The sequence below is a fragment of the Plasmodium brasilianum genome, chromosome 7, assembly GCF_023973825.1.
Source record: "Plasmodium brasilianum strain Bolivian I chromosome 7, whole genome shotgun sequence".
In the NCBI taxonomy this organism is placed as follows: domain Eukaryota; phylum Apicomplexa; class Aconoidasida; order Haemosporida; family Plasmodiidae; genus Plasmodium; species Plasmodium brasilianum.
Window position 1 is genome coordinate 344911 of NC_090120.1, and position 127995 is coordinate 472905.

At 21.9% G+C, this 127995-nt stretch overlaps 20 protein-coding genes and 1 pseudogene across 21 annotated transcripts; 9 read left to right on the plus strand and 12 right to left on the minus strand.

Moving 5' to 3' along the window:
• Window positions 1-223: 223 nt before the first annotated feature.
• MKS88_001805 (fam-m protein) lies at window positions 224-1086 on the minus strand (the record flags this gene model as incomplete). The annotated part of the gene is made up of 2 exons (XM_067214765.1): window positions 224-868; window positions 1000-1086. 2 exons carry the CDS (start codon window positions 1084-1086, stop codon window positions 224-226), a joined length of 732 nt encoding a protein of 243 aa, XP_067074111.1.
• Window positions 1087-3376: 2290 nt separating this feature from the next.
• MKS88_001806 (plasmepsin) lies at window positions 3377-4267 on the plus strand (the record flags this gene model as incomplete). The annotated part of the gene is made up of 3 exons (XM_067214766.1): window positions 3377-3413; window positions 3525-3746; window positions 3852-4267. The coding sequence occupies 3 exons, from the start codon at window positions 3377-3379 to the stop codon at window positions 4265-4267; spliced, it is 675 nt and encodes a 224-aa protein (XP_067074112.1).
• Window positions 4268-12783: 8516 nt separating this feature from the next.
• On the minus strand, window positions 12784-13125 carry MKS88_001807 (fam-l protein; the record flags this gene model as incomplete). The annotated part of the gene is made up of 1 exon (XM_067214768.1): window positions 12784-13125. The coding sequence occupies one exon, from the start codon at window positions 13123-13125 to the stop codon at window positions 12784-12786; it is 342 nt and encodes a 113-aa protein (XP_067074113.1).
• A 3628-nt stretch (window positions 13126-16753) lies between these two features.
• MKS88_001808 (uncharacterized protein) lies at window positions 16754-17554 on the minus strand (the record flags this gene model as incomplete). Its single annotated transcript, XM_067214769.1, has 2 exons — window positions 16754-16905; window positions 17026-17554. The coding sequence occupies 2 exons, from the start codon at window positions 17552-17554 to the stop codon at window positions 16754-16756; spliced, it is 681 nt and encodes a 226-aa protein (XP_067074114.1).
• Window positions 17555-28652: 11098 nt separating this feature from the next.
• Window positions 28653-29142, minus strand: MKS88_001809 (uncharacterized protein; the record flags this gene model as incomplete). Its single annotated transcript, XM_067214770.1, has 2 exons — window positions 28653-28816; window positions 28929-29142. The coding sequence occupies 2 exons, from the start codon at window positions 29140-29142 to the stop codon at window positions 28653-28655; spliced, it is 378 nt and encodes a 125-aa protein (XP_067074115.1).
• Window positions 29143-33378: 4236 nt separating this feature from the next.
• MKS88_001810 (tryptophan-rich antigen) lies at window positions 33379-34359 on the plus strand (the record flags this gene model as incomplete). Its single annotated transcript, XM_067214771.1, has 3 exons — window positions 33379-33465; window positions 33578-33964; window positions 34129-34359. 3 exons carry the CDS (start codon window positions 33379-33381, stop codon window positions 34357-34359), a joined length of 705 nt encoding a protein of 234 aa, XP_067074116.1.
• Window positions 34360-39172: 4813 nt separating this feature from the next.
• MKS88_001811 (tryptophan-rich antigen) lies at window positions 39173-39881 on the plus strand (the record flags this gene model as incomplete). Its single annotated transcript, XM_067214772.1, has 3 exons — window positions 39173-39290; window positions 39489-39580; window positions 39669-39881. The coding sequence occupies 3 exons, from the start codon at window positions 39173-39175 to the stop codon at window positions 39879-39881; spliced, it is 423 nt and encodes a 140-aa protein (XP_067074117.1).
• Window positions 39882-45133: 5252 nt separating this feature from the next.
• On the plus strand, window positions 45134-46726 carry MKS88_001812 (tryptophan-rich antigen; the record flags this gene model as incomplete). Its single annotated transcript, XM_067214773.1, has 2 exons — window positions 45134-45199; window positions 45923-46726. The coding sequence occupies 2 exons, from the start codon at window positions 45134-45136 to the stop codon at window positions 46724-46726; spliced, it is 870 nt and encodes a 289-aa protein (XP_067074118.1).
• A 3212-nt stretch (window positions 46727-49938) lies between these two features.
• Window positions 49939-50415, plus strand: MKS88_001813 (uncharacterized protein; the record flags this gene model as incomplete). Its single annotated transcript, XM_067214774.1, has 1 exon — window positions 49939-50415. The coding sequence occupies one exon, from the start codon at window positions 49939-49941 to the stop codon at window positions 50413-50415; it is 477 nt and encodes a 158-aa protein (XP_067074119.1).
• Window positions 50416-54863: 4448 nt separating this feature from the next.
• Window positions 54864-57903, minus strand: MKS88_001814 (reticulocyte binding protein 1b; the record flags this gene model as incomplete). Its single annotated transcript, XM_067214775.1, has 6 exons — window positions 54864-55264; window positions 55323-55633; window positions 55754-56599; window positions 56754-57025; window positions 57115-57224; window positions 57501-57903. 6 exons carry the CDS (start codon window positions 57901-57903, stop codon window positions 54864-54866), a joined length of 2343 nt encoding a protein of 780 aa, XP_067074120.1.
• A 42-nt stretch (window positions 57904-57945) lies between these two features.
• Window positions 57946-61088, minus strand: MKS88_001815 (annotated as a pseudogene). The gene is made up of 5 exons: window positions 60915-61088; window positions 60518-60752; window positions 60238-60431; window positions 58583-60101; window positions 57949-58520 (listed from the first exon to the last, which is right to left on the minus strand). Coding segments are annotated over exons 1-5 (2694 nt in total).
• A 33-nt stretch (window positions 61089-61121) lies between these two features.
• Window positions 61122-62300, minus strand: MKS88_001816 (reticulocyte binding protein 1b; the record flags this gene model as incomplete). Its single annotated transcript, XM_067214776.1, has 2 exons — window positions 61122-61672; window positions 61760-62300. 2 exons carry the CDS (start codon window positions 62298-62300, stop codon window positions 61122-61124), a joined length of 1092 nt encoding a protein of 363 aa, XP_067074121.1.
• A 65-nt stretch (window positions 62301-62365) lies between these two features.
• On the minus strand, window positions 62366-63412 carry MKS88_001817 (reticulocyte binding protein 1b; the record flags this gene model as incomplete). The annotated part of the gene is made up of 2 exons (XM_067214779.1): window positions 62366-62816; window positions 63408-63412. The coding sequence occupies 2 exons, from the start codon at window positions 63410-63412 to the stop codon at window positions 62366-62368; spliced, it is 456 nt and encodes a 151-aa protein (XP_067074122.1).
• A 2212-nt stretch (window positions 63413-65624) lies between these two features.
• On the minus strand, window positions 65625-74315 carry MKS88_001818 (reticulocyte binding protein 1a; the record flags this gene model as incomplete). Its single annotated transcript, XM_067214780.1, has 1 exon — window positions 65625-74315. One exon carries the CDS (start codon window positions 74313-74315, stop codon window positions 65625-65627), a length of 8691 nt encoding a protein of 2896 aa, XP_067074123.1.
• Window positions 74316-79544: 5229 nt separating this feature from the next.
• Window positions 79545-80033, plus strand: MKS88_001819 (uncharacterized protein; the record flags this gene model as incomplete). The annotated part of the gene is made up of 1 exon (XM_067214781.1): window positions 79545-80033. The coding sequence occupies one exon, from the start codon at window positions 79545-79547 to the stop codon at window positions 80031-80033; it is 489 nt and encodes a 162-aa protein (XP_067074124.1).
• A 771-nt stretch (window positions 80034-80804) lies between these two features.
• MKS88_001820 (protein RER1) lies at window positions 80805-81531 on the minus strand (the record flags this gene model as incomplete). The annotated part of the gene is made up of 2 exons (XM_067214782.1): window positions 80805-80857; window positions 80979-81531. The coding sequence occupies 2 exons, from the start codon at window positions 81529-81531 to the stop codon at window positions 80805-80807; spliced, it is 606 nt and encodes a 201-aa protein (XP_067074125.1).
• A 2160-nt stretch (window positions 81532-83691) lies between these two features.
• On the minus strand, window positions 83692-86057 carry MKS88_001821 (ras-related protein RAB7; the record flags this gene model as incomplete). Its single annotated transcript, XM_067214783.1, has 7 exons — window positions 83692-83761; window positions 83979-84127; window positions 84256-84330; window positions 84535-84681; window positions 84932-84990; window positions 85077-85144; window positions 86005-86057. 7 exons carry the CDS (start codon window positions 86055-86057, stop codon window positions 83692-83694), a joined length of 621 nt encoding a protein of 206 aa, XP_067074126.1.
• Window positions 86058-90574: 4517 nt separating this feature from the next.
• MKS88_001822 (uncharacterized protein) lies at window positions 90575-101215 on the plus strand (the record flags this gene model as incomplete). Its single annotated transcript, XM_067214784.1, has 1 exon — window positions 90575-101215. One exon carries the CDS (start codon window positions 90575-90577, stop codon window positions 101213-101215), a length of 10641 nt encoding a protein of 3546 aa, XP_067074127.1.
• A 1816-nt stretch (window positions 101216-103031) lies between these two features.
• Window positions 103032-110584, minus strand: MKS88_001823 (ATP-dependent RNA helicase DDX60; the record flags this gene model as incomplete). Its single annotated transcript, XM_067214785.1, has 2 exons — window positions 103032-103493; window positions 103685-110584. The coding sequence occupies 2 exons, from the start codon at window positions 110582-110584 to the stop codon at window positions 103032-103034; spliced, it is 7362 nt and encodes a 2453-aa protein (XP_067074128.1).
• Window positions 110585-114951: 4367 nt separating this feature from the next.
• Window positions 114952-119253, plus strand: MKS88_001824 (nucleoporin NUP138; the record flags this gene model as incomplete). Its single annotated transcript, XM_067214786.1, has 1 exon — window positions 114952-119253. One exon carries the CDS (start codon window positions 114952-114954, stop codon window positions 119251-119253), a length of 4302 nt encoding a protein of 1433 aa, XP_067074129.1.
• A 1494-nt stretch (window positions 119254-120747) lies between these two features.
• MKS88_001825 (uncharacterized protein) lies at window positions 120748-125320 on the plus strand (the record flags this gene model as incomplete). Its single annotated transcript, XM_067214787.1, has 18 exons — window positions 120748-120994; window positions 121088-121131; window positions 121239-121346; window positions 121568-121705; window positions 121842-121890; window positions 122222-122229; window positions 122407-122850; window positions 123010-123103; window positions 123217-123316; window positions 123458-123520; window positions 123656-123770; window positions 123864-123980; window positions 124054-124212; window positions 124388-124450; window positions 124568-124669; window positions 124862-124929; window positions 125033-125167; window positions 125287-125320. The coding sequence occupies 18 exons, from the start codon at window positions 120748-120750 to the stop codon at window positions 125318-125320; spliced, it is 2088 nt and encodes a 695-aa protein (XP_067074130.1).
• Window positions 125321-127995: the final 2675 nt, after the last annotated feature.

The window sequence follows — 127995 nt, forward strand, 5'->3', positions numbered from 1 at the left end:
TTAATATACATATTATAAAATATTAAAATAATAAAATTCGTAATAATAGAAGGAAAATAATTTTTTAATGTTGTGTTTCAAAACCATTAAGCATAAGCAAGGACATTCATAACATTTAAGAAATCTTATCTATATTTATTAAGTAAAACATTAATAATATTACAGGTATTACTTGATGTTAAAGATTTATTTGCCGAAACAAAGTCATACAGAAATACTCCTTTTATTCAGTCATCACCTTAATTTTTTTATATTTTTCATTATTTTTTAAGATCTTAGGAATAGTTATTACTATAATGACAGCTAATATAATAATTAATATGACAAATGATATTAGAAAAAAATGATATTTTGCTTTACCTAAACATTCTTCTACAACATTCCACGCACTGTCCAAACCTAATTGAGTTTTCAGAAAATTACCTGCAGTTTGCAAATATCCCTGTCCTTGTAATATGGGTAATCCTATTCCCAACAACAAAAAAAGGAAAAATAACGCAACTACAACTCCGTAATTTCTAAATTTTATTTTTTTTAAAGCTATATCACGAACTCTCCTATTTTGTTCAATAAAATCATCATAATCCTTTTTTTTTATCCATTTCTTTTCATAATGGAAATATTTTCCATCAAACATTCCATTATTACAATCAATAAATTCTGTATAGTATTTCGCCTTATTCAATAAATTTCTATTAGTTGGCTTATTTTTTCCTATAGAAACTCTTTCACTATTAGATATACCACTTTTTAACTCTACAATATTTGAATCCATACCATATTTACATTTTGCTAGTAATCTATAATTTCTTGTATTTAATTTTATAAAAAAGTCGTAGTTTTCAATCAAAATTGTATTAATCTTATTCTAAAAAAAAAATTTTTATATTTTTGATACTTAAAAGAATAATATATATAATGGTAATAAACAGTAATAATAAAAATAAAACACTAATAATATAAACAATACAAATATATTTATGATTAATTATATCGTACTACATCATTGTTAAGACGACATATCCATATTAAAAGGACAAATACATAAATTTTAATAAATAATATTATCCTAATTTTTTGTTCCATGTTAGAGACTTTTATTACTATAATATATTCAGGAATAAAAAAAATATCAAAAACATAATATTTGTTTAATAATAAAAGACACTAATGTTGTTTTTAAAATATTTCTTTATTGTTGCTGTTTAAATATTTAATGAAATTTATGAAACTATAAGGCATATATCAACATCCATAGAAACGAATAAATGTTAAGTGTATAATATAATTTCTGTGTTAATTTTGTATTAATGTTGTTTAAAAAAAAAATCTAAATTTTATGAAAATTATATAATTTGAATACATTCATGAAATTCATAGTATGTGATATAATTACTTAATGTAGTGCACTAATTAAATAATTTTTATATTAATCTTTTTGATAATAAAGTAAGAAAAAAATATGCTGTTTTTTATTTTATGGAAATATTGCATATATATACAATATGGAACGTATAGAATATATAAATAATACATTCCCTTATATATTATGACAGTAACTATCAATTTTAAAGATGTTATATGATTAATACTTTTATTTTAATAAATATTATATATTAGAACTTGTTATTATTCATAAATTTATTAATAATTATAACAATGCGATAATAGTAATAAGTGAGAAAAATAAAATTTTGTATTACATTAATTATACTACATGCTTTATTTGCTATTTAAGCATATAGCACCTTTTATATTATATAATATATTTAAAATGTTGAAATTTCATTGTAGTATATAATATATGAAGAAAAATAATTTTAAAAGCAATTAAGGAATAATTTTTTATTTTTGTAAAATAATTTGTGTAAATTGTAATTTTTAATTTAATTTATATTCATTGTTCTAAATGAAAAGTTTAAAAATACAACTTGTTTTTTCTTTTTTTCATTAAACATATATATTTAGCAGAAATATTAATATAGAAAAAAAAAAAGAAAAAAAAAGTAGATTAAAGGTAAAATTGGCATAGAAATATGGCATGCAATATCATTAATTTAAAAATCCATCAACTGAAATAAATTTACAAATGTTATACAATATATAATATGCACATAAAATATTAGAAAGAATAACAATATAATCCACTATTATATATTATTTGATAATTTTTCTATTTATAGTTTTAGGACGCATGTATTATTTTTTATATATTTTTTTAAAATACATAATGCTAAAAACATATTTTAAAGGTTCTTCATAATAAATCAACATAAAAATAAAAAAAACTATAAATCATTAAAAATATTTTTAACAAAAAAAAAATATATCCATATATTTCTATTCTTTATTCATTGTAGGAATGATAATGCTAAATATAGGAATATTATCTTCAAAAATAATATAGCAATAATCTGAAATATAAGTTTATATTACTGTTTTAAAAAAGTGTTAATTTCAAAAAATAAAATTAATAAATTAAAAATAAGAAAAACTTATATAAGTTTCAAATACTCTTTCTAAATTATAAAAAAAACAAAATTTTTTAATTTAACATTACTATAATTTTATTGTTTCAATGTATATATTATTTTCGGCACTGCTTTCATCACGGTTCTTGTTTAGTATCTACTTCGTTTTAAAACAATTTAATTGTCTCACTTTCTTACATTCATTGTTTCCATATAAAATATAATAAAACATATTTTAACAATTTAAAATAATCCAGTAATAACTTATTATATTAATAAAATAAAATAAGTTCAGTGTATAATAAAATCGTCCTAGGCCATTACTAATAAATGGGATCTATCAGTTTTAGAGTCATTTGCTTATTCTAAACATTAATCTGATTTATATTTTTAAAAAATAAATCTTTATTTATCTAAACTATTTGTGTTTTTACTAATTTTGCATGACATAAAGAAATATCTTAATTTCTATATAAAATAATTAATTTTATCCTTACTAATAATCTATACCATAAGTTAATTATCTTATTATATATGTATATATATATATAAACAAATACATATAATATACATGTAACTAAGAGTTATCCCATTTTTAACTTATTAGAAAAAAATTTTAAGTATATTGCGTAGTATTTATACATACATGTACATACATATATACAAGAATAAAATTAGGAATAACACTCCAGTACATGAACATATAGCTAATGTTTCTGTCATTAAGGAAAAAAAAATTTACGTTTTAGCCTTTCCATTAATTTTGTATTATCTTAATTCAATTCAATTCAGTATAGTATAATTATTTTTGTTTTATTTTTTTCATCATCGTTGATATAGTAAAATGCTTCATTTCTACCTATTACGAATAAAGAAAGAGTTTATTCTAAATATTATATTTAAAAATGGATACTAAGATAAAAGAGCAACATTTATCAAAAGGTTTAATCAAAGACTCGTCGTCTTTTTAAAGCATAAAGCTTAGAAACATAAAGAATAATTTCAAAATTCAGAAAAAGTTTCAAATATTATATTTTATTGTCTTTATATTAGTGACTGGCTTGTTTTTCTATTCATTTGCAAGTTACTACTTTTCAACTAGTTATAAAGTAAACAGAACTGTACAGAACACTAATCACTTAAGTATAGCTTTAAAAATTGAGAGATCTTATAACAGAGTACTAAAAATTATCATTAATAAAAACTTAAAAATTTTCATAAAAGAAACAGAAAAATATTTTAAATCCGGATATACAAAAGAAAATTACTTAGGAAGTGACAATTATATAATGCAGCTATAAGAAATTACTACTATGATTTATTGTGGTGAAGGAGAAATAGGTGATAATCACCAAAAATTTATCTTCATATTTGATGCAGGATCATCCAATCTATGGGTACCGAGCAAAAAATATACCAGTATTGGACGTAGAGACAAACATTTGTACGAATCAAGTAAATCAAATTCATATGAAAAAGATGGTACGAAAGAATCAATAACATACGGTTCAGGAACTGTCGAAGGATTTTTCAATAAAGATTTAGTTACCCTTTGTAAACCTTCCGTACCCTATAAATTTATAGATCTAACAGACAAAGACAACTTATATCCTATATACAATGAAGTAACAGTCGATGGTATATTAGGTATGGGATTGAAAGGTATATCTGTAGGTTCTATTGATCCCATTGCCCTTGAGTTAAAAAATCAGAACAAAATAGATAAAGCCCTTTTCTCCTTTTATTTATCTGTCCAAGACAAACAAGCACATTATTTAACTATAGAAGGAGCATAAGATCAATTTTATGAAGGAAAATTAACTTATCGAAAATTAAACCACGATTTTTATTGGAAAATTTATTTAGACGTAAATTTCGGAGAAGTATCCATGGAAAAAGCAAATATTATTGTTGATAGCGGTACAAATGGTATTACAGCACCAAAAAGTATTGTTAACAAATTCTTCAAAGGCTTAAGTATAATCAAAGTGACATTCTTACCATTCTATATCACCAGCTAAAATAATAAAGATATTCCCACCTTAAAATTCAAATTTGCCAAAAATACCTATACATTAGATCCTTAATTCTATATGGAGCCGATACCAGATATTCAACTAGATAATAATGATACCATGTTATGATTTAAATTATACTCATAAACATAAGAATAGACACATATATATTAGGAGATCCATTAATGAGAAAATATTTCACCGTCTTCAACTACTACAAGGAAAGCGTCGGATTTTCTGTTTCAACAAAATGAGATCAATTAACCGAAAAATGGAATAGTTAACAAACAACTCAGCAAATGAACAAGGAGACGAGAAAACGATTAAGCAAAGAAAAAAAAAATGTATGAATAAATACCAAATGTACATATATACGTATCAATAATGTGTAGCTTGAAATAAATATCATTTAATAAATTATATCTTTCTTTTTTTATGTTCGGTTATATATAATTATTACTTCTATTAACAAGTCCCATGTTTCATGTTCTATTTTTTCTCGTATGTAATACATCACCAAAATCCTGAATTGATGATTTACAATAATTACATTATATATACATATAAAAATTACATTATATAAATATAATTTTTATATTATATGCATAAGATACTTATATGTTACACTTATAAAATAATTAATTATATATTAAACACGTATAATAATTATACTATATATATATGCAAATACTCTTTTTATTATAAAATAAATAGTTAATGCCAAGTTATTTCTTACTTTATATTGAACCACTCTACATTGAGGTTTTTTCCTTTCTTCTTCATAATTCACATATATGAGCATAAAATATTACTTCTTTAAGAGAGAAAAATATATATAACTTATGTATATCCATTTATTTCTGTTTTACTGTATTATAATTCTTTTTAAGAAATGCTTGTTATTTTATTTACCCCTTTTTTTGTTAATAAAATAAATGATTATGTGTGTATAAGTACATTTGATATTTAAGTCCTTAACTTTTCGTAAAAACTTGTATTAATATGTTCTAAGAGAAAAATAATAAAAATTATATGTTATTATCAAGTACCTAAAAAGACCTTTATAAAACATTAATATAATATTCAGAAAAAAAAAAAAAAATGTGTACAAATTTTTATAAAAACACTGCAGAAAGCTACACTAATTGCACAAATATATTCATTATTATACAAAAAAAATTAATAAATAAAATTATGTTGCTTAAAAGAATAAAAGCGTATAAAAGTAATAATAATATTTACAAAAAAACATCTCATTTCTTAATATAATATTTAGACATGCACATATAATTTAAATTTTTATATAACTATTTTCGTTCTAAATAAATTCATTAAATTCATGTTTTAAAATTTTTATTTTAATCATAAATATTATATTCCTCTTATTTCTAAAGATTTATCCAAGAGTATATTGAATTTATTATTCTATGTCAAAATTAAAACAGAATAAACATATTCTTTCAATATATTTTTACATCTCATAGTATAATATAAAATTAAATTACCATTGAACATAAAACGAATTAACTTTTCTAATAAAGCTTTATTCTTGCTTATATAGTAAATATTTTTATTCAAAAATATATATATATATATATATATATATATATATATATGAAGATAGATATCATTAAAAATATAAAATACATGTGTTTTATATGTGAACACTCAAAAAGACTTAAATATCATTATTCTCACAAATATTAACACATTATACAAAGATAAAAATTCTTGAAATTTGTAAATTAATTACATATTTCATGTATGTACCCCATGAAATAGTATTTTTTCTTTGACTTACTTTTTTATATAATTCTACTATTCGATAATTATATAGTTTCCACGAAATATTAGTCTTTTTTCTTCCTTAAGTAAAATAAAAATTATAGTAATAAATAATGTTTACTACTGTCTTTATTATCAATTTATTTCATAGTTTTTTTTATTATTTTTTTCTCATATCGCCACAATATTATATCACCTAACATTATTTAAGTTATCTAAATTTGCTTTTTTTTCATCCTCCTCTTTATATTCTTATTATTATTCATTTTATTTTATATTGTATTATTTTATTATTTTAATTTATTTCTGTGTTCCATACTTTCCTACCATTTAAAATTACAAATGGTTATAAAAAAAAAATTTGTTATGTTAAAATTTTTAGTTTTGATACATAATTATTCTTTTTTTTTAATTATTAAAGTTTATGAAATTTTATATATATATATATATGCTTCAGAACTAGATTTTTTCTGTTACATCCTTTAATATGCTTTGATATTACAACTAATAACATATACCGTACACTATTAGTTCAGAATAAATATAATATATATTTTATTCATTCATATTATTACTGAAATATTGATATTACTAATATTGTTTAATCTAAATATATATTGATCCTATGCATTTTATTTGTCTTTCTTTTATATGCTTCCTTTTTTATTCATATAATCATACATAATTTTAAAAAGCATTATATATGAGATAAATATTAAATAATTTATAAGAATCATTTTAATTATTCTAATGTTAATACTGTATTATTAAATATTATCCTTAGTGTTTTAATTCATATATGACAATATATATTATTTTACATATGTTCCAGGAATTGCGCTACCGAAATTAACAGAACAACATATTAACATAAATATATTTGAAATATGTTATTTACAGCTTTGATGAACCATAATATTCCATATTTGCATATTATATAATGCATATGAAAAGTTGTTCTAAATAAATTATTTTAAATAATTGTTTGTCTATATAATATATTTACTAAATCATTTTTATTTAAGACATTTTTCCTACTTTCTTCCTTAAATGTATGTTAAAACATTATTTAATTAAAAAAAATAAAATTCTCCAAAATTTTCTGATATTATAAAACTTCAAAGAAATATTATAAATCAACAAACCTAGAATTCCATGTAACAGATGATATAGATTATAATTGTAATATTACGAGATATTTAAGTATTTTAAAGAGATGTTATACTAAAAGGAAAATAAATATATTATTTTTCACTAAAATTTTTACTTTTATACTTTTATTATGAACATAGTTGTATTACGATGAAATTGCATATACTAATAAAAATTATGAATTTCTACACATTTTGGTTATTTAATATTTCCACACTAAAATTAAAATACATTAACATAGAAATAAAAAATCTTTTTTTAATTATTGGATTTTTTACTCAATTTTTAGGTAAATATTTCTATAATATCCTCAACATAAAAGTCAAACCAAAAAATGAATTAGATGTATTATTTAACAGATTCCTAAGAAAAACAAAACAAAAAAAAAAAAACAAACACAAACACAAACACAAACACAAACACAAACACAAATAATAGAACTAAAAAAAAAGATTAAAAAAAAAATGATCACAAGTACGTAAAAATTCTAGAGAACGATTAATATAATTATTAAAAGGATATGATGATACATTTTTAAGAATCGATTATACGAATTAATACAAAATAAAATTTCTCAAAGGCTACTCGAAATATTAGGGACGAATATTTTAAAAAAACGGAATGGAGTAAAAATACCCAAATATCATTTAAAAAAAAAAGAAAGATGAAAAATATTCCAAGAAAATGAAAAATTCATTAGATTCTAAAATGAGCAAAAGTGTATAAGATTTAAAAAAAAAAAAAAAAAATAATAAAATTCTGAAAGGTGCTATAAAGTACTAAGTGACAAAGAAATAATAATTTTTTTAATATGTAAAAAAAAGTACATGTACAAAATTATATTTCAGTATTCAAAGATAGTTGTAATATTAAATTAAATAGTAAACCAAATAAAAATATATCATCAAACAAAAATTATTCGATTTATTTTTATATAATGTTCCATTATTTTGAAACTATGATAAGAAAAAGAAAAAATATATTTAATATATTCTATATTATTATGACACCCTATATTCTAAATCACCCCTATATAATATCAGGTATTCATAGAATTACATAAATAATATATTATATCAATTTTTCTTTTCTAACCATTTTCAAGCTGCAACAGTGGCTCCTATGATAATCACATTTTCTGCTATTCCAAAAATTTTAGTCTTTTTTCTTCTAATAAAATATAATGCTTTAAAATTATGATAATTGAACAGTTTAAAAAACTATTCCAGAAAACTTTCTTTGTTCCAATAAATGTATAACATGTTAGTATCTTATAAAATATTTCTTATGAATTTTTTAATTTTATGTAGTATTTTTGTGGTACTTTAAATTTCACTTCTTCCAAAACAAAAATATATATGTTTCAGACGTATATTTAACATTTTAATTATTTTTCTTTATTCTCTCCCTATTATAAATCAGCTGATTGTACTTTATTGTTTGTAATGATTTCTATATAATATACATTTAAAAGGATACTTCCTTTTTACTTATTATAAATACATGTATATATACAACTCATGATATTTATATTTTTTAAATAATATATATATACAAATTGATTTAATTAAAATAAGTATTGCTTCTTATCAAAAATGTATTGTTTTTACTTTTAACATTCAGTACAAAGTTTTAATCAATGTTTATTATTACATTATTTAAAAAGAATAATTCTGTGTATTATCTCTTCATGTTAAAATTTAGAATACATTTATTTCTTTATAATTTTATTTTACTTATACATATTAATTAACACTTTCTAACAGTAATTTTAACGCTTCATTCGGACGCACAGATAGAGCAAGAATATTAAAATGTTTTCGTAATATTAAAGACCTATAAATAAATCTAATTCTTTAATTGTCATAACTTATAATTATTTACCTAACTATTATATAATTTTTATTTAAAATATTTCATCACATTTAAAATTCGCATATCATTCATTTTTTAATTATTAACTACTTATCTCAAGAGGTGTATTATATATTTTATTCATATTCATCATAACTATAATATTCAATTAACTTACCTAGCACACAAACGGAATAAACTCCTTAAATTATTCTAAAAATTCATATATGCTATATATAAGAAGTGGCAATCGTAAACATTAAATTCGAACCCCAATATTCCATATTACAGAACATATATATACATATATTTATTTATTTAAATATATTATTCATATATTACTTCGCATAATATTCAGTACTCATATAATTCTTCTTTAGGCTGCATATACGTAATTTTTACATTAGATAATTCGTAAAGTTTTATTCATAAAAACTTTTTGTTTTTCGTCCCGTTTATTTACTTATAAAAACTCACATTAACATTAAATGATGCACATAAATTATTAATTTATTACTTTACTTAAATACTATATATAAACTGAAATTTTTAGTGTTATTCAAAAATTCCTTCAAGTAATATATAAAAATCGGATACTAAATTCTAAACCTGGATCCCATAAACTACAAATTTGATATTTTAAACATTTTCTCAAAACAGTAACATTATGAATACTTCATTGAAAATAAAACATTTTATTTCTATAAACATATTATTTATACGAAATTTATATCATATTTAAGTATTTCCTAGGATTTTAAAAAAACATATATTCTTTTTTCACATTTTATCATGTTACTATTACCTGATAAAAAACATATATTTCATTACAAAAAAAATAAAAATTAATAATTATTAAGTGTATATATTTGTTAATTACTACATATTTTTCTATTATTATGCTTGACATATCAGTAATATCTCAATATATATACTTAACTAAAATCAAAAATGATTAAATAATCAAATTCCATGAATCTCTTTTTATTCCATCTCTTTATATATATATGATTATAACATTTAATTCATATGCCTTAAAATGATTTTATACTTAAGCTTATACTATAAATTGTTCTCTTTAATACATTAATTTTATATGTTCAGTAGCAAACAATTTGTAACTATTTATGTTTTATTAATAAATATAATATTTTAATTATTGGTATAAATATCTATTGTATATTAATTTAATATATGTTTCATATCCGCGTTAAGACATATAATGTAACTTTGGTTCAAAAAAATAGGCTTATTTTCACAAATCAAATATTTTTAAAAGGAATATGTCTGTTACTACTTATAATATAAAACCTTAATACTAAAGTATTTTTCAAGAATTGATAAACTTTTTTCCTTATAATGTTTAATAATAATTACAAAATGTTTATTCCTTTTATATAAAATTATTTTTTGCATGAAATATCTTTTATAATATGTGTTATTAATATATCATATTTATAAGTATGTATGCTGCAATTTAAACATTACCATGTCTATTCATAGAAAATAGAATAAATTTGTAATAAAATATCTATTGAAATATTAGTTATTCTATTATACATAATATCAAAATTTTAAAATAGTAAATAATAAAGTAATTATGCTTTTCGATAAGCAGAATCAAATGAATTGATACATTAAATGAATGTAAACTCATGTTGCATTTGAATAGTATACTATTATTTTATATTAAAAATACATTTCTTTGCATAATAAATATTTAATTCTAGTATACCTTATAAAAATATAAAATAATTTAATAAAATAAAATATTTTAGTAAAATTTTTATAAGAAGTATTTTTACTTTGCGTATTCGTAGCATTCCATAAATAATCTCAGATTACCTAGATCTTAAGTATCCTATTGCAAATATAAAATATTCATACTTTAATCTATTAAATGAACAATACATTTTAAAGTGTATTTAAATGTTATAAAAAAACATATATTGATATTATATTATCGTTTTCATTTTAATCTGTAAAAAGTCATATTTAATAAATAAAATTTAATCGTTATAATTACTTGCACAGCAGTTCCATAGGAAATCTTATAGAATGCACTTATTTCTATAATTTCTGAAAAAGAATAAAAATGACTTTATGATTAGACCTTATTAAAACTTATATTACACCTTAAACAATGCTATATATTTATGAATTACCTATGAAAAGACAAGTTTTTTTTTCTTTATTTTATTTAAAACCTGAAAATTACAGAAGCTCAAGAATGAGTAAGTGCCATATAATATACATATGTTTTTATGCAACCTTAAAAAAATGTTAACTCTTTATTTATCATCCTTAAATTTGTAAACATAAATAGGAGATATTTATAAATATTATCTTCTGAAAATGATATAACCACGAAAAAGAAAACATTTGTTTTCATTTTCCCTAGTGAAAATTTTTATTTTTATATATATATAACATATTTTTATAATACTATTACTATAAAAAACCAAAGGTAATAAAGAAAACATTGTCAACTTATTATCTATTAATATATTATTACACATAATTCATTAATTTTTTCATCCGATGATATAAAAAAAAAGGTAGTAAATTTATTTATAAATTTTAATATTAAGTGCACTTAATCCATTTTTTAAAATTTTCATTAAAACAAAAATTGAACATAATATTAAAATAGTATAAGTTTTTAACTCTTCATTTAATTGTAAATATTAATAATTTCAAAGTTACTAGTAATAAAAAGTACAATTTTTTATAATTATAATACAGATTAAAAAAAGACATTAATAAAATTATATGAATTGTCTATCATATATTAACATTAGCTCATAAACATATATTTTTCATAAGAATCTATAGAAATAAGTATATATACGTATATACGAAGTCATAGTATTTAATTAAATTGAAGCTCTACATTAAAATAAATATTTAAAAAATTTAACACATTCAAATTCATAAAGAAAATAAGAACACATATTTTTACAGTTGCATGTCTAAATGGTTATTTATATGTGGTACATATATAATTTTTTCAATTATCAATATATCTAGTAAGTAAATAAATAAAAATATTACAATTTTAATTTCATATTAAAGACTGCTTTATAAAAAGAGAGATATACCTTACTAGTCATTTTATCTTTTTCTAAACTTAATTTTTTTATATTTCCTAACTTATTTATGGTACTAAACAACTGATAATATAAATATAATACCTAATATAACTAATGGAAAACAATACATTAGGATACACCATTCATAGTGTAATGCTGATCCCTTTAAACATGACAGGATATTAGGGGTTAGTTTGACAACATTGTGACCTGATAGTTATGTTTCAAAAAATAGCCCTGTTTTAATCAACAAAAGCTTCTCAAATTCCACCATCAACGACGAATATAATATGGATAATATTTATACAAACAAGAACAATAATATAGTTTAAGCAATTAGAAAATAGAATTTTTTGCGTCAAATTTTTTTGTAAATCTTATCGCCAATTTTCCAGTTACTTTTAAGAAAATCTACTAAATTAAGTACTTTAAATTTTTTTTTTCTTTAAATATAGATGATTTATTTTTCTTATTTTTTTTATGTCTTCTAGCATACTTTGATAAATTTCTATTTGATTGATTTTTCTTTACCTTGGACGCTTCTTCATTATTATAAGATATGTCATTCTTCATCTTTATATTATTATTTGGCATTTCTTCTTTTAACTCTATAATATTTGAATCTATATCCTGTTCATATTTTTCTAGTAACCTATAATTTTTTACCAAGGATGTAATTTTTATCCAAAGATTTGTAAAATATACCCAAAAAAACAAAAAGGAATATTCATAATTAAAAATAATAAATAATCGCATTTTAAAAATTGTATTAACAAAAATAAAACATAAAAAATAATAATAATACACATATTTCGCAGTTATTTTTCACACCAGATCATTGTTCAAATGACATATCCGAGTTAAAAGTATAAAAGTACATATTTTAATAAAAAAACAGTTGCTTAATTTTTTGTTCTATTATATATATCTTTAATAATGTAATATATATAGAAATGAAAAAATTAACAATAATTCAAAACGCTTTTAACTATAAAGAATACCATAGTTATTCTTAATTTATTTTTTTATAATTATCTTTTATTTATTCGTAAAAATAAAATATATATAGCTATAGTATTTGTTACAAGAGAAACAAAGAAAAATAACTTTATAAATATAATATGAATTTTTTATCTTAATGTTATTTATAAAAACGTAAATCTAGATAAAATAACATGAGTTCAACATACTCATAAATACCGAAACTATATTAATTATTTCATGAAGAGTCATAGTTTAATTAATTTTTTATTCTTTTCAAAATAAAATAAAACTTATATATATAATTTCATAATATTCATAAATGTTTAATTTATAACGAATTCAGAACATATAGAATAAAGATAAATGAAAGTTCCATATATTAAGATAATAGTAATTTCAATGATTTTCAGTTAATATTTCTTATTTTACAAGCATTCTACTTCGGAAAAAAGGTTATTATAAACAAATTAATATTTATTATAACTATATATAAATAGTAATAATTAATGAAAAAAGTAACACTTTTTACAACATTCTTTATTATATTATTTATAACTGTTCAATAAATTACAATGTAAACTTAAGCATTCCCTTATTGTGTATAACACATCTAATAAAAACCATTTATAACATAAAACCTGAGAAACAGAAAAATATAAATTATAAAGGTAAATAAAGATTACATTTTATATTTATATTTTAATTTTTGAAGTTATAATTTTTAACTAAGTATAATTTATATAGTTATTTCTAAATGCAAAGTTTGTAAATTCATAGACTTAATCTTTTTATTTTTTTCTAATTCAATATATATACACGGGAGAAATGTAGTACACAAACAAAACAAAAAAGGAGTTAAACCTTGTATAAAATGTACAAATATCAGAATTACCTTGATTAAATAATGCATCTGCTTATTTCAGTCAAGAATAAAAATGTACATATTTTTTCCTTATTAATATATATTATCATATATAAATAATATTATATATATATATATATATATTATATATGTATTTTTTACAAAGTAGAATTAAATCAAAAGTTATATTAGAACTGTATTAAAATAGTACACATGACTTTTTGTAACATATTGACAAAACGTTGTAACACTCAAAATTAATAATATTTTATATGCAATTCCTACTAAAAATTAAAATTACACTAATTCAAGTTCACCATATCTTACGAATTACCCGAAAATTAAACCCTAATATTTAGCAATATTTGTTATTATCTATAAAATATTAACTTAATTTTTATAGATATTAGACATTATAATTAAACAAGTTTTAAAATCGAAAATATATTTTTAAGATTTCAAAAAAATAAATTTCCAAACACAACAAAAATAGAGTAAAATAAAAAGTAACTCTAAAAAAAAAGCAAATATTTTAAAAATGTTCTGTTATAATTACGAAAAAGAGAGAAAAAAAAATTGACCTTACAAAAAAAATAAAATACATTATTTTCACTACCATATTTTATTATGATTATTATTTAAATATGTACTCAAAACGATTTTTTAAAAAAAAAATCAGCTCGAAAACTTATATGTTCATATACATCATTAATTATTTTTTTTTTTTTTTTTTTTTTTGATTTATCATACTTCATAACCTTATTACAAATTATAATTATACGAACAAACATATTTATCTATTCTTATATGGCATTTACATAAAATATATTTGTTTTTTCGGTTAATTTATAATTATTTGATTAGTGTACAATTATATATAAAATACATACCTTCTCCACTCCCACCCTATCTACTTAACCCTCATTATATATTATAAATGTACGCATAAAGTCCGCGTCTCCTAGTTTTTTTGTTAAATTCATTAGTGTTCTTCATATATATGAATTAACCTTTTAGTTAATTATATTACCTATATAATTCTCTACATATTCCTCCTAGATGCTTTTTTCATAGTTTTTTTTTATATATTTTCCAATAAACAAGAACAATACTTAAATAGTTCATATAATTATTTTAATCCATTTGTTTCTTTAGAATATTTTCTTCCGATTCTATTATTAATATAAACTTTTTCATTTCCATTATAATATTTCCACTTATATTAACTATATTTTTATATAAATTTATATCTTTAATCTAAATTATATATTCATTTCTGCCCAAAGAAACATTTATTTAATTCATATGACTCCTAAACTATACATAGAAAACATCCTCATTCTCATTATGCTTAACAAGATGTATCCCTACGTATATTCTACAGTTTATGAGAGTTTGTAATCTTTATAAGGATATTATATTCTGTTCAATTTTGTAGATATAAGAACAAAAAATTCGTTCTTTACTCATGGTATACTTTTCGTTTGTATATTCTTCTAACATCATCATATACGTCAGTACACATACTTTTCCTATAAGTAATTTATTTATAGTTATTAAGAATTATTCGAAATCTTCTTTATCTTCTAGATTCTCTGTAAGTAGAATATGAAATCCTCATCTTCAATACTATATGTATATATTCAATTATCATATACATTAATCAATTCCTAAGACCATTCTTCTAAAAATATTGTTTTATAATGAGAGCTTCCTTAGTCACTATTTCCAAACAAGTTTTTACATTTTTACTCTACGACTTAATACAATGTAATTTACAGATTTCAATGTTCTTTTATATTTGTCTACATTTATATATTTCCTTATTTAACCTGCCCATTTAATATTAAATTTATCAAACCATACTTCATTTTTCAATATATCTAATATATTCCTATAAATTTTTATATATTTATTCCATAGTTCTATTTCTTTTTATTATACTAACATCCATAACTTATTCCCTCTATTCATTATTGACTAATTCTCTGCTTTATGTTCACCTTTTATTATTTTATTTATGAACTCTCTACGAATATTTCTAAGTATTAATCCTTATTTATCAGCAACTCTTCATTTTCGCATTGATTCAGTACGTCCAAATGTATACAGAGAATAATATTCCTCATAATTTCTTCCCTTTTTTTTCTTAAATATATTCTTATACTTATGCATGTATAGCCTTTTCTTGATTTCTTCCCATTTCCTTCCAAACTCATTGCCTCAGTAAGAACTTGGATTCATTTAATTTTTTTCATATTCATAATCTTTAGGAATTATCAATAGTTTAAAAAATTCTTACTTTTTTTTTTGCCTTCAGCCGAATGAATCAAATCCCAATCAAGCATATTATAATATATAACAAATATTGGAAATGTATATATTATAACTTTATTTTATACTTCCATTATAAAAAATAATAATAAATTATTAAGTTCCATAAAGTACTATTATTTTTATAAAAGAAGAATTTTTTATTACATTATATAAAAACATAAATAATTTGATTGTAGTCAAGGGTATTAAGATTAAAAAAACCTAATCATCAGGTATAGCTCTTGACACACCATGAGTAACTGCACTCTCAAAGTTTTGAGTAGCAGTTCTATCGCATGGAGAATTAGTATCATTCTTAGCGTTTTCCACAGTGTTTTTCAAAGAAATTGAAGTCATATCTCTTTCTAGAGAACCTTCAGGGACATTTAAAACAATATTTGTTTATATCGTTAGATTCATTATCATTAACCATAGGAATATCTACTGATGCCGTACTCTCATAAACTTGTTAATATCAGTTTTTATATATATACCTATATTAGTTTTTTTCCTAACCCTTTTTTCATTTTCTCGTGATATGTTAGGATAAGATTCTTGAGTAGCTTGTGAATATTTATCGTAAATCTGTGAATCACCTTGATATGTAGGAGGAACAAACTTAGAGCCTGCTGACTGATTTACACCTTGATATGTAGGAGGAACAAACTTTGAGCCTGCTGACTGATTTACACCTTTATATGTAGGAGGAACGAAAATAAGATCTAATGAATTAGAAACGCGCGTCCAAGGAACAACAGCAGGAGGAATATCATTCCCAGAATAAAATGCCTTAGGATAAGTGCCATCTTCGGATTCAGATTCATATTCTGAATCTTCACTACGACCTTCTATTTCTTCTCCGCCACTCTCTTCTACTGACGATTCTGTTAATTCCTCGTCCTCATCAGGTAACGCTGAACAGTTATTTCTCACATTTTGAAACACATGAGGACCATCTCCATTATTATAATATGGAATAAAATTCACAGAACTAAAACCATTATGCTCTCTACCTCTCTCCATAATTATATTAATCAGAATGTCAGTAAAATATATTGATTATTGTACACTATTATGATAATTTGAATATATTATTATAAAGAATTTCACGTTTTGATCATTTTCTTTTTTATAGAACAATGTATGCAGTTATAATTTGAACTATCTGATGTTTTTCGAAAAATAAACAGTTTAGAAATTGTGTTTTTGGATATAATATAAGATGAATAATTATATCTACACTTAAACAGATAAATATGTTTTCAAACATAGTAATATCATCATATATATTGCCAATTTTAAAAGATTTATATTATGAAATTAAAAAAAAAATGGAATTCCATGCTATGTTGTGTTGTCATTAATAATAAAATTCAAACAATTAGGATTAAAATATAAATAACAGTGAAGTACTCATATGATATCAGAATTAATTTTATTAACGAGTATTTTTAAAATAAATGAACGTAAATTTAGTGACCTTATAAAATTTGCAAAAACATTGTTTTCTAAATAGTAAACAAAATAATGTTTAAAATAAATAAAATATTTACTACTCCATTTTTAATATATTTAAAACAACAGAATAAATACTTCATAATAATAATAATGATGCTATTCACCTAAATATAATTCACAAATAAAAATATTAATAATTTAATAAATGCATAAAATAATATTCAAATTTTAATTACAAGTAATAAAAAAGGAATATTTGAGTTCTAATATGTATAAGCCTAAGTCTGCATGCCATAATATATTTTTGTGAAATTTGAATGTATGTGAAAGTTATTGCAGTATAAACATCAACTAATAAGACAACCTATTACAAATATATGTAAAAATAAGCTTAATTCTGAATTTAAATATTTAAGTATTTTTTTATTTGTTTATCTATTTATATGTATATTGAACATATTTTTCTACAATAAATTATAATTAATATATAGAAATAAAATGCAACTTTTTTTTTTCTTGTGAATAATTCTTCTATATTTAGCATTTTAAAGCTATATTTATTTATATATGAATTATATTATTAACGCGCTCTCTGAAATATTGCCCTAATTCAGAAGTTTGTCGTCATAATTTTAACATCACATATATTATATATATACAAATACAGCTAAATAAAAAACAAATAATACTATAGAACATATTTAAACACTTAGTAAATGATACTTATTATTTGTATAAAAAAATTTTATTATTATTTTTTTTTTTTTAATTAAATAGCTTTGCTGTTAAAAATAGTTTTAACGTCTTGTGGTAAAGAATCACTTTAATATTCTTTTTTTTTTTTTATTCTACCTTATAAAAAACTTATAACTTTAATATTACTGAGTTTTAAAACTTTCTTCATATAATATATACATTTTTTTAATTATTATCAAAGTTTATGTTATTGCTTACTGAAAATAATTTCTGCAAGAATAATATATATGTATTTTTATTTTATAATACTAGTAATAAAAAAAAATGACATTATTACGAAGAAAAATGGCTTGAAATAAATGAGAAAAGTTCTATTACTCTTTATTAATCGTTATAATATAAGAAAAAAATTAATTATGTATCAATTTATAATAATCTATTTCCTATATATAATATGTTTAAATATGCCTTCTGTTAAAGTATTATTAATTATTTTAAGTGCTACAGAAAAATAAAAAATTAATATGATTAAAATAAATATGAAAATTTAGAAATATATATTTATAATGAGAATTATATATACATATAAATTTTTTTAAAGTAAGAACTACGAACGTTGAAAGTTAAACAGCGGATTTGGAAAATATGTAATTAAGCTTAAAGTGTCCTATAATAATATACTAAACATAGAAAATAAAATATAATATACTTCAACATTAGTACAATATAATTCGTGAAAATATAATACCTAGTGGGATGAATGACGAATTTTATAAACTGTACATTAGAAAAATACAATTTTGCAAATAAAAAGAACATAATATAAAGAGGCAATCAAATAATACAAGGAAGAAATTGTCAAAAAAATATATAAAATTATTGAAATGCTTTATTACTAGTACGTGTTGCACACTACACTACTATTTAATTATTGTGCATTATCGGATCTCACAAAATAATAATTCATTTATTGTAATACAAGTTATCCATCATTTAACAAAAATGTTTCATAATATATAATTATTGTGGAATAATTAAACATATTTAATTTAAAACAGATGTAAAATTTTTATGTATCCAAGTTTTTTCTTAGAACCTTGTTTTCATGAGTTATGTATTTTTGAGGATTCAGCAATTTGTAACAAATAACTGAGTATAAAAATTTCTCTATTTAACACATCATATATAAAAAAGTACCAACAACTTATTGTAAAATTATATGATAATAAAATAAAAAGTATATAAAAATATATATTAGAAAAATAACAAAAACAGTAACAATAAATTAAAAATGTACTTTTAACACAAGGACAAGTATATTGTGTATTATATATTATGAACATAAGTAGAAATGAATTCTTATTACTTCATTTTATAAATTTATAACTTCACAAATATTTATTTGCACTTAGAAAAATAGAATTCAATGAATTATAATATATAACAAAAAAATATATATATTACTTTGCATTCACAATTCACAACAAAAAAAAATATAAAGTTCACATAGATATATTGTAACTAATAATAATTCATTTAAAATATATTTCAAATATAATTTAATTACATATTTATTTATTCTTTAAAAATATATGCATTGTCAAAATATAATAATACAGCTATATTGTATAAATATTATATGATAACACGTACATTTATTTAAGGAAATTAAAACATTGAATCTACAATAAAAGCTTATAAATATCATCTGCGTTTTATTTACAATTTTATTTTTAAATAAAATTTCATTTATTTATTGTTATTAATGTTTATATAGATAAGTGATAAAAGTATTTTCGAAAAGTATTATTGCAAAATATCATATTATTATTTAACATCAATGTTTGAAAATTTATTAAAAAGGCAATAAATGTAACCGATAAATTTTCATAATAAAACTTGCACTATGTAAATATACCCATATATTTCCAATTTATATTGAAACTATGTTATTATATTAGGAGCATAAAAAATTTAGAGTTGCTATTTCTCTTTGCCTAATTGTGAAGTATATAAATTTTATAAATATTTTTCTTATTCTAATTAATTAAAATATTTATACCTTTGTTGTTATATATATATATATATATATATATAAAAAGTTAATACAAAAAATAGAAATATTATTTATGATGAAAACTATAACGCTACAGAATATAAAATATTGTTTTTCCTATATTTTTTAATGCAACATATTATATTGTATAACGTTTTTTTCCATTCAACGATAGGCAAATATTCAAGTTTTACATTTATAATTAATTGTATATTGAAATTATTTCTATGTTATAAAATAGCAATTATTAAAAATAGTCGAAGTATATATCGTGATATATTTCTATAATTTATTTAATTTCAAAATAGAATTTCTATATAATGAAAAATTGTGAATAATCCTTGCATAATAGATTCTATTATACATAAAAAAAAAAAATAAAAAAAAAAAAAAAAAAAAAAAAAAAAAAAAAAAAAAAAAAAAAAAAAAAAAAAAAAAAAAAAAATAAATAAATAAATAAATAAACAAAAAAATAAAAAAAATAAAAAATAATAAAACATAAAAACAAAATAACAAAAAATAATAAAACATAAAAACAAAATAACAAAAAATAATAAAACAAAAAAATGAAAAAACCAAAAAAATGAAAAAACAAAAAAATGAAAAAACCAAAAAAATGAAAAAACAAAAAAATGAAAAAACAAAAAAAAAAAATTATTTATCAATTTACTAGATAAAATAAAAAAAAATAAAATATAAAATTTAATTAAAATAATACTTTTCATTTGTAAAAAAATATAAAACTAACAAGTTTTAATTATTATAATATGATATTCTACAATATAAATTATTATGTTTACATACTTTAAAGTAAGGTAAAAATATTTAAAAAAACTATACAACTAAATCAGAGAAATATTATAATTAGATTTATAGTGGCATTTTCTTTAATGACTTTCTGATATCTATATTTTTTTAATTAACGTACTGAATAGTTTTTTGTGACAAATTAATTAAAAAAACTATGGTATTTTTACAATCTATTAAACTTAAATATAAATTTTAATAAAAATTTAATAGAACAATATATTCATATAATTTTATATATCACATTCGATTGAAAAAAAAATGAAGCATCAAATTTGTACATGGTTATATTATACCTCCATTTAATAATATGAAAATAAATTGTTTCATAATTTTTAATTTGTCACTACGATTAAAATAAAGAAAATAAAAGTAGAAATAATAAAAGGACAAAGAAAACATTCATTAGAAATATTGCAGCAATAATTATCATCTAAATTTTGAAATAAATATAATATATAAGATGGACAACTAAATATTCAATGAAAAGGAGTAATAATATGCTTTATGTTGTTACATAAATTATTTTTATGTTAATTATACAATTAATGATTTGTATTTTTTTCCATTATTTCTATTTTTAATATTTACTACTTCAATGCCATTTAATAAAAAGAAGCGTTTTATATTATATTCTTAGAAAAAAGATGTATGTATTATATAAAAATTATAAATACTTATATGTTCCTTCTCTATTAAAAATTAATAAATAATTCAAAAGAAAATTATATTTTTTTATTTTACCAAATAAACTCATTGAAAATATATATTTCATTAATAATAAATAACTGCACTTCAGCTGAATTGTTAACTAAAAATATGCTCAATGAAGATATTAATTCAAAAAAAAAAAAAAAAAATTATTTTATTAAATGTTTTTAAAGTTTATTCTATATTCTTATGAATAAAAAAAATTATTAAAGCTACTAAAAAAAAAGAAAAAAAAATTATGGAAGAATATTTTAACAAGTAACATATAAACTGTTTAAATATTTTTACATATGGCTATAACACACACAGAGGAATTTTTTAATTGTATATAAAAAATTTTAAATGAGTACATTTTATAAAGTTTTAGTTCATCAAATAATTATTTAAAAACAGAAATTTAAATTAATCATTTTATCAACTAAAAATTATTAAGTTCTTCTCTTAAAAATTTTCACCTTATTTACTTCTAATTTTTGGTTATGCATTCTCTGATATTGGGCACATCAATATAACTAGTATTCCTCATTTTTATTATTTTTCTGTATTATTATATATGATGTCTTATGGTTACATGATGTGTGGATATGAAAGATAAAGAAGTTTAGAACAATGAATTACAACAACAGTTCGTAATTATTTGTATTTTTTTGTTTGTTAATTACTATGTAAAGAACATCCAAATGTGCTATAATACTATTCACAAAGAAAATTTTATATTCAAAATTTGCATTTATTTTACAACTCTATAGCATTAATAAATAAAACTTTTAAATAATGATAAAAAAATTTGTATTTTTTTAATAAATTAAAATTAATTCTTCATATTATTTATTAAAGACAATGTAAAACTCTAAACAGTATTTATATATTATATAATAACTCAAATATTTATCTGAACGTACAATAATCTAATATATTTATACTGGAAGGAAACATAACATCACTTATTACTACTTTTTTAAATAATACGTTACATTAAAAGAACGAATATTATCTTAAATTTTCTTTAATAAAAATATATTATACACATATTTTTATTTACTATATATATTTTACAAGTGTTAATTATAATATAATTTTTTCATTTATGAACTTAACATGCAATGTAAACGTAACATTTTTTATTTTATTTTAATTTAATTATTCATTTATTAATTTATATTTCTCTGATAAATATAATAATTCCTACACAATTAGAAAAAAGAATAAAGATATATATTGATATATATGATTACGTGATTTAAATATTAAAAATTACGTAATGTTGCATCTTCCGTATTGAACCTTCATGAATGCATCCTTAAAAATATTACGAATAATTTAATCATATTAGAATGTTTTTTATTATATCCATTATTGACTCCTATAAATCTTTCTACACCTACTGATAACATTACAATAATATCAATATCACTTAATATATTTTATGTTAATTTTAATAAAATATTCACCATATGCACTATTTTATAGTATTCAATGAACAATTAAAACAACTCTCCTTTCCATTAAAAGTGCCTTCACTACAAATAACATCTTTATTTTCCTCTTAGTTTATTGTTAATGAAATGAATATTTATTTATTACTTTATTGTTTTTATTATATATATTATTACAGATATAATATTAATTTTGATAAGCTCCATAAATATAAATTCGTTCTATTCTGCATTCATATCTTTTTAAGAATAATATATGTATTTGCCATCCAAATGATTTAAAAATTTATTTTTCTCATTTATAAATATAATTAAAGCTACAATTCGCTTATATTACTGGCTAATATTTAGTAAAGCTAATTCAACTGAAATTCTGTAATATTTTATAATATATTATTCGGTAAAGAATTATATAATATAGATTATTCCTAAAACAATCATCTAAATATTAAAAAAATTCGTTTAAAAATTCTTCCATATTATCAAAATTAATATTATAAAGTTTTTTTTTTTTTTTTTGTATGCGAGAATATGGAAAACATTGGCAAACGGAGAAAATTAATAAAAAAAAAAAAAAAATTGAAAGTATAAAGTACAAATAATATTTTTATTTTATAATAATGAATTTTTGGTTAACATAATATAAATAGTAGTGAAAAAAATTTATAATTTTCAATGTATTTTGTATTTATCTCATGCAAAATGAAAAAAATCAATAATTATAGAACATATTATTACTCACTAATATAGGTGCATTAAATATTAGCGATTTTAACATGTTTATTCCTAATAATAATATATATAAATAACCTTTTTTCCCTCAAAAATTATTTTTTTGGGTAACGATAGGATACTCTCAAATAGTTTTACAGAACTTGGAGGTTGTGATGTACAAGTTGTAGTCTTGACTAAGTCAATCCTGGGTTTTTCCTTGATACCCTCAGTTATTTTGGGGGTGCTTACTGTTTGTTCTGCAGAATTTTCATATTGAAGTATTATTTTTCTATTTTAGATAAAGAGATCATAAATTAAGCAAATGCATTCATTTAATGAATACATAGGTCTCCTAAAATAGTGATTAATAAATACTTGAATCCACAGAAATATAATTAAGTTTGAGCGATCATATAAAATTTTTTAGGAAGAGAGTTTTTATTATTTCTAATTAAGTTTTTATATACACTGTCTTCTTACTATTTACATAGTTGTTCTCATATAAAATACAATAAAACACTACCTATAATGTAGTCAAAATACTTACTGTAAGAATCACCACTATTTTTGAGAGATTTCTCTACGACGAAACCAAAACGTTCAGTGTAATCTAACAATTACTTCTCTCCTTTGTTATCCATAACATACAAAGATACATCAAGATGTTATTAACTTTTATTGGTAAGGTATTTGTCATCAATAATCTTTTCCACAATTTTCAAAGGCCAGAAATAATTTTATCAGAAACTAAATTGAGATATCTATTATTAAGATGCTTAAATACTTATTTGTGTAACATTTAACTCAAAGAATAACAATTCTTATTATTAATATAAGTATTATGACTCTGCATATTATATGTAACTGAAATGATCCCTTCAATTTTGAGACAAATATATTTATCTTCATGATATCCATTACGGAAACCCCTTATCGATTCCTAATATTTATCATTTTTATCTTCATCCATATCACCATTTAATTTATTGTAAAAATTAAATGGAAATAAACGATCTAATTTTTGTTTCTGAACATTAAAAAGGGAAAGTAAAATATAATGATATATAAATGTATATTTTCCAAAAAAGGTACATGTTTAACAAAGAATAGGTAGATTATTCAATTAAAAGAGGAACCAATTATTATTTACAATGAAAAATTATATAGTATTTCTACTGCTTCAGAAGCTTCTCTTGAACCTTTTTGCATATGACTTAAGAGAAAGAATAAATTTGATTCTTTATTGAGCACATATTTCTGGAAAATAAAGCATGTAATTTTTTTATATATTTTACATAAATATTACTAATTTATTTTAAATATTTGCCAAAAAATTTTAATAAATAATAATTACATAATATTCACTATTGAATATTTTAATATAGTCTAACAACTTTGATTATTAGCTAACATTATTAATTCGGTAAAAAAAATAAGATAATATTTAATTAAGTAATAATAATGAGTGAAAAATAAAGAAAAATAACTTGGTAAAATATTAGTTTACAAGTTTATTAAAAAAAAAAATTTTATTATTGCACAAAAAAATAGGGACTTATAGTTCTAGCACATGAGATATACCTTATGGGTTTAGTTTATTTTGATATTATTTTTATTAAAAAAGTACTTAACTTTTTTGAATTATAATATATACATATGTTAAATAGGTAATATATTTAATACTTATATAACTATATTACATTAATTACATAAACACCCGTACGTATAATCATTATATGTAAGTATTAATTCTTCGAAATTATTTATGTATAATTCGTACTGCATTTTTTTACTTGTTAATTCAAAATTTTGTTTACATTTATATAATAACTTTTATTTTTCAATGCTTATTTCATTTAATCTTAAAACTCTATGAAGCATTAAATCATTTATAATTATATGCTTTAATTTATTTGTATTCTTAACATATGGTAATCCAGATATCTAAAAGATAATAAAATTTCATTTATGCAGTGCATAAAAATATGTGCCCAAACATTGAATCTATATCGGATGTAGTAGAACTAGAAATTACAATAAATTTTGTTCCACTTAAATATCTTATAAAAATGAAACCTACATTATATTTTATAAATATACATTTAATATATTATAATATATATTTCATTACATTTACAAAATAGATACACACTTTTTCTTTTTCCTATTTTCTAAAAGATTACAATTCCATAAAAATATACTGCATATCGTCACATATAATTTTAAACATAAAAATAAGGTAAATGTAATTCTCACCTAACTATAATCTAGTTATATAAATATATATATATGTAAACGTTTCAGCACATCAAAAACATGACCATGTACGTACTTAAACCAATATGATAGTCATAATCATGATATAATTACTTTTTTATTTTGAACATTTTTTCTTTGATAATTAAAATTCCTAGCCCTAATATATTATGTATAGATGGAAGGTATTAAAACTTTTACAAAATTATCAAAATTTTGGTATTTAACAAATATATTTCCTCTGAAGGATAACATATTTTTCTTTATAATATTATTAATTCAAAAAAATTAAAAATATATACATAATTTTATATAAAAGAAATTCCTTTATATTATAGTTCTCATTTAAAAAAAGGCTAATACATAATTATTAGTATCTCAAATTTTATTCTTATGAAGATTAAATAATGAAAGAAATGTTAATAGTATGTCGTAATACAGGAAAAAGTCAGTTATTATAACCAGGATTAAACATTTGATGAAGTATAACACCTTTTAAATAATGAAAAAAAAAGTGCACACTAAAAGAATTTCTATGTCTAATAATATTTGTGTAATTAATCAGATTATACACTGATAATCATATTCTTTCGGAGACATTAAGATAGCATAGTCACTATAAGTGAGAAATAATAAATTAACTTAATCGTAAATTCCCCTAAAAAATATTTTAAACAAAACGTATAACTATCAGAAGAATCAGTATATTTTATTATCATTGTATTGTTTTTCCTATAGAACCATTTGATAAGCGCTAAAGATTACTAAAAACAGTATTTTTAATAATCATTAAAATGAAGTGTTTTATTATTTAAATAATTAATGTCTCTAAAAAATTAAAAACCATAAATCATTAACGAATTTACTAATCTTAAAAAATGCATCTAATGTTAATATTATTATTCTTCATGGGAAATAACTTATGCCTTAACTATAAATATTACGACAGCATAAAGTCCAATAAGATGATATAAGCATATATATTTGTATATATTACTACTTTTGATATTTAATGAACAAAAAAAAAAAATGAAAAATACAAATTATGGTAAAATTTTTAAAAGAATTATAAGTTTTTTTTTAATTACACGTATTCTTTTTATTTTTATGTTTTTTTATATTTTAAAAGGTATACTTACAAATCCCAATTTATATGTTTTCAGTTAACTTCGTTTTAATTCAATTTACGTTCTATATAACTTGCATGATCAAACTTATGTAATCTCTTATTCATTGTGCGTTGATGTGAATTTTCTGAATTGTTCAATGCAAATCTATTATTCTATCTTTTGTGAAGGTTGTCTCTAATTTTATTTTTTTTTACATTCCTTCTTGTGTAACCAGGATCTTAAATGAATGAAATTTTATTCAGGAAAAAATTAAAAAATATGTATAATATATATATTTTATATTTATAAAATTTTAATATAATTAATTATGAATACGAATATGAGGTATTTAGACATTTTAATTAAAATTGTTTACTCTTAAATAAAAGGACATATAGAGAAAAATATTAGGATTTAAACAATTAAAATATAAATATAAAAAAATTTTGTATTAAAAATATAATTTAAAATTTTTGAAGTATTAAAATTATGGACATTACTCATTTTTAATTAATCAAATATTTCATTTAAATTATGGTCATCAAATATATATTAAAAACTAATGAGAACAGGTTCCAGCGAAAATCTTGAAGTGTCCATGAGCTTGTTAACTTCCTTTTCTAACTTATTTGTAGATGTTTAATCTTCATGTTGCAATTTTCCTCCTTATTCTTTTATATTATATATGTATGTAGAATTTCAATAGTCATCTTTTTCTTTAACCTGTGGAATAATGGAGTCCTGTGCTTACCATTCAAAACTTCTTAAGTAATCTTTTCTTTGTTAAGAGTTCTGATAAACGATATTTTGTTCATTCATTTTCCTTTCATGTCCTTAAATTCTGCCGTCAGGGGAGGTCACTACACCTGATGAAGTACTCAGCATATAAAAATACTCTTTTTTTTTTCCCCAACCATTTTAGGATTAACAGACTTTTTTGAATGTTCATTTAGTTTAGCAACCTGTTCTTTTAATCTAGATATGAAAACACAGGAATTATAATTTATATCCCATATAATACAATCCTCACGTATTGTTTTATCTATAAAAAAGTCAAAACATTAGAAATTTTTACGTTTTTTTTTATGTTATTTCATATAATGGTTCAATGTAACAAACGCATTTAACATAATTATCATATTTCTCGATATTACAAATCATATTATTATTAATTGTATTATATTTAGTAAAATAATCAACCATATCATTCTTTTCTTTCATTTGCTCAAAATAAAAATTATATTCAAGTAATAAATAATTTTTATTTTGTTCACTATAAGTATTAATCTCTACAAAAATAAAGTTTTTGAATAATATCTCTTGTAATGTACTTATATTTAGTGATAAAATTTTTTCTTCTTTTTCCATATATCCGGTAAGTTAAATACTATTTATGATCATTCTCCTATGTTATCACTGAATTAATATTAAATATACCTTTAAATGTTTTTTTCAATCTTAACGCAGAGTTTACTAATACTATCACACTGAATTACGTATGAATTCAAATCTTTGCAATTTGCATTCAAATAAGATATATTAACCAAATTTTTATTCAATTATTTATATATTTCATGTGATGATAATCTATGTAACATAATATCTTTTAAATATTGCACAGAAATGCGACTTATATGAAAGCTTAGTTTTCTGTTATGAATATTAAGCGTTCTTCAAAAGAAATGAAACATTAAAATACTAATCCATTATATATTATTTCAAGGATAAATGAATATGCACTAAATATTAATCACTTAGTTTCGGCATTTTACTTTATGAAGTGTTAATTAGATAAAATAATAAATACTGAGACTCTTTGAGATCCTATATATATAAAATAAAAGCATATAATCTACTGGTATATTTAAATAAGTTTTGTATCCATTTTATTGTTTGAACAAGTGTTTTTCAATATCAGAAGTTCCTTAAATGTCTTTTAACATTAAGTTAAAGTTGTTCTTTTAATGTGACAAAAAATTATCTTTTTTATTTTAGAACAAAAAAAGTAAAAATAAGGTATACTACATTTTACTTAAAAAGTAATATTATATTGTATACGATTCATTCGTAAAATCCTAATTTATAATCATACTACATAATTATATTAATGACATATAATAAAACAAGTTATAAAATTTACACAAATATAAGGTGTGTACTTGTATTTATATGTGCATAGTTGATGATCTTACCTCAACATTTATAGACATCAATATAGGTTAGTACAATTTCCTATACAGACATAATAAACTTTTTTATTTAATAATGATATAACATGGCTTTAACTTTTAAATGTTGTAGTTATTTTAACTATTCTAATTTTTTTTTCTTATGTAGTTAAAATTATACTTTATTTTTTTACCATCTTCAAATAAACTTTTATCCTAAGGGTAAAATTTAAACAAAAGAAAAAGAAATGTTAACAACCAACAAATATATTAAAGATAAATAAATAAGGGCCATTTTATTATATAAAAAATATTTTATATTATAGCAGTTTATTTTAATTGTGTAATATTAGATATTGTAAATTTTTTTTAACTAAAAAATTATCCTATTTATTTATGTTCTTGTATGATACTAGTAACAAAAAAATTTATTTTATCTTGAACCAAATTATTAAAACGTATAAAATTCACATTGCTCTATAAAAATTATTAAATAAAGATTTAAAAGAAAAATATTACTTATCTATTTAAAATAAAAAAATACTTAAAAAAAATTCAGAATTAATTTAAAAATAAATAAAAAAAAGGTGTAGAATTTTTTTTTATTTTTAAAATATTAATAAACATGTAAATTTAATTAAAATTTATATACTATATATAACATAATTTATATTATGAAAATGTATATAAGGCCATATTTTAATTTTTTATTTGCATAATAATAATAAAGAAATAATAATATACATTTTGAAATTAAATCTTCTTGGTTGTTTCATTTATTCTTAATAGAAAATATATCCTATTATTTATAAAGACACTAGAAAATAAAAAAAGAAATATTCTTATACATTTTTGTTATACTTTGTAAGTGAATTTCATAAACCGTTTTCCTTATATATTATGTATTTCTCATTTTCATTAATATAAAATTACATATATTTTTAAATAAATTATTCTTATTAATAGAATATTGTGTGTATAGTGAAATACCACTTTCTTCTTTATTTACTACAGAAAAAAAAATTATATCAGTCTAAAACTTTTTTTTTTTTTGTCTTTTTTAAATTTTCATATATTATAGTAAATGTAATATAAATTTTTATTTTTAATACGCAAAATATGAATAACAAGAAGTTACATATATCTCAATTTTATATAAAAGGATTTATTATGAAAAAAAATAACATTTGGGGCGTATATTGTTGTATAAGGCCTGAATAAACTGATATTATATAACTGTAGTAATGTAATGAGTATTATTACATTTTAAAATGAATATCTATACTGATATATATATATATATATATATATATATATATATATATATATATATGTTTTAAAAATGTAGATGTATAATTAATAAATATTGGTATAGTTGTATTTTGACTCATATGATACTGTGCAACCTCTAAATTCTAATATAAGCATAGTGATATATTGGCAATAAAATATTTAATTGATTTTACTTTTTTTTCTAAAGTTTTCCTAAATAAATTATTAAATAGACTTTCAACTTATTTTTTTGTCTTGCACAAATACAAATTATGCATATTTCATATTACATTAATAGGTTTTTATCTATTTCCATATTTAATGGTTATTTTGGTTAATACAAGATATTTATTTTTATTTTTTTTAAATATGCATAGATTTTTAATAACTCTTTAGTATAATTAATATATATCCATAATATATATTCACAAAAGCAACTGAATGTGCACGTTGCTATTTTGTATAAATTGTATCTATTATTATTTTTTTTTCTTTCTAAGGAAAAACCTTAACCATAAACCTCTTTAATTATTAAATTTTAACAAATACTTCAAAAACAAATTATCTCATTATTCTTCTATGTTCTTATACTTTCCTTTATTGTAATTATACATGTAACCATATTTGTTAAATGTTACATATTATTTTCATTTATCTGTATTTTACCTTTGCAACCATTCCTAAAGGAAAAAACAATCATAATCCTAAACGCACAAATTTTAATTTGTTTCATCATAATTCATTATATATGGAAGATATATAAAATATTTTGTTCCCTATTTTTATAATTTTTACTTTTAATAAGCATTTTACTAAATAAAATTTGATGCACATAATGAAAAAATAAATCCACTGAAATATCATTTTTTAATATTGTAAATAGGATTACATTCACCAAAAAAATTGTACACTGCAAGCAAAATTTTCTTTGCATAGAAATCTTATTCTTATAAGAAAAGAAGCGTTCAATGAAAAATATTCAAAAAGTGATATTATGAAAAAAACATAATAAAATGAAATTAATAAATATATACATCTACATTTAAAAGGTTCGGTAAATTAATAGATTAATAAAAAATTTAAGGAATCAATAAATCAAAAACATTTAATTGTTAAGTTTGAACACACGAGGTACACATAAATTTTATCAAAAGCAGAAATATTCAAAAATTGAATACAATTATGTAGTGGAGTTTATATTACTACTGAAATTTTAATTAAAAAAAAAAAATAACAGGAAGAACAAAGAAAAAAAATATATTTTTTTAAAAGTAAAAATATTATATTTTTATGAACTATGGTAAATTTTTATATATATCTTCTTACTAGAGGTTGTTTTCTTTAATTATTTTTTATAAATATTCATGTTACATATTTTTTTTTAATTTATTTGTTGTCATGATATAATTTTTATAACTTTAAATTTGTTTATCTTTGTACTAATGAGTAAAAAAAGCATTGTGGCTATTTTAGCACCTTAAAAAAAAGAAAAAATTAATTGCTAAAAAAAGGTTTATTCATAACTATAATTATATTGTATAAGAAGTAAATATAATTATAAATAAATAGAAACAGTCGAAAAAAAACAAAAAACCAAGTACTGTAATTATAATTACACTTTGTGGACATCTTTATATTCATATTTTTTTCTTAATTATTTTGTAAAACTGTTCTATTCATTTTTTCAGTGAAATTCTGTTACAAAAAAAAAATGTAAATGAAATATTATTCAAACAATTTTTATGCAGGTTGCAAAAAAAATTAAAAATAAGACCATATATTTTAATTTTGATTAATTTTTTAAATCACTTAAATCTTTCATGAAATAAATTTTTAAAGCATTGATGCTACAATCATATATATTTATTTAATTATTTGGTATTTAATTGCCTTTCAACTGCAAAATCATATCATTTTTAGTTAAATATATAAAGATATTTTTATTCCTTTACCAACTAGAAAACGAATTTTCACAAATTATAACTGATATTTATTTTCCTACATTCACAAAGAAATTATGTTAGCCTAATAAAGAACATTTTTTTTTTATTTTTATTAAAATATACAAAAATAAAAAACTGAAAACATTTATTATTATATCTTAGAAATTTCTATTCCTAGAAATATTACAATTATAGAAAATAATAATTATATATTATGAAATATGAAAGTACCGTACTTTGTTTTTTGCATATTTAGTGCATTCCCTATATTATCATATGCTGCTGATCCTTTAAAGAAATACCTTGATGTGAGATAAAATTAATATATAAAAAAATATGTAAACTTTCATTGATTACCTTAAAAAATCTATATTATTAATAGATATGAAAGCATTAATATTTTTTTTTAATTTTATGTAGTCTTCTAACAATCCAGTAAATGTATTTAATAATGTTCCACAAAATACCACGTTAAATAATGTAGAAAATATACCCAGATCAAATAATGTGATTATTCAAGAGGAGTGGAATGAGTGGATAAACGAATTAGAATTAGACTGGAGAATTTTCAGCACTCACATGGAGAATGAAAAAAACGTGTGGTTTGGTGAGAGAGAAAAGCAGTTCAAAGAATTCTTAAAGTACGTCGAAGATAAATGGATGAATCATAATGAAGATATTGAAAAAGAACATAATTGTAATATTTTAAAAAAATCTATAGCCTGGGATGATGATGATTGGATAAAGTGGATTAACACAGATGGGAAGGAATTATGCAAAAAGAATGGAAAAATTGGATTACTAAAAGTAAAATGAGTTTTTATAAATTGATTGTGAAAGGATGGTTTAAATGGATTAATACCAAAATTAAAGCATGGCTGAAACGTCATTGGGAAATTAACGATAATGATAATGCTCATCTCCAAGATTGGGAGCATGCACCATTCACTAAAATATTATTTAATGCACAGAAAACAATGTGGTTCACGTATAATGAACAAATCATGGGCGAAAAAGAGAATTTGATGGAATGGTTCAGAAAGAAAGAAGATGAATTAGTAAAAAATGAATGCAGAAATTGGGTAAATTGGGAAAAAAAAAAAAATCAATTATTTAATGAATGGATGAATACTTTTTTTAACCAGTGGATAAATATGAAACAATGGAATAAATGGTTCGATAACAGCGCAAATTTAAATTAAAAAGGAAATCCTGGCAAGGAAAATAAATTCTAAATTATATTTAATAAGAAAATATTATTATATTTTTGTTTAATTATCAAGGCACATTTAATGTAATAACGGAAGTTCGTAGAATGAACAAGTTCAATAGTGTAAGTATAAAACCACGAAATTTTCAACAATCTGCTTATAGTATTTTTTGAATACACATTGCATTTGTCATTATAGAAAGGATAAAAAAAAAAAAAAGGAAAACTTGTTTAATCCACGAACGTAAGTAGTGTTATATAAAAAGTGTAAATGAGTTAAATATGCAATTTTTAAATTGATTACGCATGTTATTAAAACTAAATTGAACAGTTTTCTTTTCAAATATATATATATATATATATATTACATATATATTGGTTATTGCAATAATGTTTATTGGATATGTTTTTTTTTTTTTTTTTGGAGTAATACTGTTTTAATAATAAGAAAATACCTATTTTTTTAATAATTCTCATCCGTTTGTCATTAATTACACAGGATAAATATATATTAATATAAAATAATCCATAATATTTCTGCTTTTCACATTTATGTCTTTAATGATTTAAATATATATTATCCTAATGCTTCAGAATCAAGATTTTATAAAAAATAATTCATTCTTGCTACCGTTGAATGTTTACAAGCATAATAACACAGGTAGGACGTTCATTAAAATAAACTAATAAGTGCCAACATCATGATAATCTTTTTGTATATTTAAATCTATGACTATTTATATGAAATCATAAGAATTTACTTTTGACAACTTAAATTTTATTTTTTTAATTTGTGAAAACCATGAAATTAAACTACGGGTATATATTCACATTGTTATTTGGCTAATTAAAAATATGTACGTATTAACAGTATTTTGTCATTACTGAAGTAGCGGAAAAAATATTTTTAATATATATTTTATCACATTTATCTATAGGCTAGGATTTATTTAATGTAAGATTATATGTACATGTAGCACAGTCTCTGTACTAATTTTTATAAAAATTTAAATTCTTTTATATTTTGTAAATTACTATATACTCAAATTTTATTTTCAATATTATGGAAATTTTTCAGCTATCACATTAATTTTTCTCTTACCGTGCTGTATGCGAACTATTAAAATTTTTACCATTTTCCGCATTTTTTTTTAATTTTTCAAATGAAAAAATTATTTTTAGGATTTTTATTATTACAATGCCATTTTCATAATCACTTGAATCATTTCTTTTTGCTTTTTTACACATGAAAAAATGTTAAATAAAAACAAAAACAAAAACGATAACAAAAACGATAACAAAAACAAAAACGATAACAATAACAAAAACAAAAACAATAACTTTTACTGTTTTCCCATTTTCATACATAATGTTCCACGTTGTATATATTAATATTACCTTTCAAATAATTTACTAAAAACAAACCTGTAGTTTCTACAAAAATCATTTTCACAAATATTATCTTTACTTAGTTGATAATTTCTAATTTAATAATACTTTTCATTTTAATAAGTAATTTCTACGATATCATCATGTTAATTGTCTAACAATGTCTTTTTTTCAATTAATATTAAATAAAAATTTATCTCGGTTTGATCTTAATTCAATATTTCAATAATTAATTTCAATACTTCATTCTTTTGTATCCCATTATTTTTAGATTTTCATAATATTATTAAAAGAGAACTTTAATATGCCTTTTATAACTGGCTCATATTTGTTCTACTTTTATGTAATATATTAGCTTTGCTTTTCCTATTAATTTTGATTTATTATAATTTGACTATTTTTATGTTAGTTGTTTTGGTCCAATTTTAACTTTAAATTTAATAATAATTTGTATCTATTTTAACATATTTTGGATATCAACTCGTTTTCTTTTTTAATTTACGAACGTTTTCATTGCATTTCTAGTTTAATAATTAAATAATACATAAAATTTTCATGGCTATTATTTTAATACCTGGTTTAATATATATATATGATGTATGTTCTCTCTTACTACAAAATTGTCCTTCTTTAAGTAAAATTCAAAATAACACGTACTTTACATTTTTATAAAGATTCTTAGTATGCCAGTTTTATAAACATACTATTACTACTTTTATTTAAATTAATACTTATTAAAATTAATTTATTATAATTGTCAAAATTGTAAAACTATTTCATTATTTATTAATAATAAAAGGTTTTTATTTTTTACTCGTTACTTTTTTTTAATTTACCATAATCCAAGTTATATTTAAATGGTACACAAATCAGATACTTTTTTTGCATTTACTCAACTGAACAGTATAAAAAAATTTGTAATACTAAATTTTTACCATTAATATATCATCAATCTACAAAATATGTAGTTTGTTTTGTCACATTTTTGGTGTACATTCTAATTAAGGTTATATATCATGTACACAACTTACGTCCTTCACTCCATTTAATTTCAGTTTAATATTTCTTCAATTGGCACATATACATAAATATTAAGTTTTCATTAATAAAACTAAATAAAAAGCATTTTAACATCAAATCATAATTTTTAAGAATATCAATATTTATTATGTGGTTAAATATGGGAAAATCCCTAAAATAATAATTTTGAACTTGTGTAAATTATACGAGTTTGTGAATAACTTAAAAAAAATATTCTGTAAACCTTAAACATTAAACATAAAAAAACACGTATTAATTATAGTAATAGAAATCATATATATAATAATACGTTCTTGTTTGAAATAATTTTTATTAATGTATCTGTTTTTAATAAAAATTCGCGTAATTCCCATGTATAACAATATAAAATTATTCACGATGCTCATTTTCTTCTCTTAGCAAAATATGCAAATAAAAAGCTACAACATTTTTTTTAACTTATAAATGAACTCAAAAATATAGAAAAATATTATTCTTACGTGTGTATGTATTGTTTTATTAACTTTTTCTTAGTCAACTCGTATTTATTGTATAAAAGAACAATTCCTCAAATTAAGATATAAATTTTTTTTTTATGTTCTTGTTACATATTTCACACTTCATGCACTTAACGTAATATTGCTGAGCTTATAACATTAATTTTTATAGTTAGAATATTATATTTCTATTTTTCCGTTATTCACTTCATCTCAAAAACGACATTTTTCATTGTTTATTGTAATTACTTCGTTAAGTGCTATTATGTAAAATCGTTCGAATTAAGGTAATTAATATATGAAATGCTTCAAACGCTAAGGTCATACATTGTTTTAAATGTAATTATATTAAACATAATAGTGTTACTTGATAAATTCTTCAATATTAATATGTCATTATTTAATTTTCATTTTTTTTTTTTTATAATTCGAAAAAAAAACTTCCCTCATATTTTATTTATCATTTTTTCCTCTTTTATTATTTTATATTTCTTTTCTTTTTTCATTTATAACTCCTACTTGTTCTTACACAGCCAAAAATATTGTTACAAATTATTTCGTATGTATTAATATATTTCACAAACCACTAACATATAGAAGTAATTAATATAACAAACATACCATTTATCACACTTATGTAGAATTCATATATTACTAGTAAAAATTTCTGTATAAGGTAGATACAGATAAATTATTTCTTCTTTTGAATGTTTTTTAGTAATAGAGTATTATCCTGTGAAAACTAAAATAAAAACCATTTAAAAAAAATTTATTTTTCAAAATCCATTAATAATATTCAGGGAATTTTACGAACTATTCTCTTTTTTCTTTTTTTTCTTTTTTTTCGTATAAATCTATTCCTTTTGCCATTGATATATATTTTAAATCTATGAAAAATTGTTCAAAAAAAAAGTAAATTAGGTCACATATTGTCAAATAAAATGCAAATATAGAGAAAAATGAAACATTGTTGAATTTTAATCAGATATAAATATTAGTTAAGAGTAATTAGAAAAAAAAAATAAATAAATGTTTTTTTTATCTACCGTTTTTTTTTTTTTTTTGCTTAATTTTTATAAATGTATAGCACATTTCCTTTTTTTGTTTTAATAAATGTTTAAAAATATATATTTGATGTACATTTTAATTTAGTTCTTTAAACAATAATTTAAGGACTAACAATTTATCTAACATATTTGCACCATAAAATTATTAATGTAAAATTATATGTAGTAAAAATAGATTTCTTCTAATAACAAATAAATATTACTTTTGTTAGTAGATATATACAACATAATTAAATTAATATAAACTATTAAATATGGAAACAAATCTCAGAATACATATAAGAAACACAACTAAAATATACATAATATATATATATATTTATATTTATTCAGCCTTAAACGATTGTTATTCGACTTTAATATTTTGATTTTTCAAATGAAAGTCTTAAAACAAGAATACTACAAAATAAATAATATACTAGAAATTAATGAAAAATAAGCATAAAAGTGCATAACATATGTAAATATAATTTTCATAAAAATTAAAATATAATTTTGTTTCCTATAAAGTGTCTTCTAAAACAACAACATTACAGTCTTTTATATATATTCAATTATTGGTTATGTATATTTGTCTTTTAGCATCCTTTAAAATTCGTTTTTTTTTTATGAATATAATATATTAAATTCTCATTTTTTTTTCTACATATTTATATCCTCTCACATTATTCTATAAAAACCCATTATGTAATAATAATTATTCATTAATCTCTCATAAAAAAAATTAAGAAATTCAAAATATTCAAAAGTTTAAGTATGTAATTATATAAGTTAAAATTTACAGGTATTTTTTTTACACACAAATAACATATACCCTGTTCAGGAAAAAAAAATGGAACCAATTAAGGATGTAGAAGGTTTTATGCCAGATACTTCTTTTCTTCGAAATTTAACCGTGAAAAATAGGAACCATGCATTTTCAGATGAAAATTTAAATTATCCAGTATCAGGTTTATCTTTTTCATTACTCATTTTATCTTCCGCTTTTCTTCTTCTAAACAATATTTCATCCGTAAAATAAAAAGAAAATAAATAATTACATACATATGTATATGTGTAAATATTTGTAAATATTTTTAACGATTTAATTTAATTCAAAATGGATGCTATTTTTATGAACCTTTTAAATTTTATTAAATCTTTTTCAGAATACGATGGGGCAAGTAATGCGCAATCCAAATGTACCAAAAGAATTGGAGCAAGAAACATTAGAACATCTAACAGAATTAGGAGATATGGAGTAGAGTAATTGGATGAAAAAATTGGAGGAAGACTGGAAAATATTCAATCAATCCTTCGATATTAAAAAAAAACATTGGTTGAATAAGGTAGGAAATAACTGGAATGAATGGATAAAGAATACACAACATAAGTGGATGCATTATAACGAAAATATGGAAAAGGAATATAATTCCGATATCATGAAAAGATCCAAAAATTGGAACGGTTATCAATGGAAAGAATGGATTAATGAAGAGGGAAAATCGTTTATTGAAAAAGATTTTGAAAGATGGATTAATGCAAAAAAGTCCTATTTCTAAAAGGAAATAATGAAAAAATGGGTTAAATGGAAAAATAACAAAATCAAAACTTTGTTAATGAGCAAATGGAGATATAAAGAAGATGATTGTTCAGGAAAATGGGAAGGCACAGAATTTGCAAAAAAATTATATAAAACAAATAATAATAATTGGATTGAGTGCAAAAAGAAAGTATATATCCAAAGGATGCAATGAATTAAATGGTTACTTATCAAAGAGTATGTGTATATACATGATGATGGGTGTATGTGGTCAAATTGGGAAAATGATAAACGTGCTGCCTTTTGTGAAGGGATGAATTCCTTTATTCAGAAATGGACAACAGATAAGCAGTGGAATGTATGGCATATAGAAAGAAAAAATATTAATTCAAAAATGAAATTCACAAAGGGTAAATAAATAAATAATCTTGTAAAAATATATTAAAAATTTGTATTTATTTTTTCCTCTATTGAATTAATCCTCGTGTACGTCAACGTGCTACAGAAGAACAAGAAATATATTCATATAATGGTAAAAAAGTGTGAAACATGTAAATTCCTAAATGTTCAAAATACTTTTGTAATTATTTAAAATCATTATCCTTTCAATGAATAAAATAGTGAACTATTTAATAAAAAAAAGTATATTAATTGATACCAGAATAGACCTATAAATTTAAAATACAATTCCCATTATGCTTGGGCATATTCCTACGTAAAGTTTCAAGATTTACTTTTGATTATGTGACTGATACGTACATATATATATATATATAATCTAATGAAACAATGTTTTATATATTATTTGATTTTAAATTCTTTAATATTCACAATAGAGCATATTTCAAAAAAACTTTTGTTACTTTGTTTTATATTATATATATACAAGAAATGCATATTAAAATCCAAGTTTGTATAACGTTTGTTTATCACATGTATGTGACTTACTAATTATATATGTAGTTATTTCTTTGTTAAAAGATATTCAAAAATTCATTTGTCATAAATGATTAATTTACTATGTTATATTAAATATTTTCTACGATATAACCATTTGTTGTCATTCACATCATTGTATAAAATATATCTATATGATTTATTGAACGTCTTTACAATCCATAACAAATTCATAATTTATATTTTTACACTTTATTTTAAAAATTTTACCCTTTCATAATTTAGGCTGGTTCATTTTTTACTCTAAACTTCCGAATTTTTGTTGTATCATTATTTTTATAAAGAGTTTTTATAAAGATTATTTTAAATTTTATTCTTTCTTTAAAAATAAATATGCATAGTAATACATTTAATGTAAGTAATAAAAACAAATGTTTAAAGAACTAGAGCATTAAATTTTGAAACAAAGCATTTGTAAATTAATTTTTTTTTTGGAAATTTTACCTATGATTCTTATATGCTTTTTCTCATTTTAACTTTTAAGTGAAAGAAAAATTCTATTAATAAACTGAAAATGCATAAATTAGAAAATCCTGTTTTTCAAATTAACATGATAAAAGATAAATATTATAAAAAAAAAAAAAATGGAAACAGAAACTTCTGCAGAAGGCACTCTAAAAAAAAAATTATTAAAACATAAGCAAAAGTTAGTATAAAAGAAAATCAATATAAAAAAAGAATACATGTATTTATTTTAAAATACAAAATTTTTGTTTTTAATGTTTGTGTCTTATTTTTTCTTTATTTTTAATAATCTTTTAAATCTATTTTTTATATGCTTTTTTCAGTTTAATTTTTTACTTTTTTTTATATTTATTATCACTTCAGTATAAATAAATATTAGTTCATATAAATTTTTTTGCGAAAAGAAATAATATGCTATAAATGATAAAAAAAAAAATTTTAAATTAAATATAAAATATTTACATCTATAACTATATGTTTATACAATTTAATGTAAACTGTCAAGATGAATTAATACACTACATGTTATTCGTATTTTTTAGCTAAGGTATAAGAATATAACATTGTATAAGCTTTTCGCAGTAATATTACAAATAGTAATATTTTAACAAAAAAAATAAAGGAATTCAGTAGTACTGAAATTGTTAAATATGTATACAAATAAATCATTCATTACAAACAAATGTTATATTTATAAAATTTTTTAAATAAGTCTACTTTAAAATGTATTGTAAATAAATAAAACAACAAAAAATTTATGTTTTATATTTTACCTATAATTATACTATTTTTTTTTACCTATTTAAGAAATAAGAATGAAACTTCTTGCAGTAATATTTTTACACATATTTTAGTGTAATGCTCCAAAAAATTACCATTTTTTATTATTTTATGCTGAAAATTAGAAATACAGAATATTAACAAATTTATATGTATTGTTATCAATTTTAATATGTTTTACGGAGAATCTATTTCACGTAGAAACTTCATTTTTTTTTTTTTTTTTTTTTATGAAGTATAACAAAATATGGAAGGATATATGTATCCACCCAAATATATTGAACTTAACTCTTTTCTATTTAAAATATAAAAATAAAAATAACGAATCTCCGGATTATTGTAAATTTTCCCTATTTTATTCATATCTACAACCTTATTTATTGTATTTTTTGCAATTCTTAAATTAAATAATATGTTTCAAGAATAAAAAAAAATTATATGAATATAACATGAAAACACTTTTAACCCTTCTTAGTAATATATATATTAAAGTAAAATATATACTGATATAATGTTTGTTCTGTGCATTACTTTTGATACACTCTTTCTAAAGAATAGGAAATTTACTTTTCATTTTTTATCATAATTTTTATTTATTTTGTCCTTTACGGTATATAATAAATATATCTTTAAATTTACATGCTTCATAGTGTATATTTATATAATATTTAATATGTGTGGACTTATATATATGGTATTTTAGTTCTTCATTATGAGTTATACAGTAATCTATATTTATTTTTATTTTTTGTCATCTTTCAGTATGTATACTATGGTTTGTGATTCAAATTATGTCTTTTCTAAAATGAACTAATCAATATATGTGTTGTAACAACCTTTTTGTTTATTTAATAATGTACTTAAATATATAGATGGTTAATTGTACCATCACAATTTTGTTTTTCCTTAATTTACAAGAACAAGAGCATGCATAAAAATACCGTTAATATCTTGGTATATTAAGATTCATTTTTTGATTGTAACATTCAACCTATCGTTATTTTCTATATATAACAGTTATTATAAACCAGTTATTAATATTAATGCACATTTATGTAATTCTTGTTTTACTTCTTTTCGTATTAAATTAACTTTGTCACACGAATCATTTACTTATCGATAAAACTGCATAAAAATTCTTATTTTGTATCAATTACTTTTTGTGCTGACATAATAATTATTTTAATTTATTTACAGCTATAATATAAATTTTGGAATTTTACTACTACTACTACACATATTTTACAAGCCTTTTATGGCAACCCTTATTTTAAAACTACTGTTACTTTTAATAGGGAGCTACTATACTGCCACTGTGATTAACTTATAATACTCTCTCTATATTTTATGATACAAAATAATATTTTCAGCTTATTTTTAACTTAAAATATTATGAAATTACTCTAATATATAGTGTTATTTTTCCGTTTTTAACTTTTAATGTTTAAATAATTATAAAAAGGTATTAAACAGTACAAATTTTAACTAGTTTTTATTAATATGCATTTTAACAGATGATGTGAACACAACTTATCAATAAAATTTAGAATTTATTATAAGTATTCACATACATTTTGTTACTCTACTGAAATAATTGTTTTTTATAATTAGATCGAATTTATCTTGACATGTTCATGTATTCAAACAATTTTTCTTTATTCTACTTTATTATTATTATAATTTTTTTTTTTTTTTTTTAATAATTATATTTAAAAAGACATTGTAATTTCATATTATTTAAACAATTATTTTTAAGTATCTAAAATATTATATATATAACTGTATTTTCAAGTTATACTTAAACCAGGAAATTTTCCGTAATATTAACTTCAAATTTTTACTTTTAACCTCACTTTTCTTATATTAATTTTAATATTGTGTAACTTTTATAAATTGAATTTATATTTACCGAAGTTAAATTGTTGTAATCATTACCTTCGTCATAGTATTTGTTCACCTTTAAATATTTAATATAAAATTTTTTTTCTTTCACGTTTTTTTTATTACCTTTCTCTTTTTACAATACATTCATGCACCAAATGAAATAACTAATGTTACACTACCTTTCAATGATTATTCACTCATAAAAAAACATCATGCATCTTTTTTTTTTTTTTTTAATAAGAAAATGGACTAAAATTTTAATTCAATGGTAATTTAACATACATTGTTATTACTAAAATTTAACACATTTTTCATTATATTTCTCTATTAAAAGATATATAAAAATAAAAGAGATGTAATACAATTACAATAATGTATTACATGTTCCAAATATTCATATTGTTATACAACGTGTCATATTTAATAACAATTCTATTTATCTATTCATTAGCTTCCCATTATTTCGTGTTTAATGCAAAAGACAAAAAAAAAAAACTCCGAATTTTTACATTAACTGTTTTTCCCATTCTATCATTGTTTCTTTTTTTTATTTGTTTTTGCACATCATTCTTCCTCCTTTTTCATTTTAGTTTTTTTAAACGGAAGTCTCCTGCTAAATAATATAAGTTTAATAATGAATGAACCCAATACAAGAAACTTGACATATTTAGAAAAGAATAATATATATTACTTAACATATTGTTAATAGTCATTATTTACACAATAATATCAAAAAAAAAAAAAAAGCAAATATATACTTTATGAATAATAATCTGTTTTGTTAACTCTTACAAATTTTTATATTTTATATAGTTCATTTAGTTTTTTTAAATATTTATATTCTTCATTTAATTCTTTTAAATTAGTGTTTTCTGGTCTTACAACTAACTTAAATAGGTTTATATTAAAAAAATATAGTAGATAGCTAATATATTATTAACCACAAAAAATATTAAAATGTAAATTAGAATTTTATTCTTCATAAATATTAATATTTTCTCTATAAATGTACTATTATTTATTTTAAATTATTAAAAAATGATGAAAAATAGTAAACCATACAACACTACAATTGTTAGAAGTACATTCACTAAATTTTGTTTTTATATGTAAATAAATATATATTATATATACTATTTTGTTGTTCAAAAAGATTTCTATACAAATGTATTTTTCTGTTTTAAAATGAAATTACTCAAATTTAATATTAATGAAAAACAAAATAGAGATGTTAAAAAACTAATACACAAGGTAATTTCTATAAATAAATATAGTTTGTGCAAAAAGCGTTTATTATATATGAGCTTTTCATAAAGTAAATTTTTAAATGACAAAAGTTACAATGATTCATGTGTAGTTAAAACATTTTTTTTTATGCCACTTATTTATTAAGTTTTAATTCTTTTTTAACACTACTTTTAAGAAATAAAAGTTAAATTTATTTAAGGTTATATTTTGTTTAGGCTTAACATTCTTTAGAACAACTGTAATTACTGTTTTTACGACTTCCAAAACAAAATATTAGAATTGTGAATTATTGACAGTTTTTCATAGATGAAAATTAATTGTATTAGAACTTAAATAAAATTCTTCTTAATTCAATAGCATATTTTTTTTTTTTTTATCAAAATGTAAAAAAGTATGAAGATTATACACCATCATAAGTCAAAGCGTTCATTACTCTAACAATAAATAATAAAAACCACATTATGCTATCAAATACTGCTGCAACTTTCACTGTTTCAAAAATATTTTTCTCTTTATTTTTTTTATTTCCTTCTTTTCTTTTAAATAATGCTTCTGAAGTAAGATAAGAATCATATTCAGACGTGTATAAACCGTTTAAATTTCGTTTTAATAATTTAAATTAATATAGATAATATATACAAAATATCTATATATATATATATATATATATATATATATTTTTTTTTTTTTTTTTTTTTTTTTAAACTTATTTTTATGTTTATGTAGTTATCTTACTTATCTCTGAATGAATCTAATCATTATCCAAGTAATGTATTAGAATATCTAAAAGATCCAAAAGAAAGATCACACGAATGGAAAGTGAACAGATGGAAAAATTGGATGAACCAATTGGAGGAAGATTGGGAAGAATTCAGCGAAACTCTACAAACTGATAATAATGAGTGGATCGAAGGAAATGAAGAGAAATGGGAAATATGGTTTGAATCAATTAAAAAAAAATGGATACATTATAATAAAAATTTAGAAAACGAATATAAAAAAGATATATTGGCGGAATCATTAACGTGGGATGAAACTATGTGGAAAGTATGGATTAATACAGAAGGAAGAGAACATATGGAGAAAGAATGGAAAACATGGATTGCAGAAAAAGAATCCAATATGTATGATTGGGTGGTTAAACAGTGGAGTCAATGGAAAAGCGAAAAAATAGAAGAATGGGTAAACAGTAAATGGAAACTTAAAGAAGATGAATATTGGAAAAAATGGGAACACAAAGTCAAGAAATGGAATAAAATGAAGAAAATGTTACATTCAAAAGAAAATAATGATTGGATGAAATGGAAACAAAGGGTAGAAATGGAAAGGGAACAATGGCTTGATTGGGTAGAGTCCAAAGATGAAATATTTATAAATCAAAAGTGGAAAAACTGGAAAAAATGGAAAAATAATAAACGAAATATTTTTTATAAATGGGTAGACAACTATATTAACAAATGGATAGATGAGAAAAAGTGGGTTCCTTTAGTTAATGAAGTAAAAGAATTGACGAAAAAGAAAGGTAGATGATCATATAAGAAAAGATTATGGTGAACCGAATAAGAAAGTTCCCTTATATTATTTTCCATTTTATTACATATTACACTTTCAAACCTTGATCCCTTCCAATAAATAAATGAATGGAGAAAAAATGTAAAAAATATAAAACGGAAATATCTCATAGTTTTCTTATTTTATTATTATTTGAACTCATATTCGCTATGAATAAGATGGATATAACGAAATGCATAATCTTTAAATTAAAAAAAAAAAAAAAGTCAGTAAATTTAATTGGAATAAACAGATAAATAATAAACCATAATAGTTCTTAAAATGGTAACACATGGTTCCAAATAACGTTCAAGAAGTTTCACTTGGTAATTATATATATTGCGTGCATTTATGCACAAATAAAGATTGTTATTCCTATTATTTTTTTGTATTATTCTACCTTAATGGAAGAAATATATTTTAAAATTTCATTTTTATATATATTTTTTAGGTTATACATAAAAAATAAATGTTAAAATAGCATTTTGTGTAAGGATTCTTTGTAATATATATATCTACTAGTTATTACGTATTTAGTTATTTGTGTTTTCTATCCTTAATTTATTTTTTTCTAATGATATTACTTCAATTTATTATTTATTTTTATAAAATGTAAATATGTGCAATTCATTATATTTTTTGCAGTACACATCTTATTAAAAACTAAAAAAAAAAAAGTAAAAACATAAAACTTCGTAACATTTTCCTTGTTACAAATGAAATTTTTATATCCTTCATATAACAACAAAATAAACAGCTACAGTAACATTTTATCTTAATTTTCATCAATTTGTCATATCCATAATATTCCCCTTAAATAATTTATATATGAATTTTTTTTTTTTTTCCTACATATATATATATATATATTCACATATAGTGTCATAACGATAATAAATTTCAAATAGTCATACTGGATTATTATATTTAGTAAAGAGTTAAGAAAGAACAAATAACAGATTCTTTAAATTATATAATAACTACTTACACAAACCATATTTTTGAATATTTAGCAAAGTAATTCATTAATTATTTCACTTTTCTTTACCATGTGGTTTTTCACGCTAAATGTAAGTTACAAACATTGGCAATTAAACATTTCCTTTTGCCAAAATTTCATTTTAATGAAAAAACAAAAATTAAAAATTTAGTAAAACTTATGTACAATTAGAAACAATTTTTTCAAACTAATTATGACATTTATAAATAAGATATCAGAGAATATATAATCATTGCTATTATTTTATTTTCCCTTTCCTTTTCCTACTATTATTATTATACATTATATTATTTATCCGTTAACAAAACTTGTTATATGTATGAAATATAATACATTTATGTTCCAAATATATATATATTATTCTTATATTTTTAAAGAGCAAGTACATATATCATATGTAACAAAAATAAAATATAAACATGAAACACTGACCTTTTAATTTTTAGTACTAATATTAGGATATTGTGATCATATATATTTCATATATTAATATAAAAAATTGAAGCCTAAAACCTTTAGGTATACTATTTCGAATATTTTTTTCATTATTCAAAAAGATTTTTTACTTGTCTATTATTAATTTGTACATATTAAAATAGTCCAAATTTTTTAACTTTTGGTTTTAAATTATCCCCTGAAAAATAAGAAAATTTAATAGAAACACATTATTCATAAAAGATGAAACAATATTTTATTAGGATAATGTATAGTTTAAAAATATTGACAATTCGTGTGTATACATATAGTACTATCAGAATATTTTATTAGAAAAAAATTTGATTATTTCTTTTTTTTAAATACACATATAAGTATCGGGAATTTATTCACAAATCCAATTATTCTAATTACAATTCTTATGAAATTACTTAAATATATAATAACATTACTTAAAATCATTTATTTTTACTTTAAAAATTTACAAAAAATATGACATAAATAATAAATGAAAACTAAATTAAATTAATATATATGTAATATACCAGAAATATACTTAATATTTTACATAAAAATAGTAAATAAGCAATTTTTTCAATAAATATTTCTAAAAGATAACACTTAAATTGTCGACTTTTATCAGTGTATTATATTTATATATATATAATCTGTAATGAATAACTTACATTAAATATAATTATTTTAGAAAAAATGAATTTCAGTGAATACAGTAGAATAAACAAACAAAATTATTGCAAAATTTTATTTATTTTGCACAACGAATCATGTAATTTTTCACTGAATGCGACTTCTAAATTTCATTAATTGGATAACACGTTGAGTGAAAAAATTCGATAAATGAAAAATATATATATATATATATATATATATATGTTATTGATTATATTGTACCTTAAAATATTTAAATTATTTTATTAAATAAATTTTATTATTATATATAATATGCTAGCCAAAAAGTTTGTTTATGATTAAATATATAATATATATTATTAGTACTTATTTTCTTTTATGTATAAACTTCAACAAATTCCTTCTTTATGTTATAATTTTAGCGTTTCATAAAACTAAGAACGAAAATGTATAATCTACAATTTTATTAAAAATTTATTTATTTTATTATTTTTGTTTAACATTATTCGAATTGTTCCATATGATATTAAATTCTGAGTTTTTTTATATTCATTTTGACTTTAATATATATAGTATGATATTTTTTTAAAAAATTTGCTTTATCTTTGTTTTTCGAATTAGTACTTTAAATAACAGATTGGCAATATTTATATAGACTGAATTTTGTTTCACGAAATAGGATACTACAAAATGGGAGAAAATAATAAAATAAATATTAGCAAATAGGGAAGATAAAATGTTTTTAATTAGGCTGTTTTTATTATTACTAAAAGTTTCGTTATAACGTAAAAAAATGAGCAGAAAGAACAAAATAAATATATATATCTTTTTAAGGATAGTTTTTTTATTAACGTTTTTAATTTACAAGTTGGAAAATTCTAATAATGTAAATCCATAAACATGTTATATAAATAATAATTGATTTATTTATATCTCATTTATGTAAGCCTTTTATAATTAATATTATTATATAAAATTGAAATTAAAAGGTATATTATTTTTTTTATTTTTGTTTATTTATTATAATTTTTAGTACACATTTAGAAATTTCTGTAATAACAAAGGTAATTTAGGGGAAAGAAAGTACTTCAAAAATTCAAGATTAATGAACGAAACAGAGCACATTTACGTACATCAGTATACAGCAGTAAAATCAGAGGAAAGTGACAATAATAATACATTATACTGTAAAGGGAAAAATGAGAGCTTTTTAAAAACACTTCTTGAGGAATATCAACAAGCAGACAAAGAAGACCAATGTGCTGATTTATCAGATAAAGGGGTTTTGTTAGACTTGATGAATAAAATTCTTTTGAAAGAGAAACTATTAAACCCGTCTTTTTCAAATATAAAGAGTGTAAAATTTGTTCCATATAAAAATTCTTATATGGATGATTTAGAAGGAATAAACAGGATTAAAGATTTATCTGAAAAATCAAAGTTATATAGAAGCCCATGTTTGCGTATGAAATATAAATTTTACAGATGTTTTAGAAAATTTTTTAGGAAAATAAGAAAAATTTTAATATTTTTGTATAAAGTTAATAAACATGTCATTAAAAATATTAGCAAAGGTTTATAATTTCATTTTTCAACACTACTTAAAAAATGATTCCGTAAATTCCTAATATAATATACTTAAATATAATTCTTCAAATATTTATGAAAAGATGTGTATGTGTTTCCGTAATAAATGTTACACAAGATGTTAAAACGAGTTCCATGAATTAATAACATCCATTTAATATACATTGTAACCAAAAATATAATTTATATATATATATATATATATAATTAAATGTAAATAATTAGATATAATACATTCAATAATTCTTATAGTGAACAGAAAAAAATGTATTATATATAGCATTATTCATGATATTTTTTTATTATTCTTCTTTAATTAATAATGTTAATCGTACAGTAAAATAGGAACTACTATATCTCCAAATATATATACATAATATGTATATTTTTTTTTTTAGTAAATGAGCTGTTTAGACAATAATATTTTTTATATTTATCTTGAATGCTGTATTTTCCTAATAAATGCAGTTTTATTATGAACATTGATTTCCTTGAAAAAATATATTATTTACATATATATAATATATTTTTTTTATTTATTTTTGATTAATTTGTAAAGGAATAATTTATATGATTTTATCGTATTAATTTTTTTTTTTTTTTACTTTTATTTCATCAATAATCGCATAATACGATATTTAATTATAAAAGTTTTATATTTGTTTGTAATTAAATACATACTTATGTAGTTGATGATTTAACAAAAACAAATCAAAACATTCTATTACATGTGTGAAAAAAGTTCCATTTCCAAATAATTTTCATTTATAGTTTTTCATAATTTTTATTTGGACAATGTATCTCATGCAAATTTTAAAGTAATATATGTAATGGAGTTATGCTATTTTTGCACTTACTAATATAAAAATTTTAAATATATATTAAAATAATTTTTTTCTTGTGAGTTTATAATTCACACTCTATTAGTATACAATATTCTGCTAATTTGTATAGTAAAAAAAGAACTCATTTAAATTAATAATTTATTATTACAGCCACTGTCTAGAGTGTATACGAAAATTATCCTAAAAAAAAAATTTATATATAAGTATAATAAAAAATTTTGAATTAGTATGTATATATAATTTTATTATATTTATTCTTTTAAACATAAATATAAGAAGAAACTAAATTAAATAAGTAAAATTTTAACAATCTTTACATAAATATTCTATATTCTTCATCTTAATGGAAAAAAATAAAAAATAAAATAAAAGGTAAAATAATCAAAAGTGGAATAATATATAAACCACTAATACTAATGATTGTAATATAATTTAATAGAAGAATCTAAGAAACAACAGCAGAAACTAAGAAAGCAACAGTATTTTCACATCTGTCTGGGATAGTTATGAAAAGAAAAAGTTTTGTATGGCCAATAATGATAAAATAATAAAGAAGTAGTAAGCAAGGAAATCACTTCAATGAAGCAAAAAATACACTGGAAACAAACGAATTAGAGACATACATTGATCGTAGAAAGATTGCGTATGAACAAATAGTTTCATAAATAATACCAAAATTAAATAGCAATGTTTCAAAAGGTATATGCTATTCAAAATAATGTAAATTTCCATAATGCCAAAACAAATGAGATTAATATGAAAGGTATTAAAATGAATATTACTCATAGATGAAATCAAAAAAATAATATTATGGAACCTACTTTTAAGCGAATGTTAATGCACATATATTAATGTAATAATAAAAAATTAGCTTATAGTGCTGTTAAATAAATATGAAAAAAAAAAACATATAAAATTAAGAAAATGAAGATGGTCTTGAAATATCATATAAATTTAAAAATATGGAGGAATATATATGAGAAAATAAAATTTTCTAAACTACTAATTTGATATAGATATACATAAATATTTTATGTTAACGTGAGAAAGAGTAACTACAGTTCATGTATAACAAATTAGTTTAAGATAAACATAAGATATAAATGTTTAGTAATTATTATACCTGCAAAGGAATAAATAAAGGGATTGAAAATATTTGTAGCCCAAACCAAATGAACTAACATAAAGGAGTAGAAATCATAATAAAATAATGTATAAAAAGGAGTTTCCAAAATTATATATATAAGGATATAAAGAGAAATAAAAGGAAATTTTATATGAAAAAAATGAAAATACATTCCTCTAAATAATCTGTGTGAAAAATTATATTTGTAAATATAGATAATGAAATATATTCCTCAGAAGAACATACAATAATTAATCATTTTAAGTAAAAGGTTTTATTATATAAAATTTTATAATTTTTAAATTTTAATTAGAAAAGCACATATATATATATATTATTTACGTAATAGATGAATAATTATAATGGTCTTATAATAATTGAAATATGGAAGTATGTAATATATACGTTCCAAGAACAAAACCTCCCTAATGTTGTGAATATATTAGTGCTCATTTCATTTTTAAATGAATTTGAAGAATAAGAACACATCGTTTAAAACGTCAGATCATTAAATATATGGTTAATAATAATTAATAATACATTAATCCAAAGATAAAAAAAAAAAAAAAAAAGAGAACGCAGAAGGTGTTATGGCTTCTTCAGAATGAGAAAATTAGATATTCCATGGATACATGCATTTACACTTTCGTAATTTTCGCTTATGCCCAATTTTTAATTGATAAACTTTATATTTCATATAAGTTCAAATAAGGAAAAAAATTGATCTTATATATGTGTTTTATGTTTAATATAATTAACTACTATATAATTTTATTATATAGCTGCAATATTATGTAATATATTCGTTTCTATTCATTTAGGAATATATATATTTAAGAAAAGACCTCTTCATTTTTAAACCGAGTTCTTTGTATTTAATCATTACAAAAAGAGAATACCTAAATTTATTAGAATATCTTTTATATTAATTTTTGTTACCATATGCAGTATTATTATTATTTTTTTTTTTTCATTATATTTAAGAAGTATAAAATATTTAATAATAATGGTTTTTGTGAAAATTAGATGAACTAATATTTTCAATAAAGACAAAAGTTAATTTAATTAAAATGGTATATTAATTAACCATATTGGTAAAATTAAATACAATAAACGAAAAAACAATAATACAAATACAAAAAAATAAAAAATAAAAAATCTTAAAATATGATGATACTGATAATAATAATAATATAAAAAAATTATACGTCATCTTTTAAAGGGTTCATGTTCGGCTCATTTATATCCTTTATTTATCTTCGTATGCTTATAGTACTGTAATTCAGAAGTCAACTAGAGTAATCCTTTATTTATAACATATATAAAACAAAAAAAGGATATCTTAGAAGAAAAAAAAATCTATAATAAAAAATCTAAATCACATTGAAATTGTCAATAATTTTATCTACGTACTTAACTAATTCTTTTTGTAATATGCAATTTCCGCAATGTATAAAAAAAAAATAGATACGACTTTCAATTAATATTAAAGATATCGAACAGATTATATACTAAGAAAGATCTATTCAGGCATGTATAAGAATTACATTTGCAAAAAACTTGTATTAATTTTCTATAATCTCATAACATTGTCTCATATATAACTCAATTCTTCTATAATTTATAAATATATTTTCGTTTCTGCAAAATTCCTATTCACAAGTAGAATGTGTAAATATATATATATATCACGCTCACAGCGATGGGATACTAGTTAATGTGGTCTATCATCGATTTAATTATTGACTATAAATTTAAATTTAGTATTAAAAAAATCTTCTACAAATTACATATATATACACAAATATATTTCTTTAAAAAACTTTTAGAATGAAGGTTAAATTTGTATATATTAAATATTTTTCTTATTTCAAATTATCTTCAAGGTTAATAAAACCTATTTATATAACCTCTTCTTTTTTTTGATACAATAAATTATTTTTTATGTTAAATACTTCATCTTTTTTATTGTCATTTTTTTTTTTTTTCTTCATCATTTAATTTTTTACACATAAGAAAAAAACTAATAAAGGAGAAAATAGTTAAAACAATAATTGTTATCCCTTTATTAACTATAGAAAAAATACTATATAGATACGATTTATTATATTTAATATAAGTATTTAGCATAATCTCAATATAATCATTTGAAGTTCTATATATTTCATTTTCATTTAATATATTCATTGTTCGTATTCCATTATCACGAAGACTATTATGATTACTATCATTAACCTTGTTTGTTGTGTATCTTTTTTTTTTGTCTTTTTTTCTTCCATTTCGTCTGTTGTATCTTCAACATTTTTATATTTATTTATGGATTCAGTGATAGAAACATTTGGTTTAATAAAGCGTTGTATTATATTTTCTCCTTTTTTTACTAACTGTACTTTATTTTTATGCGGTTCTCTATGATCGTTATTAGCTACTATATGATCGGTGGTACTGTTCACAGGATTCTTATCTTCCCGTTCAATCAATTTTTCTTCTCCTTTTTTTTTGCCCATTTACTTCATATGCCTGTTTTTCCTTTTCCAAAATTACTTCTTCAAGATGTTTTATATTTTCTTTCATTTCGTTAATAACAGAATTATTTGCTAAATCATTAGGATTATTAACTTCTAAGATCTTGTAATAATTTTTTTGTTTTCCATCTGTGACTTCTTGTACCTCATAAATTGAATCATCCTGATTATTTTTTTTTCCATCTAACTCTGTATTTTCTCTGGACTCTTCATGTTCTTTGATATTCTTATTAATAGTTAAATTATTAGTTGTATTTTCTTTTTGTTTTTTCTCTTTTTGAATATTCAGTTCTTCAATTATTACCTCATTTTCATTCATTAAATTATCCAATTTTTTAAAAGCACCATCTATTCCGTTAATTATCAGTTGCGTTATCAATAAGAGTTTTTGCATTTTAATATATACTCAAGTTCTCATCTTTTGAAATAACAATAATTATTTTATTCGTTTCATCCTTTTTCTTTTTAATATCTTCTAATACTCTTTCAATTAATAATTTTATATCAAGTAACCCTTCATTATCAGTTTTAATATAACTTATTTCGTTATTCATATCATCAACAAATGTGTAAAATTGTGATTTTCCTCTTCTCATGTTAATATGTTTAGAAATTTTTTCCACTTTTTCATCTATTCTATATTTTTCTGCTATTTCTTCTATAATATTGTTAATCTCATCTAATTTTTCTTTTATTTTTTGCAACTTCTCATGTTCTCTTATATTTTTTAATAGAACCTCTTTCACAATTTTTACGTTTCCAATAGCTTCGTTAATATTCCCCTTCTGAAGAGCTATATTAGATGATATGTTCCCATTTTATTTTATAGTAACTAACATTTTCTCAAACTCGTCTTTTAAATCTTTTAACTCTCTTGACATGGTATTTACATTATCAGTTAAATCATGTGCTATTTTCACATTATCTTCTACCAAATAAGATTTATTGTAGTTTTTTACTATTTCGACTTCATTCAAAATTTTTTTTGTTATGTCTAATAAAAACAAAATTTTACCTTCACTCTCTTTCACATAATAATCTCCATCCCTAGTATCATCTTTAAATCCTTCTAATATCTTCATTTCAGATTCAATACTATTATAAATTTCATTAGTCTTTTCTATAGATTCAGTTGGATATTCATTTCTAGTGATAAACATATTATTTTCACTCTCTTCTACGAAATCATATAAACATATTAACAGTTTTTCCCCTTCTAATAATAAATTCCTTTTAATTTCTTCCGTATTATCTAGTAATTTTGCTGTAGAATTAAATATATTACAATTTCTTTGTATTTCCTTTAATTTTGTTAGATACATATTTTTATATATATCATTAATTTCTAATTTCTTTTTCTTCAATTTTTCATAAAATCCAATCATACTATTTATACTTTTCTCCACAGTCGTTATATCCATATTTTCATTTAACGAATACAATTCATTTTTTATATTATTTATGATTTCCATTGCTTCTTGTTCGTTCTTCATAAATTCTTTAGAATACTTTTGGGCACTAGATACGATGTCTAACATATTACCATTTTTTTTAATAACATCGTCATGCAACTCATTTAACTGATTGACATAACTGATCATGTCCGCAGAATTTTTTTTAACATATTCCATAATTTTTTCTATATTTTCTTTTTGTTTTGTAATTTTTACTGAATATTTTGGTCTTAATATTTACAGCACTACTAATTAAAAAAATCCAACGCATTTGACAATATTTCCCTAATTCTAATAATTCATTATAGGAGCAGTCAATTTCCATAATAATATTTTCCATGGAATTTATGCTTTCGATAATTTTGTCAACATCGGCTCTTCACTTTTGTAGTTTAGAAATTTTAAATTGATCTTCATTTGAAGAATCAATAATTGTATCTAAATTAATTAGTGTGCCTTTGTAACTATCAATATCACTTTTCATTTTATTTATATCAATTTCGTTTTTCATTCTATGTTTCTTTGACTGATATGTAGACCAAATCTCTATAACATGAGCATGTTCTCTTGTATTATCTAACATATCATCATAGTTTTCATAATGGCATTTTATTTTATCAATTTCTCTTAAATTATATAATGCATCTTCTATTTTCTTTAAAAATAGAATCTCTCTACTCTTTATTTCTTCTTTTTATAAAATTCACTTTTTAATTTTGATACACTATAAATATTGTTAACTACTGTAACGGCCTTTTCTCCTTCAGTTTGTTTTTTCGATATATTATCTGCATATTCTTTTATATTTTTTAAAACACAACGAGCATCTTGTACAGTAATAAAGATGCCTTTTTCTAAATCCGATTTTAAATTAGGAAGTCCTATTATATTCTATTTTAACCCTTGGGACATAATAATTTTATCATTTAAAAAATAATTTGCCACCTCAACCATATTTTCAAATATATTTCTCGCCTCCTTTTTGTAATAGATGTACTTTATATTTTTCATTTCATTAATTTTATTTACTGAATCGTTTAAAATATTCGAACCATCATCTATATTAGTGAGTTCTTTTAAATCATTAATATTTTTCTTAATAATGTCTATGAGTTCCCTAGTTCATGTACGATCTTTTGTAATATTTTCATTTTCAGTGTTCAACTTTTCCATCATTTCATTTAATAATCTTAATGACGCCTTTATTTTAATATCACTCAATAGTTTTAATGCTTCTTCCTCCTTTTTTCTTATATTGTCTCCTTTATGTACTTCCTCTCTTAAATACTTTGCTTCATTATAAGTTACAGAAGAACTTGAGTTAATAGGTAAATATCCCTCTATTAATTTATGGATTTTAATAAATTCATCTTGAATATTTTTTATTTTAATACGGAAGTTATTTAAATCATGCGTTATATCATATCCCTCTAATTTGAACCTGATAAAAAATGATGCAAAAGTGTCTATCAAGGAATTTATTTCACTTACTATTAATTCGAAGTTTCTCACTCTCAAATTGGCATTTTCCATTATCTTTTTCAACAATCCTTGTTCATATCCTTTTTTAAATTTTTATAAATCATTTTCTATAATAATGACACTATTATTTATTTCACTTATTTTTTTTTCTTCATTCATCATATGTTGTTTTTCATTTTTAACATTGTGCAACTGTGTTTTATAAAAATCTTCGACATGTTTTAGATTATCTAAGGTATTTTCATCAATTAATTCAGATTCATTTAGAATAAAATTAGCCAAATCCATAGCAACGTTTAAATATTTCTCTGTGTCATGTTTTACACTCTTCACATTTAGTAGAACGTTATCTAGTTGTTGTCCATAATTATCAATATGTAGTAATGATTCCATTAACTCTTCATTAAGTTCTTGACCCTCAATTCTTTTCATACTAATATTTTCCTTCATTTCATTTATTTTTGTTTCGTATTTATTCAATTCTTCTTTAATCTTAGTATCTATAATTTTAATTTCTCTCAGCGTGTCTTTTACTTCTATTTTTCGTTTTTCACATTTTGTTTTTGTTTTTTTAATTGAGGAGGTATTTAAAAGATTTTCCACCATGTTTTCATACTGTGAAATTGATTCATAAATTTTTTTAATTTTATCAGTATTTTTATCAGCCTCTCCAGAAAAAAATTGTGCATTTTGTACATTCTCCTCTACTTTATTCATTTCATAATCTGACACTCTGTTATATTATCTCCTTTATCTTTTAAATATATAATTTTTAATTTTCTATTATTCGTATTATCAAAATGTATTAAGCAAGTTCTTTTATATTTTTCAGAATCCTCTAAATATTTATTTATATTTTTTATTTCATTTAATATTTCATTTTTTATTTTTTCAATTTCTTTTACTTTATTATCGATATCTTCATCATCCAAATCTTCATTAATTTGATCTTTTAATTTTTTTGCCATATCAAAACATATTTTTGCTTGTTTAATTGCATATTCTGATTTTGATAATTCCATTTTTACAAGTTTGTTATATTTATTAGTATCGTTAGAATTCCTTACAATAATATTAATAATACTATTACAATTGGCTGATAATAACAGTTCTTTAGTGTTCATAATTGCATTCAATACCTCATTTATATAATCATTTCCCCTTAATGCTTTTTGCATATTATTACGAACTTTTTCTTTGACTTCTATAAGGTCACGTAGAATTACAGTATTGCTTGAATCTTCTTTTAATTTGATAGATCTCTTTTCAATTTGTGTTATTTCCTCCTTGTGCATTTTAGCATTCCCAGAATATTTTTCACAGATGACTGTTATCGATTCGCTATCATTCGAATCACATAATACATTTATAATCTCTACAATATTATTTTTAACTGTATTAATGTTCTGCAAACCCTCTTGAGATTTGTTCTTTTTATTACTAATTATTTTTAAAAAGTTTTCTATTAGTTTCTTTTCATACATTAGTTCTACCTTGTAAACACTTTCTTTCGTATCCACTAATTTATTCTCCAATATGTTTAATTCAACAAGTATTTTTTCTACTTCCTTAAAAATATGTTTCATTTGATCTATTATATTACGTAAATGACTAACATCATTTTCTATATTTTTAGTGTTGTTGTTTAAATTGTCCAAATTATTTTCAAATTGATCTAATTGAATTTTGTATATATTAATACTTTCTTCTATTTTCGGAATAATTTCTTCTTTTATATTTTCTAACTTAATCTCATTCCCCTCAATTTTAGCCTTTTTATAATCTTGGTTTATTTCAATGAAGTCTAACTTTTCTTCAATTTCCTTCATGAAATTCACAATCTTATTTTTTTCACTCCGTGTGTTATTAATTTTTTCTTTTATACCAATATAAATTGATCCTATATAAATACTTGAATTACTTAAAAATAATTTTATTTTATTTTCATTAAATATGTTATAATTTTCATCTAACTCATTTATTTTCTTTTTAATTTGTTCCCAATCATTTATCTTTTCTAGTGAATCTTGTAAATGGTTTTGCTCTTTCTTATTATGAATATCTTGTTTCGAATCAATATAAAATTTCATTAAATTTGAAGAATTTGTTTGTACAGTATTAATCAGTTCATTTAATTTATTATCTATCATATTTATTTGTACATTTAAATTATATATAAATGATTTTTTCATATCTTCTCCTACGAAATCATCTTTATTAATTTCTGTAACTTCTTTTTTTAATTCTCCCTTCAAACATTCATTTTATTTCTTAAAATGTCAATTGATTTATTGTTGTCTTCACATCTATTTATAGCATCATTTAAGGCGTTAAGAAAAAGTATAATTTTGTTTACATATTCAATTCTTCTTATGGTCCTATCACTGTATCAATCAAAGCTACATACCGATTTTCCTGCTTACTTATACATTTACTCGTTCCTTCACATTGAATATTATGTTTTAATGATTTAATTCTTTCAATGTAATTATTATCATTATCTAAATAAAAATACACTTCTATACTATTGTAAAATTTTAAAAGTTTGTCTATGTTACTTATTATGTTCTTAGTGTAAACTAATTTTGTATATATTTCAATTTTTTTTTAGAAAAATTGTCTTTAATAAAAATTTCAGAATCATTTGTTTTTTCAAATAAATTACTATCTACATGTAATTTATTGAAGTATTCATTCTCTTTCATCGACATGCTGTTTTTATGTGTATCTAATATTTTTCCTATGCCTTCGTATTCTTCTATGCTTTTCAATAATCCACTGTATTCATTTCCTAAATTATTTGAAGATTCTGTAAACCCTTTATACAGATCTTCTCTTTGCACCCTTATAATATAACTTTTACGTTTTTCGATCATTTCTATTTCTTTATTCATTTTATCCTTCACAGAATTCAATTTCTCATATGTTATGGAATCTATTTTAGCGTACTCTCTTTTTATTTCATTTAAATTTTTTTCAATTTTATCAAAAGAAAGTGTTTCATCAATGTTATTTTTTTTTTCACATACAAATTCTCAAATCCTTTCAATAAGATTATATACATCCCCATCATATAAAGATTTAAATAATGAATTATCCTTATCATTTGCTTTTACTTTTATCCTTTTAAACTCATCTATGCCGCTATAAGATCCTACATTAATTAATTCATTAATTGTTGTAATATCCCAATCTCCTTTATCTTTTAAAACAATAATTTCCCTTAATTTAAGCATTTTTTTGGTCATATTTTTTAGCATTTCTTTAATTTATTTTGTGTTCTTAATAATATGTAGTTCATCTTCCATTAATAAAACTACATTAGATACATTTTTCTCAATATCTATATTTAAATCATTAAATTGTTTTCTTATATTTAATATAATTTCGTAAAAGTTTCTTATTGTAATAAGGCTTTTATCTATTTCTTTTTCTTCATAATTAATTTTAGTTATTTCATCTAAAAGTAAACTTGCTTCCAATGTATCAGTTTTTTTGTTCATTATATCTCTTAATTCTTTTAAGTGACCTAATTTTTGTATAACATATATTTTCTTATATTTATTAGAAATGAATTCAAAATAAAATTTTAAATCTTTTTTATATTCATCGAGCATAAGATAATCTTCTTCAAGATATTTTATAATATTATGCGTTTTTATACTTGGATATTTTGAGAAAAAATCTAATTTTTTTCTATTCCTCTCAAGTGTTTCTTTTACATATTTTACTATTTCTTCTGACTCCTTACAAATATTCTTAATTTCTGTATCTACGTATGAAGAATTAATTAATGAATAGGCTTTATCTTTTAATTTTTCTACGACAATAGCAAATAATTTGTTAGATTACTTTATTTTTTCTTCATATAGTTCCTTAATTGGAATGTTCAAGATCATTATATGACGAAAAACAGCATAGTTATTTGTTAGCTCTTTCGAATAAATTACAATATTTTCTTCTCTCGTATTAAAGATTTCACTTTTTTCTTTCTTAATATTTAAAATACTAACTGCATCATCTATGAATGATCTGTTAATAACATATACAAAGTCAATGTCTTCTATTTCTTCTCCTATCAACTTCAAAGGATATATAATTTCATTTATATCTATATTTCCTTTGTTTGCATGTTCTAACAAATTATCCAAAACTGAGTAATCACGAATACTTTTTGGAATAGCAGTATATGATTCGTTTTTAATACTTTTAGTATCCTTTATATATTTATTAAGAAGTCGCACATAATTCAATACATATTCATTACATTGATGTGTACAGTGTGATTTTTTCAAATTTTCATATTCCTGCTTTTTTATTTCATATAATCGATCCTTAATATTATTACTATATTCTTTTACATAATTATTATATTCTATCTTTTTTAACTGAAACTCTATTAATGTTTTATCATCAGTTGTTATTTTTCCAGAAACACCTTTATCCATTTTTAATGTATAATTCATTTTTATAAGTTCATTTCTTAAATATATACATTCTTTTATCATCCCCTTTAATTTATCTTAATATTCTTTGATTTTTCCATCAGCCTTTTCACTGTAGAACTCATTGTATGGTTTTCCCTTTGGAATGAGATATATATAATTTCTTTTAAAGTTTGTAAATCAACATAATCAACTTCCATCAAACAAATAAAGTTATCATCATTAATATTATTAATATAATTTTCTAAAACAAGTGTATATGTCGATTTATCTTTCTCATTCAGAGTATGTGATTTTTTAATATTCCTAAATTTATCAAAATTACTCTCATTGTTAAATATATCAGAATAATATAACTCTCCTTGATTTATACTAGGACGTTGTAATGGCCTATTTTTAATATCATAATTATTAAATCTTAGAAATGAAGTATCATATGATAAATTTTTTATTGTTTTATCATCATTACTTATTTTATTGATTTCTTTATTGTTCTCTTTTTCACTTAACGTATCCGTACTTTCAGTTTTTTTTTTCTCTCTCTCCGTTATATTTCAACTTTTTATTTCTTTTTAAATATGAGATAAGTGGAAAAACGTTTAATCCTATAGAATATTTCTTTATTTTTTGTATAATATTTACTCCTTGATTTATGTCTATATTTCAGAGTAAAATAAAAATTAACGAATATTATAATGAAAAAAAATTTATTTATTTTTTTTTTTAAATAAATGTAAGTTAGGAATTGTAAATATTCATAATCATATATGTATTTGTACATACACATATATATTTATTCGTATGTATTTATTATATTACCAAATGAGACAAATAATAGATAAAAAATAATTGTCCAATAAATATTTTTTCTCATTTTAAATTGAACCGATGGATCCTATACCTTTGTCCTTTTACAATTTTAAAATAGTTTATTCTGATTTTTATTCAAATAATAATGTTGTTCAATATTTAAATTTATGCTTAGAGAATTTTTTTTCTTTTTTTTTGCATTTTTCTCTAAAAAGTTTTATCTTCAAATATCCATTTTTTTCTCTATTTTTATTTGATAATGAATGATTTCAAGTAAAATGAACAGTAATAATATGGTACTTCATAGGTGTATAAAGAGAGAACTCAGGTAATATTTCATGTTCAGACAAAGACACGTAATTATATCAGAAAAATATTTTTTAATTATAAATATAAAAATTAAAAAAAATCAACGTACACTTTTAATGCTGTAGAAATTATATCAATTATAGGGTAAATATGAACTTTTTTATACATTTTACACAACACCGTAAATTAATATATATTTGTATAATGATGGTATAATGATGTTGTTTACAAAATAAAAAAATTGATTCCCTTACTGTAAAAAAAAAAAAAAAAAAAATTTTCTATGAATTTTAATCTAAAAGAAATCCTAAAAAAAAAATTTTTTTATTTATTTTTGGAAATTAAAGGTGTGTGATATTATTTATTTATATATAAAAATATATGAAGAGAAAACAAATGTAAATAAAAAAAAGGTAAACGTACGATAATTAAATAAAAGAATCGCAGTTTTAAGTACAAAGACAAATTCTATCTTTAAATATTGTTTCATTATAATACACGAAAATTTTTTGTTCAAAAGTTCTAAAAATTAATATTTCGACAGAAAAAATTAAATATTAATTTTACTACATGAATATTCTGTATATCTCTGTTGGTAAAATAATTACTTAAAAAAAAATTAACATCATATAAAAAATTAAAACTTTTACCGTGAAGTTCAATTTGACGTAGGACTGAACTAATAACAACTTCAATTTTGTACTAAAAAAAATTGAAATTATAAAAGATCAAAATAATTTATACTTCTCTCCTATTTTTAAGGAAAGTTGAAGCTATATACTTAATGATTATTTTTTTTATATATATATACATTTTTTTTCAGTTTACTTTTCATTAAGCTTCATTTTTGAAACAACCTTCTATATATAGTAATAATTTCTGTGTGTTTCTTCCTTTTATAACTATCTAAAATTTTCAGGAGTACCTTTATAAAACATTAATTAGATTAAAACGAGGTTTTATCGTACTATGTTTTAGTCTATTTTTCCAGAATCACTACTGTTGCAGCAGTTAAATAGTAAGTTGAGTCAACCTAACCTTTTTAAAATGTTTTACGAATTTTTTTTTTTTTTTATTTCTTTTTGCACAATATTTAAAACTCATTATTATTTACACATATATTAACTCTATCCTTCCTGCTAATTTCAAACTACATTGGTAAAATTATAATTTTTCATCTTCCATATCAAAATAAAATGTTATATAAAAATTACAGTTATGAATTATGTAATAATTTAACACTGTAGTACTAATATTTATTATTGTGATTTCTTACAACTTTATTTTGTAGTTTTCTTCTTTTTTCCTTTTTTTTTTTTTGTTCTTTTTTTGGTACACACCTTTTTTATACAAGTTATTTACTTTTTTCAAATATAACTGAATATACCTAGACATGTTGGTGATATTGTGTTACTTCACTTGTATTTACTTGTTTATCCCAATTTTAATAGCAATTAATTATATTTTTTTTAGATACTCATTTTTTAACTTAATATTTTCTTTATCTTATGGTTTTATTTTATTTTCATATCGCATATTTTTATCTTTTTTTTTTATTTATTTATCTTAATATCAAATGAAATAGCTGCTTATGTATTCCAAATAAATGCGTATATACAATAATGGGAAAAATGTATTAGTCCCATAATAGGGGATAAAAAATATTGAAATTTTCAGCAATTAATTCTACATTTGTGAAAAATATTCTTTGCGGAGTATTCTATTCCATAATATTTGTGGAAAAAAATACCAAGTTACATTTTCATCAAATGTTAAAAATATTCTAAATAAAAAAATAAAATAAAATAAAATAACAAAGATGAAAAAAGAAAAAAGAAAAAAGAAAAAAGAAAACTCTGTGCACATATATCTGTTTAAAGAAATTACAATTAATTTTAAACTTGTCAAAATTTTATGCATATATCATTTTGTTCTCTTATTATTTTAAAATTTTTTTTCCCTTTTTATGGTAAATGCTTAATTATAAGGAGGATATTACGCGTATAATTTTTCATCTATTACAACATAAATGTAGTTCTATATAATGTAATTTATAGTTTAATAAATTTATTGTTAATTTTAAGCAAATATTTAAAAGTAAAAGAGTATATACGTATTTATGTAGGAACATATATTCATATACATATATATACAAGCAGTATTTAAAATGAAAATCAAATTTGTGCATATCAATTAATTTTCTTATTCCTAATCATCCTCATATCCAACAAAAGAAACATCAATGATCTCTTCCTTATTTTGGTTATACGAACTATTAGTTACATTAAATACTATATGTTCATCAAAAGCATTGTCTTCATTTTCCTCAGCATATTTGATATTCACGATATACATACCCATAGCTGCAAAAATACTTAAGCCAATAATTATCCCTTCTGCATAATTAATTCTTTCAAATAAACTTTTTGGCATTGATTGATTTTTTTCATCACTTGAACTTGAATGATCCTTATTATTATCCTTGGTCTCATGTGTTTCACTTACATTTGATACGCTCAATGTTTGCGTTTCATTTTTAGTATGATTGTCTATATTAATATCGTCACGAATATCTTTTGTAGCAACTTTTTCTTTTATCAATTTTTGTTCTTCTAATGTATTTGCTTCTATATTATTATTATTAGATCTTAATTCAGCCGATTCTGGAACATCCACTCTTCCGTGCGCTACTATTATTTTTTCTTGCTGTTTCTCCTTGTTCGTATGTTCACTGTCACTACTAGTTGATGCACCATCTATTTTATGATATCCTACGTCCTTTTGTGATTCTTTATGTTTTTTACCCATTGTTTCTACTTGCTCACGAATAGTATTACCATGCATTAAATTGTTATGAGAACGGATTTCTCCTTCCTTGTGCTTCCCTGGGTGTTCTTCTCCATTTTTTAGGGCATTAACTGTAGTACCAACTTTAACATGAATACTCTCTTTAGGCTCTGTTTTTTCTTTTTCTTTCTCTCTCCTATTAATAACTTTATGAACTAGTAAAGAATTAGCAGCCATTTCTCTTTCTATATTACTCTTTTGATCATTCAGTTCCTGTATTATTTTCTTATTATCTTTTATTAAATTATCCATATTACTAATTAAGTTATTTACATAACCAAGTACTTTAACTCCATCTTCAATATATATTTTTCCAGATTTATATTCACTGGAATTATCATCTTCAGAAATTTTGTTGAATACTGAATCCATTTCTTCCTTTTTCTTTTTTATCTGTTGCAATACACCATTAAGTACTTTAAAAATATCTTCTATCTCCTCATTGTCACTAATAATATCATTTAATACATTATCTATATCATCAACAGAACTGTAATTTTTCGGTATACCTTTTCTTTCTTCGTGATTTTTGGTCAACTTTTTTATTTTTTCATCTATTTTATGATGTTTTACATTTTCTGTTACAATACTGTTAATATCATCTAACATTTCTTTTATTTGGTTTAATTTCCACTGTTCTTTTAACTCACTTAACTGAGATTCTTTTTTTTTTTTTATTTCTTCAAAAATTTCTCTAATATTCTTCTTCATAAGATTAATATTTAACAATATACTCTCATTTTGTATTATATTATTTAATATCTTCCCATATTCGCTTTTTGAATTATTTAACTTCCTTGTAATTTCTTCTACGTTAGTAGACATTTTATGTGCCATATCTTTATTTACATCCATTATATTGGAATTGTTTTCTCTTTTGAAGATGTCTACTTCATTCAGTAATATATCTGCTCTATCCATTAAACGGGTGATGTGCTCTTTGTATTTTTCCACATTAATTATATAATTGTCATTATTATTGTTTTCAAAAGCTTCTAATTTTTTCATTTCAGATTCAATATTATTATATATTTCGTTAGCCTCTTTTATAGAACCTGGAGAATATTTATGACAAGTTTTATTAAAATGAAGTTCTTTCTCTTTTATATTATTATAAATATTTTTTAACTGTTTTTCCCTTTCCAAGAAATCTTTCTCTTTTGTTTTTGTCATATTCCTATGTAGTTCTAGTACCGGATTAAAAGCATCACAACTATTTTCTATTTCTTTTAATTTAATTATACTCATATTTTCATAAATATTATCTATTTCTGTTTTTTCTCTTTTCATTTTGTTATAAAGCTTTACCATATTATGAATACCCTTATCTGCAATACTAATGTCTGCACTTGGATCAAAGGCATATAATATGCTTTTTATATCTTTAATGGTTCCTCTAACTTCCACTTCCTGTTGCTTAAACTTCTTAGAATTCTCATCTGCACTTTCAACAATACTAGTTCCATTATTAATTGAAAGATTCCTATCATAGAATTTTTTTAATTCAGAAACAAAATCACTGGTAGAAGAAAAATTTTTTTTAACAAATATCATAAAGTTTTCAGTATTTTCCTTTTGTTTTCTAATTATCATTAAGTACTTTGATATTTTATTATTTAAAGTACTGCTAATCAAAGATATCCAATGCGTCTGACAACTTTTTCCTAACTGTAATAATTCTTCAAAAGTAGAATTGATTTCTAAAAGTCTACTATCTATAGTGTTTAGTTCTTTGCTAACTGCATCAATGTCCACATTGCATTTTTTCATTTTAGTAATATCGTTTGCGTTTTCCTTCGAAGGTTTAACCAGTTCTTCTAAATTATTTAAAGAAGATCTGAAATTTTGCAATTTATTTTCCATTTCTTTGAAAAGAGATTCCTTTTCCATTTTTCCTTTTTTATCCTGATATATAATTGTAATATTTTTTAAATTTTCATATTCATCTCTACCTTCTAATATATCACCATAATTTTCATGCTGGCATTTTAATTCTTCAATTTTTTTTAATTTATACAATGCATCCTTTATACTCCTCGAAACGATAACTTCTTTACTTTTTGTTTCATCTATTTTTTTGTTGCAATTATTCCTTAGTTTTATTGCATAATAAATATCATTAGCTTGTGTTATCAACTTTTCACTTGCTATTTGTTTTTTCATTATATTGTCCGAATATCCTTCAATACACTTTAAAATAACAATTGCTTCCTTTATTATTTTAAAGATATCAGATTCTATGTTTGTTTTTAAAGTTGGTCTTTCCAAATTTATATCTAAATCTAATTTTATTTTATTTTCATCATTCAAAAAATGATTTGCTACTTCAATCATGTTTTCATATATTTTTTTCGCCTCCCTGTTATGATAAGCGTGTCTTGTTTCTTTCGTTTCATTAACATTATTTATTGAATAGTTTAAAATACTTAAACTCTTATTTATATCATTTAGTTCTTTTAAACTATTAACACTTTTCTCAATGTTCTCCTTATGTATATTAATTCTTGAATGATCATTAGTAATATATTCCTTTTCAGCATTCAACTTTTTCTTCATATCATTTAATAATCTTAATGATTCCTCTTTTTTAATATCATACAATAGTGTTTTTGCCTCCTCTTCTTTATTTCTAAGTTTCTCTTCTTCTATTTGCGCTTGCGCTCTTAATTTTTGTGCGTCATTACATGTTACAGAATTATCATTAACTTTAGATTCATAGCTAATTATTGTATTAAAAGAATCATTAAAATCTGTATGAAATCTATTAATTTTTGTTCTGTAATTATTTAAATTATTAGTTATATCATATCCCTCCAATTTAAATTTAACAAAAATGGATGTAGAAGGGTCTATCAATGAATTTATTTCATCTCTAGTTAGTTCAAAATTTTGCTTTCTCACATGAGCATTTTCCTTGATCTTCTTTAACAATCCATTTTCATAGTCTTTTTTATATTTATTTAGTTCATTTTCTATAAAAATTATTTTTTTACTTATTTCGTTCAGCTTTTTTTCTTCACCGTCTATAAGATTTTTTTCAGTTTTAATTTTTTCCAAATTTTTCTCATAATTTGTTTTGTCATTTTTTAGATCCTGTAAGGAATTTTTCTTATTTAATTCAGGGATGGATAAAATTGATTCCATTGATTTATTAGCAGTATTTATAAAATTATCTTTGTTAATTTTTATATTTTCTAAATTTAATAGAAGGTTGTCCAACTCTTTTCTATAATTCTGTATTTCTAAAAATGATTCCATTGAAATTTCATTAAGCTGTTCACCTTCCTTTATTTCAATATTGAACTGTTTCTTCAGTTCAGTTATTTTTTCCTTATTCTTATCTAGTTCTTCCCCAATCGTAGAGCCTACATTTTTTATTTGTTCTATTACTTGTTGTATTTCATCATTTAGTTTTTCGCATTTTGTCTTCACTTCCTTAATTAAGGAGTCATTAAAAAGATTATTTATGTCATCGGTAAACTTTGAAATTGATTTATAACTTTTTTCAGTTTCCTTTTCGTAATGAACAGCTTCAAGTGAAGCTTGTTGAGCCTTGCTAACCTTATCATCTACTTCCCTTATATCAATATTTGATCTCCCCTGTTTTTCACCATTATCCTTATTTTTTAAATATTCAATATAATTTTTTCCATTCTTCGTATTCTCAAAATGTGTTAAACATATTTTATTATATTTTTTGGAGTCTTCTAAAAATATGTGGGCATCTTCTTTTATTTTTGAAATTTCATTTTTTATTTTCTCAATTTCTTTTACTTTATTGTCAATTTTACTGTCGTCTAAATCTTTACTAATTTCTTCTTTTAATTTATGTGCCTTCTCAAACTTTTCCTTTACTCTTTTCTCCTCATCCACTGTTTTATCATATACTTCTTTTGTTAGATTGCTCTTCTTATTAGCTTCTTCCATGTTCACTTTAATATATTCCATAGTACTATCAAAACTTGAAGATATTAACAGATTATTAATGCCTTTAAGTTCAAGCAACACATTATTTATGTTACCATTTTCTTGGACACTTCTTTGCAAATTTATGTTAACATTTCCTTTAATTTTACTTATTTCTTCAAAGATTACGACATTCTGTGATTTACTCTTTAATTTAGTGGATTCTTGTTCAATATCTTTTATTACAACCTCGTATTTTTTAGCATTCTCAAAATGTTCCTTACACTTGCTTAAAGTTACTTCATCTTTTTCTGCACCGTGCGTGTTACTTATTATATCTTCTATTTTTTCTTTAAGAGAATTAATTTCTTCCATACTCTTTTGAGATTTATTTTTTTCAATTCCTATCTTTCCTAAAATATATTCAATTAAATTTCTCTCATACAATATTTCTATATTGTTCGTATCTTTATATGCGACCTTCAATTCATTTTCCGTTCCTGATTTTATGTCACCAAAAATTTTATTTAATTCTTCATAAATAATTTTCATGTCATTCTTTATTTTATTTAAATGTTCAATGTCATTTTCCTTTTCTTGAGCCCTCTTTTTTAAATTACTAGAATTATTTTCTAATTTAATCATTTCTCCTTCATATCTATCAACCAATTTTTTTATTTCTCTAATTGATGTTCTTACAACCTGTATTTTTTTCTCATTCTCTAAGTTTATAACATTTTTGTACGCTTCATTGACTTCAATAACATTTAATTTTTCTTCTATGTTTTTTACAGATTTTAAAATCTCCTTCTCTTCATGCTTTATTTTATCAATTGCATTTCTAATAAGACTGTAAATAGATTCTATATAGATAGTGGAATTATTTTTAAATAATGTAATTTTATTTTTATTTAATATTTCATAATAAACATTTAATTCATTAAACTTTGTTTTAATTTCTTCCAATTTATTAGTTTCTGTGAAAACATCTTGTAAATGATATTCTTCTTTTTCTTCGTGAACAGATATTTTGGATTTTGAGTACAAGTTCTTTAAATCTGTTAATTTTTCTACTAAGTCATCAATTTCATTTTGTTTTAATTTATTATCTAGATTACTTAATTTAACATTTAAATTTTCCACAAGAGTTTTAATTATATCCTTCCCTATAACTTTATCATCTTGAGTTACACCGATTTCCTTTTCCACTTCTTCCCTTAATCTTTTGGCATTATTTTTTAAAAGTTCAGCTGCTCCATTATTTTCATCACATTGATTTATATTCTTATTCAATGTACTAAGTGAAATTAACTTTTTAGTTATACTTTTAATGCTTATTATGTCATTTTCTAACGCATCAGTTTTACGTTTAAAATCGTTTTCCAATTCAAGTACTTGTTTATTCATGTCTACATTATTAATTTTATCTTTTAAAGCTTTAATATTTTCAACTCCCTTTTTGTCTTCATTTATGTTGAAATATTTTTCAACAAAACTGTAAAAGTTTAAGTGCGGATTCGCAGTGTTTATTAGGTCCTTTATATTATTAATTTTTCTAGATATTTCATCTTTTTTCTTAGCAAAAGTATCCTGAAGCTTATCGAGCTCTGCTTGGTTTTTTGTTTTTTCTAGATCATTTGTATCTACATGAACACTACTGAAGTATTCATTTTCTCTCTTCAATAAACTATCTCTATATTTTTGTATCTTTTCTCCTTCTCTTTTGTATTCTTCAAGACTAATCAGGAGCTCTTGGTGTTCACTATTAAATGTACTAAAAAATTTTGCCAATTCTTTTTGTAGATTTTCAATTTCTTTTTTTACAATTTCTTTTTTAATATTTTCAGCAATAGTTACCTGTTCCTTCATTTTATCATGCAATTCCTTCATTTTATCGTCACTGATAAAATTTATTTTATCAAACTTATTTCTAATATCTTGTAGATGATTCTCTATAACTTCAGAAGCCATATCTTCAAAAGAAATATTTTTTTTTTGATTCACAAATTCTTCAGTTGATTCAATAAGTCTATTTATGTTATCATTATTTAAAGATTTAAATAGAGAATTCATATCATCTCTAGTTTTATCTATTTTATTTTTAAATTCATTCTCATTCTTATTTGGTATTATGGCAAGCAATTCATCACTCGCTGTAATTTCCACATTTCCTTTATCTTTTAACGCTGCAACTTCCTTTAAATTATTCTGTTTTTTAGTTATATGTTCTAATTTGTCTTTAATTTCTTCTATATTTTTATCTCTGTTATCGTCTATATTTTTCATTTTATTTATTTCATTCTTAACTTCTTCAAATTCTACATATGCTTCTTCAAATTCTTTTTTGAGATTTTTAATTTTTTCATAAAATTTCTTTGCTGTATCAAAACTTTCACTAATAATTTTTTCATCCGCCTTAATTTTAATTATTATTTCTAAAAACAATTTTGCTTTTAATACATTATTTGGAAGTAATTTCCTTTCACGTAAATCTTTTTCGTATTCAGCTTTTAAATGTATATAAATACGCTTATATTTTTGAGAAATGAAATCATTATAATTTACTATATCATCATTAATATAATATTGATAAGATAAAAATTCATCCAGCTCATAAATTTTTAGATTTATATTTTCGTCTAATCCTTTAATCATAGAATCATATAATTCTTTATTTTTATCATACATATTTTTTACATAATTTGTTATTTCTTCTGAATTTTTTCGAATTTCGTGAAACTCCAAATCATCAAGTAAGGTTTTAATAAGTGATTCAGTTTCATTTTGTAATTTCTCTATAACACTAGTAAATAATTTGTTAGAACTTGTTACCTTTGTTTCATATATCTGTGTTATTGGTTCATTGAACTTATGTATATGACGAAAAAGGCAGCTATTTCGTATTAGTGTTTTCAGTTTTTCTGTAAATTGTTTTGAATCTATGGGCTCCTTAATCTTCTTTATTTCTAAGAAAAAATTAGTTAAATCGTTAATTAGAGTACTATTAATAAGATATATTTCCGAAATTTCTTTTATTTCTTCTCCTAGTAATTGCAAGGTATTAATACTTTCCCTCATATCATTGTTTTGTTGATTACTATATTGTAGTATCATATCCAAAAAAGAGAAATCATTAATACTTTTTTCAAGAACTACATGTCCTTTGTTTCCATAATTTTTAATATCTAATAAAATTTTTTCGACAAGATCATCATACTTCGCTATATAAGTACTACAATTCTCTGTACAATATGATTCTTGCAAAAGAGCATGTCCTTTATTTCTAACTTCATCCATTTTAGGCTTAATATTTTTATAATAATTATTTAATTTATTATGATATAGTTCTCTTTTCGATTCAAGTTCTATTGACTTTTCTTCTAATTTTTTTTCCATAGAATCCTTTTTAGGATATTTTATTTCATGTTCTAATTTTATCAATTCCATTTTTTCTGTTATACACGTTTTTACAAGGTTACTTAAAATATCAGAATATTCATCAATTATTTTTTTAAATTCTTCATTGTAATACTTAGAGTATGATGTATTCCCTGGAATCAGATCCAAAATATCCTTAAAATATTGTAAATCAATAAAATCAATTTCCATGTCAATAAATGGATTAAATACCGCATGTTGATCCATCTTATCATATAAACTCTTTCTTATATTATAAGCCTCTTCCTCATTGTGAATAAAGGATTTTGCAATATAATTCTTTTCGTTGTTTATTTCTCCCTTTATATTATTATTTTCATTAGAATTATATAGACTATCTTTTTTTATATAAACATGATTTGATAAATTTTTTCCAATATTAGAACCTTTTAAGTTCTCAAAAGATATATCATTTGATGAATGTGCTACTACTACATCTTCGCTTTGTACATTATCGATATTTCTAATATTCCCTTTTTCACCTAGAAAATTCATATTTTTTATATATATTTTTTTCTCTCTGTTATATTTCAATTTGTTAGCTTTCTTTGAATTATAATCCAAACTATAAAAGTCTAAATTCCCATCCTTTCCCTTTATATCTTCTAAAACATTTTCTCCATTTGTTATTATTAAATTTTTAATGAAAAAAAAAAAAAAAAACTGTTTTATATTCCTAAATCTAGTTTGACCCTTAAAAAAAAACATTTTTTTTTTATTTTTTTGGTATCAGTTAAATTTGTGTAACATCAAATATTCATCCGAAAAAAAGTATAAAGCACATGGAAACATTAATAAATAAAAAAAAAAAAAAAAAAAAAGTAAAAGTCCCTAATTAAAATAGGATTATTATTTTACTGTTTATTAAATAAAGAAAACATTTGATTTTTAATACAATTCTTTTTAGATTTACATATTTTGCTTCAGAAAATGTTATTTAAACTAAACTTTAAAGAGAAAATTTTTTTCTTTAGTACCAATATAATAAATATGTAGGCGTTTTATTAATTAGAGTTAGAAAAATAATAACGTGTAAAACAATAAAGTCATTTATCGTAGTGTCTTATAGAAAAGGACCTTAATTTTATAGGGGGAAAAAAAATAAATTATTTCCATAATTTTTTTCAGAATATAAGAATAGTGCTTAACAAATATATTGTTTATATATACTTTCATATATTAGCTTATATTATTATTCGGGTTTTTCTTTTTGCAAGTGCAATTTAGAATTATATAGGAAACTAATTGGGTGTGATAGATTTCCATTGTTATGGTGATCTAAACTTTTTATCCTTACCTCATTAGAACACAAGTAACGATAAAAATAGATATTACGCAAAAATTTTTTACCTGATATTTACACATCCAATATTGCGATTATAATTAAATAATAAAATGTGTTATTATTTTTTGTAACTGGTTGTACACATTTTTTTCTATTATTTTTTACTGATTTCGGTACATTATATTTCCATAAAAATAAAAACAATTTTATGTTATCAATTTCAAATTAAATAGATGCAATTATCATTATCTCTATATTAATAATGTGAAATTGATCTCATTTGAGAAGTGCAATGTCACATTATTACTATTTCATATACATCTTAAAATTTAGGCATTTTTAAATTATACATATATATATAATATTGTCTCAATTTTCTTTAATCTCAGAATTTTTCTTTGTTAATTTATTCTCTCAAATCACCAATTAAGTAAAAAAATTTGTGTGCACACATTCATATACACATATCAATGTATAATAACATGTGAACAAAAAAAAAATTTTAAAGGTTGCCTCTAATTTGGAACCTTTTCGATAGTACGTGAAAAAAATTTCAAATTTTTTTTTTTTAATTTTTTATTTTACCCTTAAATAATTATATAATTTAAAAGTAACAAACAAAAGCTTTTTTTTTTCTTTTTTTTATAACAATCTCAATTTTAATGTACCTTTTTAGAATAACATAACAATTTAAAAAAAAAAAAATTTGTTATAACGAATTTGCAAAATAGTTTTTTAACCACGTAAATAATTAGTTTAACTGTCAAAAATAAAAATTACCTTCAATTATGAGAACGCAAAAGTACATACGCTTATTAGTATATTAGTTCTTATTAAACATTTTATAATTGTACCATGCTCACAATCATAGCCTTTTTTTTGGAGTACGTGGAAAATTAACTTTTTATCTATAATAACAGAACAAAAATATAATTTTTTGATAGTTCTGAGTTTTATAAAAAAAATTAGTATGGTAAAAGTAAAATAAATTGATAAAATAATACAATGTATAAGATTTTCCACAAGGGAACCTTTGCAATCGTTCCATATATCCAGTATTTAAAAATGATTAATTAATTGGTTGATTTATCTATTTACCTATCCATATTTTTAACTACTCATATTTGTTTTTAATATTCTCTACAAACAAATTAAATATATCATTTTCCATATATCATTTTAAAGAGTCAAAAATAGTATACCTTATTTAAGCGTGTACTTATAGAAATACGATTTTTACGGTTCTTGCGTGATCAATAAATTTATGTAATTCTAAGCCCCATGAATAACATTATTACTTTAAAAAATATTTTTGTATTATTAGCTAGTTCAATTTTAAAGGATTTATTTATATTATATACTTAATATTTATTCTTCATAAGGTGATATAAATAAAAACGTTTAAATACAATGACATCATAACTCTACTATATAGAAGAATTCCTGTAAGTTTCAGAAATGGCATATACAAATAATTATCAATACATATAAACATACATACACATATAGATAAGTGTGTATTAAATTAAAATTAAAGTCGACAAAAACGTAATGTTAATTAAAAAAATATTCAAACATTTATTATCAGATATTAAAAATAATGAATGAACTAGTGGGAAAAAATGTGAATTCCTTTTTTGTTAAGAGAATAACTACATTTTATGATAAACAACGTATTGTTTTTTTCTCACATATTTAAATAATATATATATATAAATTCTACAAAATATTTGAACATATGAAATGATTATTTTTAAAAAATTATATAAAAAATAATTCACAAAAAAGTGGCTATTTTTACTAAAATTGTGCAAATTAAAATTTTTTTTTTCTTTTCTTTTTTTTTGAAAGTATTAAGGTCTCCTTAAGTATAATGATACCATTTTGCTCCACAAAAATGATATAAATTATGAAAGGTTCCTCTTTTAATTTAATGTGGTCTTAAGTGGAACCTTTGAATTTTTTTTTTTTTCATCTTTTAAATTAGTTCAAAAGTTATTATATTAATGAATTCTATGTTTTTATATCTTTTCATCTGGCTATTGCTAAAAAGTAAAATTTACATATACATAACAAATAACATTTTAAATTGAAATAAAAAAAAAAAAGAGAAAAACAATGGGGAATAAAAGTAGTATATCATTGTATTAATATTTGTACATACAAAAATATGTATAATATTATAAACGCATGTATTGTTTAAGATGTACGTTGCAAATAAAACAAACCACATAAAAAATAATATTTATGATAACATAGAATATACTTGTATAGAATAATATAGAATAAAATATTATGCTTAATGAGGAAACTCACTACACGGATCTGCATGCGATACGCAAAGCCAAAAAAAAATAATAAATTCATAACGTTATAAATAATTATATATATAATATGTATGTATATATACTGATATACATATATATGTGTTGATAAAAGTATAAATACTTTTTTAAACAAAATATATTATTCTTATTCATACAATATAAATAATTTTTACAAAATTAACAAAAGATGTATTCAAATATTAAAATAAATAATTTTTACAAAATTAACAAAAGATGTATTCAAATATTAAAATTTATATAGAACAGTTCATTGCATACATACAAATAGCAACAAACATTTTTTTCATATTTTCTTTTTATAAATAATACACAATGATGCATCACTTAGGAAAAATAACCCTTTTTATTTTTTTTATAAGTGTAATTTTAATTATATCATGTTCCTGCACGGATTTAAAGTCACCTTCGAAGGGAAATATAGATCCGCGAATTTTAGAGTTAAGCATACATACTGAGAAACAGAAAAGAATACACAATTTAATTTATACAGGAATTCTTTCTTTGACAATTATAGTAACCATATTTTCAACTCTAGGATTTATTATGGATGATTATATTAGGTCGAGAAACATGAGAAATAGAACTTTATAAAAAATATCAGAAAAAAAAAAAAATAATTAAAATAACTTTTCCTTTAAGCAAACAAGAATAATTTTTAGTTAGAGAACAGTGGAAAAGTTATTATCATACAATTTTTCATAAAAAAAATAAAATAATAATAAATGTAATATGCCATTTACCACAGAGAAAAGGTTACCCTATATTTTTATGTTTTAACTGTTAATGTGTAAATTAGATAAAAATATTTTACTTCTTTTTTCCATTTTTACGTTTTTCATTTATTCATATTAATACTTTGAATAGTTTTGTATCCTTTTAAGGTATGACATATGCATATTATCCATTCATTCATTACATACACGCATGTTTACATGCACTTATATGAATAATATGAGCAATTCTTATTAAATTGTTATGTAATGGGAATGTTTTATGTTATAGAACTTTTTTTTTTTTTTTTTTTTTTTTCTAACATTTTAAAGTAATATCATACATCCTGAAAAATATTTTGTTCAAAAATTATTTCACCCTTTTAGGTAGCTTAAGTAATATTTTAAGTAAATTACCTTATTAAAAAAAGTTAATACCACAACATTATCTTCACCGTGTTGAATGAAATGGGATAAACAAATATGGTAACTTTTTTTTTCATTTCATGATAACTCCTAATTTAAATTATACACATAAGTTCTGTAATTAAATAAATAAATAAATAAATAAATAAATAAATATTATATATAGATATATATATATATATATATGTAACCTTTTCTCAGTTGTTAATAGCAACATGTTTGTATGAGAACTATTATTTTGTTTAAATATTACGAATTTTCACCATGCTGTAAAATTCTCATATATTTAATCGTGTGATTAAAAAGAAAAAAAAAAAAACCTCGTTGAAAAATTCATCAAGAAATTTTATTATTTTTTTTTTTATGAATAATTTTATGTTAAAATAAAATAATTTCAATCTTCTAATGAGTTCATGTATTTTTAAAAGTTTAAATAAGGGACACGATCATATATAATTTGCAGGAGTAATATTCTTAAAAGTTAATGTTGCTCATAAAAAATTTTGCGTTCATTATTAATGCTATATATATATATTTTTTTATTTATATTAACGCTTTTTCGTTACTCGTATACAGTGAAATTGCTTGGTTTATTTTTAATTAAAAGGTTTATACAAAGCTAGAAGAAAAAGAAAAAGAAAAAAGTTATTCATATTACGCACCTTTTGTACGTTTAAAAATTTCCTTTCCTTTTATGTCGTTTTATCCATACAATAATTTTTATATAAATTTTAAGTTGTTTTAAATTTAAATATTGCTTATACTTTTCATCAATATATTATGTCAAACGGTTTTAAGAAAAAGTGTATGTATTTAAACGAATAAATGAAAAAATTAAATTTATTTTACATTTATTTTCCTTATTATTATTTAGAATTGCATATATTAAATTGAGAACGTTAAATGAATATATTGGTGCAAACAGTTATATTTATATAAACACAAATAACGCATGTATATCTGGTAAATATAACACGTACGTATGTGGCCTTATAATACATGCATATGTAACCTTGTAATGCGTACCTACTTTTCCATATAACACATTCATGTGGCAATATAACGCTTATATATATACCTCTTTAATACATATATACATGCCCATATAACATACATAGAAACATATATATGTTTGTGTGTGTACGTAGCCTACACAGGTGACGCAGAAATGAATTATACTCTAGGCTCAAAGAGAAATCCTTTAATTTTTCGAGTTAGTAACCTTTCAATAGGTAACATAAACAGAGTTAATATAAAAGAATATAATTGTAAGAAACTAACTTTCAGCTCAAAAAATAATGAATATGGTAAATCTGTAAACCATGAAGATTCTAAAAAAAGACGCGACGAGAATAACACCAATTTTTTTCAAAACCCGAAATACAAAATAATTAATTCACAACCTAAAAGAAATTTAAGTGTTTTTGGATATAATAGAGGAAAACTATTTATAAGTATAAAGAAAGATTTTACTAGTTTTGTTGTTAATTCATTAATCATTTTCGTTTTTCTTTATTCAATTTATACCCTAGCACCTAATGAAACCATATCACAACGGAGAAAAAGAATTATTACAGAAAGGTTAATGAAAGAATATGATATTTCTGAAAGGGATCTTGAAATGATTGAGCATCTCGACGAAATAACAGAAAAATAAAAATTTATGAAGTATACCCAGGATAAATAATGTCTGTAATACAGCTCAAATTTTTTTTTTAAAAGATAATTCAAATTCTTTTTTCTTTTCGTTTTATTATCCTTCCTGCTTTTCCTCTTTTCCCCTTTTTTCTCATTTATTTTTTTCTTCTGCATATTTATAAAATTTAAACATGTTTATTCGTAAACATTGATACCCTTGAGAAAACTATTATATATGCGATAAATCATTTTATTAGCATTTTCCCTTTGCATAAAATAAAAACAGTTGAATAATAATAATCATGAGTATTTTCCTTTTTCTTTATAATTTGCAAAAGTATCTGTATGTATTATATTTAAAAACAAACAGTTAAATGCGTATTCCATATGTGCCTACATGCTCCTGTATAGCTGACATTGAATCAAAAAATTTATTGGTATGTTTTAATTTTTAACATTTAAAAAATTGAATTTTCATAATAATAATAATAATAATTATTATAAAATAAATTGAAACAAAAGTATAATAAGCACTTTAACACATATTAAATAAATAGGTATAATAATAATAATCTTATATTATCATTTTTTTAAAAATACAAATAAAATTAAAAAAAAAAAAAAAAAAAAAAATCCACAATAATTACATAAAAGAGTTATTATAATAAAAAAAAACAAAAAAAAAAAAAAAAAAAAAACTATACAATAAACACATTAAAGTACGCGTCTTTAAAAAAAGGAAAAAAAAAGACAGTAGGAAAGAAAAAGGAAGTCATATATACATTTGACCTTATCTGCTAATTTTATTTCCACGAGCAACAGAACCATATGTCTGCTTAGAAGCTATAAAGAGAGAGAAAAAAAAAAAGAAAAATGTAATTAAAGCATAATATAAGGATAAAAAATTTTTATATGAGATATAAATATATAAAAAAAAAAATTTTCAAATTAAAAAAAGAATTACATGTATTAAAAGGTAAATATTTAAACTTTATCATATTTTTTATTTGTTGTTTCATAGTTGCCAAAAATAAACATATAAAGTAAAAAAGTAATAGAGGCCAGAATACTGGTATGTCCAGAAATGGAAAAAACGTGCAAAATATTGATATCAATACAGCTCTAGAGGAATATAACCAAAATTTGAATTCGTCTAATTTTCTTAAAAAGGGTCTAAATTCTTTTTTATCATCTGAATTATTTTCATTTTTTTGCTCATTTGTTTGTTTCATAGGTAGTAATAAGCCGTTATTTTCATTTTCATATTGTTCATATATTTCTTCGATATTATGTGGTGTTAAAAATCTTAAAAACAAATTTAATAAGAAAATTGATAATGCGTATGATACAACATAAAAACCTGTCACATAGTACACCCTAAGTATGTATAAAATAAAAAAGCCAAGTAAAACTATCCATCTTGTTTTTACATATAAAGTTGTTTTATCTATATAATAATTATGCGTATTAACTAATTTATTACATAAATCTGGTAGAAATTTGTCTGTTTCATCCATTTTTATAACTAAATTATTATATCTACTTTTTTAACTTTGTTCGCCTTCTTGCGTACTATCTTTTAGTTTAATTTTATATCGCTACACATATATATAAATATATATACATGCTTCATATGTATACCAACTGTACACTATATTTGTATACATACATATTTTTATACATACATATTTTTATACATACATATTTTTATACATATATAGTTTTGTATATAACAGAAAAAAGGGAATAATACATTTACGTAAAATATATTAACAGTAAATCTAATATATCTTATATAAAAGGAATAAAAAAAAAAAATTGTAAATTTTTTTACTTTTCCTTTAAACTATTTGAAATTCTAAAAAAAACTTATCTCCTTTGTCTTATATAACATAAATGATGTTTACACAAAAACTATCTCTATCGCTACATTATGTAAATATACTTTTATTATACATTCACGAAAACATTTTACATAATAATTATTTTCATTCTTATATAAAAATGTAAATTGTTATTAAATTAAAAAAAAAAAAAAAATATGAAAATTTTCAAACATTTAGCAAATTACTTTTACTTCAGGGAAATTTATTTATTTTACGAAATGATTTTTTATAAAAATTATAAAATAGCAAAAACAAATCTTTTATAAAAAAATGTTACCATAACATAAAAATTTTTTTTTTAAAGTATGTTAAATAATTTATTATATATATACACATAAATATAATTTTTATGAAAAAATAAAATAAAATATGCAGTGCAATTGCTTTTTTGTTTATTCATAAAAATATATTAAGAAATACTAATACAGTTCTTTTGCTAAAAAAATGAATGGTCAGTATATATGCAGTACAATAACACAATAAAATTTTTTTTCGAAATTCCATATATGTAATAGATAATAATAATTAATCTTTTTAAATATTCTGTATTTTATAATATGTAAAATATGAAAATACAGAAAACTTAAGTTCAAATTCTTTAAAAGAAACAAATTTTTCAAAAAACTAATTAAATAATATTAGTTCCAACTATATATATATATTTATTTAAATATTAAAAAAATGAATAAATATTGCAGACATGGAAATATGGAATTGTTTGTAGCCTCTGTATGTAAGAATAATTACGAACTAGTATGAGGATATTTTAAACAAAAATAAATAAGCTTTTGACAATTTTTTTAAATAAAAAGAATTAAATTAGTATACACGAAAAAAATAAAATAAAATAATGCCTGATAATAGTGAAGAAACATAAAATACATATAAAAAACATACATAAAAATAATAAAATATAGCTCCTTTTTTACAAAGAAAAAAAAAAACAAACAGCAAAAATTAAGGATGAAATATATAAAAAAGAAGAGGATATAAACTTAAGTGGAAAAATACCGTTTCTTTCCACTTCCTTTCCTTTTTATGTTAATTATTAAAAGCTTTGTTCAAACATATTTGTTATCAAAAAATAACTTGATAGTAGTTTATTATACCAAAAACGAATTATGGCGACATGAAAAAATAAGGTTTTATATATATTCATATATACATGCATACATACATATATGTATTCATATATCTTAATTTTTAGAGATTGCATAGTTAGTGTTCAAGAATTTGAATAAAAAGTACTTTAAAACTATATATCTATGAAAAATAAAATAAAAAAATGTTGTAACTTATTTTATTAAGAATAAAAAAAAAAGTAGAAATTCAGAGTATATATATATACATACTATATAGATGAGAAAAGGGTAAACATTGAAGTATAAACAATAATCGTTATATTATATCCTAAATATTAAAAAAATATAAGCAGCATATTTTTTAGGTATGTAAATATATTAAAGTTTGATATAATATTATTTTTATATTTTGTATTGGTAACCCAATTAAAATTATAAAAACCTTATTGCTAGGAAAAACTTTTTTATATCAACAAATATATACTTTAATATGTATGTACAACTTTAAACACATATTTATAAAACATGCATATGTAATAAATACGTGAGCACAATATTTATGTACGTATAAATATAAGTGTTAAAATAGAATATTATTTTTTTTGAGGGAAAAACTGTATATAAATCAACTACAATGAGTTATCGCACATAAAAAATAAATATGAACTAATAATGAAAAAATAAATTTATGTTTTTATTGTTTGCATTCTTAACAACAACGACTTTTATATATTTTCTGTTCGTTCTGGTTGTTTAAAGTAAAAGTCTCGGGTAGATATCTGTAAATTGTGAAAAAACAAAAGGTCGCTCGTAGTGTATTATATGTATATATGCTAAGTTGTACAACAGGAAATCGCAAAATAAGAAAGCATAAGACATAAGATTGCACCTTTAAATGAATAAATTTCCATACACACAAATATATATATATATAATGTGTTATCTGCAAATTCATGTTGTATATATATTTTATTCCATTCTGCTTCATTTTCCTACATTTGTTCTTCCTGATGTTCTTGTTTCATAGCTTTTCTTGCTATTTCATCAAAAGCCTGATCAACATTAATTGCGTTTTTCGCGCTTGTCTCAAAATATGGAATGTTGTTATTCGACTTGCACCACTGCAAAACTTTTAATGATTGAACCTATCAAAATAAATTAATACAGGTATACGTGTAAACATGCAAAAGTGCATACATATATTCATATGCTTGTATACATGTAAAAGTATTACTAATATTCATAATAAATTTGATATGCATTCAAAAATTACTTTTCTCTTATTCGTTTCATCAACTTTATTTCCTATTATAACGAATGGAAAATTTTCAGGGTCCTTTGGACTAGCCTAAAAAACAAAACAGTTTTGCACAAAATGCGATTATGAACATTTAAATATATCTATATCTATATCTATCTATATATATATATATAGATATATAGATATATATATATATATGTACTTATGTACACCTACATATATGTGTACGTATGTGCATATTCATGTATATGTGTATAACTGCTGGATGCTTCATTTTTCCCATGCAAATACCTGAATTAAGAATTCATCTTTCCACGATTCTAACGATTCATATGTTTTATAATTTGTTAAATCAAAAACTAAAACACAGCAATCTGCTCCTCTATAAAAAGCCACGCCTAAACTTTGGAAACGTTCTTGACCTGCCGTGTCCCAGATCTTCGAATGAAAATAAGTAAAGAAATTATACATACATATATTTATATTTGTTAATATGAATTAATACATGTGCTTATTTGCACCCTTTGCAAAATTAATATGTTCAGGAAGAGTTATTATATATATATATACATATAAATACATAAGCAATATAGGCTATATATATCCAAATAACACTGTTCAACAACGTCAGTAGTATACATAAAATTCATGTATATTATTTCCATTTTTTCTGTCTTTTTCTTTTAACTTGCATTGTCAGCTGTTCATTATCAACTATAGTTTCTTTTGTTAAAAAATCGGCTCCAACTAAAAGAAAAAAAATATAGTAACATTCATTAAAAAATTGACATACAATAGAGATGTGATAAATTCGTGTTCAACTATCTAATTACTTGTCGCTTTGTACTGATTCGTAAATTTTTTATTTACATACTGATTCATTAACGATGTTTTTCCAACACTACAAAAAAATGAAATATGAAAAATGAAAAAAGGGGATAAATGGAAAAATGTCACTTTATGAAAAACAAACAAGTTGTAATTATTGAAAAAATAATTTATTGGAAAAAAAACAAAATTCATATACTGCAAAAAACATTTCAAAAAAAGGCTCAAATTATAATTGTTAAAATATGTTTATAAAATTAATTATAATGTTAAATGATAAATCTTATTAATTAAAATATTTTTTTTAAATCAAATTATTCAAAATTAAATTCTTCTCATTAGTTGTCTTTTATAGAACAATTATGTATGTTTAATAGTGCCATATACGTGAGTTTTTTTGACTATTGTTGTATTCATACGGAGTTTAGCTGGTAAAACTAATACAGCTATTTATGCTGTTAACAAACATTATGCCGCACATAAAATAGTGCTAAAGGGGAGATACATATTTATTATACACAACTTTTTTAACTATGTCACATATACATATACGTAAATACAGATTAGTGTAACCATTTAAGTGAAACTTTTATGAACCCCCTAATTTAATAAGTAAAGCAATAATGCTTAAAAGCTGAGATTATTTTTTTAAAGTTGCCGCATTTTTAATATATTTCCATCTATAATGTCTTATTATATATATCTATATGGAAAAACAATATTTTTTAAAACTGCAAATTATTTATTCGATTTTTCTCCATTCTTATTTGTTTTTTTACGCTGTTCGTTCCTTTTCTTTTTCCTTTTTGTTAATTCGTTTTTTCTTTCTCTTATTTATATGATTTACTCTCTTTAAGCATTTATTTTTTTCATTAGTTACATATAATTTAATGTATAAATTGTTTCATTTCTTTATTGTACTTATTTGTTTACCCACTATCTCCAAGAATAATTACTTTTAAAATTGTTCTTTTTTTACTTGACATAATTTTCCCCTAATGTTAGCTTAAATTTATATTTATGCTATTTAAATGCAATTTAGAATTTCCTTGCTATAAAGTGGTGCCAAAATGTAAGAGTATATATTGTGTATTTATGTATATATATATGTAGTACTATACATATTTATGAATATAATTCTTTGAAATATTAGTTTTTTTTTTTTAATATATTTTAAAATGTACTTAAAGATTTCCTTTCTGCTTTTTTTATATAAAAAAATATATATTTTTAATTTAAATCAAATATTTCAAAAACAAACAATACAATATAAAATAATAAATATTTTTATAAAATTATCAAAAAAAAATTAAATATACATATTTATACAAAAATGTATATGTGCTTGTGTGTACTGATGTATATATTTATATACATATATATACATAATATGTAAATATATATTATGTAAATTATTCATACATATTATTGGTTTTTCTTTATTTTTTTGATCAGCCTAATTATGATCACATGAATTTTTTTGGAGTTGCAATGCAAAAAATGAAAAACTCGAAATATGTAAATTTTTATAAAAACTATTAATGCATACACATAAATCCATAACACTTTCCAGATGTGTATAAGTTATATTAATACATGGTTATTTGTAAGGATCGTAGTTCAATACGTTCATAATACACACACATATAATTGTATATTCGTATAAATAAATGCTGTAATATGTATTAAATATGCATATATGTATTTTACATATGCCTTAATGAGTATTACGTTTATATATATATATATAAATACACGTGAATAATTTAATTTTTCCTGCAAAAAATAGTGAAATTTTTTTTTAAAATGCATGCAATAAAGTAAACGTTTTTGTGACTGTTATATTATCAGTGTGTTAATTAATCTTGTTAATCATATGTTCAATTAAAAATCATTCCACTAATATGTGAAGGTTTTTTTTAATCAAATATTTTTCATGATATATTGTTCAGATACTTTATTTATGTAATATTAATTTATATAGGGGAAATAAAAATAAAGAAAAAATATTGTAATATAATAAACAAAAAAAAAAAAAAAAAAAAAAAAATATCTTAGGATAGTACATTGATAACTCAATTTTCCAAAATTCACATTATATTTCAAGAAATATTCATATAAGGAAGATAAAACAATTTAACGACGCATATAAAATATGGAATATAAATTGTTTATTACATATCCTATTTTGTAATATATCATATGAAATAGTAATTATAATTTCATAATCTATTTATTTTAAGATTTTATAACAAAAAATATGTTCATATAAGGTAAAAAAAAAAAAAAATGCCGTGAATATAATATAGGAAAGTATTATTAACCTTTTTAATGGGATATATGTAGCTCAGTAAAATATATATAACTTTTGTATAACCTTGAAAGATTATTTATATTTTTTTTCCAAATTAAGAGCATAAAAAAATTAAAATTACAAAAATCTCTCATTAAAATAATTAACGGAAATTATTTATTTTCATATTTTGTAGCTATTGTATGTTTAAAGTTTTTTTGTGAATTTTTTACCCCCAAAAGAGGAAGCATATTTGATTTATATATATTATACTTTTTGTTTTAGTATGTTTTATGTAAAGGTAATTTGTTTTTAATAAATGGGATAATTAGCTTCAAAATTTATACTATTTTATCTTATTTGTATCAAATTATGGTTGTTTTTTGCAAAAAATAACAAAATTACAATTACACAGAAAAAAAAAAAAAGGAACATTCGAAAGTGTGTGATATTTATATTCATAATATAACATTATTAAATTCTGATCATTATATCATTTCATATTCGAATTTTATCGCACGTTATTTCCTTTTATGTTTCATATACTTTTCATAATATAAATGTATAAAACAAGTTACATGTCAAATTAGGAAAAATGCATTTTTCTTATATATAATTTTAAAAAAATGTGAAAATAGGAGATCGCACCCTTTTATTAATTTTTATTAATTGAAAATACGTTACATATTATTAAGTGCATTTATGGAAGACAGTAAAATAATTCTTATAAAATACATACACACAAATGTATGTAATATGTGCGTATTTATAAAATAAAGCATTACATAATAAAATTTGTTCTTTTTTTTTTAATGCACATATGCATTAAAATAAAGGCAAACATATTATTTTGGTTTTCGCTTCACCACACACTCCACTATTATGTTTTGCTCCTTTTTTTTTTTTTTAAGTATTATTTATCTTTTGAAGTTGATAACAGTCTATTTATATAAACGAAGAAAAAAAAAAAGAATAAAAGTAAGAGCAATAAAAATATTAAAGAAAAGTTAAAAAAACACAACACTAAAAATTAATGAGTTACACAAAAGATAAATCACGTTATCCTTCATTAATAAAAGAACAAATACAAATATATATATTTATACATGAACAACTTCAACACATATGTTTGTATGTGTTTAATTCTGTTAAAATCAAAAATAAAATTAACTGTAAAAAGTTATTTAATAACCATAAATGAGTTAATTTTTTTTTTGTTCTTTTTTTATCAAAAGTTTGAGTAATTCCTCATTAAATTTACATACATTTTTATGTTTATATATATTTTAGAGTTCAATGGAAATAATATAATTAAATGTATTTAAAGAATATATTAATTTAACTCTATTTTTTTTTTTTTTTTTTTAAATAAACGAGTATTGTGATTTTTTGGTACATACAAAAACATGTTACAAGGAAGCTTGTAAATTAATGTAAATATTGTTTATTTACACAAAATTTTTTTTTTTCTTTTGAATTTTTTTTTGTTCTTAGATATTTAATTTTTTCGTTTACATTAATCCATCATTGGTTTGATTATAAATATACACATTTTCCTTTTGTAATTAAATATGACTACGCAGTCTTATCTTCTTATGTATGTGTATAAATATGCAAAAGCATATACAAATATATATATAAAATGTATAAATGTACATAATTATATATATATATATATATACCTTTTTTTTAGTATGTTTTTGAATATACATTATTTTAGTATTTCTATGGTGTTTTGTTCATGTATTTTTGTAATAGATCTTTTGAAAAAATACAATTAGAACAATTTCTTTTTTTCATATTTTTAAAATTAACTTCTTTTTGCTCATGAAAAAGGGGTGAAAAAGCTATTACACATTTGTATTGAACTTCATATTACGTACACTTTATGTGTTTTATTTCCTTATGCATACTATTGTTTTGTTTCTTAATTAAAAAACAAAACATAAAAATTATATATATGAATGAATAGGTTCTCTTTTAATTTTGTTTAATTTTAAAACTACTTTTTTCCTTATTTTATTTTCTAATTTTTTCCTAGTTTTTTCTGCCTTTTTTTTTTTTTTTTTTTTTTTTTTTTTTTTTTTGTTTAAACCATTGAGCAAACTTCTATAATAATTTTTTAATTTTTAAGTAAATATAGCATTTGTCCCATAAAAATTCCTATATGCACACTACATGAATATATGAAGAATATATATATTTGTATGGGCGCATATGTACATATGTAGATAGCATACTGCATAAAAAATACTATGCAGATGTATTTTTGTTTTAAAATAGTATATGTTATTACGTCCTTACTTAGAATATCATAAAAAAATTTACTTTGTAAAAAAAAAAAAAAAATTGGATAAATATATTATAAATTGCTAGTAACATACGTCTGCTTATTCTATAATTTTTTATTTTGTTCTTAAAAAATATAAATTATTAAAATATATGTTAAGGGGTACGACAAAAATACTTAATTACTGTTGTTTTTAATTATTTTATATTATTCTATTTTTTTTTTTTTTATATATAATTATTTTTTATTTTATTTTATTCTATTTTTTTTTTTTTTTTTTTTGTTTTATTACATGATTAATTAAATAAAATAAAATAAAAAGACAATATTTTTGCTAGCATATTTCCTATAGAATTTTTTTACCTAGGAAATTATCATATGTTGATGTACCACCTAGGAAATTAGTATGTTACTAATTTCACACATCCCTTTTTTTTTAGTCAAAATATGTAAACTTCTTTTTCTATTTTTTTACAGAAATTTGTGTACCTTGCATGTACGCTTTTTAGATGATACTTTTTTTTTTTTTTTTTTTTAATGTACTATAATATTTTTGCGTACATATTTTTTATTTTTTTATTTTTCATTTTTTATTTTGACACATTGACAAAAATAAAAATGAATACATTAGTTTGTATTTAAATTATTAATTTTATAAGAATATTTATTTAAGTTATTAATTTTATGTAAATATTTATTTAAGTTATTAAATTTATGAAATAATGATTTTCCTTATTAAATTTATGTAAGTAATAATTTACATTATTAAATTTATATAAGTAATCGTTTACTTCATTAAATTTACACGAATATTTATTTTATATAAATTAATCTACATAAATATTTCTTTTATGTTATTAAAATTTTATAAATATGCCTTTGCATAATATACATAATATAAGTAGTATCATAGGAAAAAAATGATATATTTAACAAGTATAAGAAGCAATGATTTTTATTTTAAGCATTATGATGTAGAATCATTGTTAGAAACAAATAATAAGAAAATATTTTTTTTAAATAATTTATATATTTCTAATAATTCTGTATGTAAAAAAAAAAAATTCAAAAAGAAGAATACAAATTCTCACTTGCTTTGTGTAGAAGACGACAAGCGTTCTATTTGCAAGGGAAATAACAAAAATGGAAATAAAGACAGTGTTAATTATAAAAGAAAACAAAAAATCCACTGTAGTAGTTATTTAAATAACGGCAAAGACAGTTGTTATAAGTGTTACAATGAAGCTAATTATTGCTGTATCTGTTCTGGAAAAAATATAAGTAATAAAGTTATTTGCAAAGTGAGGAAAAGAAAAAATATATCTAATAAATGTAGGAAACAGAACAAATGCATTATACTTTTAAATAAAAAAAGTTTGAAGAAGCAAATAACCATAAATGAAAAGAAGAATAACAATTCATTTCATTATATAAACTGGGCTCAGGTAAAAAAGAGATGTGAGAAAAAAATGAAAATTAAAAAAAATACGCAACTACTTCAGAATAAAATGCGTATTAACATATTTGAAACCATCATATGCGCTAAAGACATTGTAATTGTTATAAAAGTATTGTATATGGGAAATTTGGATCTTTATAAAAACAAAACTGAACATACTGAAGAACTTAAGAATTTATGTTTATTAAATGAAGAAACAACGATAAGGGGTAAAATTTATATCCAAGAACAAAATATAGCTAATGAGGATATAGTGGACACCATAATCAGTGGCTTAACACGTCATACTACTTGTTTAGAATATAATAAAAAGGATTTGAGAGCAGATAGAAACACGAAAAGGGGAAGTTTAAAGAATATTAAGAAAAAAGAAATTGTAGAGAGAAGACACAATAAATTTATAAAAAGAAAAAATACAATTAAAAATCGAATTAGAATGGAAAAAAATTTTGTCGAAAAAATAGGAGGATTGCATAATCTACAGACGAAGCGAGTGTTTTGCAATATCATGTTTAATACAAATCAACCATTCTTCCTTCTATATACACGCGTTACTGATATGAATTTAACCATTCACTATTATCTGAATCGTGTTATACATGTAAAATTAAGCAAAGAATTACATGTCATATTTTTAAAATGTAGTTTTCTTTTTTCGTGTAACCTTGTACATCATAGTTACATTGATTTAAGAAGTATTTATCCTTTAAAAAATAATCGTATTAATGAAAGAAGTACAGAAAAAATAACAAGCTTAATTTATTTTCTATATGACTTGTTTAATTCTTATTCCAATTTTAAAATTATTAGAAGTATTATTTCTGTAGTATTTTTATTAAATTTTTGTAGTAGTTCAAAGGCAGAATATTACAGAATGATGTTTTTAACTTCTGCTAATCATCTTCTTAATAATGTTTACATAAGGAAAATTATTAGAGTAATTTGTATTCACTTTTATTTAAAACAAAATATATACCAATCTTTACGAAATGTAATTAAATGTAAATGTTATATATTGTTTTTTTTAACTTTTAATTTTTATGTTATCTCAAAAATTGCATTTTTACCTAATTGTTGTAGTAGTCTTCGTGTGCTTCCATTTTTGTATGTGCAAAATGTGTTGCAAAAATATATGAGTGGAATAAATCAAAGTTTTAAAAATGGAGAGGGTGTTACAACTTTGACTCTTTCTTCCACTCTAGTTGCTACTACTACTTATCTGCATATTCGGAAGGTAGAGGAGAATACTGAATATAACAATATTATAGTCTTTGTGAAATGCAGAATTTCAGACATGTATTGTAGCTATATCATCGAATATTGCAAAAAAAATTATGAACAGCGTGAATATAGCACTATTCTATACTGTAATGATATTTTATTGTTATTAAAAAACGTTGAAAGAAAAGAAATTTTTTGCAGAATCGTATTAAATTTAGAAGCGCAAAATAAACAAAAACAAAAATATACTTTTTTGCCATTTTTTATTAATTATTATCAAGCTCTAAAAGAATATCATAAGGGTGGATTTCTAGAATTCATGACTTATTTGACGCATACAAATATCATACTTGAAAAGAGAATATATTCCCAACGAATTTCACAAAATTATAATAAAAATTTGAAACTCGATACAGATGTTGATCTGAGGAATAGATACTACTATTGTAGCATATGTGCACATGACTTGTTGACCAATTATTACGGAAAAATAAAAAAAAAAGATTTAGTTATTAAATCTTCAGAAGGAGGAATAAATAACATGACAATACGTATTATTAGTAAATTAAGTGAAAAATCACTAGAGTATGATAAGGAAGAAACAAGAGGTATTACTTATAACACACATCTATATTTTTACAGTATGTACAATTTAGTGTATAAATGTTTATCTTTATTCCACAGTAACATTCAGAACGTTATTAAACACAATGTTACTACTATGAATTCATTAAATGAGGCAGTAATAAAAATAAACACCTTTTTATACACAAACATGGAAGTTATCTTAAGTATGCGCAAGTTAGAAATGGCTAAGTACAACATGATAAGAAAACTAGGACAGATAGCTATTTCTTCACAGGTGTTAAAACATGCATTCAGTGAAAAAAATAAAATAGGATATCTTATGTTGTGCAATAATATAACAATAATGAAGTCTGCCTGTTCCCATTACTTTTTCGAAAGATTACTGTGCATTTTTTGTGCACATGTGAAGTACATATATTCCTATATAAAGAAAAATGAAATATTAGGAAAAAAAAAACAAAGAAAGTCTATTACTGATATACATTTTGATAGTGAGACAATAATGGAAACATTTCAAAAGAATATATTTTCCACCTCAAACAGAAGAACCATACTTAACACATGCATATTAAAAATAATTTTGTACATTTATTATACCATTATATCAACTGGTAAAGAAAAGATCAATGTTAAGAAGTATGAACAATTTTCCATTCCGAGTAATGATGATAATAATATGGCAGAATGTGTTATGAATTATTGGTATATTATTGTACAGTTTTATTTTGTTAATTATATAAAAAGAGAGTTTTGGATAAATGTATTTCCATCAAGCAGTAATAACGTATCTTTTAACAAAATATCAATAAGCAACATATTCTATATTGATACAAATAACTCATACAAGGAGGATAACCATAAACTCATTGATAATATTAAATATACCAATAATTTAAGGGAACAGAAATATAAAGATTATTTTAACAAGGATAGGAAATGTGAAAATGTATTAATAGGAAAGAACGCGAATTTAAAAAAAATGAAAAATGAAATAAATATTATAATAAGAACAAATGTAGAAAAAAATATTGAGACGAAACAAAAAGAGAATTGTGTACAGGGACAAATGGAAGGCTTAAATTTTGAAAATGAGAAAGAAAGGTGCAAAATAGATGTAGAACAAAGTTACAGTCGTAATCATAATAATAATAATAACAGTAATAGTAGTGGCAATGATAAACAAAATTGCAGTGTACTTTCAATTGTTCAGAGGAGAAGAAAAATAGGTAAAAGGAGTTTAACTGATCTTTACAATTTTTATGAGAAATATGAAAAATGCGTCAATTTTTACAACAATAATGATATTAATAATAATTATTTAGGGAAGAAAAATATAAGTTTCCTTAATATATATAACAAATTTTTAAATTTAAATGAATATATTTATTATGTTAAAAACTATATCGAAGATAGCAGCATATTATGTATATTAAAAAAAAATAAGAATAGCATGTGGCTAATCAATGACCAAGGGACATATCATATGAAGCCCTTAAATTTCCTCAAAAAATATATGAACTTTTTTCTTAGAAATAGATTTTTATTGAATACTGAAAATATTTTCAAATTTAAAAAGGGAATTCTTTTTATGGTTAAGATCAATAGAAATAATAGACATATTATAGAAAAGAAATTATATAATAACATTCAAAAAAAACAAATAATTGTGTGCGAATATCCTATTAATAATTTAGAATTAGGTAATAACGTTTTTTTAAGTAACCACATTACTCATAAAAAACAGGGTTACTCTAAAAATAGGTATATATATAACCTTTACCATACAATATATAAAAATCATATTGATAATTATTCTAATATGCACACTCCTTTTAAGGGAAATAGCGCATTCTTCCCCTGCATTCTTAAGAGGAATGTTAAGAAGATTTATAAAGACACACAAAATATTCCATGTCTTGCTATGAATGATTTGAACCACAACAACAAGGTGTATGATATAGTGCACAAGAATTATAATGATGCTCTTTCGTGTGGAATAAGGGATCGAAATAACTGCAGTAGTATTTACAATATGATTATTGATAATAATAATAATAATAATGACATTTATAATAACAATAATAGTAACTACAATGGTAACAATAACAACAGTTCCAATAAAGGTAAGTACAATAATTTATATATCAAAAATTACAACATTTTGAGCAAAATGCACACATACTACTATGATAAAGCAAATTTTGGAAAAACATATGAACGTACATGTTTTCAGAAGAACTACATAAATTTCCGTTTTACGAACAGTTATAACAATAACGAAAATAAAGAATTATATGCTAGTAATATATTTAATAAAAACCATAGAAGAAATAGAAAAAGGCATCCTACTAATTGCATCAATTTTTATGAATATAATAATAATGCATTAAAAAGAGAGCAACAATTTTGTAATAGTTCACACTTTGAATATTTTCTTATAAAAGATAAATTGTATAATGAAAATCAGAACAGAATTATGAAAGTAAATAATACAAATGACATTAATATAATTAATAACTCAATGGACAAAAGCAATAGTTCAAAGATAGACAAAAATATATATCAAAAAAAAGGTATCTTTATGTATAAACATTTGAGGAAACAATACGAAGGAAAATTATACCATATCAACAATACTACAAATGATCATATAGGTAATAATTGTACATTAAATAGTCGTAACGATATAATATTGAATACGAAAAATTGTAATTTTAAGAATGTTAGTATAAACTATTATAGAAATTATAACATATGTAATCGGAATGTTAACTACTGCAATTACAGCAACGAAAACAGAAACTATAATAACAGGATCGATGGAAGTGGTAATAATAGAATAAATAACTACAACAACTACAGGGGCATATATGGTGCAAATTATAGGGGAAATAATAGCAGAAATAGTAAACGTAATAATAGAGGAAATAATAAAGGTAATAATAGGAGAAATAACGGAAGCAATAACAGTAACAATAACAGTAATAATACTAACAATAATAGCAACAATAACATCAACAATAACAACAGCAATAACAATAATAGCAACAATGATGATAATGAACGAGAAAATAATGACAGCAATAAAAAAGACTCCATTAGCGAGAGGAAGAACAAAAATAACAAGAGAAAAAAAAAAGGTAAAAAATCAAAAAAAATTATTAACTTTAGACATAAAAATATTAATAAAAGAATTATTCGTAATTCTAAGCATGCAAGTCAGAGAAAGAAAAAAAATATTGTATTGAAGAATGGCATGCCCATAAGAAAAGAAAAAAAAATAGGCTGTCAAAAAAAGACAAAAGATATATTAAACACGAACAATACTAATACAAAAAAGGAGAAAACTAACATGAGTATGCAAAATATAAAAGGATTAGACGCGGAAAATGGAATGAATAATTGTAACTCATTAAAAAGATATATAAATTATTTAAAAAACTTAGATTATGATATAAAATTCGGAAATGTTTATGTTAAATTAAAAAAAAAATTGAGTTCACAAAACAAATGTCAATTCGAAGTATATGAAGCTGAAATTGTTGCAGTTGACACTATATGTAATTTATTTTATCCTTATATTCAGAAATTTGAAAACTTCTATAATATATTAAAAAAAAGTACAAACAATTATGATTTTCTAAAGATAAGTATGAATAATTATGAAGATTCATCGCATTTCGATATCAGTGAGAGTAACCTAGATGACTTTATGAATAATAGCGAAGAATTTAATGTAATTCTTAATTATTTAATTAATAGCAGATTATATTCTGGGTACAATAATAACAGTAGTTCAAAAAATGTAAGAAACAGTAAACAGAAAAAAAGAAATTATTTTTCCTATGTTAACTTACCAGAAAATATATTAACAAATTCGTTAAATAAAGAATTCTTATATCCCATGAAAGGAGAATATGCAAAAAAAATTGATTCTAATAATAATATTTTAAGGGCTATAAATGAGAATATAGACGTGAGGAAACGAACGAGTAGAGTCAACGGTACATCAAACAATATCAGCAATAACAACAGCAATAATCGTGTTAATGATATGTACACATCTAGTCTAGTAAATATGAATTATATCACAGGAATATATACTAAACCTGAAGAAGATGGTGTTATTTATAATAGTTTACAAACAAACAACTATTTGTTCAATTCTGCTCAGATGTATTTTAATACTAGTTTGATAAAAGGATGGAGTAATGATAATTCTATTTTTTTAAATAATAAAAACATGAGCAAAAGTTGTTCCATTATAAAAAAGGAAAAGGAATTTTTTTTCAATTACAAAGAGGATAATAATAATAATTTCTATAATAATAATAATGGACCAATGGGAGGGAAATTTTCCAGAAGACCGAACTTTGACAGCACAACTAACTATCATAAACGCAATAGAGAAAGCAATAACAAAATGGTTCACATTTATGATATTAATATTAATCATGCACCACATATTAACGATTACAACATTTTTTGGTATAATCATTTATTATGGAACAAACAACAACTTGCAAGAAATTTAATTCATTTAATAAAAAAAATGAACTTCTTAAAATATTTTGGCTATAAATCATTATATGATATATTAAAGGAAGAATACAAAAAATATGTGTCAGAAAAAATGATTGTGGAATCAAACACACTCTTTAATATATTAAGACATATAAGTAGATACAACTACATCAATGATGTTATAAATAACCCATTTACTATTTATCAAAGTTCGATTAAAAATATGCCTAGTAATAAATTTGCCATTAAAATATTAAATATTAATGCATGCAATATATATAAATTAAAATATAAAATACATAGTTTACTATCAGAAGGAAAACAACTTGAAAAAGTGAATTTAGAAATTTGGAAACACGATAAGAAAAAACATTTCATACAGGAAAACATAAATGGTAATCTTGATAAAATAACACAAATGATTCTTCAAAAAAATAAAAAATGTGATCAGTCCCTTCTAACATTAAATCACTGTTCTAGTTTATCAAATAATCAATTAATAGAATATTATGAAGAATTATGTAAGGAAGAAGATTCAACAAATATAACTGCAAAACCATGTCTTTCGGATATTCTAAACATAAAGGAACTTATAAAAAATAATGAAACTATTGAAGATAACAAGGAACAAGATATAAGTCTTAATTGCAACAGTAGTTTCAATAATATTCATGACAATAAAAGTTTTAATAATCCCTTAAGTGCCTTCATTAGAAATAGTTATAATAGTGTAGATAATGACAGTAATAATAATATCAATAATAATGACAATAATAGCAGTAATAATAGCAATAATAATAACAGTCAAAATAGAATTAAATATAGCAGTAATAACAAGTTAGCACAGTTAACCAATGAAGGTAACTCCTCTAACGTTACGAGCAATAACGTATTTCCTTTTGTATGCAAATATTGCTTAAACATTTTTTATGATAAGGACATTATGTTAACAGATGAAAAGAATAAAGATATAATAAGTAAATCTATTTTTAGCGTTTATTGTGAAAAAAATAGTGATACCATAATGAACAATAATAATGTCTCTAAATATGAAAATGCGCCTATAGAAAACGTAAATGTTGTTGGAGATACAAGCAACCTTAAAAATGATAAGCAGACAAGAGAGATTAAATGCGAACAAAGTGTAAATGCAAAAGGGAAAAGTAAAAAGCGGAATAGCAAAAAGACCCCTGCAAAAAAGGGCAGTTCCTCCACCATCAGCAGCAACAACATCAACAACACCAACAACAACAATATCAACAGCATCAACAACAATAACAACAACAACAACATCAACAACAACATCAACAACAACATCAACAACAATATCAACAACAACAACAACAAAAATAATAGTGATCACTGCAAAATTTCTAGATATATACAAACAAGAAGTAGAGGGAAAAATGCGAGAGCCGAGAGAAAGCAGAAACAAAATGGCAGTAACCAAGGGGGAAAAGCAAAAAATACAAAGGTTTCCAAAAAATGTGCTATTAAAAAAGAAACAAAATTAAAAGTGAAAAATGTTATAATAAATAAGAAAAGAAGAGGAATTAATTTAAAAAAAGGAAAGAATGTAAAAAGTCGTAATAAGAACAACTGTTCTAATATTACCACTAATGAAAAACAAAAAGAGCAAAACGAAAATGTTTCAACGAATCCAATTCCTCACAAGTTCATAGATCATTGTGCTTTATCATTATTGCCAGGAAAAAAAATGTCATGTAAATTAGTTCCACATAATTATTCTGCTTCTAATTCTACACTACAAAATTTGGAATCGTATAATGACCTGTTTAATAATTGCATTTCACATAATACTTTCAACTTTAACATAAATAATTTCAAAAAATTGAAAATGAATGTTTGCAGAAAATGTGAAGAGAAAAATTTACAATGTGAAAAGTACATAACAAAAGAATCAAAAGAAACAAAAAAGAAAAAAAAATATTTAACTTCAATACCAAAATATTTATGGTCATCTGTTGGAATGACAAAGAATAATGAACATGTTTTAGGTGTAGCCATGCAAATGATTGACGGATGTACACTAACATATATTATCCAAAAACTTAAAGGAACAGAAAATGTAAATTATGGACTATTTTTACTAGACATTTGTAAAAAATTAGTTAAACACCTAATGATAATATGTGAATCCATTGATAACCCTATCATTAATTGGGATACAAAACCAGGGAACATTATGGTTGAGTATGAACTAGTAAACTCCAAAATATCATGCAAAAATGTTACTATTATAGATGTAGGTGATGCATTGCCAGGAAGAAGTTTCTATTTTCCAACAAATCCGTCATATTATGAAAAAATAAGAATTAATAACGTTCAGAAAAATTTTAATAATTTTTTATATTATGTAATCTGCACCAAAGGATATTGCTCTCCTGAATGTGCTCTCTTAGTTTTCTTATTGTCATCTTTAAATAAATCAGAGCAGTTTAGAAAAACATGGTATGGGGCTGATTCAAACCTTTACCATATTAACAAAACAAAACAGTTAAGAATTAAACATCGATGGAAAAAATTATTAGATCTACGTTTTATTCAACCAATTTTAAAAAAAAGAGATAATTATATTTTTTACAGGTCATCAAATGCATTTTTACAAAAATGTGCATGTATGAACAGTTGGGATAACAACATCCCTATTGGTATAAATAAGAATAATGATAATAATATCAATAACGATAACAGTAATAACAATAACAATAACAGTAGTAATATTAAAACATCTTTGTTTGAAAAAAATGGCATGGATTCTTACTTATTTTGCGGTAATAAGAACACAAACCAAGGGGAATATATCAATTTGGACCCTTGTAACGGTCACTATAGTAGTATGAACAATTATAAAAATAGATCTAATAATAAGAACTTGTGTAGGAAATTTTTCGATAATAGAAATAATGCCAGTTATAATAATAGCTTCAGTAATTACGATAATATGAATAGCAAAAATCTTAATAGTGAAAAAAATTGTAGAAGATACAATTCTAGTAATAATACACTCTGCGACAATGCAAATAATCTTCATGGTAAATGTACATTTAATGATGCATATGCTGCTCATGAAATAAATGAAAATATTATTTATACTTCAATGGAATCAGGAAAATTTGAAAAAAAATTACAAAACGAAGGACAAGATGATATATTAAAAGATTATTATTTAACCAAAGTGTGCACGCATGATATGGTTGATGATAACTTAAAAGAGCATTACTCAGATCATGACGAAATAAAAGAATATTTATATAACAAGGATGCAGAAATAAAGGAAATGGAAATTAAATTAAATGAATGTGAAAAAAAGAAAAGAAAAAAAAGAGAATATGAATATTATAAAATGCTTACTGTTGATACATGGATAATTAAATTTACAACCAAAACTACCATTTTTAGTACAGGTTTAGTATTATGTCAGTTGTTTGGAGGTCATAACTTATTAAATATTGTTAATAAGAATGAGATAAAAGTGGTTGATGTATTGTGTGAATGGAACTGTAAAAATAGTACTAATGTATATTCAGGGGAACAAAATATTACTTTTAATGAATTATTGCCTAATAAGGGTATTTTTTCTAATGATATATGGAAAAGCAAAATTAAAAAAATCATAAAAAAATGTTTACAGTTTATACCATCTAGAAGATGCTCTTTTAAAGAATTATATATTGATATAAAAAATTTAAAAAAAGAATATGAAGCGTATTATAATCTAAATGATGCTTCAACCGCTGCTTCGTGAAATATTTATTTTTCATAAATTTCCATTTATAAGTGTATTTAAGTAGTCAATGACTATAAACTTCGTAGTTCTCATTTATTTTAATAATAAATAGTGATTAGAATTAGTATACATCAAAGAAGAAATATATTTTTAAACACATATTAAGAGCATAAAAAAAGGAAGAAGTGTTATACACATAATTTATTAAGAGCTGAACAGTATGCAAGTTGCAAACATATACAACTAAATGATTAATTAAAAAAAAAAAATAAATAAATACAAACAAAAATGCAAACAAAAATGCAAACAAAAATACAAACAATAATTTAATCAGTCCATCATTTATATTGATATACGAAATTACTTCATTTCTTCTTTGTTGGGTAATTTAAATACATAATGTTTCACAAATCAACTTGTGATGGTTCAAATTTTCATATGATCCTTAACATTTAAGACTATTTTTTATAATATAAGAATACCTTTGATTTTTTTTTTTTTTATATGTATAAAATTAAATCTTTTTAAAATTTAATTTTTTTTTTTTTTTTTGTTTATTTTATATATATTTTTTTTATATAAAGTAGTTAATTGTAGTTCTTTTCTGTTGCCACGTAATTGTAATCATATATATGAAGTCTTAATATCTATATATGTTTATATGTATGTTATTTGCATTTTTTGTAGTTAAATATTTTTTCTTCAATTTTTACACATTTTTTTTTTTTTTTTTTGTTTATTCCTTTTTCTCTTTGCAAATGTATGCAAAAAGTAAAGAAACAATGCATAGAAGCTATAATGTAATAATACACCCTTCTTTTCCAAATATCCTGTATTTAAATACATACATCAGCTACATCACATTAAAATTTTGTATTGTTCATAAGAATTTCATTTAATCATATATGTTGAAGTATTTAGTATTTCACTTGTTTTACATATTTTGAAATTGCATATATATGTGTGTGTATATGTGTGCATATAGATTTTTGTACCTATGTTAATGTGTTTAATAATAATCTTTGTACTTTGGTGTAGCAAATCAAATGGTTTTGATTTCATATATCAATACAATCACATGCTTACATATACACGTAGTAGTATACAGTGCTTTTTAACGGATGAATAGTCGATTTATTTAGATTGTGATTAATGTAAAAAAAATTATTTTTTTTTTACATTTATCAAATACAAACATTAAAAAAAAAAAAAAAAAATTCATTTTAATTACATTCAAACGAAAGTAAAAAGGAGAAATTCCCATGAACATCTCAGTTTTAAAGGTATCAAAACTCGCACACTTTTAAATGTATTTGACAAACTTTCCATTATAGTATTTTATTTTATTCTTAGAATCATTCATTTATAAAAAAAAAAAAAAGGAAAAAGAACAGAACAATATTAGCATACAATACATAACAATTCTAAATGCATTCTTATTACAAAATTAAAAAGGTACTTCACCTAAACAGCTTTAATGTTTTTAAGTTTTAAAAAAATGCGCATATGGAAAATTATATATCATAGGTTAATACAATATCGAAAAACATCATAAGGATGTGCATATATACATATATATATATGTGCTCACAATAATTTTACAATGAATCAGAATATGTTCACCTTCGATAAAAAATTTTTAAATAAAAGGGCAATATCATTATGTGCCTAATATACTATAAAAAGTATAAAATCTTAGGAAAAAGAATTACAAAATGGAAGGTGTTACAAAATAAAATGTCGAAAAAAAATAAAAAGTTTAAGCTACAGAAATGGGAAAAAAAAAAAGGAACAAATAGCTTATACTTGTTTTTTCTTGCATTTAATGCATAAGTTAACTGTTTTCATCTACGCTATCAGAATTAATCGATTTGAAACATTTTTCCAAAACCTCTTTTAATGTTTTTAAACATGTATAAAAAACATCTGAAGATAACAGCAATTTTTCCTTTTTTACTTCATATATGAACTGTTCTATGTTTTTTAATGATTGTATAAATCTATCTAAAATATACCATATATATTGACCTAGTTTGTTTTTACTTCGTAGGACATGGTATCTTCCGTGAATATAATAATCTAAAATATATGAATTTTTTAAACATACTTTTTCTTCTTTTATTAATCCATTATCAAACTTGTAAAATGAAATGTAGTCGTCTGAAATGTCTGGGATAGTGTTCCTTCGTATATCTAGGTCGTGTAAGGACGTATAAAGTAACTCATTTAAATTTTCAAATCTATCGTATTTGTACAACGATGCTAAAAAGGGGGATCTTATATTATAATCATGAACCTAAAAAAAAAAAAAATATATATATATATATAATATATATATATATATATATTATATATATAAGTGTACATATTCACAAAATATAGTATAAAAGAGGGAAATAATTATTTTCAATTATTCCCTTATACACGTAGCGTGAATGTGACATCCCGCAATTTATAACTTCTTTTCATTCAGTTCTTTCCTCTAACCTTTGACTGATAGAACTTAAAGTACTCAGAATTCATCTCCTTTGGAAAAATTTCAGTCAAACTAAGTGATGGGTGTTGCTCGAAAATATACAAGTGAGTATAGGGTAACAAATAAGTCTTCTTTCTATTCAATAAATTTAGTTTTGTTAAAATTATCAATGAATAGTTAATCATATACCTTAACACAATAGTTTCAAAATACCTAATATGTTTATGTATAGGTGCTGGTAGCATATGTAATAATGGGAAATATTTGTAACTAAATAATTCTAATTTCGTTCTGGTTGTACAGTTATAATTTATTAACACATTAGTTAAGGCTATTTTATTTTCTTTTAATCTATTAACAAAATGGGATAAAATAAACAATAAAATAAATTGTCCTCTTGATGTATCATCTACTATTATATTACGAGAATAATTTTTTTCAAACGTTATAGAATCTACTATTTTGGGTAATGAAATCGAATTAACATTAGAACTTAAAAATGTACTATCACCTATAATGTTATGCAAAACTTTTTTCATTAATAAATATGTTAACACTAAATTGTTATCATATTCTTTTTTTAAAAATATTGTTAATTCTGTTAAATTAATTATATTACATTCTTCATCTAGGAATTCCATTTCAATAAGAATATTTATATACATAAGAAAATGCATTTTTATCATAAAACATATCTCACTTATATTCTTTTCATTTGCATCACTTTTTATTTTCTTTGCAATAAATTCACAAATTAACTCATTATATTCATATTTTCTATTAATAAACTTTGACAATACATTCTTCCCTTTAAATTGGTTGAACTCATTCGCTAAGTATTCTATATACTCCATCTTCTCCTCATTAACAATAACATTTTCATTATCTACAATTAAATCCGAGGCACATGTATCCATACTGATCATTCCATTTAATTTCTTTTCATTCAATGACTTGTTTTCATTCATAATATCGTTTTTTAACTCCTTCATATTTCTTCTACTTCTTTCTTCAAATAAATCATTCCTTTTATTATTATGTAGATTATGTTGAAACACATTTACATAATACAACGAGCTGTAAAACATACTTAGTATTCCATTAATTCTACTAAAGAAATTTACATTAACACTTCTATTTTTTTCAAATAACTCTTCCTTTTCAGCAACTGTCATGGTATCATCTTTTTTTTTCTTCCTATTTGGTTTATTTACAATTACTTTATTTCTTGAACTAAATTCTTCCATCTCTCTATTTTTTTTTAAACAGTTATATAATAACATACTTCTACATATGTTCGTGAAATTCACAGAGTATGAACCTGAGAGGGTTTGTAAAGGAGATGTAGTTAACCTTCTTAAATTTTTAAAATTAATATTCCATATTATTACATTACCATATAGATCAAAACCCCGTCTTCCTGCTCTACCAGATGTTTGCTTAAACATAACAGAATTAAGTTCAAATGTATGACCAGAAAAAATAATGGATTTACATGGTATATTAATACCTAAGGATAAATTTTTATTACTAAATATAATTCTAACATATCCTAACCTAAATAAAGATTCTACTATAATTGTAAATTTATATGGTAATACTTCATAATGTAAACCTATTCCCCTTTTTAACCCTTCAATTAATACTGATTTGTGTTTTCTTCCTTCTAATGCTCTTTCTGCGTCTTTTATCAAATCTTCAATTTCAAATACATAATTATGATATATTTTTCTATTACAAAAATAAAAATCCCCATCATACTCTTCTGAAATATCAACAGGTGGTTCAGGAATTTCATCTTCATTTAACATATCTAAATAATCTTTATCTAAATTTTGCTCTAATCTTTGATTTCTTGACACTGTTTTAATTTTTAATAACATTTCTCTCTGTTTTAGTAAACTTTCATACCTCTCTCTCCTTAATTTATTTTCCATCTTCGTATTAAATGCTTTTTCCTCATCCCCATAATATTTATCATGTTGTCTTCTCATAAGTTCCTTAATCAAGTTAATAGTCATGTCCTCTAATTCCTTTCTCTCAAAGTTAAATACAATACACGGCAAAAATTTTACATTTTCCAATTTTTTTAACAGTTCTATTAATTTATCACTATCTAAATATTCTTGTTCCATATTTACAATTTCGGTATACTTTACTAAATCGTTCGATTTATTTAAGAAATATTTCTCATCTAACACAACCCTTTTATATAATTCTTGATAAAGTTGTTGTTTAAGAGTATTTTCCTTAATTTCCTTTTTATATAAATTCTTTGTACTATTAACACCATTTTGTTGGACTTTTTTTTCCATAGATTCATTATCCTCTTTCTTAATCATTTCATTACCTACCTCCTCTACCACTGCATTTTCGTCTTTCACGTAATCAGCATTTTTCATATAATTTGATAACAAAAAATGTTTAAACATATCATAATCCGAATTTGTAATAAACTTATTTTGTATTAAATACACAATCATTTCTTTCACTGAGTGCATATAATATATAAACTGCTTTTTGTTTATGCACCTAGTATACTGGAAGTAGAAAGATGGTTCTAAAAATTCAACTAGGTCATAAAATTTATTTTTTCTAGCTAATTCAAATAATAATATTACAATTTCATATATTTCTCTTGGATTACAATAAAAATCTTTATTTATACCTTTATATAAAATATCTCGAAAATTAAAACATGCTAATGGATTTAAATGATGTAAATTTCTATTTGTATATACATATAGAATTAAATCTGAAAATCTCTCATAAAATTTAATTAAATGAAGTTCTTTATCACCTTTTCCTTTTTTTATAAGAACATTCTGAAGCCACGAATAGAAAAAATTTATATTACCTATTGTAGCTGATAAAGCTAAAAAGGGGCAATTCGTTAAATGAATAATATTTTCAATTTGTGTACCATAAAATTCTTTATCTCCAATACAATGAATTTCATCAAAAATTATGTATTCTATCCTACTAATAAATCTAGATACAAATGAACGCTCATTGGGATAATTTAGAGAATAATATGATAGTAAAATGTTTTCTAAAACACTCGGTAAAATAATAATTATTTGAGCATCTAACGCATTATTGTCTGCATATTTATCAGACATATTAGAACATAATTTATTATCACCATGTTTTGAATAACCCTTTGTACTAAATCGACCATTCACTTCATGATATACTTGTAAAGCTAATGCATCATTAGGTGCAACATATACAACTACACTATCATTATTTAATCTTAAAACTTTATCCATAACATAATAACAAATAAAAGTTTTACCACTACTAGTAGGGCATGAAACTAAAATACTCTTTCTTTTATCTACCAAATTTAAAATGTTATATTGCCACGTATCCAACGTAAATAACACACGTTTATCTTTAATATTACCTGTTGTTCTATCTAATAAATAATACATGTAATATAACTGAAATTCGTGCTCTTTGTTCTCATCAATTTTTAACTCACTATACGCCTTTACTTCTTTAATTTTATATTTATAAATTTCTTTTATTTCTTTTCCTTTATTTTTTAAGTTAAACTCATTGACTTTATCTGAACCGTTCGCAGAACTATCATCCCCATTATCACCATCAACATTATTATTTTTTTTACCTTTATTTTTACTTGCAACTGCACTTCCCTTTTTATTTTTATTTACATCTTTTAATTTACTTTTTTCCTTTCCCTTTCCTTTTTTGTTAGTGCTCATCTTTTCTTTTTCTCCATCGTCATTCTCTAAATCATTTTCAATTTTCATTCTTATCTTTACGTATTCTTCAAACAAATTATAACTACTATTTTTAAAACCTAGAGAAAGTAACACTGTTTGTAACTGCACAACATCTTTTTCAGTTAAATTTTCTTTAAATTTACTAAAAATTTCGTTCGTTAATTTATAAGTTAACATAACACTTTTTATTGCATCTGATTTCTGCTTACTGCTCTTTACATTTTTTAATTTCGTATACATTAAAATGTCAAACATACTACTTAACACTTTCATACTAATTTTAATTTGAAGATCAACATTCTTAATTAAATTAGTAACATTATTAAAGTTATACACATCTACTAATCTATTAAACCCGGATATTATATCTAAAGACCAAGTATTCATCTCTGCGTAATCATTATCGCTACTTAACTTATTAATTTTCGTTTCTAACGTATTATATCTTGTCAAATCTACTTCATAGGTTTTTTTTTCATTTGACATTTCTTTTCTTTTTAATATTTCATCTTTTCTGCTTACAGAATTTGTGCTTCCTTTAATATTTTTTCTTCCTCCTTTGTCATTACATATCTTTTTATTATCTTGTTTGCTATTTAGCTTCTCACAGTTTAACTCACTATTTATTTCACTCACCTCATCTATATCATCCATTATTTGAAACATATTAAATCTACTATAATTTATTTGTTTCTTTTCATCCTTGGAACTAATTTCTTCATCTGAAGAATTATCAAACATCTTTTTCATTCTTGCGTTTATACCTTTTTTTACTTTCTCATCTCTCAAATAGTCATAAAGATTTTCTACAATATATGAATAATATTTCAACCAAGGATGATTTTCAGAAATAACTATAGGATGATGAAGTGAACTAATGTAAAAATATTTTGCAATTATAGCCATTCTTCTTTCACCTCTTTGTCGATTTCTTACCTTATATTTTTCATTGACCTGCGTATTTGATTCACTTTCTCTATAATATAACGATGGATTTATGTAACTTCTAAAAATGTCCATTACGTTCTCCCTTTCCGATATGTGTAACATTCTTAATAATTCAAAAAATTCACTATCATATTCTACACATTTGTTAATAAAATTCACCTTAACATACATTTTTTTATCTTCATCTAAATTGCTATTATTTACTACATCTTTTATGCTGAAAAAGGTTTCTATAAACTCGTTTTTAATTTTAACTAAATTAACATTTAAAATATTTAAATTATTCACACTAGTGTTTTTGTCGTTCAGCGTTTTATTTTTTTCATCACTCTTTTCTTTGCTTGGCTCTACAACTTTAGTAATATCCTCCTTGTTCTTATTAATATCACTAACCTCATCACATTTATTAAAAATATTAGTTAACCTACCTTTTCTTATATTATTTATATCATCTTTTAAAAAAGAAAAATCGATGGGAAAAAAACACAAGTTGTCATATGACACTTTTTGAAAAGATTTCTCAAAGAAATCTCTATCCTCAAAAAAAAAATCTTCATGATCAATTGTGAATATATTTTTACACAATTTAAAACAAATGAAACTTAGTAAATTATGGACTATGGAAGCATTAAAGAAATTTAAGAAGTCTGTATTTCTTACATTCCTCAACACATCGCAGTACAATTCTATTTGTAACATTCTTAAAATAAAATTGTATGTATCTAAATACATAATCACATGGGGCTCAGTAAATAACTTCAACATTTTCAAAATATTATCATCACCATCATTATATATATCGCCATTCATATTTTGCGAATCAAATAAACACAAATTCTTCATATTTAACTTTTCAATTAAATAATTATGCAATAATAAGAGTTTTAAAATTAAGAAAAAGTATTTTTTTCCCTTGTCATCTAATAGTGAAATATTTGCTTTATTTTTTTCATAAAACAATTTTAAAACAATATTTTTCAAGTATATGACATCTGACTTTGCCTCTTCTAAAAACATATCACGAATACGATATTCTTCTTCCGTAATATTTCCTTCATCCTTATATAATAAATCATAATCTTTCGTGTCCTCTGAAATAATAAGCATATTATTTAAATGATCATCGTTTGCCTCTCTATTTTTAACCTCTTCTCCCCTGTTCTTCCCATAAAATATCGTATCAAATAACACTGCCGATTCGTCATTCAATTTCTGTACTGACCTGAAATTAATACCCTTATAATTAATAGAAAAAGCATTTACAGTGTTCTTTTCTGATTCAAAATTGAATAGAAAAACACATTTTATATCCCTTAGTATGTTATTAATTATAAGAAAATAAAAACAAATAGATAACTCCCTAATTTCTTCATTGTAATAATCATATATCTTTTTTTTTCTTACATATTCCTTGTAACTTTTCTCTTTTTCCAACCTCTTTACATCATCACAATCAGCTGTAACGGGGGAAGTGATATTATCGACCAAAGTAGTTTTCAATGTAACTGCACTCAAAGTTTCATCATTCTCAGTTGAGCTTACATAAAACTTATTAAATGCGTATAAAAAGGAAGAGCTATCTTCTACTACCATAAATAAAGGTTTGTATTTAATTAAGTAAATATTATAATTATCGTCATTATACCAGTTATCAAATATAAAGTAGGGTATTAGATTTTTCTTACAATGAATTATAAATACGTTTCTTATTAAATTATAATTTTCAAATAATTGCGTTTCTTTTTCAAAGAATATTTTAAATAAATTAAAAAATATTATATGAAAATTAGCATTACAAAGAGAAAATTCACTTAACACTTTTTCTATGTAATATATTACACTACTAATATTCAAAGAATTGGTAAACGAAAGAATATTTTTATTTTCTTCATATTCAAACGAATAAAATTTTGATAACAACATGCAAATATGAATTATTAATCCTTCTCCATTTATGATATATAAGCTGTTATAATCTGCAATAATTCTAAATATATCAAATATGCTACTATTTAATTTGGAATAACATAATTCTATTTTACAATCTACACTTATGTTCTCATTGTTTACTATTTTTTCAAGGTCCTCAAAATCATTTGATGTGTAGTCATTAATAAATGAATACCTGTTTCTACTATCATCTTCTGCTATTCTTAAAACTTTCATACCTGTGCGTTCATTAATTCGATAATCATTAATTACCAAATTCATTCTATATTCCTTTGGTATGAGTATATGTGTGGAAAAGGTTTTATTAAAATTTTTTTTTATTATATCTATTTACAAATGGCTCGGGCGGTATTATATGTTATCACAAACAATGATGTAGAAATTAAATGTGTAATATTAACAAAAAACGAACAACGTGCACATGTATATATATATATATGCATATTTATAGACATACATATACCTTTAAAATATATTGTTAAATGAACCCCTGTAGAACTTCAATGGGGAATATAAACAAATATAAAAAAAATATAATGCAACTATACAATACCCACATATACATGTACATAGATACACAAATATTCATGCAATTAAATAAGCCTATTTTAAAAAAAATTATGGTTAATTCGATATCATATTTTTTCTTTTTTAATTTTTTTAAAAAAGAAGGTTGTTAGTATTATATATTAAACAATGAAGTTTTATATTTTTTATATTTTTTTAATATGTTCGTTCGTGATATAGTAAATATATATATTAATTTAAACTTTGGCACAAATGATGATACATAAGCTAACGTAAATGTTAGTGCAAATATTCGTGTATATGTTCCTGCATATGTTCGTTAAAATATTAATATAAGATGAAAATTATACTGTAATGTAAATGTTAATATATAAATGTTGACATACTTTCTTTTAATCTTTTTCTTACATATGTATACTTCATTTTTTCGTTTTTTAAGTTGTTTTTTTACTTATACTTATTTTTTCTTACGATTTTGTGTTGTAAAAATTTGAAGTAACTTATTTACTTCAATGTAATAACTTATATTTATAATATAAAATTCTCTTTTTTTTTTTTTTTTTTTCTTTTTTGCTATTTTTTTGTGTTTTTAATTATAAATTATTTATCATTCATATAACTGTGAAAAGAAATTCTCATTATTTCATAAAATAAATGTTATAAGTTCACATATATAATTTCAATATTTATATTATATTTTTTTTTTCCTTATCTATATATAAATATATAATATACTTTTAATAAGCTTAATTTGTAAATAAAAATAATATAATAAACATAGAATAAGATTTAGGAAAATTTCTTAAAAAAAAAATAAAAAACACAGGTTATATATATATATATATATATATATACATACGTTCATAAAACTTCCATTTATATACTATAAATACTGCTGATATTTATTCTACAAATAACTATATAACTCTTACAAGAACAGAGGAAATGCAAAAGAAATATGGTATAAATTATAAAATGAAAAACAAGCATAAATGTGTTTGTTAAAAAATACGGAAAACTCAAAAGGTCAATTTTTTAGGAATTTTTATATTTTTACAATCTTATTTTTTATAATTTTATTTGAGTTCCGCTACTTTTTTGATGGTATGTACATTTTACTAAATAAAAATATAATTGTTAATGTTCACCATTTTTAACCTAGAATTTCTAGAGAAACAAAAAAAAAAAAATAAGGTTAATTCATAACTATTACATATTAAACCACTTAAAAAAAAAGAAAAAAAAGAAATGAACACTTAAATGAATAAATAAATGAATAGTAAAATAAATGAATGAATAAATATAAGAGTAAATAAATTAACATTAAAGAGTCATCCTTGCACAATTTTCTGGAACGAATATAGTAACACATAAAGAGATACTCCTTAATAAAGTCTAAGTTTTGTGCACAAAGTAAATATCTACGCACAGTGCTGTTCAAAATTTTATTTTCTATATCTGTTCGTTTATTAAAAAGAAAACTGATCATGCACTTGTTTTACTAAGTAATAAAAAAAAAAAAACATAGTACCTAAAATTAAGTTACGTGTTATGTTGGTAAATCGGTATATATTATAAATGGATAGTTCACATACATTCAGGTCTTCTCCATATATTTTCATCCCAATTTAATGGTGTTTTTCTGCGTGTATCCTTACTTTTCATAAAAGGACATAAATAATAAAAAGTTTTTTGTATTATATTAATTTTGTAATGAGCCGATTTATGTGTTTAACAAAGAGCACTGATAATAACAATAATACGGAAACGTGAGAGGCTCATAAACCCTCGTAAGTATGACAGTTATAAAACAAAACAAAACAAAATTAGTAAAAATAACAATATTTAATATATTACACCTCCCCTTTTTAGAAGTTCACGTTATTTGTATCTTTTTCATATTAATGATGTATAGACGTATTAAATTATTCGTTGGCATTATAGATTTTGAATTTATTAAAAAGTTCAGTTACATAATTATTTCCTATTTATTATAAGCATAAATGGACGTACTGTTAATATAATATAGAAATAAGTCAAAAAGATGGGCTTACGTAAACAAAAAAAGGGGGAATTTTATATTATTTAAATCATATTTTTCGCTAAAAAAAATATATATTACTGGTATGCACATAATGAATTACAATTATTTTTACAAGTATAATATGAATCATCATTTAATGTTTTATAAAAAAAACATAAAAAAATATTCGCTCCCCTTTGTTTGCTGCGGTAATACATTTTAACAACAAAATTTAGACAATGCTCTTTAAAAGATTAAATACGTATATTTATTTATCTTATGATACCTCCTAAGTGACTCATAGAAATAATTAATTGATGAACAAATGCCCTACTCTCCTGAGTCTACTATTACAGCGATATGCAATAGGACTCACGTTTTCGAAAAGGACATCATAATATATACACGTAAACATGTACATATATAAACATTCAAATAGTTAAACATTGTGCCTTTACTCCAATTCTAAAATTACAGCTAAATAATATAGATACTTTCAAAATTTAGAATATAACATTTTTAAGATTATGTAATATGTATTTCTTTATTTTCCAACACAACCCCATATATATATAGAGAAACATTTTTATTATATTGTTTTATACCACGAAACAATGGAAACTTTCTAACTCAGAAAATACATACATTATAAAGTAAAGTACATAGCAACCTCATACATAATGATGAAAACTCTAATCTCTATACATGTCTTGATAATGAAAAATAAAAAAAAAAACTCCTTTGTAATTTTGAAATATATTCAAAATAAAAAGAAGCAAATTCTTATATTACACAAAAAAAAAAAAAAAAAAAAAAATCATATTTTATATCTGACCATTGGAATGTGTAACAAATGTAAGATGTTTGCATAATGCAGCGACAACAAAATATATATCTATTTTTTTTTATTTTTATTTTATAATTTTAAAAATAATTTTTATGACATTTTTGCCTATAATGGCGTACATTCCACTAAAGTCACAAAATTTAAGTTTCAGACTAATAAAAAGATTTTAAATACTTTAAAATTTGTTTAAAACAAAAAAAAAAAAAAAATTTACAAAACAAGAAATCTAATTTTGTAAATATTATACCTCACAAACAGTCTTTTTTTCATTATTTTTTGTTTTTTAAATTTACTCTTTCTATTTATAACTGGAAAAATATTCACAATTTGCAAAACTGCAATTATGGTAAACTTTTCCCATGAATAAAATTTTATCTTATAACAATCATTATTTATACGTGATACAATAAAAAAAAAATTTTTTTTTTTTTTTTTAATTTTATATATATAAACGAACACAAATAAATGCATAAATATATACGAATGCAGTACATACAAGTATTCAAAATTACATATATTTAACATCAAAAACACATTCTTAAAATATCTGAACGTTGAATAATCTTAATTTATAAGCTTGCACCTGAAAAATGCCTTATTAACTTGAAAAACAAAATTATTAAAATTACTATTTCAGATGTAAATATATGTATCAAAGGATTACTTTTAAAAATTTCTTTTGCTTAATCTTTTTTTAAATATTCTTAATCATTTAAATATGTAAACTTAATTGCACATATATGCTAATAATTCATACACGTTATGTATATCTCATATTAATTAAAAAAACTTATCCACTGAGCAATATTATTATTAAAATTTAATTCTGAACTTTTACGTAAAAGTCTTGTGAGTTAATGAAGTGCATTGAATAATATTTATTTCAATATTTTTGATATAAACTTTACAATTTTATATATGTGCATATGTACATTTATATACTATTTTGATGTAAACGTAAATATGCATATATATATACATATACGTTATGCAAATTAAGTTTCCTGGAAAACGTTAATTAAAGGCGTAGCCCTTAAGAGAAAATGAAAACAAATTATTGATTTCCCTTTTTTTTAAGTATTTTATATTACATTTGTAAATGCATATTTCCCATATCGCGCAAAGCTTTGAAGAGGCAGTAAAGTCAAAAGTTATTGCTATAACGACGGCTTATTTTAATCGTGCTCTTTTTCTTTTTTCTTTTTTTCATCCTTGCCATACATCATAATAATGTTTTTTAACAATAACAATAATAGTAACAATGAAGAGAAGAATAACTTGTTCAGCAAAAGCAATACAATGAATAACAATGGACTATCAGCAAATACGTCGAACATGTGGAACATGTCAAGTAACAGTTTAAGTAATACCAATTTTTTTGGGAATAATTTAAATAACGAAAATAATTTGAATAAAAACAAAAGTATATTTAATAGCAATATGAATAATCAAACAGATTTAATGAAAAATAATAGTTTTTTTGGTAGTAGCAGCAGTAGTGGTAACAATATGAACAATCAGAACGATTTAAACAAAAATAACAATAGCCTTTTTAATAATAGCAACTTAAATAATCAAACCGGTTTAATGAAAAACAATAGTTTCTTTGGTACTAACATGAATAATCAGAATAATATGAACAAAAACAATAATAGCATATTTGGAAATAGTCTCAATGTTCAAAATAATAAAGGTAATTCAATTTTTAGTAACTCACCAAATGATATAAATAAAAATAATAGTATATTTGGTAATCTTTCTTCAAACGTCGGTGGGAATACTTCATCAAATTCTTTTAATGAGAATTTATTTAGTGCATCAAAAAAAGATATATATCCAGGTTTCACAAGGAATTTGGTCGGAAACACGACAAATAATAATAATTCTAATATCTTTAAACAGAGTACATTAGGAAGTTCAATTGCGTTAGGTAGTCAATTAAATGAAGACAGGAACACCGAATCTTGTGGACTTTTTTCAAAGGAACAATTAGAAGCAGCAAAACAAATTTTCGCAAATTCTTCTAGCTCAAATGCACTCTCAAGTTTTAATAATAACAAAATGAATAACAACAATAGTAATAAATTAACATTTAGTGGAGGGTTTTCATCAAGTTCTAATGCATTTGCAAAAAATAATTTAAATCCATTTCAAAGCATGGCTTTACAAGCAACATCACAAAATGACAAATCCTCAACATCATCGTCACTGTTAAAAGATAATACAACCAATTCATTTTTCGCAAGTGCTAATACTAACAAAAATACTGATGGAAAACCGAATACCTTTGGAATTTCTAGCATGAATAATCAAAATTCAACAAATAAATTAAATAGTTTTTATAATTTTAGTCAAACTATTAAATCATTTAATCCAAATGAAAACAGTTTATTTTCAACACAAAACAATGAGAATTCGAGCACATTCAATATTAATAATAATAATAATAGCAGCACCTCTAAACCCATAATATCCAATTTTAACTCCTTCAGTTCGTTTGTAAAAACAAATACGAATGATTTGTTTAGTTCTAATAATAACATCAACAGCTCGCCCTTTTTACCATCATTTAATAAAACCGCAAGTAGTAGTGAGAGCCTTTTTAGTGCAAATTCGTTCAAAATTTCAAATGAAGTTAAAACTAATGAAAATCCATTCCTTTTTAGTAATAATAATAATTGTAACAGCAATAATGATAGAACCAGTAATAATAATAATATTAACAACAATAGTAGCAGCAGCCTAAGTGGTAATAATCTGAAAAATGAAGGATTTTCCAAGAACTTTTCACTGTTTTCTGATAATATGCAACATAAAAATATTTCATCGGATAATGATAATAAGAACAATGAATTGGGTAAAATATTCGAAAATAAGACAGACAAATCAGAAGCTACTAATAATACCGTTGAAGAAGAAAAAGTCAAAAAGGAAAATACTACAGAGGAAAATAATGCGGAAAAAGAAGCTCCACAGACAGAAAAATCGAATTCTGAGAAAGTTGATAAAACGGAAATAGACGAGATTAAAGCTGAAGCAATAAAAGAAAAGGAACAAGGTGAAGGGGAAAATGCGAATGCTGTAATAGGAAAGCAAGAAATAGAATTAGCAAAAGAATCTAAAGAAAAATTAGCTGATAGTAAAACCTCTTCTAATGTAAAGGAATTTGTTAAAGTTGTTGAAAATGATAATATGCAAAATGATCTGGTGAAACAAGCTGAAAATACAAGTAAAAATGAAAAAACTAATAGTGAAAAGGGAGATGATAATAATAATAGTAATAATGACAAAAATAGTTACACTGATAATAATAACAATGCTGATAATGATAATAATAATAATAATAATAACAGTAACAGCCTCTATGGAAGTAACTCTCTTTTGGGTTCTTCCATTTTAAAATATAGCACAAACAATAATAACAGTATAATAGAAAACTTTGGGACAACCAGTGCTTCCGACAAAAATAAGGAGAAAAACGACAGCGCCACACCTAATTTACTTTTAGAATATGACGAAAAAAAGAAAAATGAAGAAAAAGATAAATCAGATGCAAATAATGAACAACAGGTATTATCTAATTCAGGAAAGAGTGATCTAGTGACAAAACAAAAAGAGGAGTTTTCATTTATTTTAAAGGAAACGCCCATTAATGAAAAATCAATATCAACAGATTCCATTTTTAAAGAAAAACTTAATGAAAATAATAAATTAATTGAAATTGATGAAAAAAAAGACGAGGAGAAAAAGGAAAAATCTTTAAGTGAAGATCAGAAAGGGAAAGAAACCACCATCGCACAGAACACATCCTTAATTAATTTTGATATTTCAGAAGGATTTTTAAAGAACGAATCGAAGGGAATTATGGAAAAGGAGCAGAAAGAGAAGGGTAAAGAGGAGAGAGAAAAAGATGCGGAAGAAACGAAACCGGAGGAAAATAATGCGCAAGAAGGCAATTCTGGAGTTGTAGAGGTAGCTGAAAAAACTAATGCATTAAAAACAGAGGAAAAGAAAAAATTTTGGATGTTTTCATTTTCGAAGAAAAAGGAACCTAAAGATCAAAGTGAACAAAATGAACAAAATGAACAAAATGAACAAAATGAACAAAATGAACAAAATGAACATAATGAACAGAATGAACCAAGTGAGCTTAACGAGCAAAACAGAACGTATGAACCAATTGACAGTCTTAGCAACACCTTACTCACGACAACTTTCAACTTAGGCACAAAAAATAATTTTTTCGATAACATAAAAAAGGAAGATGAAAAAAAAAATGAAGACGATAATATAATGAAAAGTGTAAATTTTTCCGATATTTCTCCATTTGGTAAAACCTTTCAAGGAAATTTTAATAAAAATAATTTATTTTCCCAAGCAGAAGAGAAGAGTAACTTCCTACTTTCTTCCAACAGTACTTCAAACTTTTTCAACATGTCATTGAGCAGTATTAAAAATGAACCTCAAAAGGTGACCCAAAATAATAACTTTGAGGAAGATCAAGATGTAAATAATGTAAGAAATATGATAAATTTTATTTCTTTAGAAAACAGAAAAAAAAATGTATATATTAGTAACAAACAGGAGAATGATGAACACAATAAAACAAAGCAAGACATCTCACTAAGTGCAGATATAGATATGAACATAAATCATATAGATAATATAAATAACTTAAGTAACTTAAATAACATAAATGACATAAATAATATAGATAACTTAAATAACATAAATAATATAGATAACTTAAATAATATATATAAAAATAATGATGTAACTGTAGAGCATCATCCACAAGAACTTCAGTTTAATTTCCAGTTGAAAGAAACCAAGGGAACACTTCGAAATAATGATAATACAAAAGATATGAATTTTCAAGATTTTCAATTTATGCCTAATCAGAATATGCAACTTCAAATGGAACAACAAAAACAGCTAGAAAGAGAAAGAAGAATGGTTGAAAAAAACATAAAACAAAATGAAACATATTTTAAAAAAAGTCTAGATGAAGAATTGATTATTGACGTTATTAATAATTTATCTTCTTTTGTTAAAAATAAAATTAATTTTATGAATTATTGTTCTAATGAAATATTAGATATATACAATAAAGTAGCTCATTATGAAAAAATGTATTCTTTAATATCAGAGGATCAAATAAAAATTGAGAAAAAACAAGAGGCATTAGAAAAAAGATTAAGACTTATACAAAGTGAACAATCAGATATGCTATCCTTACTTAATGAATTAGATAATGAGAATTCCTTAAGCTTTTTAAAAATTCTAAATGAAAAAAATCTAAGTAAAGATGACACTGTAAATAGTAAAAATCTTTACTTAGATATTGATAATTTTGAAAAACTAGTTGATAAAATGTGCAACTTGGAGGATTTATTGGACACTCTACACAATATTGGCAAGGATGATTTAGTAAATGACCTTGTTAATAAATGTTATGCCAATGAGATAAATTGTGATATGATCGAAAAACAACTAAATAATTCTTCTAATGAACTAAGAAATATGAAATAGATATCTCTGGGGTGGGGGAAAAAAAAAAAATAAATAATAAATTAGGAAAATGCAATTTTGTTTACACGAAAACGTTTTTTCTCCTGAACTTAGGGATTTACGTTAAATGAATACATAAACGTCATTGCAATTACGTATGCACATGTACATACTTTTGTTACCATTCATTGAGCAGCAGAATTCACATAAAGTACAACATTTTGCCAATAATGCTGTTTTGTTTTGTTTAGTTTTGTTTTTTCGGTTTTGTCGTCCCCTTTTTTTTTTTTTTTTTTGCATTATATATTAAACAGTTGTTAAGAAATAATTTTCCCCCATTTTCATGTGTACAATTTAAAATAAAATTAGATAAAATAGAACAAACCTTAAAATAACTGTCAATTTATACAATAAGGGTTAACTAAAAGTTCACTACAAAAAATCAGTTCAGCTTAAACATTAAAATGATGGTAATACATGGAATATATACATTACATGGCCCTAAGAATGATATGTCTTGTGTTGTTCTGTATTATTCATATTCCTAGCTGCTTAAAAATATTTTAAAAAAAAGTATATATATATATATATATGTATATGTACACGTATGCCACAACACTTTTAATGTACACTGTTTCTATGTAGTAAGAAAAAATAAAAATTTATTAATTTGTAAATTTTTTACAATTTTTTTTTTTTTTTTGTCTTCACTAAAATAAATGTTAAACAAAAATTCAGTATATTGATTATTTTTCTTTTGTTTCCTTTCACAAATGTTGATATTAATACATTGGATTTCCAGTAATGAAAAACATTGAAGAGTAAATCTACCTCAATCTAAGAGACTAAAAAAAATTAAAAACAAATTAAGAAAAGATTTATAAGTGATATAAAAAAGGATTTAATCCACGTTAAAGAAATAGCATAATTACAATTTTTTTTTTTTTTTTTTTTGATTCTTTTTCTTTTTTCACTTATTTTTTTTTGCTAAATCTTTTTTTTTTTTTTTTTTTTTTGCCATTATTATGTGTGCATGTATAAATTTACAAAATCCGTAAACAAATTAAAAGGAAAATTTTTCGTTATATAAATACATAAGATAGTTAAATGTATTGTAAATGTGAAATATATAAAATTTCCTAACCCTTCCCATACTTTTAAAAATTGATAAATGTCTTTGGAATTTGCACAGTTTTTTGCTTTTCACTTTAATTGATTATAATAGGAAATTCTTTTTTTTCTTTTTTTTTTTTTGGCGAAGAACTTTTTCCTTTAGTATTATTTATAAAAAAATGTTAACATTTGTTTTTTTAGGGCAAAACACCAGGTTGCAATTCGTATAAAATTTGTTTTTAACTATATATATATTTACATATATATACATATGTACACATGTATACATTTATACATGTATATACATACATTTACAAATATACATATATGCTAACATATACATATACGCATCACTAAAAGAAAATATTTTAAACTATTTTTAAAAAAATTTATGTCAACAAAATGAAAAATGTTGAGAAAGATGTAAACCATATCAAAGAATTTATTCAAACGTTTTATTTTGCGAAAAATGTGGAAATAGTAATTGATGAATCCTCTCTGAAAAAACTAAATAAGACACTAAAGGAAAATAACACAACTTCGATAAATTTATATTCCTGTTATGCTATATGGCTATGTATGAATGAAATATACCCATCATGGTTTGATATATCAATTCACCCTGCTCAATTTGACTCAGAGTTCGTAAGTATTTATTTATGAAAATATACGCACTTGTTAAAAAAATAAGAATATCAAATTAGACTAAATATTAACATCATGCATTATAATGCTCTTTAAGATATTGAAAATAAAGGAGATAATAAACTAATGTTAAATTTTATGGTGAATGAATTATGTATACTTTAACAGTTACTTACCTGTATTTATTTTATAATTATTTGCCATCTTGTTTTATTCCCATTTATTTTTTTTTATTTCTTATTTTTAAGGACGCTTACGAGTGCTTACTCAAATATTTAAATGAATATCACGAAAATAAATTTGAAAGGATGATAAAAAAGATCATCGAAAATTTAATGGGATTGACAGTAAATGAGGTGAGAATTACAACATATGTTTAAGTATATACATATTATATGTACACAGATTTATACACATGCACTTATGGAAACATATATGTATGCAATGAATATATTAATTAGAACAAATAGACACATGATGCAAAAACAGATGAATATATACTTTTTCTTTTTTTTTTTTTTTTTGCAAACACATTTAACACAGCTCTTTAATAAATTAATCATGTTTCTTTTTAAAGTTTATTGACATATACAGCTTAGTTATATTGGCTGCTCTAGTTTCAGATGAGAAGCAAAGGCATGTAAATAATATTTTATCCCTTAATCATGAAACACAAAAATATATACATAATATTGTAGAAATTTTAGATAAAGAGGTAATTTTTTCCATCTACTCTCCCCTTATTTTATTTATATATATATATATATATATATGTATATATATATTTTTTTTTTTTTTTCTTAGTAATATGACACCTAATATTTTTATTTTTCCTTATGCTTATTTTATAGGAAAATGTAAATAAAGAAACTAAGTTAGCAACAGATGATCCTACTAATGGTAAAAAAAAAAAAAAATTTTATATTATGTTATAACGTTTTAAAAAATTAATACATAATTAGTAAATACATCGTTGAGGAGTATTTCATAAAAAACGTTTTTCCTTTTTAATATATGATTCATTGTTATAAGAAAAATTTTTACGGGAATTGTGTATACACTAAGTATATGTACCGTTCTAGTGTGTAGAAACAATGATAGAATATGTCTACATGCATATATGTACATACTTAAGCACATAGTGATACGGTAGTAATAAGTTATATACTTCCTTTTTTTTTAAATAACAAAATATCGGACTGAATTTCTCCTGGTTCTACCTGACCTACAGACGCCGAAGTAACATAATTAAAAAAATTTATAATTTTCGAAATAAAATATTATATATAGTATATGTTACATATTATATGTTACATATTATATGTTACTTATTATATGTTACTCATTATATGTTAAATGTTATGTATGATATAAGCATACTAATTAACGCACACATTTATCGCCCCATGTTGGCAGAGTTTTAACGAGTCCATGAAAAATGAAATAAAACAGTTGAAAGAAAAGGTTAAATATCTTGAGATGGAAAATGAAAACTTGAACAGCTCACTAACTGAACAAAATAAAATAATTGAAGAGAAAAATGAAAAAATGAACAATTTGCAAAAACAAATTAATACAGCTATCGAAAAAACGAAAAATCAATATATTGCACAAATAGAAGAACAAGAAAAAAAAATTCACGAGTTACAAAATATTATAGAAAAACAGAATAAAGATAAGAGTTATACAGAAAACAATTTGAAAAATAAAATAAAAGAATTAGAAGATGAGCAGAACATACTGAAGCAAGAAAATTCGAATATAGAAAATTTGCAGAATAAAATAAATATGTATAAAGAAAAATTAGATAGTTTGATGACTGTACAAAATATAAATAAGGAATTAGAAGATAAGCTTAAAGTAATCTGCTTTTTTTTTTTTTTTTTTTTTTTAATTCTAAATCATTTATTTACATAAACATATATATTAATAGATACATTTGTCTTATGTGTATCAATATTTAAATTTTTTCAAAAAGTAATTATAAATTTTATTAACACATGTTAATATTCCTTATAGAACAATACACAAAAAATGGTTGATATGGAAAATGAAATAGAAAAATTAAAGCAAGAGTCAAATAATATAAAAATATATAAGGATAAATGTGCAGGTAAGTTTTTTTTTTTTTTTTTTTTAATCTTCTCTCTCTCCTTTTTAGTTATCTTCTTATTTTCATTTTTATATATAAATTAATCAAATATATATTTTTATTTGCAATTTTAGATTTAGATTCAACTCTAGTAAATACAAAGAAAGAAAATCAAAAGTTGATGCAAGATGTTGAAGAAAAAAATAAAACCATACAAAAATTGAAAAATGACTTGTAATTTGGAAAAAAAAAAAAAAAAAAAAAGCATAAAATTAAATAAATTAAGATAAAGGGAAATAAAAGAAAAAATACAAAACATTATCCTAATGAAATTATATACCCATTATTATTTTTTACTTTTTTTTATTTACCCAGAGAAGCGAAAAACCAATCCTATGACATGTTGAAAAAAGAACAAAATTTTGATAAAATTAACATGTAAAAATATACTCATTCGTATTTACACATATGAATGTATTTGTACATATATTATTTTATACTCCAGTTACAATGTACTTTTTTTTTTACCAAGTACTAATTTATTAACTTTTTATTTTTTAATTCTGTCTTTAGAGGGTTAAGTAACGTCGATCAAACGGAAGAATTAATAAGACTTAAAAAAGAGAATGAAAATTTAAAAAAGCAAGTAGGATCAAATTCAAATCAGGAAATAGACAAAGTGAAAGAGGTAAAATATTAGAATTTTTTATTATGTACATATTCATCAACATATTATATATGTCGCATAAAATTAACTAATTGTTTTTTTTTTTTGGTTCAGCTTGAAAGTGAAATTGATGACTTAAAAAGAGTAAATAAAAAGCTAGAAGATAAAATATCAGAAAACATGGATAGAGGGAATACAAATAATGAAGTACTGCTAAAGGAAAAATATGAGGTAAAAAATTGCAAAAGTAATAATTCCCTTCTTGAATTAAAGAATATTTACATTTTATTTTGTACCTTTTTAGAAATCTTTAAAAGAAATAGAAAATAAAAGAAAAGAAATGGATAACAAACAAAAAGAAATAGAAGCAAATCGAAAAGAAATAGATGCAAAACAAAAAGAAATAGAAGAAAATAGAAAAGAAATAGAAGAAAAACGAGAAAAAATTAAAGAATTGGCCGAGGTTATCCATTTATATATATGCTTATTTGCCTACCTAATTATTTATCTATTTGTTTATTTATCTACATATGTCATATGTATATACGAACGTTTATGATTTCTCTCAAAGGGGTGGTACTTAATCCATAGATATAATACCATCTAATTTCATTTTACATTATTTCTTTTATTTTAAGGCAAACAAAAACATGAAGACTCAGATGTGTAGTATACAAGGAAATGCCGATGCTGCTATAAATGTATTTTTTATTTAGTTTTTTTCCCTTCTTTCTGTGATTCTTTCTTTTTTTCTTTTTTCACATCTTTTACACCGCATTATCAAAAAATTTTATTTTTTGTTTTTCAATTCAAAACAGGAAAAAATCATCAAGCTTGAAGCCGAATTACTTATGGAGAAGAAAAATTGCGGGCATATTGAAGATACAACAAAAAATAAATTAAGCAAGGAATTTAATTCTGTAGAAAAGATAAATAAAATGCAAAAATAAAGAATAAGTCTTCGCGTTATAATTATTGAAAATATTTAGAACATTACTTCCTTTTTCTTTTTTGTATTGTTTTGCCTTATACTTCATTGCATAATTGTTACAACAAATAATTTATTTTATTTTCATTAAAAGTTCATTCTATTTAATTTTACGTTTAATTAGGCATTACAAATTTTTAAGGAACAACTACAAATTAGGGAAAAGGAAACTGAATATTACAGAGATGCACTGTATTACTATTAGAAAATAAAAAAATATATTTATATAAATTTGTTAAAAGAATCTTAAATGCATTCTTTTCTTTTCTTTTTTGTCTTTTCATTTCTTTTTCAGGAAGACACAAATAGATATTTATAAAGACGAACAAAAACTATTAAGCGATATTATTCATAGCTTAGGTTTGAAATATAAACAACTGCAAACTTATAATCTTTCCTTAAGGAACGAAATTACAGGAATAAAATTAAGGTATGCTTTAATTTTTAGCCTTCTTATTAAAATTGTGTATACGTAAAAATTCTAAAAAATATTCCTTTTTTAATTTTCATTAATATTACACTGTTTCATTGTTTTCTTTTTATTTTTAGAGCCCAGACATGTGCAGAACCAGGAAAAAAATAATACAATCTTTTTTTCTTAAATAATTTTACTTTTTTTGTTTATCCTTTTTGTATTTTTTTTTTAAATATTTCAAACCATAAATTAACAGAAAAAAATAGATTCATTAAGAGAACCAAAATCTGACATGTATACATATATATGTGCACATATTCTCCATATTTCTAAATGCTTGTTTCTGTTAAGTTGTAAATTCTTATGCCATATAACAAGAAATTTGAAATCAGTTTAAATCTTGAAGCAATGAAAATGAATCTTCTTCATTTCCTATATTATATATGCTCCACGTAAATTTATTTTATTTTTTTTTTTACAGTATTATAATTTTTGTAAGAGAAATTTTATTTTATTAATTTTTTAATTGTATATAACATATATGTGCAATACTATAATATTTACATACCTTTTAAAATACTTTAATTTTTTTACATTAAACAAAATAAACACGTTCTGTGCAACAAAAAATGATGTGTGCAGTATCATACATGAAAAAATAAATAAAAAAAAAAAAAAAAAAAAAAAAAAGAAAGATAATATTTATGTTTTATTTTTCATAATTTTAAGATATTACGCAAAAATACAAAAATTCTCTTTCTTTGGCTAAAAAAAATATTATCATACATAAAATAATATCTCCCTTTTTTTTGGAAAAGAACAAGTAAAAATATTATTGTAAAATATTTTTAATACTACATCATTTTTTACATTATTAAGAAGAACAATTAATATAGGTACACCCTTCATAAAATATAAACATGCTAATAAAAAAAAAAAAAAAAACCATGTATTTGTACACGAAAGATAATTTACGTATCTTTAAACAAAAAAAGGAATTGAAAAGAATAATTTAAAAAAACAGCTAAAATAGGTGTTATTAAACAAATTTATTTTTCCCAAATATTTTGGAAAAATGCATTTTGTGCATATTAGGAAAAAATGAAAGAAATACTAGTAAAACAAAATACATACAAAGCAATTTAAGAGGTTTATAAAACCTCCCTTTATGCTGAATTAACAATAATAGTGCAACTTATACTGATATGAAACTTTTTTCCTTCGTCTGAATTTCCATTCTTGTTTTTATATATTTTTTTTCTTTTTTCAATTAATTCAGCATCAGCATAACAAAAAGATAACGTAGTTATACAACTATAACGAACATGTTACAGAGCATACAAGTAGTTGAAAAAAAAAAAAATAGTGTTGCACACTTATCTAGCATCCTTTTCCCAAAAGTCCCCTATACCAATTAAATGAAAAAATATAATGTAACTACATATTTTTTATATTTCTTGTAAAACATATAGATCTACAAAAAAGATTAGTATTCAGTATTAATGATATATTTAAATTCATATCTTTTTCTTCTGTTTTTTTTTTTTTTTTTTATCTTCTTTTTAGTTTCATTAGAAAAGTATAAGCGTAAAATGTGTGTTATCAGAAATTGTAACAGCTTTTATGCTTTTTTGAAAAATTTCACCTTAGCATTTAAACAACAAAAATAACTTCATACCTTTTTTAAAAATAATTTTATGTGTATTTCATATAGCTTAACAGAAAAAACATGTACCATCTATTAACATTTGAGTCGTCAAAGGCACATACAAAAAAAAAAAAAAAAAAAAAAAACTGAATAAGTTATAAAAAGTATATTATATATATACGGATAATAACATAAAGGTGTGCATACGTCTATAAGGAAATTATTGGTAATTAAAGGGAAAAAAAATTAAAAAATAGCTTAAATAACACAATGAATGTTATACACATATAAATTCTTTAAAACTTACGAGCCCAGAGATGGAAAAAAAAAAAAAAATAAATAATATCTATATTATTTTTCTTTTTTATGGTAAAAATCGATAACTTTTTACATGTGTAATACTATTAGTTTGTGTGAGAAAAAAAAAAATTATATTTTTATGAATCGTTAATAATATTTTATAAAATGAAAATAATTAACAACTGAAAAAGATGCTACATATGACTTCACTAGAACAAATGTATAATAGACACTCTAACAGTTCTACTAATTTAAAAAAAAAAAAAAAAAATGTATAGCAAATGTTTAACTTAACTGATAAAAACTTCAATGTTTTCATTTTATTTTTTAGCAGCATATATACACACATATATATATGCTGTATTATTTTATTTATATAAAAAATATATGTTACATTTATATAGCTGAACTCCTAAATTTCTTGTATATAATAATCAAAAAAAGAATAACGAAAACGCTTGTTAAAGGTTTGAACACATGCATATTTTATTTTTTTTTCTTTATGTAAAATATATATATATATATATGTATATACCTGTGATAAATACAGAATTTATATCAAAGTTTTAAAATACCCTGACCATTTTGTCTGAACAATATTAAAAAGGAAAAAAAAACTGTTAATCAATGCACCACTTAGCTTATATACTGACAGAATTTTTTTTTTTTTTCTTATTATATGCACGTAGAATAAATAAAATAATAAAAGAATATACGTTTTACACAAATTTAATATCAAAAAAAAAAAATAAAAAAAAAGATCATTACTTTTTATATATTATTCCTTTTATATGTTATTGGAAAACATAAAAAAAAAAAAAAAAGAACTTTTAAATACTTTTACATTTGTGTACAGATTTTTTTTCTTTTTCCTCAAAAAAAATCTTGCTACTTT